Raw genomic sequence first — 125,705 nt, 5'->3', positions numbered from 1 at the left:
TGATCCCTTATTGATGTCAATGGCCAATGCACAATGTCCAAGTAGAATTGTGTTTTTACAAATTAATAAAAAATGAAAAGCTGAAATGTGTTGATTCAATAAGTATTCAACTCCTTTGTTATGGCAAGCCTAAATACATTTAAAAAAGTGCTTAACAAGTCACAATAAGTTGCATGGACTCGCTGTGTGCAAAACTAGTGTTTAACATGATTTGAACTACCTCACCTCTGTACCACACATATACAATTATCTGTAATGGACCTCAGTCGAGCAGTGAATTTCAAACACAGATTCAACCACAAAGACCAGGGAGGTTTTCCAATGCCTCGTAAAGAAGAGCACTGATTGGTAGATGGGTAAAAAATAAATATGCAGACATTCAATATTCATTTGAGCATGGTGAAGTTATTAATTACATTTTGGATGGTGCATCAATGCACCCAGTCACTACAAATATACAGGCGTCCTTCCTAACTCAGTTGACGAATTGAAGGAAACCGCTCAGGGATTTCACCATGAGGCCAATGGTGACTTAGCTTCCATCCCTCTCCTCACCCTGCCCCAACCTGGGCTTGGACCAGGGACCCTCTGCACACATCAACAACTGACACCCCACGAAGCATCGTTACCCATCGCGCCACAAGAGCCGCGGCCCTTGCAGAGCAAGGGAGACAACTACTTCAGGTCTCAGAGCGAGTGACGTCACCCGATTGAAACGCTATTAGCGCGCACCACTGCTAACTAACTAGCCATTTCACATCGGTTACATTAGGACACTAAAGAGTCCTTTCTACTGACTCTGAAAAAAACCAAAAGAAAGATGCCCAGGGTCCTTGCTCATCTGCATGAATGTGCCTTAGGCATGCTGCAAGGAGGCATGAGGACTGCAGATGTGGCCAGGGCAATAAATTGCAATGTCCGTACTGTGAGATGCCTAAGACAGTGCTACAGGGAGACAGGACGGACAGCTGATCGTCCTCGCAGTGGCAGACCACGTGTAACAACGCCTGCACAGGATCGGTACATCCGAACATCACACTTGCGGGACAGGTACAGGAAGGCAACAACTGCCCGAGTTACACCAGGAACGCACAATCCCTCCATCAGTGCTCAGACTGTCCGCAATAAGCTGAGAGAAGCTGGACTGAGGGCTTGTAGGCCTGTTGTAACATCACCGGAAACAACATCGGCTATGGGCACAAACCCACCGTCGCTGGACCAGACAGGACTGGCAAAAAGTGCTCTTCACTGACGAGTCGCGGTTTTGTCTAACCAGGGGTGATGGTCGGATTCACGTTTATCATCGAAGGAATGAGCGTTACACCGAGGCCTGTACTCTGGAGCGGGACCAATTTGGAGGTGGAGGGTCCATCATGGTCTGCATCATCGGACTGAGCTTGTTGTCATTACAGGCAATCTCAATGCTGTGTGTTACAGGGAAGACATCCTCCTCCCTCATGTGGTACCCTTCCTGCAGGCTCATCCTGACATGACCCTCCAGCATGGCAATGCCACCAGCCATACTGCTCGTTCTGTGCGTGATTTCCTGCAAGACATCTTATAACTCTTCTGCAGTAACATCTCGTACACAAAGATACTTCTCTGCAGCTGCCACCTCCACTCATTAAAAACCCACTACCCCATTCCACTACTTTGACCCTATCTGCTCCTGCACCATGCCAACGGCCTGGGAGGGCGGGACACCACCCCTCGACACACCCTGTGACTCTTCTGAAGTCAAGTCTCGTATACCCAAATACTTCTATGCAGCTGCCATCATAACATCTATTTTCTGAGATGTATGTTCCATTTCTGTGGTAGTTGATAACCATTGCTATGAAAGCTAAGAAGCCAACCTTACTGAAGCATAAATCACTCGTTGGCCTATCCCTCTGTGCTGGCACAAATCTACTACTCACTGGGATCTTCTCACGATCCCTCACGCTTGAACCATCCTCTACTTTCTTCACTGACTCGGCATACGACACCTTCTGCGCCACTCTGACCACTTCAACCTGCCTCTCTCACACCGGACACGATGCCAGGACCAGCAGAAACATCATCCCCGACATTAGGTCCAATTAGTACAAGAGCAGCCATGGAAGCGCCATCATTCCACACTGTAGTTCCACCAATCTGTTTTACAGCCTCTGTGTACGATACATCATGACTAATTCTATATCTCTGAGCCTCTCTCTGCACCCGGCATCCACTAAATGCTGCACTATGTTCCCCCCCGACAATTAAAACACTTAACCTTCACATTTCCCCCGCATTCACCGTAATCATGTTCCCCTCCACACTTGGCACATCTTTTCCTTCCTTTTCATTGAACAGCTACATGTCCCATTCTTCGGCATTTAAAACACTACAATGGGGATAGGACCAATTCTCTCACATTAAAACTAAGGAATCCTATCTGTACTTTTCCAGGCAAAACTTTCTCAAACCTCAGCAGCACTGAAAGGCTTTCACGTCTTTGACCCTCTTTCCTTCTGATCAACCTTTTGGCCTTAATCACACTTCCTCCCTTCAAATGTTCTTTAATATCTACTGTGGACATAGATGTTGGGACTCCAGTGATGACTCCCTTCAATCTAGTGTAAGCACCAGGGACATGGCTTATAATCTTCTTCCCATTAAGATTTTCCATTTTCACAATCTTCTCTTGCTGAGCCTGGCTACCACAACATATGAGCAATCTACCATTTCCAATTAACCAAGCTAATTTGACTTCACCTACCTCTTTCTCTACGGCATTAGTTAGTCGGATAGGGTGTAAATAAGGCCCTGTGGACTCAAACACAATCACTTTCTACTCCAACACATTATTACTCTTGCTTTTTACATTGGCCCTCTTTATGCTTTCTTTACTCCACTGCTTTCTGTATTATGATCTCTCTTCTTCCTGTGTCTTTCTGTATTATGATCTCTCCTCTTCCTATGTCTTTCTGTATTATGATCTCTCTTCTTCCTGTGTCTTTCTGTATTATGATCTCTCTTCTTCCTGTGTCTTTCTGTATTATGATCTCTCTTCTTCCTGTGTCTTTCTGTATTATGATCTCTCTTCTTCCTATGTCTTTCTGTATTATGATCTCTCTTCTTCCTATGTCTTTCTGTATTATGATCTCTCTTCTTCCTATGTCTTTTTGTATTATGATCTCTCTTCTTCCTGTGTCTTTCTGTATTATGATCTCTCTTCTTCCTATGTCTTTCTGTATTATGATCTCTCTTCTTCCTATGTCTTTCTGTATTATGATCTCTCTTCTTCCTGTGTCTTTCTGTATTATGATCTCTCTTCTTCCTGTGTCTTTCTGTATTATGATCTCTCCTCTTCCTATGTCTTTCTGTATTATGATCTCTCTTCTTCCTATGTCTTTCTGTATTATGATCTCTCTTCTTCCTATGTCTTTCTGTATTATGATCTCTCTTCTTCCTGTGTCTTTCTGTATTATGATCTCTCTTCTTCCTGTGTCTTTCTGTATTATGATCTCTCTTCTTCCTGTGTCTTTCTGTATTATGATCTCTCTTCTTCCTGTGTCTTTCTGTATTATGATCTCTCTTCTTCCTATGTCTTTCCACTACAGACCATTCTGGTCCTTGCCCCTCATCCTCACATATCATCAGAACTGACACACATATTATTCACATTACAGCACAGCTTTTGCTTCGCCAACTTTTTCTGAATTTCCTCCATTTCATCCATTACTACTCGCCGCCATTTCTGACTCTCCAATTTAACATCCTTCCCCCAGTCCTCTTCTTCTCCAACCGTCTCTCAAAGGCGACCCAATTGCACCCTTCTCAAGTTGGAGGCGTGTAAACTGAATATTTTTATTGAAAGAAAGAAAAAGTGGGCGGGCATGCAAGTCCCAGCCCTCAATCAAATAGGCTACATGACCATAAACGGTGCACTGCGCTGTATGACGTAGAGGGAGAGATTGTGTGAAAGGGTTAGGAGGCTGGACAGGGTTGGGGGTACTGGGGGGAGGGAAGTGGTGTCTAGGGCTCTATTTTGCCTTCTTAGAGGAACAGGACTAATGAAGAGAATTGAACGTAGGTAGGCCGTGACTGGCCTCACACTCCAGTACAGCAGGTGGCGGTGTATGCATCTTAAAAGTTGGATGCGATCCGCCAAACCACTCTCAAAGAAGAACAACGGCGCACTGCGTGATCTGCATTCGGAGTCGTTTCAGTGAGTCATTCACAAATGCGATTCGGTTCCCGACGTTCGCGAACGACCAATCGTCATTACTGCGCAGTCCCACAGGGCCGGAGAGGGTGGTGTGAGTCCGTTAGGTAACCAGGGAGTCAAGTTGGCACTTTTAGTAAAGCAAATGTTTTGAAACGTTCATTTTCTGTCACTTACACCAACAAAAGATATGGGGAACCGTGTCGCTCGTGAGGATTACGAATGGGTTTATACAGATCAGCCACATGCCGACAGGAGGAAAGAAATTTTGGGTGAGCAATCCCCACACCCCAGTAACGTTAGAAGCTAACATTAGCTTGTGTATTTTTTAAACAACTAGACCTGATATCTAACTTGCTAATGTAGAAACCACATGTTCGCTTAGCAAGCTCATGAATCAATCATTTAGCTCATGTTTATCTTGTCTTGCATCACAGCTAGCTGGCTGCTAACTACTAGTAACTAACGGCAACCCACTTCATTGTCTTCATCTTCTGTGTGGTACGGTATGCTAGCTATGTAGCTAGCAGTAGGTCATTGCAACCACAGATTCATAGTTGGCTAATTAGCTAGCATTAGTAAATTAACTGGTTAGCGAACATTGGCTAGTTACTTACCTTGTTTGCCAGACAGGGTGTTAGCTAGCAGCTGATCTAGTTTCAACAATAACTGTTGCTAACATTTTTCGTCATCTAGCTAGCCAGGCCAATTATTCGGTTTAAAGATTTTTGTGTACGGGTGTGGTTTTGCTAAATATTGCCTAGTTAGCTATTTGTCCAATTAAGCACAAACTGGAAACCGTTACAACAAAGTCCCTGCCATGACCAGGGCCCTAGACTCACTGACTGCGCCACTCCCTGAAAGTGAACAGTTAACTAGTCAACCTGTAACGTTAAACTATTTGGAGATTACACGATGGTAAAGATTCAGGAGAAAAATACCGTTGGCGTAAGCTAGTAAACGATAAAATCGTGAAACTAGATAACTAGTTACATATAATGATATGTATTATTGTTTGCCAACTCGCCCATTGAGCATTGTCATGGGAATGGAGTGACACAACTGTAACTGAGAACAAAGGAGCGCAGGCAGCACGTACAATTAGAAAAGTACTGTAGCTAGAGGTAAGCCAGAGGCACTGGCACAGCTGATCTCTGGGGCTAGTGTGGCGGCTAAAGCCTTGTGGGTGTGGTACCTGGAGTCCCTTGGCCATAATTACTGTGTCCTTCTTTTGAGGCGAAGAGGGCCCCTGTAATGAGCAGCAGGTGGTCTTCTGTATGCATGGTCTTGTCATGGATGATTGGGGTTGAGTGGGCTTTCTGAGGTTCCAATGTTGATATATTCCCAACATGTTTTGCATGTCAGCAATCAAGTTTTCAATAACTTTAGAAATACAAAAATACAGTATTTCATACTGGCTATATTTCATATGATGATAAGTGCATTATATCAGTAGTATTACTGCATTTTGAAACTTTATTGCTGACTTGCAAAACATCCCTTTGTGCTGAGTCCGGGCTCTGTCGATGTCATAAAGAACTCATTGAAGAAGGAAACATATCCTGTCTGAATAATTCATTGTATGCCCTGGGAGTACAGCAGCACCCTGAGACAGGGACACTGATAGTTTCTAGCATAGAAACAGGGCGGCTATGGGCTAGTATTTCAGTCTGGTGATGGCTTTTAACTTTATCTCAGTGTAGTTTACTGTAGGACAGCCCATGTAAGGTATTTAAACCCTTTCTGAGCTCATCACATTGTATCAAGCATGTAAAGGCTTATGCTAATCACACCTGCCTCAGGCCTCTCCCACCACACAGCCCCTTGACGCAACACAGAACAATGTAGCCTACACAGGAAGTGGCATTTCTCTGCATGGACTTGTCCCCTAGATTAACTGCAATCATCATGGCCTCTCTAAGTAGCCCATTAAACAAAAAACATAAGCACTCTTGAAATATGAATAAAAACACTGACTTAAAAAAAATCTATTTCTAGATTTTCAGATATAACAACAAAAACAGTACAACCCCCCAACCCCTCATTCTTCCACTCCCACCCTCCACCCACCCACCAAACAACTATATTAATTTGCAGACAGGTCGAAACGCATGAAACATTCATGGCCGTTTAGCTAGGTAGCTTGCTGTTGCTAGCTAATTTGTCCTTGGATATAAACATTGGGTTGTTATTTGACCTGAAATGGGCAAGGTCCCTTTTTAGAATTTTCAGTCACACACAATCGTGTGTTCTCTACTCCAGTAATTAATCCACAGATAAAAGGGGAATCTTACTTAATTTCTAGTAATCTCTCCTTCAGTCTTCTTCTGTGGACTTCATATGGCAATTGGCAACCAACTTTAAGGTGCATTACCACCACCAACTGGACTGGCGTGTGGACCTCAGTTCATCTTTCAAACACCCATGTGGGTATATGCTCCTATAAACCAATGAGGAGATGAGAGAGACGGGACTTGCAGTGCATCAAAAATAGAACCAAGTTCTATTTTAGCGCCTGGCTACGCAGACGCTCGTTGACGTGCGCAAGCAGTTTGGATGAAATTATTGAATAACATGCATGTCTTCATTTATTTTGCAACGCTCGCACACGCAACGCGGGCGATGTGGTCAGCATGTAAGGTAAATATTTTGAAAACCATTATGCAAAGGTGGCTCTGTTATGTCTTGGAGACTTCTCTGAATTCTAAGATTTCTCTCATCCCAGAGGAATTGTAAGTTCCCAGAAGTGGTAAAGCTGACCATTAGAATAATTAGTCCAGACATCACACCAAAATCCAATCAAATTATAAATTTGATCACTCCACAAAGTGATAAGAAGTGAAATTAGATAGGATCACTGGACTATTGTCAGCTAGCCAGCCCACCTCCTTCCACCTGAGTTTTTCCTGTCTCTGTCAGCCTTTATCATCCTTATCATTCAGTACTACTGAGGAAACCAACCGAAGTGTGTTACCCTGGGATTGGACACTGCCCAGAAAGCCAACAATGTAACTTTAAATTGTTGAGTAGGATTTGGTTATAACTAGGGCTGGGAATTGCCAGGGACCTCGCGATATGATATTATCACTATACTTAGGAGCCAATCTGTATTGCGATTCTCACCATTCTATATGTATTGCAGTTCCATACTGTGATTTTTATTGCGATTTGATTTTCCAAACATATTGCTCACCGTATGTCTGTCCTTTGCTGATGGACAAGCGAGAGCCACGAGAAAACAAGTTTTGATCAGTCATGGAAAAAATGTACTATTTAAAAATATGGAAAAGAAGCTATGAAGGAAAGGTTTTGGTGCGACATTGTCAAAACGATACGATATATATCGTGAAAAAATAATATCCCAATGTGTAACTGTCAAGTTTTTATTTCTCCCCATCACTAGTTATATCATTGCCTTGATAAACACCACCACCCCCCCATTGTTACGAAGTTGAAAGGTTATTCATCAAAAAGCACTGTAGTGAGTAGGCTGAACAGTCCATCCACACGAGTCCTGTCTGTCCACACATCCGTTATAAAGTAACACAGTAAACTCAAGGTCAGCGTGGCCCGTCTTTCACTTTGTAGTTCATAGCCTAGTTAAATAAATCCATGTGACAACATAGGCTAGGCGAACACATACACACAAAATAATCTTCACTTTTGTCTACTGGTGCTACCAAAACTTAAAAAAAAAAAAAAAAAAACAACATTTCAAGTAGGCTACTACAAGCTGGTGATGTTGTTTAGGTCCCAGAAATTGTGGGTGGATTAGGAGGTATCACCATATGCATCGTTAGAATGACTTTTCCCGACCTGCTGAAAGGGTTTTCCTATTCCTTTGTACATAACTCACATGTATGTGTTTTTGTCCAAAAACTTTCAAACTCGTGTTTGTGAAGAGTTCTTCAACTTCTACATTTGACCCATTCTCCATCAGCTGTGAAATCAGGGCAATAAGGATAAGTCAGTTTCTGTTTGGTGTTGCTTCCCTTGACCTATTATGTGGTGTAAACTGATAGGCCTGCATCTAAAACCCTCCACCCTCTGTAACCACCCATGTCCCAGTCTTGACCTCCTGTATAGTTTGTTCTCATGTGCGTGAAATGTTTTTCAGGTCTTTGTTTTTGGTTTTTTTGAGCGATGGGGGTGGACCCCTCACCCCACAGTTTGGGAACCACTGCTGTATTAAGCTGAACCCTAAGTGCTTTGCTTTTGTCAATCATAGTCTGGGCCCTAGTGATTGCAGGTATAGGCCTGATCTGAAGCCACCCTTTTGTGCACATTAGGTTACTTTTTAGTCAGGAGCGATGAGATTCATTCTCAGTGACACGACTTAATTGTCACAAAATGTAAGTTGTGACTCGCAAACTGCTTTATTTGCAAGTGGAGGGTGGATTTGGTGACCTTGTTTGCATTGCCCTTATTCTTTGAAAATACTTGTATCATTGTGGTCTCATATCCTGGTGTGGCTGCTAGCCAAATAAGATACTGGTATAATTAGTGTAGTTTTGAATTGCAATTGCCAGACTGTTCCTGCAGGTTCCTTTTATAAATTGTGTTTTGTAGTTGACAGTTTGCGATCTTTCGTCCTGTCCTGTCTGGACTTTAAGGGGCCATTTGACTGAAGTAGCAAAGATGCAAAACTCCAGAGCTCGAGGTCCTGCAAACGGTTACAAAGATTACACTTTGTAGGAAATGGCTGATTGGTTTGTAGCAATTAAAGTTCTGAATTGGAATGACATTACAAGAAAGGAGTTGTGTATCAGTGTTTTATGAAGTCTTGATTAGTGCTTTGCCAAATTTGAAAATTAACCAAACTTGTATTCTTTCTCTTCTCTAACAGCAAAGTACCCAGAAATAAAGACACTAATGAGGCCTGATCCCAGGCTGAAGTGGATTGTTTGCATGATGGTACTCATCCAGTTCTTAGCATTCTACCTGGTCAAAGACCTGGACTGGAAATGGGTCCTGTTCTGGACTTATGCCTTTGGCAGCTGCATCAACCACTCTATGACCCTGGCCATCCACGAGATCTCCCACAACACAGCATTTGGCAACAACAGGGCCATATGGAACCGCTGGTTCGCCATGTTCGCCAACCTGCCCATCGGGCTGCCGTATTCTGCCTCCTTTAAGCGCTACCACCTGGACCACCACCGCTACCTGGGAGGAGACGGTATAGACGTAGACATCCCAACTGATTTTGAGGGCTGGTTCTTCTGCACACGCTTCCGCAAGTTTGTCTGGATCATCCTCCAGCCTCTGTTCTATGCCATCCGCCCTCTCTGCATCAACCCCAAGCCCATCACCGGCCTGGAGCTGGCCAACGTGGCCGTGCAGCTGTCCTTCAATGTGGCCCTCTACTGGCTGTGTGGAGCCAAGCCTGTGGTCTACATGATGGCGGGCTCCTTGCTGGGAATGGGCCTGCACCCCATCTCTGGACACTTTATCGCCGAGCACTACATGTTTCTCAAGGGCCATGAGACCTACTCCTACTATGGCTCCCTCAACCTGCTCACCTTCAATGTGGGCTACCACAACGAGCACCATGACTTCCCCAGCATCCCAGGACGTAGGCTACCTATGGTATGGATGTTGAAAATAACATTGGGGGGGGGGGGGGGGGGGGTGACTGTATGGAGAGGGAAGACGGACCAATTTAGCATTATAACTGTTGTCATCCAGTAAACATATATATGTATGTAGAAAAGATAATTGACCTATATATTTTAAATAATATAATCTTTGACAATCACCAAAATAAAAGCTAGACAGTCAGGGAGAATTAAAAATTCCCAAAACAATTTAGCAGTATTGATTTTGTTATTATGTTTCAGCAAAATAACACAGCATTAGCCATGGCAAAATGCATAGTAGGAAACTAGCTTTAAAACTGCAACATTTCACTTGGCTCCACACCCACCTAAGTCCCTTTTTGATTCAGAAAAAAACTCTGCTAATGAAATGCTAATAATTATCTTTATTTACTTACTGCTTGCATTTGCTTGCTTATCGTGATGAAACAGGATAAGTAATACAACACGAGGGTAATCAATTATTTTATTTTTTTAAAGATACAACCATATTCCTCCAAATATGTTTAGGCAGTCTGTGTACAGGCTCATTCATAAGAAAAGCATTTGACTTCCACAGACACAGGAAGACTTTGACCCTAAGCTCTATTTTGCAGAACATTCTGTGTTTGGAGACGTAAATGATTTAAAGGATGATACACCATTGTGCAAAGAATGTCTACATGTTGGTTTATGGGGAAAGGTGTTGCATCATGGGTGTTCTTATATGATTCAGGACTGCTGCGATTTCCATTTATCTGTTGTAGTTCCCCTAATTGGTACTGAGAGGTGAAAGGGGAATCCCAGATATGTCACATGGGGTAAAAACCTGAGGCTTCCTGTTAGAACTTCAACTCACCACTTAATATTAGGGCCGGGACGATACTACTATTGCGACACTCGTTCGTGTAAAGGAAACTTTTTTAGGAAAGTCTTAATGTTGGAAACAAACATTATGTTATCACGTTTATAGATAAAAAATAAAATAAAAAAAACTTTAGCATACAATATTTTACATACAGCGGGTTTTTAAAGGACCAAAAAGTTTAGCCTGCTTTGTGTTTTCTTTTTAGCCATGGAAAATATATTGCGATACTGGTATTGTCACAGCCCTACCAAATATGGTGATGAGTGGAAGTCCAGTGGCACGCAGAGAGGGAAGATGAAGCTGGGCTGACGTTCTGCTTATTTGATCATCGATTAAACATCCAATCTCTTACAGTTTTCAGTTCCTTAAAAAATTATCTGTTATGAGTGCACTAAGTTTTGTAGAATTGACCCTTTGCCAAAGTATAAAAAAATGATATTGTTTAGGAGTGCAAGGGCGAATTGAGTTATTGCACACGGGCACTTCTGAGTAGGCGTTCCCTAATGGAAATATGCAAATACATGTTAAAACATGCCAGGATTTCGCTAGCTTGTGCTTGGCTCTGCCCACCTCCTTGTTTGTTTTGACCACTGTGTATAATTGGTTCCCAATGTCAACAACGTATGTCCTATCTTGGGTTAGTTATAATAATCTTTGATTGTAGCAAACTAGACTAATGTTGTTTTTTTTCTTCCGCTAAACCTAGGTGAAGAAAATAGCATCAGAGTACTATGATGACCTGCCCCACTACACATCGTGGGTGAAGGTCCTGTATGACTTCATTATGGACGACCAGCTCAGCCCCTACTCTCGTGTGAAGAGGAGGCTGAAGGGAGATATCAAGCAGGAATAAATCCTTCCCGCTCTCCTACTCTCTAACTAAATGACACCAGCCCCAACTCGACACCAATACTTTTTACAGCTTTTGCATATTAATACACATTTGCACTGAATGTGAAGATAATGTGTGGACAGGACGTGAGACATGTATGTAAGAATTTGTTCAAAGTCTGTCCTTACAAAATAATTTTTTCAACTAGTCATTACACACAATTACAGTTGTCATTTCTCCCATTTTTTGCACTTGTGGTCATTGTAATGCGGACAATTATTTCCAGTCAAATTTTGTTCCAGAATTAATTTATATGTATAATTGACATCTTTAGATTTGAGTTTTGCACTGGTTGCTGCATGTGTTGAATATATTCAATCCTGTTTTTTATAGTTTATTATATGATCACTCCGGTTTTTCATCTCTTGAAAGAGGCTGTATAGCAATATACAGTTACCCATTTCAATGCTACTGATCTGCATTCGCTGTGGATTGTGAGTTTGTTCTCTCCTCACTCAATCGTAAAATCTCCCTTTCATTCCACGTAGACGGCACTTAGCACATGACTGTGTGTGTGGACATATTGTCTTATGTTCTGAGCTTTAGTTTAGCTCATTTTGATCCAAGTGCCATTTTGTATTGTGCTTTTGCCAACACCTCCAATAACTGATTCACATAGTCTGAAGCACCAAGTTAATTTGCTCTTCGTTAAATGTCTTTCTTGATACAGTGGGGAGAAAGATAGTTCATAGCAAGGTTAGGTAAGACAAGGACCAAGATTCAATCGATCGTGGGTTGGAGACAATGCAGATTTGAATCTCAGCCACGGTCAAACGTTGTCTTTGTTTTGTTTAGTTGAGCTTTAACGGAACACCAAATGTGGCCTTAAATGTGTAAATTACTGTAATGGAGAAGCATCATTCATATTTTGTCTGATGAGCTGGTATACGCTCCAAACATCAACTTTTCCAGACGTATTTTACTGGTTCTCCTTCTATAATTAATACTCAATCTTAGAAATATACGGCATGTTAAAGCTAATTTAGATTTTAGACTAGTGAAGTCTTTTGACAATAGCTATATTGAGTCTCTTATGGAAACCCAATCGAAGGCCAAATTAATTGAAACCAAATGTAATTTTGTTCATATACTGTATGCTTTCATGTTTTTTTTATTTTACACTTTCACTTGATTCTGAAGGTCCGATTATTTCCAATTGTGTCCTTTAACATTTTTCAAAGCAGTATGCAATGCCGTAAGTAGCCTAATTAATGTGAGAGAAAACAAAATAGCTTTCTTTAGCAGTGCTTGACCTCAAGAACAGAGCAGTGCCCCCTTAATCATAGAGTCTGAAAGCCACTCAAATGTTTAACTTTAAAGTAGCTACCAAAGAGGGAGTGAAACCCAATTCATGCATCACATTATGCAAACCATGATGTGGATGAATATTGTCCAAAGTAGAATGGAAGCTTGCTGACAGTGGTGCTGAATCACAAATTCACCCTTAACCCTAGACACTCCATGTAGATCTGGAATGAACCTTAGCAGTATGGTAATAGCTCCATCTTGCCATCTGATTGGCTTGGAGGGAAATTTGCAATATTGAGTAGACTTAGGGCTGGATTCAATCTGTACCGCAGAACTAATATGGAAGATATATCTGTAAAGGCAATGTTCCCGCGTTCTTATCTAAAATAGATGTGGCTAGGGGTTGATTTGGGATTCAATGGCTTCTAAAATAGGGTAAAGGAGCTTTTTGTTACATCTACATCCGTATTAAACACAAGCTGAACTCATGCTGGATAGCACCTCATGAGGCCCTTTCACAGTTGGGCTTATTGGACTATGGGTGAAAGAATTTAATGAAGTAGTCTTTATCTTCTTAAATCAAGCATATTCTTTCATGTAGAATACTCCTCAGCACTATGGGAAGGGAGGAGTCATGATTCCACCCTCATTGTGTAACACCTGCCTTTTTGAGTTTTGTCTGATTGTCATCCTTTTTGCTGGTCAGCCATGAGGTCCTGTCATAAAATGGAGTAGCAGGTCAGATCTATTGGGTATAGGCTAGAGGTGTACTGGTAATTGCGTTAAAGTCCTACTCCAATCTCCCTTTCACCTCATTTAACACCTGATTAAGGGCCTCTTTACACTACTTTGAGACGCAAACTTGGTCCAGGCGAGATACTTGTGTCGTGTAAAGAGATGGATCTAGATTCAAATCTATCTTTAAGAGATGTCTCCCACACTTGTTACAGCGGTAGTGTGGGAGACATATACGCTGGTGATGCCAATCCCTGCGGTTATATCAGCAGGTTTAGGGTAATTAAATATTGTGTGGATGAAGAGCGGGTTGAATAAAGAGAACAATACCTTAAATGTATCATTGTTGTACAATTTATATCCACAAGATCTATAAGGTACATTGAGGTTTTTATTTCAGAATTTTATGCTGTCTGGCAGCCTAAGCTTTAGGGCCTAACTAAGCGTGCCAAATAGCTTACATGCCAAATGCTTTTGGGAATGGGCAGAAAAATTGATCCACAGAGGCAAAAAACATTGGAGTTTAATTCAATAAGAGAAAAATAAAGTACTGTTTGGAAAAGATTTGGTGAAGTGGTAAAAGAAGATGATAGCAGTGCCTTTTTATGTTATGTGTGATTGTAAGGCGCGATACAAATTCAACAGTCCCTAGACTGGGACTTTAAATAGGCCTATGGCACGTCAAAGGAACTGTAGCCAACTGTTGAGATGGGTTAAATGGAAACTGAAATCTGGACACTGACTATGTCTAAAACCTCTCACATAGCCATAATATTAACTCTTGCAGAATTAAGCTTTTCTTGCAGCAAAATAGTACACCAAATGTTGGTACAATTTTGACTAGAGAACAGGAGAGGAGAAATATAACTTCTTTCAGCATCTTGAGAGAATGCTCAGTTAGCACCTCCATAGACTATCTTTATCAGCATCATAAAAGCTGATAGTATTTCAATGACATAAAATATGCATCTGAGCCGAACTGAAATCTTATCAGAAACATGTTGGTTTGGTTTTACAGCTTTCTATTTCCTTACAACTGGTCAAACTGATGTTATTTGGAAATGTTGCACAGAAAATCTTTCCAGTTTTTTTGAGTTAGGCCCATTGCATTTTCTCCCCGGTCCCTAAACGTCTTTGCTCTACGGAAGAAGCAGAGATGACTAAGGTCTTTACGGATTCTATTGAGTTATGACATTGTTCTGGTGAACAAGGGTTTATTTAGTCTTCTAGGGCAACATCTACACTGAACAAAAATATAAACACAACATAGAACAATTTAAAAGATTTTACTGAGTTACAGTTCATATAAGGAAATCAGTCAATTGAAATAAATGAATTAGGCCCTAATCTATTGTTTTCACATGACTGGGAATACAGATATGCATCTGTTGGTCACAGATACCTTTAAAAAAGGTAGGGGCGTGGATCGGAAAACCAGTCAGGATCTGGTGTGACCATCATTTGCCTCATGCAGCGCGACACATCTCCTTCGCGTAGAGTTGATCAGGCTGTTGATTATGGCCTGTGGAATGTTGTCCCACTCCTCTTCAATGGCTGTGCAAAGTTGCTAGATATTGGTGGGAACTGGAACACTGTCGTACACGTCGATCTACAGTACCAGTCAAAAGTTTGGACACACCTACTCATTCAAGGGTTTTTCTTTATTTTTACTATTTTCTACATTGTAGAATAATAGTGAAGACATCAAAACTATGAAATAACACATGGAATCATGTAATAACCAAAAAAGTTAAAACAAATCAAAATATATTTGAGATTCTTCAAAGTAGCCACCCTTTTTCTTGATGACATCTTTGCACGCTCTTGGCATTCTCTCAACCAGCTTCATGAGGTAGTCACCTGGAATGCATTTCAACTAACATGTACATTTGAGACATCTGGGGCATTGTGTTGTGCGATAAAACTGCACATTTTAGAGTGCCCTTTTATTGTCCCCAGCACAAGGTGCACCTGAGTAATGATCATGCCGTTTAATCAGCTTCTTGATATGCCACACCTGTTAGGTGGATGGATTATCTTGGCAAAGGAAAAATGCTCACTAACATGGATGTAAATAAATTTGTGAGAAAAGCTTTTTGTGCGTATGGAACATTTCTGGGATCTTTTATTTCAGCTCATGAAACATGGGACCAACACTCTACATGTTGCATTTATATTTTTGTTCATTTAATTATCGACAAGTTGACTAACAAATAGCCTACCAAAATGTCAGAAATTATGAGCAGAAACATGGCCCATCTAAATCAGGCAAAGAAATACTGCACCCCCTGCCATAAAATCTTTCCGCCATCTCTGAATGTAGCCTACAACCATTTTTTTTTATATTGGGTTAGGTCCAGGTGCTGGCCTCAGATTTTCACTTTCAAATAAAATTGTATTGGTCACATGCGCCGAATACAACAGGTGTAGACTTTACAGTGAAATGCTTACCCACGAGTGCATTCCCAACAGTGCACAGTCAGAAAAGTAAGAAAAGTGTTTGCTAAATAAAGAGGAACAATAAAGAGGCTATATACAAGGAGTACTAGTACTGAGTCAATGTGCAGTGGTAAGAGGTAATACCGTATGTGGTTAGGGGTTAAAGTGACTAGGCAATCGGGATATACTGTATAATAAACAGTCTAGTGTGTGTGCGTGTGTGTAAGCATACAGTGCATTCGGAAACTATTCGGACCCCTTGTTACGTTACAGCCTTATTCTAAAATTGATTCGTTTTTTTTCACTCATCAATCTACACACAATACCCATAATGACAAAGCAAATGTATTACTCTGTACTTTGTTGAAGCACCTTTGGCAGCAATTACAGCCTCGAGTCTTGGGTATGACGCTACAAACTTGGCACACCTGTATTTGGGCCGTTTCTCCCATTATTTTCTGCAGATCCTCTCAAGCTATGTCATGTTGGATAGGGAGCGTCGCAGCACAGCTATTTTCAGGTCTCTCCAGAGATGTTAGATTGGGTTCAAGTCCGGGCTCTGGCTGGGCCACTCAAGGACATTCAGAGACTTGTCCTAAAGCCACACCTGCATTGTCTTGGCTGTGTACTAAGGGTCGTTGTCCTGTTGGAAGGTGAACCTTTGCCCCAGTCTGAGGTTTTCATCAAGGATCTCTCTGTACTTTGCTCCGTTCATCTTTCCCTCGATTCTGACTAGTCTCCTAGTCCCTGCCTCTGAAAAACATCCCCACAGCATGATGCTGCCACCACCATGCTTCACTGTAGGGATGGTGCCAGGTTTCCTCCAGACGTGATGCTTGGCATTCAGGCCAAATAGTTCAATTTTGGTTTCATCAGCCATAGAATCTTGTTTCTCATGGTCAGAGAGTCCTTTAGGTACCTTTTGGCAAACCCTTTAGGCAAAGGGCCTGAATACTTATGTAAATAAGGCATTTCTGGAGTTTTATTAATATACATTTGCAAACATTTTTAAAAACCTGTTTTCACTTTGTCAATATAGGGTATTGTGTGTAGATTGATGAGGAAAACAAAATGTGGAAAAGGGGAAGGGGTCTGAATACTTTCCGAGTGCCCTGTATGTTGGAGTGGAAGATACAGTGAAGTCGGAAGTTTACACACACTTAGGTTGGAGTCATTAAAACTTGTTTTTCAACCACTCCACAAATTTCTTGTTAACAAACTAGTTTTGGCAAGTCGGTTAGGATGCCTACTTTGTGCATGACACAAGTAATTTTTCCAACATTTGTTTACAGACAGATTATTTCACTTATAATTCACTGTATCACAATTCCAGTGGGTCAGAAGTTTACATACACTAAATTGACTGTGCCTTTAAACAGCTTGGAAAATACCAGAAAATTATGTCATGGCTTTAGAAGCTTCTGATAGGCTAATTGACATATGTTGAGTCAATTGGAGGTGTACCTGTGGATGTATTTCAAGGCCTACCTTCAAACTCAGTGCCTCTTTGCTTGACATCATGGGAAAATCAAAAGATATCAGACCTCTGAAAAAAAATTGTAGACTTCCTCAATTCTGGTTCATCCTTGGGAGCAATTTCCAAACGCCTGAAGGTACCACGTTCATCTGTACAAACAATAGTACGCAAGTATACACACCATGGGACCACGCAGCCATCAAACCGCTCAGGAAGGAGACGCGTTCTGTCTCCTAGAGATGAACATACTTTGGTGCGAAAAGTGCTAATCAACTCCAGAACAACAGCAAAGGACCTTGTGAAGATGCTGGAGGAAACAGGTACAAAAGTATCTATATTCACAGTAAAACGAGTCCTATATCGACATAACCTGAAAGGCCGCTCAGCAAGGAAGAAGCCACTGCTCCAAAACCGCCATAAAAAAGCTAGACTATGGTTTGCAACTGCAAATGGGGACAAAAACCGTACTTTTTGGAGAAATGTCCTCTAGTCTGATGAAATAAAAATATAACTTTTTGGCCATAATGACCATTGTATGTTTGGAGGAAAAAGGGGGAGGCTTGCAAGCTGAAGAACACCATCCCAACTGTGAAGCACGGGGGTGGCAGCATCATGTTGTGGCAATGCTTTGCTGCAGGAGGGACTGGTGCACTTCACAAAATAGATGGCATCATGAGGAGGAAAATTATGTGGATATATTGAAGCAACATCTCAAGACATCAGTCAGGAAGTTAAAGCTTGGTTGCAAATGGGTCTTCCAAATGGACAATGACCCCAGGCATACTTCCAAAGTTGTGGCAAAATGGCTTAAGGACAACAAAGTCAAGGTATTGGAGTGGCCATTACAAAGCCCTGACCTCAATCCTATAGAAAATGTATTGTGGGAAGCTTGTGGAAGGCTACCCGAAACGTTTGACCCAAGTTAAACAATTTAAAGGCAACGCTACCAAATACTAATTGAGTGTATGTAAACTTCTGACCCACTGGGAATGTGATGAAAGAAATAAATGCTGAAATAAATCATTCTCTACTATTATTCTGACATTTCACATTCATAAAATAAAGTGGTGATCCTAACTGACCTAAGACAGGGAATGTTTACTAGGATTAAATGTCAGGAATTGTGAAAAACTGAGTTTAAATGTATTTGGCTGTATGTAAGGTGTATGTAAACTTCCGACTTCAACTGTAAATAAATAATAAAGGAGGTCAATGTAAATAGTCCATGTAGCCATTTGATAAACTGTTGAGTCTCATGGTTTGTGGGTAGAAGCTGTTCAGGTGTCTTTTGGTCCCAGACTCGACACTCCGGTACCACTTGACATGCGGTAGCAGAGAGAACACTCAATGACTTGGGTGGCAGGTGTCTTTGACAATTTGTAAAGCCTTCCTCTGACACCGCCTGGTAAAGAGGTCCTGGATGGCAGGGAGTTCGGCCCCAGTGATGAAATGGGCCGTACGCACTACCCTCTGCTGAGTCTTGGTCGGTTGTTGAGAAATTGCCATATGAAGTGGTGATACAGCCAGACAAGATGCTCTCAATGATGCAGCTGTAGACTTTTTGAGGATCTAAGGGCCCATGGCAATTATTTTCAGTCTCCTGAGTTGTACTCAGTGATGTGGACACCAAGGAACTTCAAGCTCTCAACCTGCTCCACTACAGCCCCATCGATGTGAATGGGGGCGTGCTCAGGCCTCTGTTTCCGGTAGTCCACGATATACTCCTTTGTCTTGCCCACGTTGAGGGAGAGGTTGCTGTCCTGGCACCACACTACCAACCTCCTCCCTATAGGCTGTCTCATCGTTGCGGTGATCAGGCCTACCACCGTTGTGTCATCGGCAAACTTAATGATGGTGTTGGAGTCAGAGTATGTGAGCAGAGATAAGCGGTCGGAAAGACATGCTTGCACACGTCTTTTCTAACCACTCAGCTAAAAACCTCCTCTCTCAAAAAGAGAACAGAACTGCCGCTCCAAATTAGCTCCATTCATTAAAATTACAATTTAACCAACACCCATCTATTTTTGTAACTACGTTGACCTACCATTTGGTTTTGATGTATTACAACCAAACCATATGATTTGAATGAAAGGTATTTTAATAAACAGGAAAAGGAAGAAGCGCTCATAATTTCATATGGGCTATATTAAACAGCAAATAAACACTAAATGTGTCAGGAGCCAGACAGGGAACCTAAGAAGGATCAAAAATGTATTATTTAGGTTATATTATTTCAATTATTTCAAGGCTATAGCCTACAAAGAAATACCTTCTGAAGCATTTGCGAGTGCGACACAGTAGACTGGCTGGGACATAAGTGCTCAGCATTTAAACAACATTTAGTTGTATTAAATCATTATAGTTTATAAATTGCGCATATAGGCTGTGACTTACTTAGAATAAAATACAAATTAAACAAAAAAATCTGTCTAAAATGCCAGTGAATTCATTTTTAGTAACACGACTTTGGCCAGAGTACGGCTTCAGGCTCGTGATGGTGCCTGGAGAGCAGGCCAGCAGTAGAGAATACCCTCAGCGTTTGCAGAACCACTGGGGATGCTAAACACCCTTCGGGCCACTCTTGCCAGGGATGCCTAGTTTATTTTTTGTTTTTCTATAGGTTGACCTAAAGATTTTTGGGAAAAATAACCCAATGGAAAGATCCTTCAAAGAGGTAATATGCCAGGCCTATTGGGCCAAAATCAATGATGGCCTATTGTATAGATAATAGAACAAACATAAACAAAACTTTTAAGAGATTGGATTTTTAATCTATACATACTTAACTACAATGACATACTTAGCTATGTGGCTACCCACCTCCGTTCCTTTCTGTTAGTATGTGCACATAGTAAGTACACCATCACGCTGTCGGGATACGTGTCTTTTCAGATTCCACAATGATTCTTTAGTTGTGGACACTACATCACCGCACTCCCTCTCTTGCTCTTGGTCCACATCTTTGTAAGTCACCTTGATTTTTCACCTGTGTGTTTTATCAGTTTCTTTATGAAAATATTTAGCATACTAGATGACAGTAGCTAAAGCAGGGGGCTATAGCAGCACAAAAGTTACAAATGCATGCTGGGCCGGGAATGCCCTGAGCTCCCTTAGAGAGCTCTATTGGAACTGGCGAGAAGACCGATGGTCCAGGTTTTGGAAAACTCGCTCCACACTCCAGTCAAATGGGGCATGGATGAACAGGGAGTACAGGAGGGGACTGAGCATGCACCCCTGAGAGGCCCCTGTGTTTAGGGTCAGCATGGCGGATGTGTTGTTGCCATTCCCTCACCACCAGGGGGCGGCCCGTCAGGAAATCAAGGATCTAGTTGCAAAGGGAGGTGTCCAGTGCACGGGTCCTAAGCTTGGTGACAAGGTTGGAAGGGACAATGGTGTTGAACGCTGAGCTGTAGTCAATGAACAGTATTCTCACATAGGTATTCCTCTTATCTAGGTGGGTGAGGGCAGTGTGACGTGCGATTGAGATTGTGTCTATGGATCTGTTGGGGTGGTATGCAGGAGAAGGGGTAAAAATAATAATGATAATAATGCTGTTCATTGACTACAGCTCAGCATTAAACACCATAGTACCCTCCAAGCTCATCATTAAGCTTGAGGCCCTGGGTCTCAACCCTGCCCTGGACTTTAACGGGCCGCCCCCAGGTGGTGAAGGTAGGAAACAACATCTCCACCCCGCTGATCTTCAACACTGGGGCTCCACAAGGGTGCGTTCGCAGCCCTCTCCTGTACTCCCTGTTCACCCATGACTGTGTGGCCATGCACGCCTCCAACTCAATCATCAAGATTGCAGACGACACAACAGTGGTAGGCTTGATCACCAACAACAATGAGACAGCTTATAGGGAGGAGCAGGCCCTTGGAGTGTGGTGTCAGGAAAATAACCTCTCACTCAACATCAACAAAGGAGATGATCGTGGACTTCAGGAAACAGCAGAGGGAGCACCCCTCTATCCACATCGAAGGAGGCTGAAGACAGGAGGCTGAAGAAATTTTCTTACAGATGCACAATTGACAGCATCCTGTCGGGCTGTATTACCGCCTGGTACGGCAACTGCACCGCCCACAACCGCAGGGCTCTCCAGAGGGTGGTGCGGTCTGAACAAGGCATTATCGGGGGTAAACTACCTGCCCTCCAGGACACCTACAGCACTCGATGTCACAGGTAGGCCAAAAAGATCAAGGACAACAACCACCTGAGCCACTGCCTGTTCACCCCGCTACCGTCCGGAAGGCGAGGTCAGTACAGGTGCATCAAAGCTGTGACCGAGAGACTGAAAAATAGCTTCTATCTCAAGGCCATGAGACTGTTTAACAGTCATCACTAACACAGAGAGCCTGTTGCCTACATACAGACTTGAAATCATTGGCCACTTTAATAAATGGATCACTAGTCACTTTAATCATGTTTACATATCTTGCATTACTTATCTCATATGTATTTACTGTTTTTCATACAATCTATTGCATCTTGCCTATGCCACTCAGTCATTGCTCATCCATATTTTTTATATATTCTTATTACATTCCTGTACTTAGATGTGTGTATTAGGTAGTTGTGGAATTGTTCGATTACTTGTTAGATATTGCTTCACTGTCAGAACTAGAAGCACAAGCATTTCGCTACACCCACAATAACATCTGCTAACCATGTATGTGACCAATAAAATGTTTTGATTACAGATGTGAGTGCTACATGGTATTAGTCATTGTGGCATGAAGCCTTAGAGTTCTTGGGAACAGGAATGATGGTGGTCATCTTAAAACGTGAGGGAATTACAGACTGGGACAAGGATAGGTTGAAATTTACTGTGAATATGCCTGCCAGCTGTTCTGGCGCATGCTTTGAGAATGCACCCTGGAATACCATTGGGCCCCGCAGCCTTGCAGGTGTTGACCTGATTAAAGACCTTACATTGTCCCTAGTATGAGTCATTTACTGTTAGCCTGGGTGTAAAAGGAGAGAGGTAATTGTCTCATGGAAGATCAGTTTACAGATGTAAGTTTGTGGTGGATCTTGGGTATATGTATCAATGAGAACAAATTGATTAAACACACACCATACATATCTCAATAAAACAGTCATTACATACAGTAACCCATTTATTAATATATATCTTTTTTTTTTTTTACATAATTCATAAGGCTTACATTTTCTTTCATAAAATGTGTTATAAAACATGGTTTGGATAAGAAAACAGCAATTCCTCCAAAAAGTTAATATAGTCAAAATTTCGAGGAGTCCAAACAGTTGGTCCTTGGCACTGATATCCTCCATTCTGAAGGACTCTGGTCAAATCCTCATGAGAGATTCCTTTAGCTGCTCATACATATGCTGGTCCTATAGAGAGGGGACAATAAAGTGGATTTGTTTGAGTCATTAAAAATCCTTATGATTTTCTCTCTCTCTCCAGAAACCAAAACCAAAACCACGCCCCGCTATTCTGAGGGATGTTCTACTACGCTCCCATTGGCTAGCAAGCGTTGTTTCACTCACAGGCGATCAGTGCAGAGACAGTTACCTTCCAAGGTAAGGATGGAAAGTGTAATTTAACAATTAGCTGCCTACCGTAATGCAGGCCTTTTATCATCATCGTGTTTGGTAACATTTGCAGATGTATTTATTTTCAGAGTTTCAATGAGTTGTAAAACTGTCTCAAGATAATTCCCTCAACTGAAGGTCAGCTAAGTTAACCTAGAGTACTTAACGTTACTAGCTCGGTATTTGAAGTTGTTATATTATCATCAGTAGTCTATTATCAGGTAAAAGCATATGCTTATTTTTCATAATTTCTCAAATATTGATTAGCTAATCATTCAGTCAAATACACTATGCTACAGCCATTGAATCTGTCTTTGAGAGTTAAGGGACGTTAATGGCTAGCTCAGTCCACGACATTATGCTATTATATTTTTCAAACTTGAAATACAAGGGCAAATGTTATTAATCAGTGACTAAAATTTCGCACTACGTGATATTCACTTCTGTACTTGGAGAGTGCTCAAAGGGTTGTAACGCCCCTCTGAATAACGGGGAGTGGTTTTGGCTTAACCGCGTTGGGGAAAAGAAAGACGCGTCTAAAACCACAGAGTATCCATTATATTGACCAGATACTCCAGTGGCCACTCTAACAATGAAAATAAATGTATTCAAAAATGGAAGGCAGTCGGAAGGAGGCAAGATCAGGTGGGACGATTCTAGCCAATGGGGTAGGTCTGCTTTTGAACAGGCACAACGGTTTCCATTAGTTACCACAGACAGAAATTCATTATCATAAAAAAAACGTTTTGGTTTTAATATAATGTTAAGCATACGGGTATCAGTGTGGTTAGTGTTTGGTTTAAAATTACATTTTAAAAAGATACATTTTAAAAATAAGCGGTGTTTATAACTCTGGTAACCAGGCGGAACTCCGATAAAACCCTTTATTTCTCGATGTCGCTGGGATGCCATGTGTCCTACTTATATCAGTACACATTGCAACACTTATATTCGATCAAACAAGCCATTCCATTTTATTTTTTTAATAAATATTTTTTTTCTACACTCACTGACCTCCATATAAAAATAAGAAAAAACATCACCTGCTGGAGAGCACCCAGTTATCCCTCCCTTCGCCTTTTCCTCTCGGCTAAAACACAGCATGCAAGTAAAAAGCACACGACTTCATTGTATGACCACAGGCTAGACCATGTTTACTTTGGGCTTAATTTACATCTGTATGGGCCTCCCGAGTGGCACAGTGGTCTAAGGCACTGCATCGCAGTGCTAGCTGCGCCACTAGAGATTCTGGGTTCAAGTCCAGACTCTGTCACAGCCGGCCGCGACCCGGAGACCCATGGGGCGGTGCACAATTGACCCAGCGTCGTCCGGGTTAGGGGATGTCTCATCGCGCACTAGCGACTCCTGTAGCGGGCCGGGCGCAGTGCACGCTGACATGGTTGCCAGGCGTACGGTGTTTCCTCCGACACATTGGTGCTTCTGGGTTAAGTGGGCATTGTCTTGGCTTGGCTTGGTTGGGTTGTGTTTCGGAGGATGCACTGCTCTCAACCGCTGCCTCTCCCGAGTCCGTATGGGAGTTGCAGCGATGAGGCAAGACTACCAATTGGGGAGAAAAAAGGGTAAAAAAATAATGCAAATAGGGATGGAAATAGTAATTGTGGAACAGTTAGTTCCCCAGAGTCCACAAACCCCCTGAGGCTGTGTGGGAATAATGTGCCGACCCCATTGTTAATGACCACATTTAGGAATGCTGATCCTAAGGATGACCGAGGCAACTCAACAAGCCATTACCATACTCACTGGGGACATCACTAAATACTTAGACTTGTCTAATCGATTTGGATTTGAGTCACTCACTGGGTAAATGATGACAGTACAGGGGGTTTGTGCAGTCATTCATTTGTCCATGTCTGTGCAGTCATTCATTTGTCCATGTCCCAATGCATCTCACCTTTTTAGACACAGACGGCCGTACCTTCTTGAAGGCGTCCTCAAAGTTCTGCTTGCTGACCCTGATGTCGGCCACAGGGCCGTTGGAGTAGCTATGACCTGAGGAGTTAATAAGTACAGACTCAGACGGAGAGGAAGTGGACTGGTGACCTTGAGGCTAATAGCGCAAATCCCTGGTGGAGGATACCGTACAATTGCTATGACCTTGGCTACGGTACTTATCTTGCCTTAGAAAGCATTGTAAACAGAAATCCAGCTTTCTAAATGGCAGACATGGGGAAATGCATGTGAGCAGTAAACCAAGGTTGCAGTGTTCCATAGAAAAATAAAAAGAGGCAGAGAGGACCTAGATGTCTTCAGGCCAGTATTACCTGTGTAAGATGGGTTGGGTTGGGTTGGGTTGGGTCAGGAGGTAGGCTCTCAGAGCATTGACAGAGGCTTCCCTCACCAACGCAGACAGGTCTGCCCCACTGCATGGAACAAACACACATACACTCAAACACATAATATCCACTGTGTTATTATAGCTACTGTGTTGATGAAGGCGGGGTGAACATCTGTAAGGGAGTGAGTTTTATTTCTCCCGGTGGAGCAGACAGGTTTAGATGCATTTTGCTCCCTCCTTCCTTCTCTGGGACACTCACGTGAAGCAGTCACTGCGCACGTCATGGGCTATCTCTTCCAGACTCACGTCCTGCTCCAGATGAGGTTTGCTTCCCCCCTACGACAGACACAGTAATCACGAAACAACCCTTCTCCCAGCAACAAACATTATGAGAGGCTGATGGACCGTTTACATCGTGAGCTTCCATCCATGGCATTCCGCGTTACCCTGGTGATGGTGAGTAAGATGGCGTGTCGGTCTGACGGAGGTGGGAGGCCCACATACAGGGTCTTGTCCAGACGGCCTGGTCTCAGCACAGCAGGGTCAATAATATCTACAGGGACAGCGTCAATAATGGTGAATAACTTCACCGATTTTGATTGTAGCTTCATATAAATATACAAAACTGTACGTGTCAATATAATCATACCCCAAAACACTGAATAATAATCTTTGTGATAGGTGAATATCCATGTCAGTGAGGGAGTGAAATTATGCCAGACGTCCACCTGGTCCGTTTGGCAGCCGCCATAATGAAGACCTGCCGCCTGACCTCCAGTCCGTCCATCTCAGTAAGCAGCTGGTTGACCACACGGACACTGGCTCCAGACTGAGGACACACTGCCACCATCACCCACATGTCAACAATACGATTCTCATCCACCTCCATTCACGCGATGGTGACCATCAGATAGCGGATTATTGGCCCTTCTCACCTCATGCCCGGAGCGGCGGGGGCACAGTGAGTCAATCTCATCGAAAAAGATGACACAAGGGGCAGAGTTCCGTCCTCTCTGGAACACCTGTCGCACAGCCCGCTCGCTCTCTCCCACATACTGAGGAACAAGAGACACAAAGATGTCGAACTCAAGTCGAAACGCACAGCTTGAATAAAAGAGACGCAAAGATGTCTAACCTACATAACGCTAAGCTAATAATTCAGGACCCCCAGGATCCTTTGTGTTTTACTTCACATTATATAAAAGTCAGTGGGCATGAGTTAGGGCATTTAAACGCACCCAGGTGAGTTAGGAATGTTACGTCCCAGTTTGAAAGGTATCTGATGTAATGCCAATTAAGGTTATAGATGGCTGTGACTACAGGTAATGGAGCCCTCTCCAAGTAAATAATGCACAAGGCTGTACGATCAGTTAAGTGCTGTCTGTGAGGAGAGCTACGGCGATGCTATTGATTTCAGTGGGGCACTTCAGTTACAAATATACATTTCAGCAAATCTACCAACACACAGGCAATATTACTGGACAGGGCAAAGGGTCACAGGGAAAAGAGTGACGTCGAGACACTCCAGGAATCTGTATAGCTGAATGTCTCACCATGTTCAGCAACTCTGGCCCCTTGACAGAGATGAAGTTAACTCCAGACTCATTGGCAACAGCCTGAAATAAGAGAAAACGGTATACTGTTTTAAATGATTAATTACTTAAAACTACCACAAACCTTCAACATTCCACTTATTTTAGCAGCTGGCAAATGGTACCTTGGCCAGCCAGCAAGGTCTTTCCACAGCCTGGAGGCACAGCTAGCAACACCCCTGCAGGAGCACTGAGACCCAGGGCTTTGAACTGCTCAGGGGAACGAACAGGGGCCTATGGACACACACAAAGTTACACACACACTGCCCATATTCATCTAAACAGCACACTGCCAGCATTCCTTCTGATGTCAACAAAATTGAATGAATGCTGGCATGCTACCAGGACTATCTGCATTGTCCCCCAACCCCCATTTTTACGCTGCTACTCTCTGTTTACTATCCATGTATAGTCACTTTACCTCTACCTACATGTACACATTATCTCAATTACCTCGACTAACCTGTGCCCTCGCACCGGTACACCCTGTATATAGCCTCGCTACTGTTATTTTATTGTTCCTTAATTATTAGTTATTTTTCTGTTTTTCTTATTTATTTTTTACTTCAGTTTATTTTAGTAAATACTTCAACACTTATTTTTCTTAAAACTGCATTGTTGGTTAAGGGTTTGTAAGTAAGCATTTCACTGTAAGGTCTACCACACCTGTTGTAGTCTCCGCATGTGACAAATAACATTTGAAATACACCCTGCCACAATCCAGTCTGAATCTGGACTTCAGAGCTAGATAGAGTTAAAAGGCCTGTCATACAATTTTAATGTATGTATAACATTTACAATTAGGGACGAGATGATACCAGTATCACTATACTCGTTAGTATTATTGTAGCAAGGAGACAAAACACTGACAAAACACTAACGTCTTTAGGAAAACAGCCCCAATGTTAGAAACAAACACCATTATGTTGTCATCCAGAGTCACATGTATTTCCCAAGCTGTAGCACACACTACTTTACATACAGCAGGGTTTTAAAGAACCAATGAGTTTGGGCAGCTTCTTGTTTTCATTTTTGCCATGGAAAAAATATATAGATAACAGTATCGTCCTGGCCCCATTTACAATGTGCCATTAACTCTGAACACTGCTATTGACCGTGTAAATTGACTGACACATCATGTGGTTGTTAAATGAACCCAAAGAGAACATATGGTTCCTTGTGTTGCTACTTATTCAAATCATGTTGTTGGTGAGGAAGCCAATTATATATGGTTAAGTTCCCACTGTCAATCACTATTGATCTAAATGACTGGTATATTACCTTTGTTCTGATGACAATACCTTCTAGGGGGGGGGACAATTGCTGTATGGTGTTATGCTTTTAGAGTAGATAGTTTAATGTTTCTTAAAGCGCTAACCGCGATAGAGGTTGATATTTAACTTGACCAAATTAGACGCTACAAGAGCAAAGGAACTGGTCAATTATACTTTAAGGAGGAGGCAAGGAGTTTTTCCTGGCCATGTAACCTGACCAAAAAAACTCCTGGCCCAAATTAAGTCAAAACCCTAATATGTTGGTGTAAAGTGGCTAACACGGAGCCCAACATATTAGATATTGTATCAGGCCTATCGAGGCGATACCCACCAGGATGGCCATGGTGAGCTCTTCGCGGATGTCATGCAGGTCCTCCCAGGTGACGTCTGGCACCGTGGCAAAGCCTTCGCGCTTGGCGGAGGGCTGTACGCTGGCCAGTGAGCCCTGGAAGTCTGACATGAGGATGCACAGGCCAGCCATCTGTTCCTCAGAGACTCACTGCTCTTCAGCAAAGACAGGTGACACAGCTCCCCCTGGTGGTAAAGACAGAAGTTGAACATTTTCACACCACTGAATCTGGTGAACATCCCACCTTAATGGTGAGGGGGAATAGTGGATCCCAAACTATGTACAGCATTCTGCCCTGGTGAAAAACACAACTAGTCTACACTTATGAAGTCAAATATATCACCCTGAAGATTGTCTCTGTGGCCAGAGGCTGCTGCTCATCTCTCGGTGGTACGATGCTTAGGTCTGTCATCTCCTGACTTTGTGTGTCTGCTAAAGCCTGCCAGCTCTCATCACCTACTCCCTCCTGGGCCTCTGGGCCCTGTGGGAGAGGACATGCGCCCTGAGGCCGTTCTGACTCTCCTCTCCCCTCCGCCTTGGGGACCAGCCCCTGGTTCTTGTCCTGCATCTCCAGCAGGACCCTGTTGATGGTGCTCATGGCGGCCTCGCGGCATAGCGCCATGAGGTCAGCTCCCACGTACCCAGGGGTCAGACGGGCCAGCTGCCGGTAGTCAAAGTCCTCAGGGAGCTTCAGCTTCCGACAAAAGGTCTTCAGAATTCTGAGAGCAGGAATCAACACATGGCGGGTGACTTACAGTTGCAACACCAGAGCTAGCAACCACATTCTTGTCAACACCATTTATTATAGGAGACAAGCCCACTCACCTGAGACGAGCTGCTTCGTCAGGTATCCCCAGACAGATTTCTTTGTCAAAGCGTCCAGCCCGGCGCAGCGCTGGGTCCAGAGAGTCTGGCCGATTGGTGGCACCAATAACCATCACCTGTGCTGTGACAGCTAAAGAGTTCAGGTCTGGAGGAACATAACGATGAGTGACGAGAAGATGAAAGTCAACCAAAAGTACCAGAGAACGTGAATTGATCCTCTCCCAACAAAATATGTCATATTGATATTTTTATCATAAGTACTCAAAACGGAGATATTCCTATCAACAAAATGAAATTATAAAATCAACAAATGTATTCCACTAGCATCTCTCACCATCCATGCAAGTGAGCAGCTGAGCAACAATCCGTCTCTCCATGTCCTTAGATGCCACCTCTCTCTCAGGAGTGATGGCATCAACCTCATTAATGAACAGGATGCAGGGGGAGCTGGTCTGCAAGGGTAAAAGGACCAGAATTGTTAGTTTGAGCAAGCTGTCCTTAAAAAGGCACAGTTAGCAGTAAAATGAAATTAAAAAACCTAACTGTAGCAGCCTGACAGTAAGGACTCAGGAGTAGGGCTTTCCCCAACAACAACAAAATCTTGGTTCCGAGAGTTGGAACTTTGAGACTCGAAATTGAGCTCAGGTGCATTCTGTTTCCATTAATCCTACAACTGGATTGTTGAGTCCACCTGTGGTAAATTCAATTCATTGGACATGATTTCTCTCTCTCTCTCTATATATATATATATATATATATATATATAAGGTCTCACAGTTGACAGTGCACGTCAGAGCAAAAACCAAGCCATGAGGTCGAAGGAATTGTCCGTAGAGCGCCGAGACAGGATTGTGTCGAAAAAAATTCTGCAGAATTGAAGGTCCCCAAAAACACAATGGCCTCCGTCATTCTTAAAATGGAAGAAGTTTGGAACCACCAAACTCTTCCTAGAGCTGGCCGCCCAGCTAAGCTACGCAATCGGGGGAAAAGGGCCATGGTCAGGGAGGTGACCAAGAACCCGATGGTCATTCTGACAGAGCTTCAGAGTTCCTCTGTGTAGATGGGAGAACCTTCCAGAAGGACAACCATCTCTGCAGCACTCCACCAATCAGGCCTTTATGCTAGTGGCCAGACAGAAGCCACTCCTCAGTAAAAGGCATATGACAGCCTGCTTGGAGTTTGCCAAAGGCACCTAAAGACTCTCAGACCATGAGAAACAAGATTCTCTGGTCTGATGAAACCAATATTGAACTCTTTGGCCTGAATGAATCAAGGGAAAGATGAACGGAGCAAAGTACAGAGAGATCCTTGATAAAAACCTTTTCCAGAGCGCTCAGGACCTCAGACTGGGGTGACGGTTCCCCTTCCAACAGGAGAACGCAGGAGTGGCTTTGTGACAAGTCTTGATGTCCTTGAGTGGCCCAGCCAGAGCCCGGACTTGAACCCGATATAACATCTCTGGAGACTTGAAAATTGCTGTGCAGCAACGCTCTCCATCCAACCTGATAGAACTTGAGAGGATCTGCAGAGAAGAATGGGAGAAACTCCCCAGATGCAGGTGTGCCAAGCTTGTAGCGTCATACCCTAGAAGACTCAAGGCTGTAATTGCTGCCAGAGGTGCTTCAACAAAGCACTGAGTAAAGGGTCTAAATACTTATGTAAGTGTTTTTTCTTTTTTATATACATTTGCAAAAATCTCTAAACCTGTTTTTGCTTCGTCATTATGGGGTATTGTGTGTTGACTGCTAGGAAAAATAAAATGTAATCCATTTTAAAATAAGGCTGTAATTTTGAAAAAGTCAAGGGGTCTGAATACTTTCCGGATGCACTGTATATTTGTGACTGCTCGACCCAAATCTCAGTCGACCAAAAGCCTATCCACCAAACAATCGACTAAATGGGGTCAGCCCTACTTAGGAGTGACACTTACCACAGCCTGCTCAAACAGCTCTCTCAGCTTCAGCTCAGACTCCCCTGACACCCCAGATACCAGCTCTGGCGCAGACACCTTCAGCAAGGGCAACTCCATTTCCTGTTAACGCAGAGGGAAATTAATAAGTCACCTAGAAACCACTATATTTGAAGATATTTCCAGGAAATGTGTAAAAAGAGCTACCAAGAAAACATGTTTTGCACATTAGTGAGAATCTTTTTTTTTATCACACCACCAGATACATATGGACAACATGCAGGCCAAGGTCATTATAGTAAACAAAAAAAGAATTAAAACAAAATCATTAACAAACCCGTTTGAAAAACAAACTATTATACTTGACTACAAAACTAAAATCCATCATGAATTATGTTCAACTAGATTTTTTCTAAACATCGGCCAAAAACCTAAGCTTTTTGAAGGTTGTCTAGTTACTGAATCTAGCAGGTAAATGTGGCTGGGAGATGGCAATGTTTCAAATAGGCCTAGCTTGTGCATCCCTATTACTAGCAATCACTAGATAACAGAAAAAGTCACTAGGTTGCCTACTAGGTTCTGCTTTTTCTACTAAAGTTAAAAAGCATTGGATTGGTGTAAACATGGGCGAAAGCGTTAACTTGTAATGCTGCCGATGGAGCTATCGATGTAGGTCTTTTTCGATAGCTCAAACGGTTGGTACGTTGTCAAGTAAATCAAATTGTCACATGAGTCTAATACAACTGTTGTAGAGTTTACCGTGAAATGCTTGCTTACGAGCCCTTCACAATGATGTAGAGTTTAAAATAGTAACAAGAGGAATAAAATACACAAGAATGGAGCTATATACAGGGAGTACCAGTACCAGATCACTATATACAGGGAGTACCAGTACCAGATCACTATATACAGGGAGTACCAGTACCAGATCACTATATACAGGGAGTACCAGTACCAGATCACTATATACAGGGAGTACCGTACCAGATCACTATATACAGGGAGTACCAGTACCAGATCACTGTGGAGCTATATACAGGGAGTACCAGTACCAGAATGTGGAGCTATATACAGGGAGTACCAGTACCAGATCACTGTGGAGCTATATACAGGGAGTACCAGATCAATATGGAGCTATATACAGGGAGTCAACATATTGTCCGCTCTGGTTACTCAAATACTGGCAAACAAAATTGAACAGATTCAATACAGTAACAAACCATTATTACTGTTAATTTTGTAGCTAGGTGTTTACCGTGGATAGCTAGTCCAAAATTGGCTTTACCTGCTCAACTTTCTGTTTGAGTCGGTTGTCCACTCTGCCGAAGCCACCTCTATTCTTCATTGTGTCATGCCACCTGCAACATTTGAAAATTGCTTTAGTGAAGTGTTATTACACGTAAGCTAGCTAGCTAGCTATTTCACTTAACAATGATGAGCAACATCATAACGGTCGTTCCCTGTGTCTACAAAAATATGATAGCTAACTGTGTCTAGCTAGCTACAGTTATCTCGAAACGCAGATTCAATGTACCTCTAGCTAGAGTAGGGGAACAGATGAAAGTGGGAAAGTTGACTATATTTGTAGCTAACTAAGCTGGTTGTGTGAGGAATAATTATCTTTTTACATCAGCACATGTATCAATATGTTCTATTGTTTTGTTAAGCTACATGCTTGTGTGATTATTATGTCCTAAGAGACCGTCTATGTGACTAACTGCTGGGCTGTGGCTAAATAGGGGTAAAACTGTTGAGGCATGAAGAAGGCTGTTTCTCAAACTAGAGTTACATGAGAAACCACTTGATATTGAAATACAATGCCAGGCTGAGTGTACAGGAAGTGCGTCACGAGGTTGGGACCAGCCTGCACGCCGACGATAGGATGAGTAAGTTTAAACCATGCTCATCCTCCCTCTGACAGGCCAGCAGTGAGCGGGAACTATCTCGTCAAGAGTATTTAAGGAAGAACAAAGGATGTGACACTCAGTTCTCTGTGTCCCCTGCGTGGTGTTACAGTGAGCCCGTATATATGAACATCATATTTACCATTTATATTATCAATGCAATTATATGAGCAGAATTAAACGATTGATGTGAAACTAAAGTGAACGGTCTGTTTCTATCCTAATACCAGATTCGATTGACGCAACCTAACAGTTGGTAGAAGACAAGCTAGCTAACGTTACTGTCCAGGAATGTAATGCTAGCAAGCGATCGAACTAACGTTAGCTAACTAGCTAAGTGTCTATGCGTATATCTACACAGATAATATTGAATTCTGGACACGTACCTTTTGGAATAATCGTACATAGCAGTTGTTGAAGAAGCAAAGACGACTGTAGATAACAAAAAAACGAGTTCGTACTGCACTTGAAACTACAAATGTTTACGTGGAGCTGTCCATTAAATTGCCGGTTCGAAATTGAGGACAAATGCCCGAAGCAGAGGATAAGATCATATACATATATATATATATATATATATTTTCTCTTTATTTAACTAGACACAGCCTGGATTCGAACCAGGTACTATAGTGACGGATCTTGCACTGAGATGCAACGCCTTCGACAGCTGCGTCACTCGTGAGCCCAATTAAGGGTGATTAATCTAGCTATATTTGAACTCCATGCTCTCGTACTGGTAGAAATCGCGCATATTATATGATTACAAATGCGAGTGGACTGGATAATGTTACTACTTTAGAGTAATTAAGAGCAAAAAGCAAAAAAATAGATTTCTAAATCGAATTTTGACTTTGTGGCTGTGGTAACTAGTGACAACCATCACATTTCCTTGATCCCATCTGGCCTATCAAAGGTCAAAATGGAGCTACCAGCATATTGTACCTATCCAATAGCCTACTTCCAGCTCTATATGCCTAATTGCCTAGGCCCTTGGGCATGGGTATTCAACTCCTACCCTACAAGGTCTGGAGCCTGCTGATTTTCTGTTCTACCTGATAATTCTAAATCTGGATCCCTACAAATCAGCTGGGCTAGACAATCTGGACACTCTTTCTAAAATGATCTGCCGAAATTGTTGCAAACCATATTACTAGCCCGTTCAACCTCTCATATCGTCTGAGATCCCCAAAGATTGGAAAGCTGCGGTCATCCCCCTCTTCAAAGGGGGAGACACTCTAGATTCAAACTGTTATAGACCTACAGTTGAAGACGGAAGTTTACATACACTTAGGTTGGAGTTATTAAAACTCATTTTTCAACCACTCCACAAATTTCTTGTTAACAAACTAGGGTTTTGGCAAGTCGGTTAGGACATCTACTTTGTGCATAACACAAGTAATTTTTCCAACAATTGTTTACAGACATATTATTTCACTTATAATTCACTGTATCACAATTCCAGTGGGTCAGAAGTTTACATACACTAAGTTGACTGTGCCATTAAACAGCTTGGAAATTCCAGAAAATTATGTCATGGCTTTAGAAGCTTTTGTTAGGCTAATTGACATAATTTGAGTCATTTGGAGGTGTACCTGTGGATGTATTTTAAGGCCTACCTTCAAATTCAGTGCCTCTTTGCTTGACATCATGGGAAAATCAAAAGAAATAAGTCAAGACCTCACAAAAAAAATGGTAGACCTTCACAAGTCTGGTTCATCCTTGGGAGCAATTTCCAAATGCCTGAAGGTACCACGTTCATCTGTACAAACAATAGTATGCAAATATAAACACCATGGGACCACGCAACCGTCATACCGCTCAGGAAGGAGACGCGTCTCCTAGAGATGAACGTACTTTGCTGCGAAAAGTGCAAATCAATCCCAGAACAACAGCAATGGACCTTGTGAAGATGCTGGAGGAAACAGGTACAAAAGTATCAAAATTCACAGTAAAACGAGTCCTATATCGACATAACCTGAAAGGCCGCTCAGCAAGGAAGAAGCCACTGCTCCAAAATCGCCATAAAAAGCCAGACTATGGTTTTCAAATGCACATGGGGACAAAGATCGTACTTTTTGGAGAAATGTCCTCTGGTCTGATGAAACAAAAATAGAACTGTTTGGCCATAATGACCATCGTTATGTTTGGAGGAAAAAGGGGAGGCTTGCAAGCCGAAGAACACCATCCCAACCGTGAAGCACGGGGGTGGCAGCATCATGTTGTGGGGGTGCTTTGCTGCAGGAAGGACTGGTGCACTTCACAAAATAGATGGCATCATGAGGTAGGAAAATTATGTGGATATATTGAAGCAACATCTCAAGACATCAGTCAGGAAGTTAAAGCTTGGTCGCAAATGGGTCTTCCAAATGGACAATGACCCCAAGCATACTTCCAAAGTTGTGGCAAAATGGCTTAAGGACAACAAAGTCAAGGTATTGGAGTGGCCATCACAAAGCCCTGACCTCAATTCTATAGAATATTTGTGGGCAGAACTGAAAAAGCATGTGCGAGCATGGAGGCCTACAAACCCGACTCAGTTACACCAGCTCTGTCAGGAGGAATGGGCCAAAATTCACCCCACTTATTGTGGGAAGCTTGTGGAAAGCTGCCCGAAACGTTTGACCCAAGTTAAACAATTTAAAGGCAATGCTACCAAATACGAATTGAGTGTATGTAAACTTTTGACCCACTGGGAATGTGATGAAAGAAATAAAAGCTGATATAAATCACTCTCTCTACTATTATGCTGACATTTCACATTCTTTAAATAAAGTGGTGATCCTAACTGACCTAAGACAGGGAATTTTTACTAGGATTAAATGTCAGGAATTGTGAAAAACTGAGTTTAAATGTATTTGGCTAACGTGTATGTAAACTTCTGACTTCAACTGTTTTTATTTTCATGTCTATCAACATTAACGCTACTTTCACTGAGAACATACACTATATAAACAAAAGTATGTGGTTACCCCTTCAAATTTGTGAATTTGGCTATTTCAGCCACACACGTTGCTGATAAGTGTATAAAATCGATCAAACAGACATGCAATCGCCATAGACAAACATTTGCAGTAGAATGGCCTTACTGAAGAGCTCAGCGATTTTCAACGATGCACCGTCATAGGATGCTACCTTTCTAACAAGTCAGTTTGTCAAGTTTCAGCCCTGCTAAAGCAGTCAACTGTAAGTGTTGTTATTGTGAAGTGGAAATGTCTAGGAGCAACAATGACTCAGCCGCAAAGTGGTAAGCCACACAAGCTCACAGAACGGGACCACCGAGTGCTGAAGTGGGTAGCTTGTAAAAATCGTCTGTCCTCGGTTGCAACACTCACTACCGAGTTCCAAACTGCCTCTGGAAGCAACGTCAGCACAAGAACTGTTCATCGGGAGCTTGCATAAAAGCACTCTGAACAACTGCAAAGTGACTGATTTATTTGTATAATTCATCAGGCAATGGAAAGTGATCCATGAAGCCATTGGAGACCATGTAAGTTTATCTGTCAACTTTTGATTTTGATAGGACAACTCTGATAGGGCATTGTACTGAGTGCACAAAACATTAGGAACACCTTCCTAATATTGAGTTGCACACCCTTTTGCCCTCAGAACAGCTTAAATTAGCCGGGGCATGGACTACAAAGTGTCAAAAGCGTTCCACAAGGATGCTGGCCCATGTTGACTCCAATGCGTCCCAAAATTGTGTCAAGTTGGCTGGACGTCCTTTGGGTGGGGGACCATTCTGGATACACACGGGAAACTGTTGAGCGTGAAAAACCCAGCAGTGTTGCAGTTCTTGACACAATCAAACCGGTGCACCTGGCACCTACTACTATACCCTGTTCAAAGTCACTTAAATCTTTTGTCTTGCCCATTCACCCTCAATGGCACACATAAACAATCCATGTCTCCATTGTCTCAAGGCTTAAAAGTCCTTCTTTAACATTTCTCCTCCCCTTCATCTACACTGATTGAAGTGGATTTAAGAGATCATAGCTTTCACCTGGATTCATTTGGTCAGTCTACAGTGCCTTCAGAAAGTATCCACACCTTGACTTTTTCAACATTTTGTTGTGTTACATTAAATGTATTAAATAAAATAAAAATCACTGGCATATACACAATACCTCAATGTCATAGTGGATTTTTTTGGGATTTTTTACAAATTAATTAAAAATGAAAAGCTGAAATGTCTTGATTCAATAAGTATTCAACCCCTTTATTATGGCAAGCCTAAATAAGTTTAGGAGTAAAAAATTGCTTAACAAGTCACAAAAAGTTGCATGGACTCTGTGTGTAATACTAGTGTTTAACATGACTTCTGAATGACTGCCTCATCTTTGTACCCCAAATATACAATTATCTGTAAGGTCCCTCAGTTGAGCAGTGAATTTCAAACACAGATTCAACCATAAAGACCAGGGAGGTTTTCCAATGCCTTGCAAAGGTCACCTATTGGTAGATGGGTAAAAAAAAAGATATTGAATATCCCTTTGAGCAAGGTGAAGTTGTTGGATAGTGTATAAATACACCCAGTCCTTCCTAATTCAGTTGCCGAAGAGGAAGAAAACCGCTCAGGGATTTCACCATGAGGCCAATGGTGATTTTAAAACAGTTACAGAGTTTAATGGCTGTGATAGGAGACTGAGGATGGATCAACAACACTGTAGTTACTCCACAATACTAACCTAAATGACAGAGTGAAAAGAAGGAAACCTGTGCAGAATAAAAATATTATTAAACATGAATCCTGTTTGCAACAAGGCACTAAAGTAATACTGCAAAGAAATGTGGCAAAGCAAGTAACTTTTTGTCCTGAATTTAAAGTGTTATGTTTGGGGCAAATTCAACACCTTACTAAGTACCACTCTCAGTATTTACAAGCATAGGGCGGCAGGTAGCCTAGTGGTTAGAGCATTGGACTGGTAAATTAAAGGTTGCAAGATCGAATCCTGAGCCTGCCCCTGAACAAGACAATTAACTTACTGTTCCTAGGCCGTCATTGAAAATAAGAATTTGTTCTTAACTGACTTGCCTAGTTAAAAAAAATAATACAAATATATAGTGGTGCTTGTAATTGTTAAGGACTACAGAGTTTTTCAAGATAAAAAACAAACACAATGGAGCTAAGCACAGGTGAAAACCTGGTTCAGTCTGCTTTCCACCAGACACTGGGAGATGAATTCACCTGAAATAACGTAAAACACAAGGCCAAAGCACTGAAGTTGCTTACCAAGAAGACAGTGAATGTAGCTGAGTAGCATTTTTTACTTAAATATCCTTAAAAATCTATGGCAAGACCTGAAAATGTTTGTCTATCAATGATCAACAACCATGTTCAAGGAACTCCAACTGGTGGTCTATAAGTGTGGTCGCAATATTGGGGATAGCTTAGTGTGATCTGACCTGCCCCGAGCCCACTCAGACACCCATTCCAAATGGGAACTACAAATATGGCTCATGCACAGTGCAATAGCACTACAAAAACATCCTTCTTCAGACACCCACATACAGGTGGAAAAATCCCTATTAGGGGTATCTCATGCAAGACAAAGGGAGTAATCGATCTCATCACCTGTTCATGGTCCCCTGATGCGAGTAGGAAAGCATTGTCAGGTAGCATCAGAACACTATCCAGTCAGAGCTTCCAGAGAAAGGCCAAAGAGGGAGTGCAAAATTCTCCTGAGATCTGAATGAAGATCAGCAGCAACTTCTCAGAACTCTGAACCCTGCAGCAAGGTCTCTAGCCAGACCAACATAGCCACTATTGTAGAGGACACTGTCACTATGTCTTCTGTCATTGTTCTTTCAGAAGACACTAAGATCATAGAGTGATTTGTGGCAGATGTAGAACACATTGTACAGACCATTGAAGCTGGTGACAACATGGAGCAGGCTGATTTAGCCCGACCAGCGAACACATAGAATACATGAGGATCTGTCCTCCACCTCTCAGCCGCAGGAGAAACCATGCAAGCGCTACCTGTTTGTGAGAATGTTTTCAGTCTTCAACTGTTTCAAGAATGCCTCCAGCAAGACTGTAGAGGAAGTCTAATCATTAAATATCATAACATTTGTCATTGTAGCTTTGGTCTTTTCAGAATCTAATATTTCACCGTGATGACCGTAACTGTCTGAAATTTGTAGCAATATTCTACTAATTCAGATGAATTATATTTGTCATCAAGCCAAAAGAAGCATAAATTGAAATCTTACACAGTAGGCTATCAATATGATACACACACACACAGAGGAAATGTGAGATTGCGCAATAGTGGACAAAAACATAAGTGGGCTAATGTTGTACACTGAGTGTACAAAACATTAGGAGCATGTTCTTAATATTGAGTTGCTCCCCCTTTTCCCCTCAGAACAGCCTCAATTCGACGGGGCGTGGAATCTACAAGGTGTCGAAAACGTTCCAGAGGGATGCTGGCCCATGTTAACTTCAATGCTTCCCAAAGTTGTCAAGTTGGCTGGATGTCCTATGTGTGGTGGACCATTCTTGATACACAGAGGAAACTGTTGAGCGTGAAAAACGCAGCAGCGTTGCAGTTCTTGACACACTCAAATCGTTGCGCCTGGCACCTACTACTATACCCTGTCAAAGTCATTTAAATCTTTTGTCTTGCCCATTCACCCTCAATGGCACACATACACAATCCATGTCTCAAGGCTTAAACAATCTCCACTGATTGAAGTGGATTTAACAAGTTACATCAATAGGGATCATAGTTTTCACCTGGTCAGTCTGTCATGGAAAGAGCAGGTGTTCCTAATGTTCTGTGCACTGTGTATATAACCAGATGCACAACTCGACAGTGATCACCTTACAGAAACATGAAAACTAAGAATTCTCATATGCACTTAATGGACTTCCTCCGTCAATTACTGACACCTAGATTTCAAGAGAACAATACATGTCAAGAATTACAGGTGAACTTCTCCATTATAAAATAATTCCATCATAACAGTTTCACATCAGGGAAAAACACAGTACACACTTCAAATGAAAGTTGACATTAAATTGCAAAAATACATTACATAATATTTATTTATATTTGCAGCACTAAATCAAGGTTGAACCAAGTGAAATATAAACACAAACAAATGTGACCATGGCCCAATATGAGAGTTTTTTTTATATAAACATTTACAGTAAGTTAATTGTCAATGGGATCAGTGGCTGGCAGCAAAATGATTCTGGACATGATAAATGCTGTATTCACCTGGAATGTCCTGTCCTCCAACAGCATTTAATGAAAAGGTGCTGTTATCCACTACAACACAGAAAAACAAATTGTTGAAAAAAGGCAACCTCAAAAGGAGAGAACAGGTCACAGGAATAGTTTCCTTCTAACTTTCAAAGCTACAACTTCTGAAACAACCACAATGCCAAACTTACCTAAGGCCAGGTCATCCACAGAAACAATCAAATCAGGACATGCAGTACAGCAGCTAAGACTTCTCATCCTTTTCTTTCTTCTTCTTCTTTTTGTGGCCTTTAGGAGATTTACTTTTCTCGTTGTCACTGCTGGAACTGCGTTCTCCATTATCTTTATCCTTTTTGTCACATAATTCCATGGTGGGCTTTCCTTTGGTCTCAACCTCGTCTGGTTTCACCCTACCATGTCTCCCACTGGCAGGGCCAGAGGAAGCAGCACCAGAGCCCTTATCCACCATTCCCTTCTCCTCTCTCCCCCTGGCCTTTTGCAGACCTGGTGGAGTGTGCCCGCAGACCATAGTCATCTTTATCCTGGGGCTTCCAGGTTGTTCCTCTTTGACATATATCTTCTCCCTGTCGTTCCTGTAACCATTTGGGCTCTCGCCTAGTTTGCATTTAAGATCAGGGTGCCTGTGATCCCTCTGGTGCTCAGGATTCCTCTGATCTCTTGGGTCTCTCTGGTCCCTCCGCTTTGGGGCCAGGGGGTGTCTGCTGTGAAGGTTAGGGTGCCCTCTGTCATCTTCAGGTCGTCTGTCATCTTCAGGTTGTCTGTCTCCATGCTTTTGCTATAGACAAGGTGAAACAAGTAGCTAAAAATTATATTGATACAGTTTGGGATTATAATACCGAAAATATATCTGGATGTGTGCATGTTCTTCAGCTTTTGTACCAAAAATAATTCCACAACTATTTTGGGGGGATTTGACATTTCTGTGGATTCTCAAGACAAGTGGACTGGAAAGAAACCTAAAGTTTATACTGAGGGGTGATCCAGGTTATGAACAATGCAAGGGTTTAACGAGACTATTTCTTTGGTCAATTCAGTGTAACTTCTATAGTTGGGTAGTGTGTGTGGGGAGGTAGCCTAGTGGTTAGAGCGTTGCGCCAGTAACCGAAAGGTTGCTAGATCAAATCCCCAAGCTGACAAGGTAAAAATCTGTCGTTCTCCCCCTGAACAAGGCTGTTAACCCACTGTTCAACCCACTGTTCCTAGGCTGTCATTGTAAATAAGAATGTGTCCTTAACTGACTTTCCTAGTTAAATAAAGATTAAAAAAGTACTTGCCATGCTAAGCTCATTCCACCGGTGGGTTGCTGTGTGGCTCTCAGCAGTGGTCATGTCTTCAAAGAACTTCTCACATGTCTGGCAGTAGAACCCGATGACAGGAATTAAAAAGCTAGACCCTGAAAAATATAGGAATGAAAAGGCATTTAAGAGTCATTCTATTAGCAAGTAATGATAGAATCAACAAATAATGCTTAAATGAAGTAGATAGAGAAAGATGGGCCTATAATGAATAATATTGTACCATCCTGCTTTAGCAATTCCTCCAGTTCCTTCACAAGAGTCTCTTTCCTTTTCATTTGGTCCTGTCTCGATCTCCTCTTACTCGCCGGGTCATCTTTGCTCTAGAAAGTCCCATTTCATCAGAATATTAAAATGCAGTGTTTTACAGTTTACACATCACAACATACAGTACCAGTCAAAAGTTTGGACACACCTACTCATTCAAGGGTTTTTCTTTATTTGTACATCAAAACTATGAAATAACACATATGGAGTTGTGTTAAACAAATCAAAATATATTTTATATTTCAGATTCTTCAAAGTAGCCACCCTTTGCCTTGATGGGAGCTTTGCACACTCTTGGAATTCTCTCAACCAGCTTCATGAGGTAGTCACCTGGAATGCATTTCAATTAACAGGTGTGCCTTGTTAAAAGTTAATTTGTGGAATGTCTTTTCTTCTTAATGCGTTTGAGCCAATCAGTTGTGTTGTGACAAGGTAGTGGTGGTAAACAGAAGATAGCCCTATTTGGTAAAAGACCAAGTCCATATAATGGCAAGAAGAGAAATGACAGTCCATCATTACTTTAAGACATGAAGGTTAGCCAATCTGGGAAAATTTAAAGAACGTTGAAAGTTTCTTCCAATGCAGTTGCAAAAACTCTCAAGCGCTATGATGAAACTGGCTCTCATGAGGACCACCACAGGAAAGGAAGACCCAGAGTTACCTCTGTTCCTGAGGATAAGTTCATTAGAGTTAACTTCACCTCATATTGCAGCCCAAATAAATGCTTCACAGAGTTAAAGTTACAGACATCTCAACATCAACTGTTCAGAGGAGACTGTGTGAATCAGGCCTTTATGGTTGAATTGCTGCAAATAAACCACTACTAAAGGACACCAATAAGAAGAGACTTGCTTGGGCCAAGAAACACGAGCAATGGACATTAGACCGGTGGAAATCTGTCCTTTGGTCTGATGTGTCCAAATTTTAGATTTATGGTTCCAACCACTGTGTCTTTGTGAGACGCAGAGTAGGTGATCGGAAGATCTCTGCATGTGTGGTTCGCACCGTGAAGCATAGAGGAGGTGTGATGGTGCTTTCCTGGTGACACTGTCAGTGATTTATTTAGAATTCAAGGCACACTTAACCAGCTTGGCTACCACAGCATTCTGCAGCGATACGCCATCCCATCTCGTTTGCGCTTAGTGGGACTATTATTTGTTTTTCAACAAGACAAGGACCCAAAACAAGGAGAGTGATGGAGCGCTGCATCAGATGACCTGGTCTCCACAATCACCCGACCTCAACCTAATTGAGATGGTTTGGGATGAGTTGGACAGCAGAGTGAAGGAAAAGCAGCCAACAAGTGCTCAGCGTATGTGGGAACTCCTTCAACACTGTTGGAAAAGCATTCCTCATGAAACTGGTTGAGAGAATGCCAAGAGTGTGCAAAGCTGTCATCAAGCCAAAGGGTCGCTACTTTGAAGAATCTGAAATATAAGATATATTATGATTTGTTTAACACTTTTTTGGTTATTACATGATTCCATGTGTTATTTCATAGTGTTGATGTCTTCACTATTATTCTACTATGTACAAATAAATAAAAACCCTGGAACGAGTAGGTGTATCCAAACTTTTGACTGGTACTGTACATCAGGAGTAATTATCATCAGCAAGAATTTGTTTTATCTCAGAGAAAAGAGTGTGACTGGAATGCTACTGCCAGGTAAATGACCTTTTGTTTGTCTGAATTCCTCTGTGAATGGTTGCTATCATGTGGATCACTATCGGCCCTTTTCTCCCTTGTTGCTAAGAAAGTAAGTGAAATGCAATTAGTCAGATAAGTAATATAGATTCACGTTTCCTGCAAGAGTGAATGTGTTGTATATAGACTGCTCTAACCTTTAATAATGGACTGTAAAGACTCCAGTGCTTGTCGTATTGGTGCTGTTCTAAGTGCTGGCGAGGCCAGTCTGGGCTCCTGTGAATCCCCAGCTACAAGAGGTAGAGGCAGCATTGGTGCTGGTAACGCTAGTTTCTCCTCCTGCTTCTGCTCCGGCATCTTCCCATCCGTCTGCTGCTGCAGCTTGATCATCATCTTACTGATCTCTGCTGTGCCCAGATTCAGCCCAATGGTTTTCAGCATGGTCTTGATCTTCTCACACTCCTTCACAGTGGGGGCGGGGGCAGGTTTCACATCAGGAGCAGGGACAGGCTGTACCCTCGCTTCAGGCCTCACACTGAACTGGACCAGTGGAAGAGGCATCTTGAAGTCCTGGATTTCACCATGGTTCCCGAACAGAGGCATGCTTTGATAGTAAGGAGGGCCAGCCGGTGAGACCTCTGCAGAGCTTTTCTGGGTAATGGTTGTGGACTGTGCAAAAGGCAGGGTGGCAGGGCGTTGTTTTGCCTGGTTTTCCTCATTCCCATAAAGGAAGTCCTCCTCATCCTCAACCTCCTCCGGTTTCTGAACAGGCGAGACCTCCCTAGTACCCTGCAGCCAGAAGAAGTCACAGCCCACTCTCTCGTGGGGGAGGAGATTGCTGTCAGTTTCCTGCTGTCTCATCTGGGGAACTTCCTGTCCACTGACTGGATTAGGCCCATCCGGAACTTGAAGAAATTCCTGTCTTCTGGCCGAGACTGGCCAACCTGGAATACTGCTGCTCTGGATTTCTCTGCTGAAGTTATTGGCCTATGGAACAAATAGAAAAGACAATGGGTTTTAATGTGAGAATTTATTTCACATTTGTTAGATTGCCTTGCCTTCTTCACTGCAGATATAATTGATAGTTTTACAGCAAAATGGATCTCGCAAGGTTTGTAGAACATTCATTAACTTAACATACCCCATGATGACCCGTCTTTTTCATACTATACCTGGATTGTGAGAATGGCATTCTTGATGGAAGGCATACTGTCCTCCAGTTTGAGGCACTGGAGCGGGTCATTGTAAGCGGAGGCGTGACTACTGATGCTGCTGCCGCTACAGCTCCGACTGGGGCTCCTTTTGTCCCTGTGGTCTGGGTGATGTTCCACTCGGCCCTGACACTTTCCACGGCTGCGACTCCTACTCCTTGCTCTGCTTTTGCTCCTTGTCTGACTTCTCCCTCGGCTCCGGCTGCTACTATGAGCCTTGCTTTTGCTTCTGACCTGGCTCTTTCCACGACTGTGACTCCTGCTCCGTGGTCTGCTTTTGCTTTTTGCCTGGCTTTTTCTTCGGGTACGACTTCTGCTGCGCGGACGGCTCTTGCTTCTCACCTGGCTCTTTGCTCGGCTCTTGCTCCTGCTTTCCTTTGCTGGACTACGAGATTTTCTCCAGAATCTTTGCCTCTCATAGCCCCGGTCTTCTGGTACACCTGGTGCCTTGGCTGCCTTCCCTAAGTCTGACAGTCCTTTGAGGAAGTCAGGGACTGGCTTATTGGCTGCAAGGCATCTGAGGAATTCTTCACCAGCCGTCAGGTTCTCACTGATATACAAGTAAAAGCTGTTTAGATTCCTGTCCATTGCAAGCAGCTATAATTGAATGAGGTTGTGAACTAGGGGGCGATTCCACATCAGCATAGGTGGAAAACATTTTTGGTATCTCAGATTGTTCTGACAATTCTCACATAGAAAGGATGTTTGACATGCTTTTTACATTTGTATCACAAAACATTATTATTATTTAGGCCCTTTTTAGAACTATACATGCCACCTGTGATCCGCGAACCGTTCAAGATACAGATAACATCTTGACGTCATTATGCCCCTTATAGTGTGCTCTCAAATATGGAGTGTATAGATTCTGAAATACACATTTTTACATTCATTTATTCAACATTAAAATATGAATATTAAAATCCTAAGTAACATAATCCCTATCCAAATTCGTCAGTTTAAGGTACAGATTTTTTTTGCATGGGCTGCGTCTCAATTAACCACATCTGCCGATGTCGGCCTTCCATATCTGCGGTGAAAGGTGGCCGAGCTAAATTCTCACAAAAACGTCTGTAGCATCTGTGGAAAGGGGAGATGGTGTTTTCGTTTTGTTCTACGTCCCCCACAAGTGTCATAGGACTCATCTGAAGGTAACCCACACAAATGAATGGAAGTATAAAGGTAGTTTTGTGCCAACATATATAAGACGTTAAATATGTGTCCAAAAAAAACGAAAACATTTCCTGAGCTTTCTTATATCTCCTAGATATAGAACAGACACTTCAAAACCTTATTCCTTAAGATGTATTTTTTTATTGTCTTTTTTGCCATTTATGAATATGTTATTCAATGTGTTTCTATGGGCTATAGTAGTAAAGGCCATTTTTACATAGAATTTGACATTATAGGTCCCATTTTGGATTGCACATTCAGCAAATTACCAGCAGAGGGAGTTCCCTTTAAATCCGTTTAATATTAGTCCAGTGGATAGGTGCAACAATAGTGCATTTTATGATAAATGATCAAACTTTGTACACTAATACTACATACCTTAAGAAACATTTTAAAGTCTGGGAAGCCTGTCAGTCAACCAGGGTGGCCATTTGAATAAAATGGTTGCCATTCGGATTTCCTGTTAGAAGAAAACAGGGTAAAATCATTACAAACAATATCAAAATTACTTTGTAATGTTATCTATCCACTAAATAAACCCCACAGATAATATAGACAATAATTCTGAGTATAAAGTACTCAAGACCTTAATGGGGGTCATATTGAGGTCATTTTGACCATAATCCAGCAGCTACACAAAAACACGGTGGGCTTTGTGATAGAGCCACCAAATGTCACACACAGCTAGGGTATGTCTAAAGACGTATTTTGGGCTACATTGCCATCACATATTTTGCCCCCCCTTGCGGCCATTTCCAATATGGCCGCTAAACAGCTGTATGGGGCCATATTGGAAACATGACCATATTTCCATGAATGATTGGTACAGCCCAGTGATGACTTAAAATGTTTGAGGGGATCTGAAAAACACAATATTTTGACCTCTCCAAATTATAATTAGTAGAGGAAGTGTAAACTATAACATAGCCGATTCGCTAAGAGCAGCTGTTTAAACAAAAATCAATGTCCATGTCAAGAAAAGCTTACCAGCAGCCATCTGCAGTACTTTTTTAAAGCCTATGTAAAATAATCCAGCAAAGCTCCGTTTCCACTGGCACTTAAAATTAGGGCGAAATTTGAGCTGGCTCAAATTTCACAACTGGTGCCAGATTGATTAGAATTTGGGCTGATGCCAGAGTTACTATGCAACCACCAGCTGATCACTGCTAACACCACAGATAGGGTTAGTTATAAAAAATCTTTGCAGACACCCTGTTTAGCTAGCTCGTCTGGGCTTGTTGCTGTTAGCTATCACATAGACAAGCAGTACTGCAGTAGTTAGACATGACACAAATTACCACCATAGCTGGATCCTTCATTTATTTTTGCACTACACAAACGTATGAGAACAGTCAGCCCTCGAATGCTAGCGACCTAACATTAGCTTGCAAATCAGCATTGAATCAAGCTAGCTAGCTAATGTGAGCTAGCAGGAATTTTTGCTGGACAGGTCATATTGAAAGCTAGCTAGCTACATCATAACCAAGCAGGTTTGACATCTAGCCAGCTAATAGCCAATGCCATGGCAAGCAAGGCAGGAATTAAGCTCGCTAGCTAACCTGTTACGCTAGCGATGTTGCTAACTGTTTTGCTAGCTAGCTAACATTAGCAAGCTAAATACGCTGAGCAAAAAAATTAACGCAACATGTAAAGTGTTGGTCCCATGTTTCATGAGCTGAAATAAGAAATCCTAGAACTGTTCCATATGCACAAAACGCTTATTTCTCTCAAAACAAATTTGTTTACATCCCTGTTGGTGAGCATTTCTCCTTTGCCAAAATAATCCAACCACTTGACAGGTGTAGCATATCAAAAAGCTAAGGAGTATTTCTGTCTGTAATAAAGCCCTTTTGTGGGGAAAAAAACTAATTCTGATTGGCTAGGCCTGGCTCCCCAGTGGGTGGAAATCCATAGATTTGGGCCTAATTCATTTATTTCAATTGACTGATTTCCTTATTTTTTATTTACCTTTCTTTAACTAGGCAAGTCAGTTAAGAACAAATTCTTATTTTCAATGACGGCATAGGAACAGTGGGTTAACTGCCATGTTCAGGGGCAGAACAACAGATTTTTACCTTGTCAGCTCGGGGATTCGATCTTGCAACCTTTCAGTTACTAGTCCAATGCTCTAACCACTAGGCTACCTGCTGCCCAATATGTGAACTGTAACTCAGTAAAACCTTTGAAATTGTTGGTTGTTGTTTTATATTTTTGTTCAGTATTTGAAAATACTGTCGGCTGTAACTGTGTTATAACCAGTTAAGTGTACAGTAAGTGTATATTTTGCATAGTGAAATTATTTTGATGTGAAAGTAGAGGGCTTTATGTTTCCAAAACCGCATCTCAAGCGAGATTTATTAACGCTTCTAAACGTTAAAACAAAAGTCTGGGATTGTAGTTCACATGGAGCCAGCGGTGAGCGGTACTGATGGCTAAGAACAAGGCAGGGGTTCAGTTAAAATGGCGCCGAAGAGGATGGCTGACGTTTTACATGCTCCTAACCAATTGTGCTATTTAAAAAAAGAAAAGAAAATTGTTGCGTTGTTTACCTTATTTTTTAACTTATTTTGTACATAATGTTGCTGCTACCGTCTCTTGTGACTGAAAATAACTTCTGGACATCAGAACAGCGATTACCACGAATTGGAAGAAGCTTTTTCCTTTAACGAGTCCAACGAGAAGGATATACTGCTCTCCCGGGAACAGGCCCAAATCCCTGTCATTTGCGTGAAGAAAATATGGAGGAAAAGAGAATGCAGATCGGGCTGCCTTCTGAAAATCTGTAGGCGAGCGAGTAAACTCCCACTGCCATCCGTCCTACTTGCTAACATGCAATCATTGGAAAATAAACTTGATGACCTACGATTACCCTACAAATGGGACATTAAGAACTGTAATATCTTATGTTTCACCGAGTCGTGGCTGAACGACGACACGGATAATATAGAGCTGGCGGGATTTTCCATGTACCGGCAGAACAGAGAAGCTACGTCTGCTGAGATGAGGGGTGGGGGTGTGTGTCTTTTTGTCAATAACAGCTGGTGCGCGATGTCTAATATTAAATAAGTCTTGAGGTATTGCTCGCCTGAGGTAGAGTACCTTATGATAAGCTGTGGACCACACTATCTATATTATTCGTAGTTGTCTATTTACCACCACAGACCGATGCTGGCACTAAGACTGCACTCAACCAACTCTATAAGGACATAAGCAAACAAGAAAATGCTCATCCAGAAGCGGTGCTCCTAGTGGCCAGGAACTTCAATGCAGGAAAACTTAAATCAGTTTTACCAAATGTTTACCAGCATGTCACATGTGCAACCAGAGATTTAAAAAAAACCTCTAGACCACCTTTACTCCACACACATAGATGCATACAAAGCTCTCCATCGCCCTCCATTTGGAAAATCTGACCATAATTCTATTCTCCGGATTTCTGCTTACAAGCAAAAACTAAAGCAGGAAGTACCAGTGAGTCGCTCAATACAGTGGTCAGATGACGCGGATGCTACGCTACAGGACTGTTTTGCTAGCACAGACTGGAATTTGTTCCGGGATTCATCCAATGGCATTGAGGAGTATACCACCTCAGCCATCGGCTTCATCAATAAGTGCATCGACGACGTCGTCCCCACAGTGACCGTATGTACATATCCCAACAAGAAGCCATAGATTACAGGCAACATCGAGCTAAAGGCTAGAGCTGCCAAATTCAAGGAGCAGGACACTTATAAGAAATCCCGCTATGCCCTCGGACTAACCATCAAACAAGCAAAGTGTCAATACAGGATTACGATTGAATCCTACCACACCAGCTCTGACGCTCGTCGGATGTGGCAGAGCTCAAAAACTATTACGGACTTTAAAGGGAAACCCAGACACGAGCTGCCCAGTGACGCGAGCCTACCAGACGAGCTAAATGCCTTTTATGCTCGCTTCGAGACAAGCAACACTGAAGCATGCTGTTCTGGATGACTGTGTGATAGCGCTCTCGGTGGCCGATGTGAGCAAGACCTTTAAACAGGTCAGCTTTCACAAAGCCGAAGGGCCAGATGGATTACCAGGACGTGTACTCAAAGCATGCGCGGACCAACTGGCAAGTGTCTTCACTGACATTTTCAACCTCTCCCTGACTGAGTCTGTAATACCTACATGTTTCAAGCAGACCACCATAGTCCCTGTGCCCAAGAAAGCGAAGGTAACCTGTCTAAATGATTACCACCCCGTAGCACTCACTTCTGTAGCCATGAAGTGCTTTGAAAGCTGGTCATGGCTCACATCAACAGCATCCTCCCGGATACCCTAGACCCACTCCAATTCGCATACCGCCCCAACAGATGCACAGATGATGCAATCACAATCGCACTCCACACTGCCCTTTCCTACCTGGACAAAAGGAACACCTATGTGAGAATGCTGTTCATTGACTACAGCTCAGCGTTCAACACCATAGTGCCCTCAAAGCTCATAACTAAGCTAAGGACCCTGGGACTAAACACCTCCCTCTGCAACTGGATCCTGGACTTCCTGACGGGCCGCCCCCAGGTGGTAAGGGTAGGTAACAACACAACTGCCACGCTGATCCTCAACACTGGGGCCCCTCAGGGGTGTGTACTTACTCCCCTCCTGTACTCCCTGTTCACCCACGACTGCATGGCCAAACACGACTCCATCACCATCATTAAGTTTGCTGATGACACAACAGTGGTAGGCCTGATCACCGACAACAATGAGACAGCCTATAGGGAGGTCAGAGAACTGGCAGTCGTAAAGAGGGCACGACAATGCCTTTTCCCCCTCAGGAGACTGAAATTATTTGACATGGGTCCCCAAATCCTCAAAAAGTTCTACAGCTGCACCTATGAGAGCATCCTGACCGGCTGTATCACCGTCTGGAATGGCAACTGCTCGGCATCTGACTGTAAGGCGCTACAGAGGGTAGTGCGTACAGCCCAGTTCATCACTGGGGCCAAGCTTACTGCCATCCAGGACCTATATAATAGGCGGTGTCAGAGGAAAGCCCATAAAATTGTCAGAGACTCCAGTCACCCAAGTCATAGACTGTTTTCTCTGCTACCGAACGGCAAGCGGTACCGGAGTGCCAAGTCAAGGACCAAAAGGCTCCTTAACAGCTTCTACCCCCAAGCCATAAGACTGCTGAACAATTAATCAAATGGCCACCGGACTATTACATTGACCCCCCCCCACCCCCCATTTGTTTTGTACACTGCTGCTACTCACTGTTTATTATCTATGCATAGTCACTTCACCCCTACCTACATGTACAAATTACCTCAACTAACCGGTGCCCCCTGTATATAGCCTCATTAATTTTGTTATTGTGTTATTTTTTACTTTTGTTAATTTGGTAAATATTTTCTTAACTCTTCTTGAACTGCACAGTTGGTTAAGAGCTTGTAAGTAAGTGTAGACCTTACTGTGAAATGCTTTTTGTGTTTGGCGCATGTGACAAATAAAGTTTGATTTGAATGCCACCTCGGGTTCTCCAGAGCATGTACAGATCTAAAAAGGGACTAAAATAGCCACTTACATCATGGTTTTGTAAATTGTTTGTGATACAAATGTAAAAAACCTGTCAAACATGCTTCCTCCCAGTCAAGTTTCTATGTGAGAATAGCCTGAACAATCTGAGATACCAAACATATTTTCTGCCTATGCTGACATGGACTCGTCCCTAAACTATGTATGCATCATAAAATCCATGAACCTTGACATTTCCCAACCTCTCGTTTCTTTGACGTGGTTCCAAATGATTGGTGGGCCACTGTGGCATCTGAAGATGCTGTGTGTGTGGTGGGAGAATCTGTTGACTGCCCAGACTTATCACTGTACTGCTGTCAATGGAGTAACTGTTGCAGTGTGGGGTCTGGTTGAGGTACAAACAACATGTAAACATCAACATAGTTAGCTGACCATTGTAATCATCAACATTCTGGTGCTTTGGCTGTGTGCACCATGTCTACCAGCATCCTAGTTTAAGTATAAACCAAGTAGTTAGCGAGCTACAGTAGCGATTCCAACAGCAAAGTATTTGATGAAGAAACAAACTCGGTACGGTATGACTTGTTGAGAAGCACATTCGCCGACACGTACATTCATATAATGCTCTCTCATGGGCCTGTGGAGGTATTCACTTCCCGATCCAGGAGGTAAGTGTCCAGGCGGTGGAACATGGAGTGGCGGGCCTAAGGGCCCTCCATAGCAGGGACCGGGTGGAGGTAACGGTACATAACGGGGTGGGTGGACAAACGGAGCAGGTCCCCTGGGAAGTTCTTCCGGATTGTGAAAACCACGAAACATTGTCGCGGCACTTCAATTAATGATAGCTATCAATCTATCAGGGATACGACCAAATGTCTAACAAATAATGTACTCGTCGTTAGCTAGCGATTGTTGTGAGCTAACGACCGTGTCGAGTTTCTAAACAGAGGCGCAACATCGCGAGACTTCCGGGAACGCTTGCCAAACAGACCTGGGTTTGAGAAGTCAATGAGTGAAACATTATTCCTTGTTCATTTTATAGAAATCTAAAGGCACAAACTAGATTCGAGCCAATGTCTTAGGTAGTTGAACATGTTATTACTCCAACCTCGTGAAGTTGACAAACTGACACGTTTTTATTTTCGTCAAAAAACTTTATATCGAAGGAGAGTGCCTTAGCGTTGACGGCATGCACATGCGCAGTTTGGCGATGACCGTTAGACCCATGACGTGTCTACAATAAATTTAGCCTACAAATCAGATTGGGGATTTATATTGGAGAAGCCTATCTTCATACTGTACTGTTTTTGACCGTGTGACTGGATGCAGAAGAACTTCAAGCGGTAACGGTTCAACAGCCGGCATCCCGCACTTCAAAATAAAAGCCCACCCTGGACCTAGGATTCGCAATAGCGTTACAAGTTTTTAAATTATACTCTGATTACATTATCAATAATTCATCGAAATAATGTGCTAAATTGGGTCCAATTGTTTTCAAATTAAGTGTACAAAACTGGTGGTCACAATTAAAGCCGAAATAACCCATGTATGACCAAATAAACACATAAGATGCCAGGCATCATTCAATTAATTTGATTTAATTGCTCACCACTCATTCATTCACACATTCAAGCAGTCTTTCTTACATCCAAATATGTACACACTTTTGTCTATAAGCAGCATTAGGTGGCGTCTTTCATTAAAATAACTGAGGAGATACCAGTCAAAACTATTGCAACAGTAAAAATCTTCAGGAACTGCAGCCTCTTTTTACCCCATTCCTAGTTATAACAAGCTAACGTAAACAAAAACTTCTTCTTCTTCTTTTCAAGTATTAATCAAATTCAATAAAACTAAGGATGGACTATAATACTTCCACAATTGTCAGCTTACAATATGTAGTTATGATATATACAATACTTTGAAAAAGTATTTGCTCCCTTTCTGATTTCCTCTATTTTTTGCATACTTTTGCTACTGAATGTTATCAGATCTTCAACCAAAACCTAATATTAGATAAAGGGAACCTGAGTTTACAAAAAACATGTATTTATTTAATTAACAAAGTTATGTAATACTAAATTCCCCTGTGTGAAAATGTAATTGCCCCCTTACACTCAATAACTGGCTGTGCCACCTTCAGCTGCAATGACTGCAAACAAATGGTTCCTGTAGTTTTTGATCAGTCTCTCACATCGCTGTGGAGGAATTTTGGCCCAGTCTTAAACTGCTTTAACTCTGCTACATTTGTGGGTTTTCAAGCATGAACTGCTTGTTTCAAGTCCTGATACACCATCTCAAATTGGGATTAGGTCTGACTAGACCATTACAAAACTTCAAGTTTTTTGCTTTTTAACCATTTTCATGTAGACATGATTGTGTGTTTTGGATCATTGTCTTGCTGCATGACCCAGCTGCTCTTCAGCTTCAGCTCAGATGGATGGCCTGACATTCTCCTGTAGAATTCTCTGATACAGAGCAGAATTCATGGTTCCTTCTATTAAGGCAAGTCGTCCAGGTCCTGAGGCAGCAAAGCATCCCCAAACCATCACATTACCACCACCATGCTTGACCGTTGATATGAGGTTCTTACTGTGGAATGTAGTGTTTGGTTTTTGCCAGGCATAACGGGTCCCATATTGTCCAAAAAGTTATACTTTCCACAGAACATTCTTCCATCAGTCTTGATGATCATCTAGGTTCTTCCAGGTGATTTTTGGCATACTTGAGTGAACTTTTTGGATGAGATGAGTCTCATTATGTCTGAGGAAAACCAACACTACATTCCACAGTAAGAAACTCATACCAACGATCAAGCATGGTGGTGGTAGTGTGATGGTTTGGGGATGATTTGCTGCCTCAGGACCTGGACGACTTGCCTTAATAGAGCAGAATTCATTGTTCCTTCTATCAGAGAATTCTACCTGAGAATATCAGGCTGTGAGCTGAAGCGCAGCTGGGTCATGCAGCAAGACAATGATCCAAAACACACAATCAAGTCTACATGAAAATAATAAGCAACACATTTTAAGTTTTGTAATTTCCTAGTCAAAGTCCAGACCTAATCCCAATTAAGATGTTGTGGCAGGACTTGAAACAAGAAGTTCATGCTTGAAAGCCCACAAATGTCGCTGTGATAAAGCAGTTCTGCATGACTGAGAGACCCAAAATTCCTCCACAGCGACGCGAGAGACTGGTCAACAACTACAGGAAGTATTTGGTTGCAGTCATTGCAGCTAAAGGTGGCACAACCAGTTATTGAGTGTAAGGGGGAAATTACTTTTTCACACAGGGGAATTGGGTTGCAAAAAATGTAATTAAATAAATAAACTAACTATCTATTATTGTAAACTCAGCTTCTTCTTTTCTAATATATGTTTTTGATTGAAGATCTGATAACATTCAGTATCAAAAATAGAAAAAATCAGAAAGGGGGCAAATACTTTTTTACGGCACTGTAATTCCCGTTTCAAATAATCTCCAAGATAAGGCTTGATAATTTGTGTAACAATGGCAACCATTGGCTTTAGATAGTGAAACACAGCATAAACACAAAAGCAGTAACATATGCAAAAGAACAAATGGGAACAGTCATTTGTAACATGGCCATGGGATTCAGAAAAAGTCTGTTTTGTATGAGCTCTCATGTCATGCATGACTGGCACCTTCTCTTCAGTTCGACTGGTCACTCTCCGCATTCTTATTTTGTTCAGGGAAGAAATTCTAATAATGGTGCTGTATATTCATTCACATTTAGAAAATAAGGCGTTTTCACTTCATTCACATTGGAAAATACTCTTGCATGACCTCTGCTTCAGTGGCCTGCACTGTTTTCAATTAGTGTAGTTTCTGCTCCCCTGGCTAAAGCCTGCTTGATTGTACTGCTGGCCACCCTGCTGGAAGAACTGTTCAAACTGTCCTCCTTGGTTAAAACGTCTGACCCCCTCGCCTTCCCCAGCCTCCCCCTGTCCTCTTCCCCTACGACCCCCATCAGCCACCCCTGTCCTGATGGCGACCACCATCTTGATTGTGGTTGTCGTGTTGGTAACCACCTCCTTGGCCTTGATGCCCTCCTGCAGGGTAACCAGGGCCCTGGAAGCCCCCTTGATAGTTTTCAGCTCCGTAACCTCCTTTCCCCCCACCTCCTTGGTGGCCACCTCCTTCCTGGTAAAAGCCCTGGTAACCACCACCTCTTCCTCCGTCCGACCAGCCTCCCTGCACCTTTTCCCCTCTGACACCCCCTCCTCCACCCCTCCAGCCCCTTTCATAACCCCCTCCTCCACGCTCGTAACCCCCTCGGCCCCCCTGAGAGTGCTGGTCATAGCCCACCCTGACGCCTCCTCGTCCACCCCTGCCATAGTGTCCACCTCCCTGAGGGCCGTCCAGCCTCTTCTGCCAGGTGGGCATCTCTGGTGGGGGCGTCTCGATCTCGGTGGGTCGCCCACCTCTGTCTGGCACTCGTCCCATCAGAACCTGCTCAACAAGACACAAAACAAAGAAGATCAATAGTTCATCAAGAGAATGTGTACAAGCCAAGGGGTGTTTTCTGACATAAGGTCTACAAGAAACTCATGGACAATATGGTCACAGATATAAATAGGAATACATTTTTAAAAAAGTTATTCAAGTATAAATTACCAAAGGTACGACAGATTAACAGAAAATCTATGGCAATTTCCCCAAATTACTGAAGATTTGCAACCCTATTTCTGACAGCACAGCCTAAATAAATGTTAATATTTATTTGACATGAAGTATGAAAAAACAATATGACAGCAGCACGCAAGGTAACAATGAGATAAAGGTTAACAGTTAGCAAGTGCTGAAGTACAAATGCGCTACCTACCTTGTTAATGGCACAAGCAGTTCTCTCCCTCGTCCTGCCACTACTTGTGTGCATAATCTTGGAGAGGTCCTCTCGTGCAGCAAAAAGGTGAGCCACAGAGACTTTGCGCTTTGTGGCTAGGGTTGAACGCAGAGGCGGGTATACATTGGCCAGCTTTTCAGCATGTTTCTATGTAAGAGTAGAAGTACATTCTTTACTCAATTGTTAACAATAAAAATGTATTGTTAATGTTGTAAATTAATCAACTATAATCGCAACCAGTTACACTTTGAATAATTGCAACAATCTTCCCAGTATAGAGGTCTCACCTTAGCTTTGTCCGACCAACCAAAGGACTGAACAGTCACGTCAAGACGTTTCAACAACATCTTCCTTCGAACTTCATACTCATTCACAAGTGCGTGATTGAGGTCTTCAATTTGTTCCTGTAAAAGAGATCATATGTACAAAATAGTATGCCGCTTAAGAATGTTTGTTGTTGTAACTAAACACAAAAATATGTTTGTTTGAAGTGGGAAAGATATTCCGCTATGCACATCTTTATTGTTTTTAAGAGTCATACAAAGTGAACTGGTCCAAGTGCCTTCTTCATCAGAGGACCCCCAACAGGAGTTAATGGCACTTTGGCTAGAGCTTCCTTCAGCTGAGGAAAAAAGGAGAGGACATTCATGTTGGGAAAACCAGACCTTAGCTAAAGTCTAGCTGCATCCAACAAAAAGACACAGACCTATCATGACATCAAAAAAGCATTCTGCCATAGCCTGGTGTGACATGGACTGACCTTCTTCTCGATCCCACTGAAGAACTGGAACATGGTGATGTTGGCTGGGGGTTTGGACATGCCCAGGGACACACAGATCCCCTTCAGCTCCATAAATTCAACACTGCCCCTGGCCACCTGGGCTGCCCTCTGAGGCTTGTTGACCAGGCTCATCCTGGATGCCTCCAACTCCGAGATCAGAAAGGCTGAGAGAGAGAGAGCATATCATTCAAGAGGCAATCATCATACAGTCTTAATATGAATTTGTTAAATTATAGGGAAACTGACAACACAGGGAGAAGGTTGACTTATGCTGTTAAAATACTGATGAGCAGTAGGCAGTTTGTCTTGTTGAGCAGCCTCTGGGTCACATCTCCTGTGGTGAGGACATTGTAAGGACAGGCCAGCTCAGACAGAAGACCACTCATCTCCAGCTGGAACCCCTCTGCCTCACTGGAACCTGGGTAGGTTAGATGGAGGGATTGTGCAAGAACAACTCAGGGAACTACAATTAAATGTTTTTATTAAGTTTACCAACACTGAGATGGGTTAAGATGAAAACCGACTCACAGTTGGTGGCATGGACATTCTCCTCCAGGTGACAGTAGAGCTTGAGCTCTGAGATGATCGAAGCACACAGCTTGGTGAACTCTGGTGCTGGTGCTCCCCCGCTCACCAGTGCTCCATCCTCCAACAGAGGGCCTTGGTACCTGAGAAAACATTGACAGTAACCTCATAAGACTTTCATTAAAAACCAATACTTAACAGCTTATCTAGCTAGTCATTAACAGAAGAAGCTGCGTGTGTGCTTCAATTGACAAGGTCCCATTACTGGACTGATTTGACTCTGAATAGCAACCAGACATGAGATAAGTGGGACCTTCTGGCATATCTACAGAGTCCTGCTTCAGTGTATATTCATAAAACTCAGGCAGTACCAGCCCTCTGATTGTGCCTGCTGAATCGCAACGTCAAACGGTTGTCATGATAGGGTATGGATTCAGCCAAAATAGATATGTCGTGACGCTGTCAACACTTATACAGTGCATGCGGTAATTATCCAGACCCCTTGACTTTTCCACATTTTATTAGCCTTATTCTAAAATGGATTAAATAATATTTTCCCCCTCAATCTATACACAATACCCCATAATGACAAAGCGAAAACAGGTTTAGACATTTTTGCAAATGTATTAAAAATTAACAGAAATACCTTATTTATATAAGTATTCAGACCCTTTGCTATGAGACTCGAAATTGAGCTCAGGTGCATCCTGTTTCCATTAATCATCCTTGAGATGTTTCTACAACTTGATTGAAGTCCACCAGTGGTAAATTCAATTGATTGGACATGAGTTGACAGGTCCCACAGTTGACGGTGCATGTCAGAGCAAAAACCAAGCCATGAGATCAAAGGAATTGTACGTAGAGCTCCGAGACAGGATTGTGTCAAGGCACAGATCTGGGAAAGGGTACCAAACAATTTCTGCAGTATTGAAGGTCCCCAAGAACACAGTGACCTCCATCATTATTATATGGAAGAAGTTTGTAACCAACAAGACTTTTCCCAGAGCTGGCCTCCCGGCCAAACTGAGCAATCGAGGGAGAAGGGCCTTGGTCAGGGAGGTGACCAAGAACCCGATGGTCAATATGACAGAGCTCCAGAGTTCCTCTGTGGCGATAGGAGAACCTTCTAGAAGGACAACCATCTCTGCAGCACTCCACTAATCAGGCCTTTATGGTAGAGTGGCCAGACGAAAGCCACTCCTCAGTAAAAGGCACATACACACAGCCCCCTTGGAGTTTGCCAAAAGGCACCTAAAGACTCTCAGACCAAGAGAAACAAGATTCTCTGGTCTGATGAAACCAAGATTGAACTTTTTGGCCTGAATGCCAAGCGTCATGTCTGGAGGAAACCTGGCACCATCTCTACGGTGAAGCATGGTGGTGGCAGCATCATGCTGTGGGGATGTTTTTCAGCGGCAGGGACTGGGAGACTAGTCAGGATCGAGGGAAAGATGAACAGAGAAAGTAGAAAGATCCTTGATGAAAACCTGCTCCAGAGTGCTCAGGACTTCAGACTGGGGCGAAGGTTCACCTTCCAACAGGACAACGACCCTAAGCACACAGCCAAGAGAATGCAGGAGTGGCTTCGGGACAAGTCTCTGAATGTCCTTGAGTGGCCCAGTCAGAGCCCCGACTTGAACCTGATGGAACATCTCTGGAGAGACCTTTAAATAGCTGTGCAGCGACTCTCCCCATCAAACCTGACAGGGCTTGAGAGGATCTTCAGAGAAGAATGGGAAAAACTCACCAAATACAGGTGTACCAAGCTTGTAGCGTTATACCCAAGAAGACTCGAGGCTGTGATCGCTGACAAAGGTGCTTCAACAAAGTACTGAGTAAAGGGTCTAAATACTTATGTAAATGTGATCCGTTTTTTATTTAATTTCTAAAAACCTGTTTTTGCTTTGTCATTATGGGGTATTGCTGTAACGTAACAAAGTGTAGAAAAAAATCAAGGGGTCTGAAAACTTTCCGAATGCACTATGCCAGCTGAAATGTGGTGGGTACTCTCTTCGTTCGCTGGAATTTATCCTGCTAACTGTTCCAAATGTCCGAACTGAATTTGGTAAAAGGGCTTTTATGTACTCTGCGCCATTGTCTTGGAACGCCTTACAAAATACTTTTAAACTGGAAGAACTTGTCCCGATTGCTATTTTTAAATCACTGATGAATGATCTTGACACTGATTCCCTGACCTGACAATGTTTTTAATTTGCTGTTTGATTTTGCAAGCTTTGATTTTGTTATATTCTTGTGAATTCTATGGTTCTTACTAGATTACTTGTAGTTTTTCATGTTGTTTGTCTGTAATTTTTGTAATGGCTTGGTGCTGCCTATCTTTGCCAGGACGCTCTGAAAAAGAGATTTTAAATCTCAATGAGCCCTTCCTGGTTAAATAAAGGTTTAATAATAATAATAAAAAATTCATGATTTCGACTGGCTGAGAAACGTTGCCTGCCTTTCTGTCTCGTCCCGACATGTTCATTACTATGGGACAGCTGGAGATCGAATCTGAATATTGAAACAATGTTGCAAATGTTGGAGAGACAGACAGCAAGGTTTATACAAATCTCCGTGGTTGAAAACTAAATGTTAGTCTAAAAAAACATGAGATAATGTCTAGATGCTTTTTATAGTGGAGATCAAGTTCATAAATTGGCTGGCTGGGCTGATGAGACAGTGGATTGCGAAGTCAGATGGAACAGAGTAAATAGGCATTTTAACCGTTGGTAAATAGTGGAATAGACACCTGCTGGAATGCAGTTTCAACCAATCAGCATTCAGGATTAGAACCACCAGTTGTATAATTGTATTCACACTGCCCTTGCCTTTGAATGAGGACTAAACAATTTTTCCAACATTCACCCAATGCACTCTGGGTTTTTGACAAAGTGCAGGACAAGCAATTCCATCAGATCGTGTTGGGGAGTAGTAAACTACATGTAGTGTAACTAGTAATTTAACTACATTTTACAGTAGCTTGGTGGTAGTTTAACTAAATTTAAATCTTGGTCATGTATTCAGCAGTTAATTGCCTTATTTTCATTTTTTTGGGGGTTGCTGACCATCTTACTCATTAAGTGTTTGATTAGATTTTCGAATACATTTGCATAGTTGTAAGAGTGATTAGAGGGCCCACAAGCCACCATGCAGACCTTTGGAACATCTACATTGTAAAAAGTCTAATAAATCCATTTAATATAGCCTACACCTTCACAATAAATCCATTATTTATTTTAGACAGGTCTAAAGAAGCACGATATGAAGAAAATGTAGTCTATGTCAGAACTATAGCATACTCAGTTGTCCTGATGTGGCTATGCCAAATGACTGTGGGCTACACTAGTTCATTTAGCAGACAAGATTTGAATGGCATTATTTTATTGTATGAAGAGCACAATTGAATATGCTTAATTTAGAGTTATTCATGTAACTTTAGTAGTTCTACAAATGTTGGGCTATATGTTTTGATTTTTAATACATTGTAAGGCTGCATGATGAAACTCTAATGAGGATTTGAAAAAAGTCGCTTGAGCTCTGCCTTGTTTTTGTGCAGGCAGTACACACTCCAATAGTCTCTCATTCACAATTTGACAAGCACTTGATAATGCCTCGAATTTCCCAGCGGCATCACCTTTGTGGCAGTAATGCACCCTAAAAAAAAAATCTGCTGCGTTGTGCCCTTCTCCCTGAATGTGCTGCGCAATCCGAAGCGTCTCTCACTCACCGCTCTCAGTCACGTGTTCGGGTCGTTCTTACAGACAGACACGTCCCGGGTGCATATCGAAGATTTTGGATGAACTGTCCACATTTACTTTGCGTCAGTCAACGAGATGAGTAGGCCTAACGAACAGCAAAAGCACTATCCTATGTCAATCTACTATCCCCCATAGTACAAAAGTCGAGCTATTCAATTCTGTGCGAGAAATAAATATTCCAAACAGTCTGGTATGCGATAGATCCCAAATTAATACAACCACTAGCATAAATGCATAAAAAAACTGTTTTTATGCAATCTGTCTGACGCAACAGATCAGAACTTTAAGCTTAAAATGTTGATCAACTATTAGGCTGTTTCTTCACATTATAAGCGCAGCAATGCGCACAAGACAGTAGGCTATAAGCGCACATGTTCCATTAGCGGAAAATACCAATTATCAAAAGTGACCGCAAATGCAATTATGCATGTAATGCTTTTATTATAAAGGTGCTTTTTTATGGTGAAAATGATCTTCCCCAAAATTGAAACTCAGGCGCTGCTTATAAATGACAGTTAGGCTCTACATCCCTTGTAAAGCGGATTAATGTGCTTCATTTTAAGAAGTTATTTGGCCACTTTAGTTGTGATACAAACCTTATTAAAACATATTGGCCTACGGGCTAGGCTACATGAGGTGTGCGACTATGATTTGAACAAGTCGCAAAAAAGACATTGTTTCTTATGCTGGGCATCATTCACAAGTGATAATATAGAATTCACAAGTGATAAACTAATATTGTCACCCATCAGACTATTTTTTATTTAATCTTGTCTTTACTTATACTAAATTATATATGTGTGAAATTAGTTTTGATTTGGAATGGACCATTATCATGCACCTGTCTCGGAACAGTGGCAGCGGGGAAAAAATACATGACATCTATGCACTTAAATAGTGAATGGAGGACGCTTTTCCCCGTGGTTCATTTTCATGGAATCCTCTTTTTATTAGCAGCAATCACTCTGTTTTCTCCCACAATTGCTTAGCCCATAGAAAATGTTGCGCAACATGAGCCCTCATGAAGTGTTTGATTGGGTTTTCGAAGACATTTGCATTGACGTCAGAGTGATTAGAGAGACAATAGAGTGCTGAGTACCAGGTAGTTAGCTAGTTTGGTAGGCTACTAATGACCATCAGGAGCAGCAGAGCTTGGAGAAGCCTAATTACCGTGACTAAACGGTCATGTGGAATTTGACTGCATTCATGACGCTGGTGTGGCGGTAATACGGTCACCGCAACAACCCTAGACCAGCCTAAATCTCAAATGAAAAAGTTTGTGCTTAATAGGCTAAATTACTCATTCTGTTAACATCTGACTCCAGAGTGATTTAGTCTGACAGTTCAGATTTAGATATTAGATGTAGTGAAATACGTTTTAAAGTAATGTTAGTTAAGTAAACTATATTTTTCTTAAGGGTAGCTTTAGTGTTGTTCTTCCAGTGTGAAGTAATTGGTAGCTTGGTAAACTATATTTTCAGAGTAGCTTCCCCAACACTGGTTATCGGACAGCTAGATACACTTAACTACATTTTGGAAGCTAATAGATTGCATTTAGTTAAAATATGAGGCATAATAATTATAATCAGAAGATATTAACATGTAAATATTATTGGTAATATAATAAATAGCAGAAGAATACTGCAGATTACCCTAATCTTAACCCTTAACCAATTTAAATGGCTACTTCAATGGGGTAATATCAGAGTTGGGATGTCCCAAGGATCCCTGATAGCAAGGGCCTTGATTTTGTACCCTATGTTGTGATTCCCACTAAATAAACTGTCTTCTTACACTATTCAAACCCCACAATCAAATACACCGCTTTTGAAGCTATTTTAGCCTATATATCACATATTGCAAACAAATAATCTAAACATCGTGTCAGTACAAAACGTCACATATTTTGGGCATTGCTGTGCATCTTTGAGAATCGCTAATCCATATCCAAAAACAGCACACATTTTGGCCATGAACCTGCACATCAGAATCATCATCATCATCATCATCTCTTTTGTGGCACCATTGGAAGGGGTTGTGACTAATTAAATAATGGTAAAAAAATTATGATGGCAGGGGAAACAGTGTTGCAGTTGTCTAGTGCAGGGTGTCCCAAACTCGGTCTTGGGCAGCTCTTGGGTGCATGTTTTGTATTCTTGCCCTAACACTAATAACCAAATAACCAACTCATCAAGTTCTGATTATTTTAATTAGTTGTGTAGTGGTAGGCAGTGTTTGACTTGGACTGAAACAGGTGCCGGTACTCATTATGGGTGCCGGTAACTTTATATTTAGGTGCAGGAGCTCCAGAATACCTTTCGAGATAATATTCTTTAAGAGGTGGAGGAGCTCAAGCAGTAGAACATTTGAGGTGCCGGTACTCAGTTCCAGTGACCTCCTGTAATCAGCTCCAGTGAGCTCCTGCCCAAGTCAAGCACTGGTGCTAGGGCAAAAATTCAAAAGGTGCAGGGGGAAGGACTGAGTTTTGGAAACCCTGGTCTACTATGCGGTGAGGGAATTATGACAAGTGAACCTGGGTAACTTTGTGTTCACATTGCCCTAAAAAAGGGAACTGGACCATGGAATTCTAGGGCTCTTTTGAGGGGTCTGAGTTCCTCTGGAGTATTCACACTGCACAAAAAGTAAAGTGAACTGCACTGAGTTCACAAATTGTCTGAAAGGGACCAAGTGTGAAAACACCCTTATGTAACCATGATTGAGTTCCGACCCCAGTGCAGCTCAGTGTAAACAAGCGTAACAGTAGGGTCGTTATCTTACGGCAATTTACTGCTCAGCCAGATCTTTCTGGTTGTGACAGCCATCCGATGTAAGTCGCTCTGGATAAGAGCGTCTGCTAAATGACATAAATGTAGATGTAAATGACAGGCAGTCAATTTAACAGCGAAGTTAGCAGGCTAACTAACCACCTGAGCTAGCGAAAACATAATCAGATAGGCTAAATAAAGACTATTCTCATCTTTTTTTTTAAAACCAACCCCAGATCTTCCATTGAGACACGAATATCCATTTCTGTTTGCATTTTCTTCAATTGATTAAACCACAACAATAAGCTGAAATATCACTGAAGTATAACACTTGTGCTGGGTTGGCATGCTGGGGTCCTAACCTGACCGCTTGCTTACCAGTGATAGGGCTGCCGATACAATGCCTATGCAGATTGCCCCATCGAGTAGGGTTTACATTTTAAAGTATTAGTGCCATGTGCTATAATCATTTGTCATGCACCAAAGAAAAAAATACAGCCTAATTTCCCATATGGGTAAAAAATATAAATTGTGTCCTGGAGACAGGGTGCCAGGCTGCCAGCATAGATATACAAACATAGATCATGCAACCTACAGATACAGTCATTGAAAGCGATAGAGAAAGTTGTCCTCTGCCATTTGTGTTATAACTCTAGCTATAAATGGTTGTATCGGCCCAGACAAGGTCTCTCCAGCCAGCCCTGAAGTGACCAGCTCTCCAATGTTTTCACATACATAGGCCTATTCAAGAAGTCACTATACTAGAATAATGCACTGTTCCTGCCTGTTAAAAATGTTTCATCATTGTTCCAGTCCTGAAAAAACTAAATGTGTCCTTCCTGAACGATTACCTACACTACACTACATCAAACACCTCGATAACCCAAAGACATATGCAAGGATATTGTTTGTGGACTTCAGCGCTGCGTTCAATACCATCATTCCAGAACTCTCCCCAGCTCCGAACTGAATGTCAGTGGAGGCTCTTCAGAGGAGGAAAGGGATGGCCATCCTTCTCCGTGAATTTCATACAAATTAAAATAGTGAAACATTAAAAAAGTTAGACTACACTAAATATATTCACGTCACCAAATAACTGATTAAAACACAGCCTCAACAGCACTCTCTTGGGTAGCACCAAGGTGTAGCCGGAAGATAAAACCTAGGACTTCAGAGCTCTTGCAGCATGAACTGACATGTTGTCCACCCAATCAAAGGACCAGGGATTGAATCTAGTACTGAAAGCATATGCTACAGGTAGCTAGCACTGCAGTGCATAAAATGTGGTGTGTAGTTTACTCAAAGAGAGAGAAAGACAACAGTTTTAAACAAATCCATTTCTTAAAAAATGAAGGAGCAGAGAGAGAGCTATATTTCATTGTATTTTTTCCACTTTCACTTACTTAGCTAATGCAGCTAGCTAATTTAGACTACTCAAACAGCCGGATCAAACAGAGAGGAATGCTATTATGTTAGATGTTGGCTAAGGCTATCTAACACTGGAACTCTTCCAAGGTAAGCTTTCAGATTTATTAACTTATTGCCACTGGAGCTTGCTGTACACTGTACTGCATGATTGTAGCGGGTTTACTAAAGCGTTAGTTCTGGTAGCTATGTTGACTATGACGTTAGCTAATATGGTGACAATGATGTAGGCTGTGTGTAGCGGTTATGGGATGAAGGTTTGGCTTGGAAAGGTTTTTTTCGACCTGGTAACACACAGCTATTGTGTTGGGCACGGAAGTTCACAAGCAAAGGGAAAAGGTAAGAAGAGGAGACCGAGTAGATGCGAGTAGGAATTATACAACGAGCAAAGTGATGAGGCTGTTTGGATGTTGCTGCTATGAAAGTGAACTGTGTGTGCGGGTGATCAGGGGTGTATTCATTCCGCCAATTCTCTTGAAAAAGTGTTCTTAAACGGAGGCAAACTGAACCAAACGAGGATAAACCTACCTGAATTTGTCCAATAGAAACTCTTGTTTGCAACTGTATGGGCTAATGATTATTGCACCCTAGATCAGCTAGATGCAGGCAAGAGTGTGCAACTATCATAGGCGTCGTAAAGATAGGACCAAGGCGCAGCGGGTAAAGTGCTCATACTTAATTTATTTAAAGATAACACTTAAACAAAATAAACGTATGACGAAAAACAGTTCCATAAGGCACACAGGCTATACAGAAAATAACCACCCACCAAACACAAGTGAAACAAACCTCAACTAAATATGTCCTCCAATTAGAGACAACGACAACCAGCTGTCTCTAATTGGAGGTCCTACCAAAAACCCAACATAGAAATAGAAAACAAGATTTAAACATAGAAATAGAAAACATAGAACTAAACCAAAAACACCAAAACACACAAAACAAACACCCCCTGCCACGCCCTGACCAAACTTTGATGTGTGTTTTGATGTGTGTTCTATATTTTCTATTTCTATGTTCATTCTATGTTCCCTATCTATGTTTTGTATTTCTGTGTTTTGGCCTGGTATGGCTCTCAATCAGGGACAGCTGTACATCGTTGTCGCTGATTGGGAGCCATACTTAGGTAGCCCTTTTTCCCACCTGTCTGGTGTGGGAAGTTGATTTTGCATTGCTGTTTGTAGCCTGCGAAACTGTTCGTTCGTTCTGTTGCGTATTGTTTTGCTGGTTCACCGTTTATATTAAAATATGATGAACCCAACCCACGCTGTGCCTTGGTCTCACTCTAATGATGGACGTTACAGTATGTAAACTTTGTTTAAACTTTATATTCTGTCTCTAAATGCTGTTTATCACTAGCAGCCATATCACCAACTATAATTCTGAGTATGTGTAAATGATTCTGTGGGAAGTCACTGAAGTAATATGGGCAGCTATCCTATTCTCATATTATGGAAGCTCGCCCCCCCCCCCCAAAAAAAAAAAATCTGACTACGCGTTATGAGATAGTAAGCCAGGCATAATCGGACCAATGTCATCTGTCCAAAGAACATTCTTCCAAGAGTCTTGATGATCACCAAGGTGCTTCTTGGCAAACTTGAGTCAACTTTTTGGATGAGATGGGTCCCATTATGTCTGTCGAAAACCAAACACTGCATTCCACAGTAAGAACCTCATACCAACAGTGAAGCATGGTGGTGGTAGTTTGATGGTTTGGGGATGCGTTGCTGCCTCAGGACCTGGATGGCTTAATAGGAGGAACCATAAATTCTGCTCTGTATCAAAGAATTCTACAGGAGAATGTCAGGCCATTTGTTTGTAAGCTGAAGCCAGGGGTGCAACTTTCACTGGGGACGGGGGGGAAATTCTGAAATTGCAGTTTTGTCATTGGAATGTGATACAATACAAGGCAACGGTGTGCTTTACGACCATGCGGACGCCTCAGAGGTAGGCTTTGATGTGCCCCCCCACTTCTAAAACCAAAGTTACACCCCTGGCTGAAGCTGAAGAGCAGCTGGGTAATGCAGCAAGACAATGATTCAAAACACACAATCAAGTCTACATGAAAATGGTTAAAAAGCAACATTTTTTGTTGTTGTAATGGCCTAGTCAATGTTGTGGCAGGATTTAAAACGAGCAGTTCATGCTTAAAAATCCACAAATGTCACTGAGTTAAAGCAGTTCTGCATGCAAGATTGAGCCAACATTTCTCCACAATGATGTGAGAGAGTGATCAACAACTACAGGAAGCATTTGGTTGCAGTCATTGCAGCTAAAGGTGCCACAGCCACTTGTTCAGTGTAAGGGGGAAATTACTTTATCACACAGGGGAATTGGGTATATCTTTTTTTTTGTTATTTGTAAACTCAGGTTCCCTTTATCTAATAGTAGGTTTTGGTTGAAGATCTAATAACATTCAGTTAAAAACATATGCAAAAATAGAGAATCAGAAAGTGGGCAAATACTTTTTACAGCACTGTATCTCATAGTGAGTCATTTATGAGATAGTAAGTAATTATCTCATATTAATGACTTACTATCTCATAACGACTTACTATCTCATAATTTACTTAGTATCTCATTATGACTTGTGAATTTAATTATGACTTACATATCTCATAACAAAGACTCATAATTCTGACTTACTATCTCATAACTGCTGGTCAGGTTCATTTTTTTCGTGGCAGGAACGAGCTTCCATATCACTTGGCATGTTGGATTTATAATGATAAATTGTAGACGGTCTGTGCCATTTGGCCACCACTAGAGGGTGGTGGCTGATAACACACATTTTACATGTTTTACATTTCCCAGTTCACTTTAGATGACAGTGATTTCAGACATCTAAATAAAACATGAAAGGCATTTTTCCAGATGTTCCTTCCTCTTTCTAAATGAGATCTAAATTGACCTGTACCTGGTCTCTGTGGGAGACATCCTGTTGTGGACACCCCATCTTCCCTCTCTACGTCCCACTGGTTCAACATGTAAAAAATACTGGTACTCCAGTCTGATAAACAGGAGTCGATTTTTTATTTGGTCGTTTACAGTGTAAAGGTCGATAGATTACATGCCACATATAGAGAAACATCATTCTTAGCCCTCCAGGTGTTATCTTTAAGACATGGTGCCCCCCCCCAGTGAAGATACAACACACATAGGTCTACTAAGCAGAGATAGAGAGAGAAGACAGAATTGGCAAATCAACCCATAGCACATGGTCGACAAGATGGAGCAGGACAACATTGAAACACAGTATAGAGCAGATTTATACATAATAGTGAAATATGAAAAGATATTGGGAATGAGTAGGCTACTAACAGCAGATGGTTCATAGGAATAATGTAAAACTTCTATAAATACATTATATTATCATCACTTATTTTTCTTTATTTTTCCTTTGTTCAATAATACACTGTTTTTAAAGACCATAACCCCAACATAATCCATCAAGGTAATGCGTTTAACACATAAATAAAAATGGTCATTTTGAGCAAGGTAATGTATATATTTGGATGTAGCCTATGAAGTTGCATTTTTTTGTTGTTGCTTTTTAACCATTTTCATGTAGACTTGATTGTGTGTTTTGAATCATTGTCCTGCTGCATGACCCAGCTGCGCTTCAGCTTCAGCCAGGGGTGCATTCATATTATAAACATAAATCCAGTATTCAAGTTTTGATTAGTTGGTGAATTCTGCCTCTCTAATAATGCATCTGATATTGGACTGCAGTGACAGTTTTTTTGGCCTCAGAATATGTGTTGGCTTTACTTTTCCCTCAAACATAGACTGTCAGCAGGTAACAGGGCTAGAGACGGTACATTGCACTGTTTCAAAAATACACAAGGAGTAAAAACACTGCCATATGATTGGTTTCAGGAAAGCATTGAATGAGAGTTTTCTGTGGTAACTTTCAATAACAATCTGACAATTCTAAACTGAATACTAGGTGCTGAAACTGTAGTTTTATACAGTACATTATAAAAATGTGTATAAATTTGCCACATCAACAAATAAAATAAAATTGGCACAGAATGGCTAATTAATTAAACAAAGCTAGAAAATGCTCTCCATAAACAATACATTAGACAGTATGAAAATAGATGACAAACGTACAATCAAGTGAGAACACACTTTTCTCAAGTAGACCAGTTAATGTTGATAATAGTGTCATCAATATTGTTGACAATAATTTAACAGAAATAATATAAAGTCTTGTTGGAATGTGTCCCGAATACGAAAAAAGAATGGCGCTGTGGAAGTGAAGTTGTCATTGTTGTAATATCCCTTATAGGCATGATAACTCAGAACCTTTTTCAAAACAAGCAATAAAGTCATTTTGTGTTAATTACACAACATGACCAAAAGTATGTGAACACCTGCTCGCCAAACATCTCATTCCAAACTCACAGGCAATAATATGGAGTTGGTCCCCCTTTTCCTGCTATAACAGCCTCCACTCTTCTGGGAAGGTTTTCCACTAGATGTTGGAACATTGCTGCAGGGACTTGCTTCCCGCTCAGCCACAAGAGCATTAGTTAGGTCGAGCACTGATATTGGGCGATTAGGCCTGGCTCGCAGTCGGCGTTCCAATTCATCCCAAAGGTGTTTGATGGAGTTGAGGTCAGGGCCCTGTGCAGGCCAGTCAAGTTCTTCCACGCCGATCTCGACAAACCATTTCTGTATCGACCTCGCTTTGTGCACGGGGGCATTGTCTTGCTGAAACAGGAAAGGGCCTTCCCCAAACTGTTGCCACAATGTTGGAAGTACAGAATCATCTAGAATATCATTGCATGCTGTAGCGTTAATATATCCCTTCACTGGAAATAAGGGGCCTAGACCAATCCATGAAAAACAGCCCCAGACCATTATTCCTCCTCCACCAAAATGTACAGTTGGCACTAAGCATTCGGGCACGTCGCGTTTTCCTGGCATCCACCAAACCCAGATTCTAGCTCATCTGGTAAGCTCGCGTCACTGGAAAGCTCGCGTCTGGGTTTCTCTTTGTAGTCCATAATAGTTTTTGAGCCCTACCACATCCAACGAGCGTCAGAGCCGGTGTAGTAGGATTCAATCTTAAACTTGTATTGACGCTTTGCTTGTTTGATGGTTAGTCTGAGGGCATAGCACAATTTCTCATAAGCGTCCGGATTAGTGTCCCGCTCCTTGAAAACGGCAGCTCTAGCCATTAGCTCGATGCAGATGTTGCCTGTAATCCATGGCTTCTGTTTGGGATATGTACGTATGGTCACCGGACGTCGTCTATGCACTTATTGATGAAGCCGGTGACTGAGGTGGTATATTCCTCAATGCCATTGGATGAATCCCGGAACATATTCCAGTCTGTGCTAGCAAAACAGTCCTGTAGCGTAGCATCTGCGTCATCTGACCACTTCCGTATTGAGCGAGTCACTGGTACTTCCTGCAATAGTTTTTGCTTGTAAGCAGGAATCAGGAGGATAGACTTATGGTCAGATTTGCCAAATGGAGGGTGGGGGAGAGCTTTGTGTGCATCTCTGTGTGTGGAGTAAAGGTGGTCTAGAGTTTTTTTTCCTTTGGTTGCACATGTGACATGCTGGTAAAAATTTGGTAAAACAGATTTAAGTTTTCCTGCATTGAAGTCCCCGGCCACTAGGAGCGTCACTTCTGGATGAGCATTTTCTTGTTTGCTTATGGCCTTATAGAGTTGGTCGAGTGCAGTCTTAGTGCCAGCGTTGGTCTGTTGTGGTAAATAGACGACTATGAATAATATAGATGAGAACTCTCTTGGTAGATAGTGTCTACAGCTTATCATAAGGTACTCTACCTCAGGCGAGCAATACCTCAAGACTTCTTTAATATTAGACATCGCACACCAGCTGTTATTGACAAAAAGACACACACCCCCACCCCTCGTCTTACCAGACATAGCTTCTTCTCTGTTTTGCCGATGCATGGAAAATCCTGCCAGCTCTATATTATCCGTGTTGTCATTCAGCCACGACTCGGTGAAACAAGATATTACAGTTTTTAATGACCCGTTGGTAGGTCATCATTTTTATTTTCTAATGATTGCATGTTGGCAAGTCGAACGGATTGCAGGGGTAGTTTACGTGCTCGCCTACGGATTCTCAGAAGGCAGCCCAACCTTTTCCCTCTTTTCCTCTGTCTTTTCTTCATGCAAATGACGGGGATTTGGGCCTGTTCCCAGGAAAGCAGTATATCCTTCTCGTCGGATTCGTTAAAGGAAAAAGCTTCTGCCAGTTCGTGGTGAGTAATCGCTGTTCTGATGTCCAGAAGTTATTTTCAGTCATACGAGACGGTAGCTGCAACATTACGTACAAAATAAGTTAAAAAATAAGTTTGAAAAAAAATGTTGGTTAGGAGCATGTAAAACGTCAGCCATCCTCTTCGACGCCATCTTATCAAACATGGTTTCCATGTGTTTTATGCCATTCCATTTGCTCCGTTCCAGCCATTATTATGAACTGTCCTCCCCTCAGCAGCCTCCACTGATGGAAACTCATTTCATGAAGCTCCCAACAAACAGTTCTTGTGCTGACGTTGCTTCCAGAGGCAGTTTGGAACTCGGTAGTGAGTGTTGCAACAGACAATTTTTAGGCACTGCGTGCTTCAGCACTCGGCGGTCCTGTTCTGTGAGCTTTTGTGGCCTATCACTTCGCGGCTGAGCTGTTGTTGCTCCTAAACGTTTTCATTTCACAAGAACAGCACTTACAGCTCTAGCAGGGCAGAAATTTGAAGAACTGACTTGTTGGAAAGGTGGCATCCTATGACGGTGCCACGTTGAAAGTCACTGAGCTCTTCAGTAAGGCCAATCTACTGCTAATGTTGTGTGCTTGATGTTATACACCTGTCAGCAACGGGTGTGGCTGAAATAGCCAATTCCACTAATTTGAAGGGGTGTCCACATACTTTTGTATATATAAGTGTATGTGAGTGTGAGACAAGCAGAGAATTCAAAGGTCAGATTAGTGGCATTCATTAGTGTAACATTATACATGCATGTGTATGTTCTCAATACCCAACACGTAACAACCCCAGTAGAGCTATATAAGATCTGGCAACAAGATCAATGAGAACTTATGCAGACCAATGTACTCGAAAGCAGCTCAGCCAAGCATATGGAAATAACCTCTGTGGCATCACAACACTTTGCTGTCCTTGATTTCAGCCAGGTATGATGATACTGTGGGTTTAGGAGACCTTGCAGGAACAACACATTTTCCATGAGTAGTCCAGCAGCAAATTGCTCTGACTCGTGTCACCCACTAAGCACTGAATCATTGTCATCCCTTAAAGGCCCAGTGCAGTCAAAAACGCAATTTCCTGTGTTTTATATGCAGTATAATTTCCATAATGCCCTTTGCGTAAGAGCTTTTTGAAAAGACTGCCTGAAATTTCAGCCTGTTTTGGTGGGACAGAGCTTTGGTCTGCCTGGTGACATCACCAGGGGGTAAATGAGTTAATAAACCAATAAGAAAGAGAGTTCCAAACCTCTCTGCCAATAACAGCTAGTTTTCCCCTCCCCTCTCGGACCACTCCCAGACAGTTCTAGCAAAATTATTGCTTGAGAAATTGCTCTTTGCTAAGAATCTATGTTTCTTTTTGACCATTTTATTTGAAAACAATCACAGTAAGGTACTTAATTGTTACACAAAAATGATTTGCTGTTGAGATTTAAAAAAAACGGCTGCATTGGACCTTTTTAACTCTTGTATATGAAGCCTTGGATATCTCTTGCTACTATACACAATATTTCCCCATGCTCCTCCCCCAACATGGAGTCCTCTGATCCTGCAGTCCTGTTCTTGGCTCTGTCCTACTGTGTCGAACAGAAGGTCAGACTCTACTGTCATTACAGAAACCTCCTTGTCAAACTCACCTGCCCGTACCTACTTGTCCCTACCTTGAGGCCCTACAAGAAGTCTCTCTACAGATGAAAATAAACTCCCTCCCCTTACGTAACCTGCTGTATCCTTGGTGATGGAGGAACTGACCTGCTCACTCAACTGATGCCTGGCAACCACAGCACAAGCACCTGGACTCACACCTGGTGCCACTGTAAGCAAGTGCGTAATCAGTGCTCCACTGACTGAAGGCTTAGTGGAGATTCCATTACCTCTGCCTGAATGCAAAAGGCTTGATTCTTCAGCTGATGAAAATAGGTCAAAGGTCACTCAAATGGTGTCTCCATTTATGTGGACAATGAGAAACATTGTTGACCCATATTCACATATTCAGCCTGCAATGCTTTGAAATAACCGGAATACTTTAAACATTGAATCGCCTGACTGTATGAAATATCACATACCTAAACCATAAATAAATGTAAAGTATCTGTAGTTTACCTCATTGTCCTGAGTGGATACAGAGTTCAAATCCCTTTGAAATAATAAGGCTGAAAACAATAACGCTTTCTTGACTAAACAAAAGACAACTATTCCTTAAATTTATAAAATAAGTATCAGTGGTTGTATTGTACTTTACCTTATGCTAACACAGCAAGTACCATTTCTTGTATTCCAGACTAAGATATAGAACTGGCACATAAACGATCATCAGTTGTCATGCTACATGAAGCTGGTGCCACTTTTAATCCATTACCCTTATAAACAATGTACCTGCCACTTTTAATCCATTACCCTTATAAACAATGTACCTGCCACTTTTAATCCATTACCCTTATAAACAATGTACCTGCCACTTTTTCCCTCATATTCATCTTCACCTATAACTTTCTATTGCTTTACATCTTGATCTCTTAACACATTCTCACATCTCCAAATGCATTCTGTGGTCCAGTGTGGCTCAGTTGGTAGAGCATGGTGTTTGCAACGCCAGGGTTTTGGGTTCGATTCCCATGGGGGGCCAGTACAAACATTTTTTTTAATGAAATGTATGCATTCACTACTGTATGTCGCTCTGGATAAGAACGTCTGCTAAATGACTAAAAATTATAGATTTTTTAATTCTCACTTTGCATCCCCCACCCAGTCCATCATAGAACGTTCACAGTGTCCTCAAAATGTCAATCATACATTATACATTATTGCAACTAATCCACGTGACCCAAATAACTGAATTTTTTCAGCAAATCAACAGTAGACAACACACATATGTGCTCCACAGACACCACACAAATTAAATAGGAAGCATGTACATGCTCCGACATTCATACAGGTGTAACAGTGTAGGTTCCGTCCCTCTCTTCGCCCCAACCCGGGCTCGAACCAGGGACCCTTGCACACATCAACAACTGACACCCCACGAAGCAACGTTACCCATCGCGCCACAAAAGCCACGGCCCTTGCAACGCAAGGGGAAACCCTACTTCAAGTCTTCAGAGCGAGTGACGTCACTGATTGAAACGCTATTAGCGCGCACCACCGCTAACTAACTAGCCATTTCACATCGGTTACACTCACCCCCCCTTTGACCTCCTCCTTTTCCGCAGCAACCAATGATCCGGGTCAACAGCATCAATGTAACAGTGTAGGTTCCGTCCCTCTCTTCGCCCCAACCCGGGCTCGAACCAGGGACCCTTGCACACATCAACAACTGACACCCCACGAAGCATCGTTACCCATCGCGCCACAAAAGCCGCGGCCCTTGCAACGCAAGGGGAAACCCTACTTCAAGTCTCAGAGCGAGTGACGTCACTGATTGAAATGCTATTAGCGCGCACCACCGCTAACTAACTAGCCATTTCACATCGGTTACACTGGGCATTTCGATGGCCGCGGCTTTTGTGGCGCGATGGGTAACGATGCTTCGTGGGGTGTCAGTTGTTGATGTGTGCAAGGGTCCCTGGTTCGAGCCCGGGTTGGGGCGAAGAGAGGGACGGAACCTACACTGTTACACAGGCACAGGTGGACACCCGCTCATTTACGTTCAGTCAGTCAAACACTGGTGAGCCCCAACAAACCTAAATCACATGTACTGTAAGTAGTCCAGGATCCTTTCCCAATGACACTGATTGGGTTGTGAAGGCAGGGTGTGTAGAGCTGGGGAGCATTGAGGACAAGGGCTTTTTCAGTCCCATCACTCACATCCCTGGCTCGGGATTAAACATCAGTATTCATATGTGGTTCACTGAAGACCTGTCTGGATAGGTCAGAGGAAGTCCATCCTACTCCAGGTCACCAAACGGGGGCCTCAAGCAGCCAAGTACTTCGCCCAGTGAGGAGAGCTTCCTGATGCGGGCTTCCAAGGGCCTCCATGAGCCCTGGGTTCGGCCCTTGGTGTCTCCAAGTCAGCTGTCCTGAGTGCAAGAGGAGAGACACGCACTGTAGTCACATACTCAGACCTCACGATAGAGGAGAGAAGACAGGAACACACTAGCCAGGTATTCCCAAGAAGTCACTACTGTAAATAGACATTCAGTTATTGTATTCTTGTTTTTATTTACAATTAGATTGCAATGCTAACAAATTGGCCAATGATATGGTTTTACGTTCTGAAGGCTGGGCCTAAAATAGTGTATAAGAGATCATACAAGAGGTTCTGTAGTGATTCCTATGTTGAAGATATAAGAATATTGTGTTGTATTGTTTATTGAGGAGCAACCAGACGCCGCACTTGACATATTTATGAAAACAATTTCAACAATTTTACTGAGTTACAGTTCATATAAGGAAATCAGTAAATTTCAATAAATGAATTAGACCTGGGAGGGCATAGGCCGACCCACTGGGGAATCAGGCCCAGCCACTGGCGAATCAGGCCCAGCAAATCAGAGTTTTTCCCCACAAAAGGGCTTTATTACAGATAGAAATACTCCTCAGTTTCATCAGCCGTCCGGGTGACTAGTCTCAGACGATCCCGCAGGTAAAGAAACCGGATGTGGAGGTCCTGGGCTTGCGTGGTTTCACGTGGTCTGCGGTTGGACATACTGCCAAATTCTCTAAAACAACATTGGAGGCGGCTTATGGTAGAGAAATTAACAGAAAAGTATCTGGCAACAGCTCTGGTGGACAATCCTGCAGTCAGCATGCCATTAGCCCGCTCCCTCAAAACTTGAGACATCTGTGGCATTGTGTTGTGTGACAAAACTGCACATTTTAGAGTGGCCTTTTATTGTCCCTAGCACAAGGTGCACCTGTGTAATGATAATTCTATTTAAATCAGTTTCTTGATATACCACACCTGTCAGGTAGACGGATTACCTTGGAAACTGAGAAATGCTCACTAACAGAGATGCAAAATAAATGTGTGGCCAACATTTTTGAGAAATAATATTTTTGTGCATATGGAACATTTCTGGGATCTTTTATCCAGCTCATGAAACATGGGACCAACACTTTACATGTTGCGTTTATATTTTTGTTCAGTATAATAATCATGCACCCAGTAAGAAACTGACTGTAAAAATGTCTAAATCCCTGTGGATTGATGAGAAATGGAAGCATTATTGTTGAGAGGGACGAGGCAAAAGGAATAAGTATGTCTACACAGCCGATTGGCAAACGTACTGTAAATTGAGAAATCATGTGACTAAACAAATAGAAGAAGAAACTGTACTATGAAACAAAAAGAAATGTAAAAGATTATAGTCAAATCTTTGGAGCATCATAAATTATATTTTGGGGAAAAAGGCAAACTCAGCTCCAGCCCTCTGATATTACCAACTACTTTAATGACTTTTTCATTGACAAGATTATCAAACTTAGGCATGACATGCCAACAACAAACTCTAAACCTTCATGTCCGTGCATACCTGACCTAATTATGAAAGACAAGAATTGTGATTTTGAATTCTGTAAAGTGAGTGTGGAACATTTTAAATTATTGTTGTCTATCAATAATGACAAACCACCTGGTACTGACAACTTGGACGGATTTTACTGAGGTTGGTAGCGGACTATATTGCCATTCCTATTGGCCATCTCCTCAATCTAAGCCGACAGGAAAGTGTGTTTCCTTAGGCCTGGAGGGAAGCAAAAATAATTCTGTTACCCAAGAATACCAAAGCACTGGTTCAAACAGCTGACAAAACAGCCTGCTATATATCAAAAACTAAAAGCATTGAATTTGGGACAAATCATTCACTAAACCCTAAACCTTGGTGTAACCCAAGATTGTAAACTGACATGGTCAAAACATATTGACGCAACGGTAGCTAAAATGGGGAGAGGTCTGTCTGTGATAAAGCGCTGCTCTGCTTTCTTGACATCGCTATCAACAAAACAAGTCTTACTGGCCCTAGTTTTATCACACCTGGACTACTGCCCAGTTATATGGTCAGATGCCAAAAGGAAGAACATAGGCAAATTACAGTTGGCCCAGAACAGAGCAGCACGGCTGGCACTTAAATGTACATGGAGGACTAATATCAATAATATACATGTCAATCTCTCCTGGCTCAAAGTACAGATCAGATTGACTGCATCACTACTTCTTTATGAGAGGTATTGACGTGTTGAAAGCACCTCACAGCACATTGTGGACTGTGAAGAGACACACACACACACACACACACACACACACACACACACACACACACACACACACACACACACACACACACACACACACACAGGGCTGTGGTGGTCATGACATTTTGTCAGCCAGTGATTGTCGTGCAAATAACTGGCAGTCCCACAGTAACCGTTAATTAACATAAACACATTTAGCATCTCCTGGCTTCCACGCAAGTCTAATAAATCTATGTAATTTAGCCTACACCACACAATAAATCCATTATTTGTTTTAGACAGGTCTAAAGAAACATGATATGAAGAAAATGTAGTAAATTTTCAGAATAGCATACTCTGAGTTGTCCTTATGTTAGGCCCTGATGTGGCTAGGCCATATGGCTGTGGGCTACACTAGTTCATATAGCAGACAAGATTTGTTTAGAATTCCGTGGAATTATTTTATAGTATTTAGAGTACAATTGAACATAGCTGAATAAAATAGAAAGGATATTTTCTCCAACCGATTTGAGCGGTTAACAAAGAAACAGGTCCTACCATGTGCTTAATTTAGAGTTATTTATGCAACTTCAATTTGTTTTCAAATGTTGGGGTATATGTTTTGATTTTTAATACCTTCTAACACTACATGATGGGACTCTAAAGATGATTTGAAAAAAGTTGTTTGAAAGGCATAACCTCCTCTTTGTTTTTAGCGCAGGCTACACTGCATTTCATCAATCTCTCATTCACAAATTGAGAAACACTTGATTATGACTCAAATTTCCCGGCGGCATCCCCTTTGTGTGGCCGTAATGCCCCCTAAAAAAATCCATGCCTTTTGCGGCCAGTGGCGGTTGTGCCCTTGGGCTGAGTATGTGGCCATTGTGGCTGTAATACGGTCATCTTAACAGTCCTAACTCTACACATACACACACACAGTAATGTTATGGTATTGTGGATTTATATTGTATGTTTGTAATAATTCAGTAATAATGTAATGTCTTTTGATGTTTTCTTTTATTTACGATGTAGGCGGTTGTGTTTTGATGTAGTTGTTTTAACCATATTTGGACCCCAGGAAGAGTAGCTGCTGCCTTGTCAGCAGATAATGGGGATCATAATAAATACTAAATACAGTATCTCATAATGGGATAAAGCAATATTTGGTAGTGAGTTTTACTGAGGCTCTTAGGATGGAAACCACTTGCAAATATGTTTGATTGAATGTCTAAAAATAGAGGAGCCAGCATGTTCGCAAGTCACCTTCCATCCTTTCATGTATATCCAAATATTCTTGACCTAATAATACTATTAGTGCCTCAGGTTATAACAGCATGATTTGTCTCGATAAAATATTTAACGCCCTGCTTTTGAGCCAAAATATCAGGTCTTTATTTAACCTCTGTAAACTGATGAAAATCTACTTTTTGACACAAGCCACCATCTTTAAAAGAAATGTTCATTGTTGGACATAAAAGACTTTAAAACAACAGGAAATCAGCTTCAAGTGATTTTAATTTTGGACATTTGTGCCCGAATATTCCAGTCATAATAGAGAGACATATGTGATCTTATACAAATAATAATAAATAATAATTGATTGGATTTAGGCCTGTGTAGCGCTTTTCTACCAACTGAGGTACTCAAAGTGCTATACATAGTAGGGGGAAACTCACATCATCCACCATCAATGTGTAGCACCCATCTCAGTGATGCACGGCAACCATTTTTGTGCCAGAACGCTAATTCCACCTCAGCTATCAGGTGGAGAGGTGATATATGCCAATTCGGAAGGAAGGGGATGATTAGGTGGCCATGATGGAATTTAAGCTAGGTTGGGAATTTAGCCATGAAACCAGGGTGAACACCCCAGTGGTCTAGTGGAGGGTATACGCAGGTATGCCCACTTCTTTTTCAGTGGGCATTGCATATAGTACTCACTTCTTAATCCCCACAATGTGTATCACAGTAGTGTAGTGGAGGTATGGGCCGTATCAATAAATAGGGCTGATAGAACAGATCGGAATGTTTAGCTTAAAATGTTGATCAAACTATTATTTCTTCACATTTTAGGTGCAGCAATGTACACACGGTAGTAGGCCTATACGTGAATGTTCCAAAATGCAATTTGCGGAAAACACAGTTCTAAAATACGCACCCCACATGCATGCTGTTTCATGGACAGAGATCGAATTATCCGTTAGAAATGTGGAGGCAATCTTTCTATGGTGGGACTTTGGCTATAGGCTACTTCGAAGCAAGGTAAGACATGCCTCATAACATGAAGTAAAACGATAGGCCAAACCGTCTTCTGGTAGATGGAAAGGCTTTCCCAAAAACCTCTAAATGTTAACTAGCTACAAAGTAGCCCATGCCTTGTTGTCAGAATGATATCATGATGATTATTTGCATTAATCCAGTGGCCATTTATTTTGCGAACTCCATCTCGTGTGCTACACTGCTAATCAAACAATAGTGCTAGGTGCCTGCACACTTGAATTAAAGGGTAATTACTCTCAAAAATCTAAATGTCATAGTTTATCCAGGAACTCACAAGTGGTCTCCTAATGTGGATTAACCATTGTTATGGGCTTAGAACATATCATTTTGATGTTTTTCTGTTTAAAATAGTGTGACTTTGAGAACGAAAACCTGGAAAATGTGGGAAAATCTGAAACCTGTGAACTTTGGACTCAGTTTCAATAGTAGGCCTACTGCACAGTACAGCTTGGGTTGGCCTGACTGTGAAAGACCAATATGGGATTTATCATTTATAGGTCATTCAGAGTGGATGTCACTGTTTCACCACTACAACACTGGAACACCCCTACTCATACAATAAGTGCCATGGGATTTTGAATGACCACAGAGTCAGGACACCCGTTTTAACGTCTCATCCGAAAGACAGCACCCTACGCAGGGCAATGTCCCCAAATGTAATCAAGGATTGAAATGATTATGTTTTAGTCAAATATTATATCTGTTTAGGCTTCTTGCGGTCAATTTGCAGTCTACAAATTATTTGTTTTATTATGATCCGGCCCCCCAACCATCCGTTTAATAAAAAATCAGCCCATGGCTGAATTTAGTTGATGATCACTGATCTAGATACTCCCAATGAATGAAAGAGAAAATGCCCCTCTGTGCCCTGTAACTGAATCCCTTGTTTCCAAGGGGAGGGAAATAAATGAGGCTTTAATAACAAAATATTATAAGGTTGTGAGGCCATAGGTAAAATAGATTCATCATTCACTGTATTAGTCTCCATCCCTGGATCTGACCCGGCCAGGTTATCCATTTGGGGCTTGATAAGAAAACATGTATAACACAATAATAACTGTAAGGCTGTAATTGGGCTTTTATTAGAAAGAAAAAGACAGTCTTCAAACATCCATGAGAGAGGATCAACATGAACAAACAGAATGTGGATAATAACCACTTGGGGGAGAATGGGAGACTCAATGTGACATGTGTTGTGTCACAGATAATTAAAATAACCTTAACCTTCCCTAAAGACACAAAACAATACACACACACACACACACACACACACACACACACACACACACACACACACACACACACACACACACACACACACACACACACACACACACACACACACTCACACAGGTACTCACACTTTCCAACACACAGACCAATATACAGAGATCCCCTGATCCATCTACACACTCAACACACACACATACACACACACCTCAGCAGCAATTACCTTCTCTCTGTGTGGTATTATCCCGTTCTGCACCACCTCTGCAGGTCTGTCCGTCTGCTTTTGGGATTCCCGCCGACCCCTGGGCTCCTCCTGGGCCTCGTTCTCCCAGCGTGCAAAGCCTTTGCTCTTGGAGGCCTGCCGGTGTGGTCGATACTTCATCTTGGGGAAGGTGTGGGAGCCCCCGTCCCCCCAGGTGTGCTCTGGCCACAGGTGCTCCGTCTGCGTGGCCTGGCTGGTGGTGGCCCGCTGTAAACCCACAGAGATCCGCTGGGCCGAGCCCGTCATCAGGGTGATGGACTTATGCTCCAGGTCAGAACCTCCAGGTGTCACCGAGGGGAACTCAAACATCTCGTCCTCATCTGCATGGAGGACAGTATGACAGGAATGAAATACACTGACCAAGACCGTGTTAGTTGAAACGCTGTTGGTGTGTCACTGAAGTGCTGCTGTACCCTTGAAGGTGGGCATGGTGGGGCTGCTGGGTAGAGAGCTGTGGGTCAGGCCTCCAGGGGAGACTCTTCGCAAAGAGGTGGAACGCGGCAGCTTCCTACAGGCCAGTACCAACAGCTCCCTGCACTGCTTATGGCAGTTCACGCCGCAATCTGAAACAGAACACATAACAGTACCGTCAGGCCACAGCCCTCACAGTGCATGTATTGAGAAATCCCAAATGTCTTAAATATGTAGTTCTATACACATGTGAACATTACAGTCCATAGAGCCTACCTTTGCACTTGTATCCCTGTTTGATTATTCCCCAGAGCTAAGAGCAACATGTCCAGAGGGGCAGGAATTGGAGGGAGGTGGAAAAATACAAAGGAATGTTAGGATTTGTAATGTGGAAGCATATTCATGCTGCAAATATGGTCAGAGGGGTCAGTGTAAACCATTGTGTAATACCGTTTTCTTTTTACAATCGCTTTGGTGCAATTTGCACAAACATGTAGTATACTTTCACAACTCTTAGCATAAAATTCAGTAACACTTTATTTGGATAGTCCAGCTGTAGATTCTCTACAGACTGTCAATAACATTTCAACTATCTAGTAACCCTAACTCTAAACTTAACCATTATTCTAAACCTAACTGAAACCATAGCCTGCAGTTACTTATCAACAGATAGTATGGTCATTTGTAGAGCATCTACAGTGCCTTGCAAAGTATTCATCCCCCTTGGCGTTTTTCCTATTTTGTTGCATTACAACCTGCAATTGAAATTGATTTTTATTTGGATTTCTTGTAATGGACATACACAAAATAGTCCAAATTGGTGAAGTGAAATGGAAAAGATGAAAAAGTGATGCGTGCATATGTATTCACCCCCTTTGCTATGAAGCCCCTAAATAAGATCTGGTGCAACCAATTACCTTCAGAAGTCACATAATTAGTTAAATAGAATCCACCTGTGTGCAATCTAAGTGGCACATGATCTGAGTATATATACACACATGTTATGTTCTTAAAGGCCCCAGAGTCTGCAACACCACTAAGCAAGGGGCACCACCAAGCAAGCGGCACCATGAAGACCAAGGAGCTCTCCAAACAGGTCAGGGACAAAGTTGTGGAGAAGTACAGATCAGGGTTGGGGTTTAAAAAAATACCAGAAACTTTTAACATCCCACAGAGCACCATTAAATCCATGATTAAAAAATGGAAATAATATGGCACCTCAGTAAACCTGCCAAGAGAGGGCCGCCCACCAAAACTCACCGACCAGGCAAGGAGGGCATTAATCAGAGAGGCAACAAAGAGACCAAAGAGAACCCTGAAGGAGCTGCAAAGCTCCACAGTGGAGATTGGAGTATCTGTCCATAGGACCACTTTAAGCCGTACACTCCACAGAGCTGGGCTTTACGGAAGAGTGGCCAGAAAAAAGCCATTGCTTAAAGAAAAAAATAAGCAAACACGTTTGGTGTTCGCCAAAAGGCATGTGGGAGACTCACCAAACATATGGAAGGAGGTCCTCTGGTCAGATGAGATTAAAATTGAGCTTTTTGGCCATCAAGGAAAACGCTATGTCTGGCGCAAACCCAACACCTCTCATCACCCTGAGAACATCATCCTCACAGCGAAGCATGGTGGTGGCAGCATCATGCTGTGGGGATGTTTTTCATCGTCAGGGACTGGGAAACTGGTCAGAATTGAAGGAATGATGAATGGCATTAAATACAGGGAAATTCTTGATGGAAACCTGTTCCAGTCTTCCAGAGATTTGAGACTGGGATGGAGCTTCACCTTCCAGCAGGACAATGACCCTAAACATATTGCTAAAGAAACACTCGAGTGGTTTAAGGGGGACATTTAAATGTCTTGGAATGGCCTAGTCAAAGCCCAGACCTCAATCCAATTGAGGATCTGTGGTATGACTTAAATATTGCTGTACACCAGCAGAACCCTTGAACTTGAAGAATGGGCAAAAATCCAGTGGCTAGATGTGCCAAGCTTATAGAGACATACCCCAAAAGACTTGCAGCTGTAATTGCTGCAAATGGTGGCTCTACAAAGTATTGACTTTGAGGGGGTGAATAGTTATGCACACTCAAGTTCAGTTTTTTGTCTTATTTCTTGTTTGTTTCACAAGAAAAATATTTTGCATCTTCAGAGTGGTAGGATGTGGTGTAAATCAAATGATACAAACCCCCCAAAAATCCATTTTAATTCCAGGTTGTAAGGCAACAAAATAGGAAAAATGCCAAGGGGGTGAATACTATCGCAAGCCATTATACAGATGGGAAATCCGGACATTCCAAGTAAAATGTGACCAAAATTCAAAACAGACCATTAAAAAAGCAGTTGTTTCAAAACTCTAAGCACATTTTCAATTGACTAAGTATAACAGACAAAATCAGTCACTTTTTCACCAAACTTAATCAGTGATTCATCTAAAGTAATTGCCTTTCACAAGGCAATGCTCACATTACCTTTGATATGATTTTCTTCTAATTTGTTAAACCCATTTTACTATTACTTAATCCGAATGCTTTTAATTGATAATCACTTTTTTAAAAAATTTTACCCCCTTTTTCTCCCCAATTTCATGGTATCCAATTGGTAGTAGTTCCTGTCTTGTCTCATCGCTGCAACTCCCGTACAGACTCAGGAGAGGCAAAGGTCAAGAGCAGTGCATCCTCCGAAACACAACCCAACCAAGCCGCACTGCTTCTTGACACAACGCACATCCAACCCGGAAGCCAGCCGCACCAATGTGTCGGAGGAAACACCGTACACCTAGCGACCTGGTCAGCTTGCACTGCGCCCGGCCCGCCACAGGAGTCGCTAGTGCGCGCTGAGACAAGGATATCCCTGCCGGCCAAACTCTCCCTAACCCAGCCGCCCCATGGGCCTCCCGGTCATGGCCAGCTGTGACAGAGCCTGGGCTCAAACCCAGAATCTCTAGTGGCACAGCTATGCAGTGCCTTAGACCACTGTGCCACCCGGGAGGAAATTGATAATCACTTAACCATTTGTTAAACCTACTGGTTTATCTACTATAATGTACTATTATGACTTCACAGTATGTTTTACAAAATATATACGGCTTTTGCCTATCAGATTTACTGTTATCAACCTATTGCCTGATCTCCTGGATGATGTTACTAGCCTTTTCCCTGCCTGTACTGTTGCCTTTTTGGAGCCCCTGTGTATGACCCTCTGCCTGCCCCTGGACCCAGCTTCCTGCCTCCTCCTGTGGTCCTGTACAATAAACACCTGCTGCGCCCTGCACTTGATACCAGCTCTCTGTCTCCCATCATCTTCATTACAGGTATTTTTGATGGTGGGGTTTCACACTGCTTTCCTAAAACTGCATTGGCCAATACATGTACTGTACTACTGTGATGTATGCCATTTACATAGCAGGTGTTTTATCAAAAGTGACAAGTGAGTCCACACAATTAAAACCTTTCTTTTTTTTAAGTGACCCCAGTGTAAATCGAAACCACTACTCTGGTGTTGCTAGTGCCGTGCTTTTACTAACTGAGCCACACATTATTGTAAATGAGAACCATGGGGTATCAACTTCAAGGAATAAAGATGGACATCTTCTCTCAGCACTGTATCATTTGGTAGCTGGCTGAGGGCTTGCACTAAGTTGACGGCAATATATAGCACAGAGTTTCTGACAGAAACTACCAGAAAGCCTATACTTTTCTTCCAACCAAAACTGCACTGTGTCTCTGAGCATAAACAGTTCATGTTTCTCACAAGGTGCACAGTCTACATACAAATCCAGCACAGTGCTCGCAGAAGGTAGGCTTCAGATACGTCATCTCCGTAAAGTTGTGGATAAAACCAGGGCCCATTTTACACTGGAGCAAGGGGTTGGCCCTCAGGAAGTAAGCCATCATCTCATCCTTACTAATCAGGCCATCTCTGGAGTGGGGGGGAGAAAGACAAAGAATACAGATAAGAGAATAATACGATGGAGAGAATGACAGCTCTTTTTCTGCAAACATTACAGTAAATCCCAACCCTTATTTCTGTTTTATCCAGACATGGAGAGACCTACAAAAATGCTCTAGATCAGAGACCCAGGTGGTTTGTGGCAGCTCCAGCTGCAGACGTAACTCTGTTGTGACTTCAGAGTGTTTTCCTGCAGATTTACGATAGGAGGTTTGACAATACCAATGACCTCATTCATACTGTAGGTTTGTGTGGTGAGAAATGGGTGATGGCCAGTTATCTTGCTGTGAAATCACAGGGTTTTTAGAACAGCCACAGTTGCAGTCTTATTGCATCTTGCATGCTCGTAACTGCTTTAAAGGCAAATATTAGGCACAATAATCACATTACTGTGTTTGTGTATAAGAGAGAGGGAGAGAGATATGTGGTGCATATGTGAAAGGCAAACAAGGTGAGATGTATGAGGAGATGGGTTAAGTGTGGAAATGTCAAAATGTGGTCGCATGTGTGGAACTTGAGTGTGTGGGTGGGTGCGTGCGTGCTTTTTTGGGTTGGGTGTGTGTGCGTGCGTGCGTGCTCGGTGCCTGTGTGTGTATGAGTGAGAAAGAGGCGATGTGAGAGAGTGTTTGTTAGTGACAGAAAGAGGGAGATAGAAGAGGAGGATGAGGTGACTTAGCTGCGACACTTCTGAAGCTGTCATATTTCAATGGTAGACAGGGTCACTCACTGGTCCTTGTCCAACACACAGAAAGAGTCCAAGAAAGGAAAGTTGGCAGCAATACTCTCAAAGTCCTCCTGAGAGATGTAGCCATCATGGTCATGGTCGTAGTTCCTGAATACAGACTTCCCAGAATAAGACAAAAACAAAGGAGTTCAAATGATTTACAAGCACCAGCAATTATGTGATTCATATTTTAGTAGTTGATGTGAACCATCGTGAAAATGGTTCATATACCTACTCAAATATTTGGTATTGTGACAGAAATAGCCACCGACTGATTCTTGAAGTAATGTATGAGATATTTCTGAATGGGTATCTCATTTTATAGATAATAACATGTTTAAGTGTTGTTGTTTTTTTAACTTAGTTTTCTACTACAATGTAATTTCATCAGTCAATTCGAGTTTCAGTTCAGACCACAGCTAAACTATGTCCTCCTGGACTTTATTCAGGTGCCTTTATTTATGCAGATCAGTGTTACTGTAGTGGAAGCAACTTACATCCACCACCTTCCTGATGTGCTTGTTCACCACATTGGGGTCAGGTTTGGTTGTCACACCTGATGCCCAGTCCAGAGGGGCCATTGGCTTGTTGGGGGTTGTCGGAGAAGTAGGCTGTGGAGTGGGAAAAGATGGAGTGAAGATAGGACCACTCAAGTATCCAATATTATTTATATTCTTTATACATTTTAGTTGATATTTCTAATAACCATTGATCCAACAATGCAGCCTATAGACCCCAACATGGAGACTTACCAAAGACTTTGGGTTCCGTGGTTCCCTTAGCAAGGATAGCTCATATATCTCATCTTCAGTGTAGTAAAGGTCTAGAGAGAGCTGGGGAAATCACTTAAGATTTAACATGTAAATAGACTTAGTGTTTCTGCAATAACGAAGCCGTTTATGATCATGTTACTCTTCTGTATGATCCTACAAAATGTGGTTTGAGACCCACTGAAATGAAAAAGGTGACAGAACAATTAACAAGTCCATTTCCTGTAGACGGGGGACCTTTTAGGCCGGGACACTCACGGTGAGCAGGTAGATGAGGTCCATGTTGGGTTCCACCTGGGCTGCAGCACTCTGAAGGGACACCAGCTCGTTGAAGGTGAGATAGAGCTGCTGCATCTTTACGATGTTCACCTTGTTGTCGTTCACCCAGTCGGGGAAGACCACGTGCACGGCGATCAGGTCCTTCAGGTGGACTCCCAAGATGGGGACCTTGAAGCCTTCGGAGTCTGTGAAGGCCTTGCGGTAAGCACAGTAGTTCCCATTGGAGGAGACCAGCTCCGTCATCTCATTCCAGATCTGATGGGAGGATGGCCGGAAGTAGTGGACAGGATCGATATTAGATACAGCACCGGAAAGCTACAGAGAGAGTGGGCAGTGCCGGGGAAGCTACTCTGAAGATATAGCTTATCAAGCTACCAATTATTTCACACTGGAAGAAGTTAAGCTACATTAAAGCTACCCTTTAAAAAAATGGGGTGGAGTTCCAATAATTCTCTACAACACATGGCAAAAAAGTAATGAACTACTGAAAACACTACCAAGATTTTAATTTAGTTCAACTACCACCAAGCTTCTGCTAAATGTAATTAAATGACATGTGGTTCACACCTCCCCGACACTGAATGTAATATCAAATGGCAGGAAATGAAGACGATACCAATTCTGTGTGGTGTGCTTTCTGAAACCATCACTACATGGCAGTTGATGAATTGACCTAAACTGATCCTTAGCAGATGCTAAATGACTATGGCCATGATCTAAAGTCAATTCAAATGTAGAACCCGATCAGATGATATTAGTGAGGCTGTGACAGAGCACAGGCAGGCGTACGTGCTGACCTTGTTGACCTCGGGTGTCAGATGAGAGTGGGTCTCCTTCAAACGAGAGATTGAGCTGTGGCTCAGACCTCCAACCACGGCCATCAGCGTATTAAAGTTCTGCAGTTGGAGGAGTTTCTGAAGGACGGAGTGGCATGGAACAAAGTGGAAGAGATTGAAGGTAGAGTGAGAGAGATAAATGGAGAGATAGAGAGAAAGAGATAACGAGGAAGAGAAAATAGTGCAAGAAAAAATTACAATAAACAACAAACAAACCTAAAATATATATTTTATTTACCCTCTTTTTCTCCCCTAATTTCGTGGTATCCAATTGCGATCCAATTACGATCTTGTCTCATCGCTGGAACTTCCCAACGGGCTCGGGAGAGGTGAAGGTCGAGTCATGTGTCCTCCGAAACATGACCCGCCAAACCGCGCTTCTTAACACCCACCCACTTAACCCAGCCACACCAATGTGTCGGAGGAAACACCGTCCTACTGACGACCGAAGTCAGCCTGCAGGCACCCGGCCCACCACAAGGAGTCGCTTGAGCACGATGAGCAAAGTAAAGTCCCCCCAGCCAAACCCTTCCCTAACCCGGACGATGCTGGGCCAATTGTGCGCCGCCCTATGGGACTCCCGGTCACGGCCGGTTGTGACACAGCCTGGGAACACACCCGGGTCTGTAGTGACGCCTTAGACCGCTGAACCACTTGTGAGGCCACCTAAAATAACCTTAATTAAAAAAAGTAGCTAAAATATAAACCAACATAAATTGATCTCTTTACACTGTGCTTATGGAATCAATTGCATGAGGGGAAAGTGCTTGAACATCTTATTTAAAAAATGCGAGAAGCTTTACAAAACAACTAAAGAGCCCTCTTGAGTTCAATGGCCACGCTTCTGCATTTAAAGGGTAGGTCATTTCACTGTAGCTGACAGATGACCTGCATAAACAATGGAGGCAGACATGAGCGCTTGTCATTAGTCTTCTGAAGAATTCCTTTATCTAAATCCTGATAGATGATAATGGTAGGGAGAAGCCCCTAGTCTCTGATGAGATTGAGAGGCCTAATAGCATGCATGATGCTTAATGTCTGTTAAAAAATACAGACAATAATTCCCCTTAGACCACTGCACCACTCAGGAGGCTAGTGCTGTACAGTTAATGAGAATTTATGCCTCAATAAATTGCCCTCACCTCCTTTACAATTGCTTGTGTCAGAGTGGGCGGGTTTTACACTCTAAATAGTGAGGAGTTATGGGATATTGGATGTAAGTGGAGAGAATGAAGAAGTGTGAAACAGCACCTCCCCAGCGGTCAGAGCGAGAGAGACAGAGAGAGAACTATTTGCAAATCGTTACAACATGGTATATAGACACATGACATTAGAAATGTCTTTATTCTTTTGGAACTTTTGCGAGTGTAATGTTTACTGTTCATTGTTATTCTTTATTTCACTTTTGTTTATTATCTACTTCACTTGCTTTGGCAATGTTAACATTTGTTTCCCATGCCAATAAATCCTTTGAATAGAGAGAGAGAGAGAGAGAGAGAGAGAGAGAGAGAGAGACACCATCTCTCTCTTCCTACCTGGGCCACATTGATGTATTTGGTGATGACCTCAGCACGGTGTTGGGGTGTCAGCTTACTGAGCACCATGAGCTGAACCCACTGGGACACTCCGTTGAACAAGGCGATGGAGCGCTCCAGCGTTGGGTTGTCCACCAGACAGCCGTGCATCACATAGCTTTGGTAGTCTGTGAACTGGGTTTGGGAGTTGGAGGAAGAGAGAGTTAGTGTACGTGGCATGTACAGTGACGCTGAGTTAATAACACAGACGTCATTGGCATATACAGTGTGCCCTCAATCGCTGGTGAATTTGCACGTGAACTACCCAGCAAATAAAACAAACTGAAATGTAGAGCAAACGTATCTAAGAACATATTCTGTGGTGGTGCGCAATTATCCTGGGGATGAAGTTAGTTGACAGCCAAAGCTTTGTTCTGTAGTTAGTAACAGAACTAAAGGGGGGGTGAAGAGTTCTGTGGAAAAAGCAGGAATGTCACATGGAGGAATGTCACACACAGAGGTTAGATAGGGATGAAAGGGCACGAGTCTTTTTCCATCAGGGACACTCACTGATATCCTCCTGATGGACTTGTACTCCAGGAACGTGAGGTGTTCAGCCAGCTCCATGGGCTCTAGGTGGTCAAAGAGGAGTGAGGCTTTGCCCTTCTTGGCCTGCTTCTTCCTCTGGGTCAGCTTTCTCATCCAGTCATATGACGGGCTAGAACGAAACACACACAATCTGTTGAAACTGGAAACTCTCTACTGACTGCGTGTGTGTGCACGTCCTTGGGTAGTTCCTCACATGGTGGAGATGTCAATGAGTTTGTAGTGTTCCTCACAGCCCAGGTGAGCCGCCACGTCTCTGAACTCCTCAGTGAGACGGATAAGGCCCATGTCCAGGTTAAACTCTGCAGGAAACACCGTAATCCAGTACCTGACACACACACACACACACACACACACACACACACACACACACACACACACACACACACACGGATGGCTGATTTAGCACTAATATGTTGCAGTTATGCAATATGATTACTGTTTGCATGTGGACATTATGGCTGGGCAGTCTGGCTGAACATCATAGTGTGTAACTCCAAGCAACAGTGCCAATAGAATATCAATGATTCACAATGATATCATAGTCTCAGAAGGAAAAGGTAGAGTTGAGGGTACTGACCCTCAACAAGGACTGCCGGGGGCTCCTTGCTCAGTGATTTGTAGTGTGATGTGGCTAAGGGGAGTGGTGAGATGGGCAAGTCCAGCAACCATAGACATAAACGTGGCCTAGATTTTATCAACCCAACAAATCATGTTTCCCTAATGTGGAAATAACAACCATTAACAAGGGAATGGCCATTGTGGTATTCCCCCTTCAGATACAAATTACATGCAAAATATAACATGGACTTTAGTATGGCCCCTCGTTACAGTAGTTAACATTAAATTCAGATGATTTATTTAGTATTTCATTTCATATAAAGGTTGCACACAAAATAATAGGTCACATTTTTTTATGGATTGGAGACGGTGGTAGAGAATTGCTTTAAAGGGGTTACTAGTGAAAATGAGTGTCTGTGTACTCTGTTAAAGATTGCCTGAGGACGTTTTTGGGGTAAATAATAGATCACAAGACTCCTAATTCACTGAATGCTTTCGCCCAAAACAGTATCTCCACTTCAGATGGCAGGCGGCGATCCACATCTCATGAGGACAGCCACTGGCTGTCAATTTTAATGACATCCTCTCATCCCTCATTGCACCAGCCACTCAGTCACAGAGCCCCGAGAGAGGAGCCCACAACACTCCCGGCATTTTCAGCCTAGCAATACAAAACATCTTCAATACTAAAGAGCGCAGAAACTCACTGGTATGTAGTAGTGTTTTCTTTACCTCATTAAATAGCAGATCTTCAGTCTCGTTCTTTGGCACTCATCTCCCTGGCAGTCACGGTATGTGGGGTTGTGTCAAGGACAGTTTAGCACTTTTTGGAGACGGTGTCCCAAGCCCTATTACAAATGGACACACATTCCACATTTCCAACAACCCCAAAAAAATACAACAATAAAACAGCATCTTTCATGACAAGCAGCTGTACATTTATCAGTTGGACAAAATGTCTCTAATGAAGAATAACTAAAGTGTTCAAAGAGGAATGCCCAGTATGTGGAAATATAAAAACAATGAAAGGTCTGGCCATGTTATGAACCTCTCCACCATTGCATGTGAGCATTCTCTAAATAATTGTCACTTGCCATTGTTTTTCCTCCTCGAACAGTTGAAATATACAGGTAACTGCCAAAATAAAGGAAACACTTGAGAAATGAGGGATACAAAGTATATTGAAAGCAGGTCCTTCCACACAGGTGTGGTTCCTGAGTTAATTAAGCAGTTAACATCCCATCATGCTTAGGGTCATGTATAAAAAAATTCCCACCATCAACAAAACACCAAATTAAGGATTCTTATAGTGGAAGAATTATGTTGCATGCCTCGAGTTCCAGACACTTGTAGAATCTATGCCAAGGCGCATTAAAGCTGTTCTGGCGGCTTGTGGTGGCCCAACGCCCTATTAAGACACATCATGTTGGTGTTTCCATTATTTTGGCAGTTACCTGTAGCTCTTAGAAGTAGCTTTGGAGAGGCCTTGGGCAGGGAGCCAGGTCTGGAGCGCAGCCTGCCTACTATCACTTTCAAAAGGAACCCAGCTATTTCTCTGCCCAGGATATAGTCACAACCATGCAGCAGAGAAGACTAACCTCTGCCTTCTTTGTGGTACTATGCAACACTCCCAGAATGGAGGGTCAGGATGGATGCTTATTGGATGTATACATGACTGTGGAAACCTTCTCTCCAGGACACTGAAAAATATATTCTCATGGGCTGACTTACAAAATGAGGAGGCCATTCAATGAGGTATACATTAGGTCTAGGAGCTAAAAATACATCTCAGCAACAGTTGAAGGACAACGATAAGTACTGTATATTTTGTTGGGTTAATGCAAAAGCAAAAAGTGAGAGAAAGGGCAGAATAGTGCCTTTGTATTCTGTCACATGAAGAGGCTCTCTGCTCTGGCTCTACTCTGAGGCAGCTTCATACCGCATGGAGAAGGTAAGATTTTCTGCAAACTGGTCCCAGGTTAGATATTTGTAGCACTTTCCTTACGGTTAGGTTAGGATTGGAGGTAAGGTAATGGCTAATCTGATTATAGATCTGCAAATAGGGGAATCTTTCATCAGGAGCACCACAGCCATTACTCCAACCAGCAGCAGGGAAAACATTTACATTTAAGTCATTTAGCAGACGCTCTTATCCAGAGCGACTTACAAATTGGTGCATTCACCTTATGATACCCAGTGGAACAACCACTTTACAATAGTACATCTATATATTTTTTGAGGGGGAGGGTAGGGGGGGAGGGTTAGAAGGATTACTTAATCATATCCCAGGTATTCCTTAAAGAGGTGGGGTTTCAGGTGTCTCCGGAAGGTGGTGATTGACTCCGCTGTCCTGGCATCGTGAGGGAGCTTGTTCCACCATTGGGGTGCCAGAGCAGCGAACAGTTTTGACTGGGCTGAGCGGGAACTGTGCTTCCGCAGAGGTAGGGAGGCGAGCAGGCCAGAGGTGGATGAACGCAGTGCCCTTCTTTGGGTGTAGGGACTGATCAGAGCCTGAAGGTACGGAGGTGCCTTTCCCCTCACAGCTCCGTAGGCAAGCACCATGGTCTTGTAGCAGATGCGAGCTTCAACTGGAAGCCAGTGGAGTGTGCGGAGGAGCGGGGTGTGGTGAGAGAACTTGGGAAGGTTGAACACCAGACGGGCTGCGGCGTTCTGGATGAGTTGTAAGGGTTTAATGGCACAGGCAGGGAGCCCCGCCAACAGCGAGTTGCAGTAATCCAGACGGGAGATGACAAGTGCCTGGATTAGGACCTGCGCCGCTTCCTGTGTGAGGCAGGGTCGTACTCTGCAAATGTTGTGGAGCATGAACCTACAGGATCGGGTCACCGCCTTGATGTTATCGGAGAACGACAGGGTGTTGTCCAGGGTCACGCCAAGGCTCTTAGCACTCTGGGAGGAGGACACAATGGAGTTGTCAACCGTGATGGCGATATCATGGAACGGGCAGTCCTTCCCCGGGAGGAAGAGCAGCTCCGTCTTGCCGAGGTTCAGCTTGAGGTGGTGATCCGTCATCCACACTGATATGTCTGCCGACATGCAGAGATGCGATTCGCCACCTGGTTATCAGAAGGGGAAAGGAGAAGATTAATTGTGTGTCGTCTGCGTAGCAAGGATAGGAGAGACCATGTGAGGATATGACAGAGCCAAGTGACTTGGTGTATAGCGATAATAGGAGAGGGCCTAGAACTGAGCCCTGGGGGACACCAGTGGTGAGAGCACGTGGTGCGGAGACGGATTCTCGCCACGCCACCTGGTAGGAGCGACCTGTCAGGTAGGACGCAATCCAAGAATGAGCTGCGCAGGTGATGCCCAACTCGGAGAGGGTGGATAGGAGGATCAGATGGTTCACAGTATCAAAGGCAGCAGATAGGTCTAGAAGGATGAGAGCAGAGGAGAGAGAGTTAGCTTTAGCAGTGTGGAGAGCCTCCGTGACACAGAGAAGAGCAGTCTCAGTTGAATGACCAGTCTTGAAACCTGACTGATTTGGATCAAGAAGGTCATTCTGCGAGAGATAGCAAGAGAGCTGGCCAAGGACAGCACGCTCAAGAGTTTTGGAGAGAAAAGAAAGAAGGGATACTGGTCTGTAGTTGTTGACATCGGAGGGATCGAGTGTAGGTTTTTTGAGAAGGGGTGCAACTCTCGCTCTCTTGAAGACGGAAGGGACGTAGTCAGCGGTCAAGGATGAGTTAATGAGCGAGGTGAGGTAAGGGAGTAGGTCTCCCCGGAAATGGTCTGGAGAAGGAGGAGGGGATAGGGTCAAGCGGGCAGGTTGTTGGGTGGCCGGCCGGCCATCACAAGTCGCAAGATTTCATCTGGAGAGAGAGGGGAGAAAGAGGTCTAAGCATAGGGTAGGGCAATGTGAGCAGGACCAGCGGTGTCGTTTGACTTAACAAACGAGGATCGGATGTCGTCAACCTTCTTTTCAAAATGGTCATCCGCAGAGAGGGAGGAGGGGGGGGGAGGATTCAGGAGGGAGGAGAAGGTGGCAAAGAGCTTCCTAGGGTTAGAGGCAGATGCTTGGAGGAGGGAGTGAAAAGATGCCAGGTCCGCAGGGAGGCTAGTTTTCCTCCATTTCCGCTCGGCTGCCCGGAGCCCTATTCTGTGAGCTCGCAATGAGTCATCAAGCCACGGAGCAGGAGGGGAGGACCGAGCCGGCCGGGAGGATAGGGGACATAGAGAGTCAAAGGATGCAGAAAGGGAGGAGAGGAGGGTTGAGGAGGCAGAATCAGGAGATTGGTTGGAGAAGGGTTGAGCAGAGGGAAGAGATGATAGGATGGAAGAGGAGAGAGTAGCAGGAGAGAGAGAGCGAAGGTTGCGACGGCGCAATACCATATGAGTAGGGGTAGAGTGAGTAGTGTTGGAGGAGAGCGAGAGGGAAAAGGATACACGATACAAGTAGTGGTCGGAGACTTGGAGGGGAGTTGCAGTGAGATTAGTAGAAGAACAGCATCTAGTAAAGAGGTCAAGCGTATTGCCTGCCTTGTGAGTAGGGGGGGACGGTGAGAGGGTGAGTTCAAAAGAGGAGAGGAGTGGAAAGAAGGAGGCAGAGAGAAATGAGCCAAAGGTAGACGTAGGGAGGTTAAAGTCACCCAGAATTGTGAGGGGTGAGCCATCCTCAGGAAAGGAACTTATCAAGGCGTCAAGCTCATTGATGAACTCTCCAAGGGAACCTGGAGGGCGATAAATGATAAGGATGTTAAGCTTGAATGGGCTAGTGACTGTGACAGCATGGAATTCAAAGGAGGAGATAGACAGATGGGTCAGGGGAGAAATAGAGAATGTCCACTTGGGAGAGATGAGGATTCCAGTGCCACCACCCCGCTGACCAGATGCTCTCGGGGTATGCGAGAACACGTGGTCAGACGAGGAGAGAGCAGTAGGAGTAGCAGTGTTTTCTGTGGTAATCCATGTTTCCGTCAGCGCCAAGAAGTCGAGGGACTGGAGGGTAGCATAGGCTGAGATGAACTCTGCCTTGTTGGCCGCAGACCGGCAGTTCCAGAGGCTGCCGGAGACTTGGAATTCCACGTGGGTTGTGCGCGCTGGGACCACCAGGTTAGAGTGGCAGCGGCCATGCGGTGTGAAGCGTTTGTGTGGCCTGTGCAGAGAGGAGAGAACAGGGATAGACAGACACATAGTTGACAGGCTACGGGAGAGGCTACGCTAATGTAAAGGAGATTGGAATGAAAATTAACTAAACAACTGGGGAAGCGAGAGAGCAGGGCCTCCCTCACTAACCATTCACTGAAACACTCAAATATAACTTTTCCAACTTCCACTTTAGAAATTATAATTGATGTAAACTACAGTGGTTCAATGTTTCCAGGAATAGGCTCAAACTTAGTTTATTCAGCTAGATAACTTGGTACAGTATTCTTCCGTGAAACCCACCCAGTGCACCGTGTCCTATGACGCCGTAGCTAACTAGCATGCTAGCATCCAATAACACACAGTTAGCACCAATACTTGGTTACAACAAACTATCAATGGATCATTCGTGTCCGTGTCGATCGGGTTCATCAGTGGAGAGGCCTGACGCCAGGCGTTGTAATATCTCAGGGTGTCTTTCCAGAAGCAAAGACATCGAACCACTTAGTGGTATGGAGTCTCCAGGAAAACACTGTCCAGGACCATGCTAACTGAATCAGATTCAAATGCACAGTCAAGGCACACTAAGTAAAAATCATAAAGAGGAATGGAACGCTAATAGCTATTGAATCGATCCAGGTTGCTATTCCTTTGAAGCGGTTCTCTATCTCGAACTTTGCTCTGAAATGCATTTGCACTTAACACGTCTTATTCTTCCAGTAGTTTTGATAGGACAATCTGCCTTAACCCAGAGCTGTGCGATCAACCAATCATAATTGGTTGCTAGAAATGACAAACAGTTGACTGATATACTATCCCTCAAAATAAACAAGATATTTTGTATACTCAGGAAAAGTCACTCAGGGTTAGTCAGTGTCCACCCAGAAAATACATTTGGCACAGTCAGGGAACACAGCATTCCATAGCTCCCATATTACAATATATACTCTGCCATATCTGAAATTTGCATCCTGTAGTACAAACTCAAAAAAGTTCTGGGACACTGTAAAGTCCACGGAGAATAAGAGCACCTCCTCCCAGCTGCCCACTGCACTGAGGCTAGGAAACACTGTCTCTACCAATAAATCCACAATAATTGAGAAATTCTATAAGCATTTTTCTATGGCTGGCCATGCTTTCCACCTGGCTACCCCAACCCCGGTCAACATCCCTGCGCTCCCCACAGCAACTTGCCCAAACCTCCCCCACTTCTCCTTCACCCAAATCCAGATAGCTGATGTTCTGATAGAGCTGCAAAATCCGGACCCATACAAATCAGCCGGGCTACACAATCTGGAACCTCTCTTTCTAAAATGATCTGCCGAAATTATTGCAACCCCTATTACTAGCCTGTTCAACCTCTCGTATCGTCTGAGATTCCCATAGATTGGTAAGCTGCCGCGGTCATCCCCCCCTTCAAAGGGGGAGACACTCTAGACCCAAACTGTTACAGACCTATATCTATTCTACCCTGCCTTTCTAAGGTCTTTGAAAGCCAAGTTAACAAACAGATTACCGACCATTTCGAATCTCTCCGTACCTTCTCCGCTATGCAATCTGGTTTCAGAGCTGGTCATAGGTTCACCTCATCCACGCTCAAGGTCCTAAATGATATCATAACCGCCATCGCTAAGAGACATTACTGTGCAGCCGTATTCATCGACCTGGCTAAGGCTTTCGACTCCGTCAATCACAACATTCTTATTGGCAGACTCAACAGCCTTGGTTTCTCAAATGATTGCCTCGCTTGGTTCACAAACTACTTCTCCGATAGAGTTCAGTATGTCAAATCGGAGGGCCTGTTGTCCGGACCTCTGGCAGTCTCTATGGGGGTGCCACAAGGTTCAATTCTCTGGCCGACTCTCTTCTCTGTATACATCAATGATGTCGCTCTCACTGCTGGTGATTCTTTGATCTACGCAGACGACACCATTCTGTATACCTCTGGCCCTTCGTTGGACACTGTGTTAACTAACCCCAGATGAGCTTCAACGCCATACAACTCTCCTTCTGTGGCCTCTAACTGCTCTTAAACGCAAGTAAAACTAAATGCATGCTCTTCAACCGATCGCTGCCCACACCTGCCCGCCCGTCCAGCATCACTACTCTGGACGGTTCTGACTTAGAATATGTGGACAACTACAAATACCTAGGTGTCTGGTTAGACTGTAAACTCTCCTTCCAGACTCACATTAAATATCTCCATTCCAAAATTAAATCTAGTATCGGCTTCCTATTTCGCAACAAAGCATCCTTCACTCATGCTGCCAAACATACCCTCGTAAAACTGACCATCCTACTGATCCTCGACTTCGGCGATGTCATTTACAAAATAGCCTCCAACACTCCACTCAACAAATTGGATCACAGTGCCATCCGTTTTGTCACCAAAGCCCCATATACTACCCACCACTGCGACCTGTGTGATCTCGTTGGCTGGCCTTCGCTTCATACTTGTCGCCAAACCCACTGGCTCCAGGTCATCTACAAGTCTCTGCTAGGTAAAGCCCCGCCTTATCTCAACTCACTGGTCACCATAGCAGCACCCACCCGTAGCACACGCTCCAGCAGGTATATCTCACTGCTCACCCCCAAAGCCAATTATTCCTTTGGCCGCCTCTCCTTCCAGTTCTCTGCTGCCAAAGACTGGAACGAACTACAAAAATCTCTGAAGCTGGAGACTCTTACCTCCCTCACTAGCTTTAAGCACCAGCTGTCAGAGCAGCTCACAGATCACTGCACCTGTACATAGCTCATCTGTAAATAGCCCATTCAATCTACCTCATCCCCATACTGTTATTTATTTATTTATCTTGCTCCTTTGCACCCCAGTATCTCAACTTGCACATTCATCTTCTGCACATCCTACCATTCCAGTGTTTAATTGCTATATTGTAATTACTTTGCCACCATGGCCTATTTATTGCCTTACCTCTCTTATCCTACCTCATTTGTACATGCTGTATATAGATTTTTCTACTGTATTATTGATTGTATGTTTGTTTATTCCATGTGTAACTCTGTGTTATTTTATGTGTCAAACTGCTTTGCTTTATCTTGGCCAGGTCGCAGTTGCAAATGAGAACTTGTTCTCAACTGGCCTACCTGGTTAAATAAAGGTGAAAAGAATATATATATATCTAAACACTACCAGAAAGGCTTTAAATGGCGTATGATGACTGTTCTTTGTTGGTCTGGTGAGAATCCACATGGAAGGATATATCATGAGCAGCTTCCCGGCCAGCTCTGTGGACGTGACATACCAGCGATGCATCAGCAGCAGGGTGCGAGGGAGCTGGTTGGACTGCAACTCCCCATTGTCATCTGTGGAGAGGGATCACACCATAGAAAAGGAACAATGAGAACACATCTACACTGAGTGTACAAAACATTAGAAACACCGTCTCTATCCATGACATAGACTGACCAGGTGAATGTAGGTGAACGCTATGATCCCTTATTGATGTCACCTGTGTAGATGAAGTGGAGGAGACAGATTAACTTCTTGGTGACAGGGGGCAGTATTCAGAAATTCAGATGAATAACGTGCCCAAATTTAACTGCCTGCTACTCGGGCCCAGAAGGTAGGATATGCATATTATTAGTAGATGTGGATAGAAAACACTCTGAAGTTTCTAAAACTGTTTGAATGATGTCTGTAAGTATAACAGAACTCATATGGCAGGCAAAAACCTGAGAGAAAATCCAACCAGGAAGTGGCTTGTAGTTTTTCTATCTAATCCCTATTCAAACTACAGTGTCTGTGGGGTCATTTTGCACTTCCTAAGGCTTCCACTAGATGTCAACAGTCTTTAGAACATTGTTTTATGCTTCTACTGTTACTGGGCAGAGAATAGGAGCTGACTCAAGCCTGGGACAAACGAGATGTTTACTGCGCCGGCACACAGCTGCGCCGGCACGCCCTTCCTTCTTTTTCCTCTGTTATGAATACGCTATTGTCCGGTGGGAATATTATCGAAGATTTATGTTAAAAAGACCCTAAGGATTGACAAAGATCAGCAAAGGTAAGTGAAGATTTATAATACTAATTCTGAGTTCAGTTGACTCCAGAACTTGGCGGGTAACTGTAAAGCTTGCTTTGATGGCTGAGCTCTGTACTCAGAATATTGAAAAATGTGCTTTCGCCGTAAAGCTATTTTAAAATCTGACACAGCAGTTGCATTAAGGAGAAGTGTATCTATAATTATTTCAATAACTGTTGTAAATTTTATCAACGTTTATGATGAGTATTTTTGTAAATTGATGTGCTCATTCACCGGAAGTTTTGGAGGGAATACATTTTCTGAACATCACGCGCCAATGTAAAATGGGGTTTATGGATATAAATATGACCTTTATCGAACAAAACATACATGTATTGCGTAACATTGAGTCCTGGGAGTGTCATCTGATGAAGATCATCGAAGGTTAGTGATTAATTTTAGCTGTATTTCTGGTTTTTGTGACGCCTCTCCTTGCTTGGAAAATGGCTGTGTGGTTTTCCTTGTTTAGGCGCTGTCCTAACATAATCTAATGTTATGCTTTCGCCGTAAAGCCTTTTTGAAATCGGACACTGTGGTTGGATTAAGGAGAAGCTTATCTTTAAAATGGTGTATAATACTTGTATGTTTGAGAAATTTGAATTATGAATTTGCCGCCCTGCTATTTCACTGGCTGTTGATAGTGTGTACCACGGGTGGGACGCTAGCTGTCCCAGATATCCCAGAGAGGTTAAAGATGGATTTTTAAGCCTTGAGACATTTGAGACATGGATTGTGTATGCGTGAGATTCAGAGGGTGAATGGGCAAGGCAAAAGATTGAAGTGCCTTTGAATGGGGTATGGTAGTAGATGGCAGGCACACCGGTTTGAGTGTATCAAGAGCTGCAACGCTGCTGGGTTTTACACGCTCAACAGTTTCCCGTGTGTATCAAGAATGGTCCACCACCCAAAGGACATCCAGCCAACTTGTCACAACTGTTGGAAACCTTGGAGTCAACATGGGCCAGCAACCCTGTGGAACGCTTTCGACACCTTGTAGAGTCTATGCCCAGTCAATTGTGCCTGTTCTGATGGCAAAAGAGGGTGCAACTCAATATTAGAAAGACATTCCTAATGTTTTGTACACTCAGTGTACTAGGTGGCTTCCACCCGGTTACATAACCCTGCACTTTAGAGGCTACCATATATATATATATATATATATATATATATAATGACGTGAAGTCACTGTCCACTTTAATAATGGAACACTAGTCACTTTAATAATGTTTACATATTTTTGCTTTACTCATCTCATATGTAAATACAGTATTCTATTCTACTGTATTTTAGTCTATGCCACTCCGACATTACTCATCCTAATATTTATATATTCCTTAATTCCATTATTTAACTTTTAGGTTGTGTGTATTGTTGTGAATTGTTAGATATTACTGCACTGTTGGAGATAGAAACACAAGCATTCTGCTACACCCACAATAACATATGCTAAACATGTGTATGTGACAAATAAAATGTAATATGGTTTGATTGGTCACTCACCAAAAGCCTGGATGCAGGCATCCAGTAGCATGTTGAGGGGGGCTGCCTTCCCCAGCGTCGATGTTCCCATGGTCCCAAAGGACGACTCCTCACAGCAGAGATGGGTTCACGCCCCCCGAGCGGGAGAACACATGGTACACCTCCACACTTGGAGGTCAGGGGTCAAAGCCTGCTCAGGAGCTCTCTGTGAGAAGAGGAGACACAGCCAGACTAAACAAACATTGCTTATATCCCTTTCTAAGATTATTGTAAACACATACAGACATGGGTGTGGATGTCGTTTATTCATCAGCACACAATCATAATTGCTGTTCTAATTCTGGACATATACACAGTCAATTCACCAGGTGTATTTCCATGTACATTACATATGGCCACTACATGGATGCTATACTAGGTTTTTCAATAGACTACAGTGGCTAGTGAAAAAAGCCAGTTCAGTGCATTCCATCAGCATCATGCTCCTCTCCTCCACATCTGCAGGAGTTGGGCCGTCTTCTGAGAACTCCCATGGCAGCCATCAATGTTTTATGACTTTCTGATGTGCTCAGTGCGTGATACCACCAAAACAGCTCATGATTCCATACAAATTGCATAATACTCTTCGGGCCCAGTGAGCCGGACAAGACTACATCTGTCTACCATGGCCTGGTTGGGGACTGGGTTTATGTAATCAGGATATATAATCTGGATCACTGAATATCAGTGATTGTCAGTTCATATAGTATCGCCACTGATGTCAACACAAAGTTAAGAAAAGTACAGACAAGGTCATTTTAGAATGTTATTCTAGGGTTTTAGATTCCCAGATTAGATTTTAAAACAACAATGAAGGTTGATATAGCAGAGCGAGTTGTCTGTAGTGACGACATTAGAGGTGGCATCATCGAAAGGTTTGGTTGGTGGTTTTGGAAACCGTGGCTGATTTGGATTGGTTGCAGTAACGGTGCGTGGGTAAGATCACCGAGGAAGCCAAGCCAGTAAAAAAGCCATATTACAACCTATGTTGTGATAATTGCGTTGTTTGTTCTATAACCCATTGCTTCATAGACCACCATGATATACAATAAGGCCGTGACAACAAAAAGACAACAGTCACACAATGGTGGAATAAATTCAACTACACGTATGTTTGATTCATTACTAAACCAGAGAGCAACATCTGTCCTGTGAAGTCCCCAAAGCAAACATTGCATGTACCAAACAGTTATATGACCTGCAAAATGGTCAAGCAAGTTGTTTTCGACAGTTTACTAAACAACTACTGATTCAGAACCACAGAGTTACCGCAAGTCAGCACATAGACAACAGGAGTGCTGCCTCCGCTACTCCAGAACCATTTCAATTGAAACATTTAAACATCATCAAATCAACAAGGCTATATATATATATATATATATATATGCATAGTTTAATACTCTGAAAACCAACTTAAAGATACCAAAAACTATTTATGTTGCTAAATATCATGTGGCTGTCCATGGTACTGATTTCTGTCTGTGTGTGCGTGCATGCTTGCAAGTATTATTATTTTTTGACTCACCCTACATGCAAACTAGTTGAACGACAATGCCATCCTCCTCTCTTTCATGTTGAAACGGTCTATGGCTCTGTCATACAAAATGCTTGCTTGCTAAAATGCTTGCTAAAATGCTTGCTTGCCTGACTTCTTCACATGGGCAGCAATCAACCAGCTAAGTAGTTAACGTGAGCCTAAAAGGGCTAGGCTACATATTGAACTTCAATCGTTTCAGGCCAGTGGCACAACATATTCATTTATGGTTAGATCAGAATTGCCGTCATAATTATTTGTACAAGCCAATGATTTAGTCCAAATCCCATCTACATCCATGGCTTAGGAAAGGGCCAATTTAGCAAGCTAGATACAGCATGACATCAACACAATCAGACCAGAAATGAAGATGACGTTTCGCTTAGGATGTGATTTGATTGGTGAGAAGGTTAATCCAAAATGGCCTCCAAACAGACTAGAAATGAAAATGATGTTTTGCTTAGGATGTGATTTGATTGGTGTGAAGTCAAATCCAAACTGGCCTCCAAACAGACCAGAAATGCCCTTGGGGGGCATTTTGCTGCACCAGGACAACCCACAGTTGAGCTCAGCTCAACGCTGATTGGCTAATTATTGGTGGGGGTTAGGGTCAGGAGTGGTGTGTGTGCGTGTGTGTGTATGCATGAATGCGTGCGCACATGCTTTTTCTGGAAATGAAATCATGCCCTTGTCCCTTGACTGTAAGGTGATTAGTGAGCTCTCTCTAGCTGCAGACGGAGTTGATAAGATCTTAAAAGATGGACATAGAATGGATGTGTTACCGTACTGACTAGTATGTGTCCTTCAACTCCGATTCATCTTCGTTAATGTTAAGATGGATGACGTCCATGGCCTTGACTGAAGGCGACCTTTCTTAATTAAGGCTCGGCGACAAACGTACGTAAATCAAGGCCTGTTCTCGGATTGCCTTGGTGCAAACATTAATCAACTCTGCCATGGAGATTCATGTCAAGCTACCTACTTCAATCCCATCTCAAGCCTCCTGCCTATCACAGTTTCAGGTGCATTTGAAATATAACAAACTGATTTGCACTAGTTCCGTGATTACGATGAATGACTCAAATGTCAAATGTAAATGTTCTACAACATACAGTATATATTGCATTTGAATAGTAACATACTGCATGCATATTGATATATTAATAAATACATATTATGTCAGTAGTCTATGCAAAGGGAAGAGGAAATGCGTGAGGAAGTTTTGATCAACATTCAACTCAGTGGAAATATGTGAATCTGTTCCGTTGTTACCTAGCCAATAGCCTATCACTGCACTGAAACAGAACAGCAGATGCTTAGAGCCGAACTGGACATCATGACAGATAGGCCCAAGCTTGTTCATCTCAAGCAATTACAGTTGATTAATAAGTATAAAGGCACTAACAGCAGCCCTAAATAGATGAGGTTGATCATGCACCATGGTTTTCCATCATGATCTGCGACATGATCTCCACTTCATGGACTTTGAAGCAGTTACAAGAGCCATAACAATTGGTCTAAAATCCTACTAATTTCTACCCCTTATTCTGGGTATTTCACCTCCAACTCCCTGTGCAGTCAGTCACACAGTCTGCCTTTGTGTAGCTCCGCACAGAGCCAGAGTGCAGACAAATGCCAAAAGCCAAGCAACCTTGGAGGGTCACACTTCAATCAGCTGAGAGGAGCACTGATAAACAACAGCCAAAGGTCTCCAACTCAGCTACTGCTTTGACTCCAGGTTCACCATACATTTTGTGCTCAAAGCATACAATGAGCTATTTGGTCAATACAGTTGTAAACACAGAGTTGTACAGTAGCGTCCTGAATGACATAATTAGTCTATGCTGAAAATGTTGTTCTGACCCCACAGTGCAGAGGGACAGACAGAACCAACATAATCATCAGCTGTCAACTGGAAACTGCATGTTTCTCCACAAGCATGTCCAGTCAAAATGGTTCTACCTGGAACCAACAAGGCTTCTTCAAAGGGTTCTCCTATAGGGACTGCCAAGACAAGCCAAGGCTTGTTCAAGGCTACTTACTTACTTTATGGCAACACGAATGTTTGCAACACCTCGATTTGGTACATCCAATAGGACCTCACATTTATACCTCCACAAATACAGCAGGTAGCGTATAGGTAATATTATTGCACCGACTACTGTATCTTACGTGCTGTAGTTACATGACACCAAATGACTGTTGAGTTTGTTGTCCAGGGGTAAACATCCCTTATGTATCTTCTACATATACCCATGACACTGTTGGTCTTTGAACAGTTAAGACCACCCTGTGGGTGCTTAGATAACATTCTGCATGTCGAAGAGCCTTTAGCTCTGAACTCTGATTAACAGAATGAAATGTGAGCAGAATGTTGTGGCAGAGCAGCATGCTGTCTCAGGGATGTGCTAAAAGACATCTACTAAAAATGACCACAAAAATACCTTCTACAATTTCTCCTCAACCAAAAAAACCATTCCACAACCTCTCTAAATCAAACATCTTCTCCAACCAGAGAGAGATATCACGGTTAGCCACACAGGGCAGTGATGTACAGAAGCATGAAGAGTCTGCTGCCTTGAGCCTGAGGAGGACCTGGATCAGTAAATTGATTAATTGTCCATTACGTGGTAATCAGGCAGGCAACTCCAGCACCTACTCTCCACAGGGACACTCCAAAGCTTGACCCCTTCTATCCCCCTTTAGTCACTCCCCTTGTCCAGAGCTGATAGGAGCGGATGGATGGAAGCAATATGGCGGAAACTACTTAGGTATGGGCACCTTAGTACCATAGTAGTACTTAGTACTATAAGGCACTACTGCATATGAAAATGGAAGTGAAAGAGGGCAGACGGGAGGTACAGTAAGTGAAAACAGTTCTCTGTTGAAAAGCAACCTTGCTTGACTTAGTATCACTATTTTATAACGCCATCCACAACACAAGTGAGCCATAGAGAAATTAGAGGGAAGGAAGCTTGTTCTGAAAATGTCAATTCGAAGTGAACAGAATTCCTTCCTGTATTAAAGAAGCGCAGAAGCCGCAACGGAGCATCTGTCTTGAAGGAAAGGGTCATACGTTATTTATAATCTTGCATTTTCATGTTTGACTCATTTCCTATACGCCTCATAAATACTTGATTGATTGTTTGGATGTAGATGTACACGTAGGTGCATGCTCCTGCTCCAAGGATGGAAGCAGAAAGCCTGTAGAGCTACAGTTAGATGTTGCTTGTTTAAAGGACCCCAAAGTCACTACTTGTATCACAACCCAATGCAGGGTGCTTGTTTGTAAATAAAACATTCCTTGGTGGATTCAAGGCCTTGGCAGTTCAGTAAACAGAACAGTTCTGTTTTTCACAGAGCTGCGAGGGTTTTCCTAATCCTACTGACATGGATCCCTGTTTACTGTTCATTTTGATTGTTTATTTCACTTTTGTATATTATCTACCTCACTTGCTTTGGCAATGTTAACATATGTTTCTCATGCCAATAAAGCCCCTTGAATTGAATTGAATTGATCCCATACTATTGGCCTTGGGTGCAAAGGCTATACATTTCTTGCCACTCATGTTCATATTCCAAGAAAGTGTTTAATGTCTCCTTCTGTTTGTTAAAAATTGATAGCAGGTAATCTGTCTGTTTTCCAGGAAGTTTTACCATTGATACCACTCTCTATACAGCTTTAAAACACTTAAATGGTCACTATAGGCAATCCCACAGCTAGACACACTGCTATATGAGTGTGGGCGCATTTGGGGTAAACACTGGAGTACTAAGGAAAATGTATATTTCAACACAAAGGGTGTCCTCATTTGAGAGCACTATAGAAATATGGAACAGTTTTATATTTGTTATTATCAGGAGGATAGGATGAATCTGGTAAAGTAACCTCAATACACACACACACACACACACACACACACACACACACACACACACACACACACCTCTACAATCCCACCTGTTTTGACAACTACCCCATCACCATTGCCTGACCCCCACTCTATTGATACCAACACCTCTACACAACCCAATCATGTATCTGAGGTGGCTGAGGTTACTGGCTGAGGTAATAACAGCAACTGATGACAACACAGTAACAAGCCCATGTGTACACATTAAAACACACTAGAGACGGGATTCCATGCTAGACAGTTACACCCTCTAGATCATCATTATAATTGCCAACTAAAATAATTGACAGGGGGCACCATTGACTTATGTCATCAAAATGTTTCTTAAAATAAATACATATTATTTTGAAATTATTTTCAAATAATTTGTATACACGGAGGGACCTGGAAACGCAGACACAGTGGATGGATAAATCAAAGTTTAGCAGGTGTTATAGTGGTGCAGCAAAATGCTTATGTTACTAGATCCTAACAATGCAGTCAAATGTCAAAGAGCAAAAATGTAAAGAAAAACAGCGAAAAAGAAAGGCAAGAAATCAAGAACGGCGGGATGAATCCAATTAACAACCCAAATAGCGCTGTAGCAATATCAAAATGCAATCTATACATATGTACACCAGGGGAATATTTATTTTAAAAAAAATTTCACCTTTATTTAACCAGGTAGGCAAGTTGAGAACAAGTTCTCATTTACAATTGGGACCTGGCCAAGATAAAGCAAAGCAGTTCGACACATACAACACAGAGTTACACATGGAGTAAAACAAACTTACAGTCGTAGAAAAGTCTATATACAATGTGAGCAAATGAGGTGAGATAAGGGAGGTAAAGGCAAAAAAGGCCTTGGTGGCAAAGTAAATACAATATAGCTGTAACGGTTGTCGTCGGATAAAGCGGACCAAGACACAGCGGGGAAATGTGCACTCATCTTCTTTTTTATTTAGTTGGCAAAGGTGAACCAAAAATAAACACGTACACAAAAAGAAAACAACGAATAACAGTCCTGTAAGGCTTGAAGCAATACACAGAAACAATCTCCCACAAAACACAAACAAAACACATACCTATATATAGGACTCTCAATCAGAGGCAACTAAAAACACCTGCCTCCAATTGAGAGTCCAACACCCAATTACCTAGACATAGAAATACTAAACTAGAGAGAAGAGAACATAACCCAAAAGCAGGAAATAATAAATCAAACACCCTTCTAAACAAACCACCACCCCGAACCACAAAACAAGTACCCTCTGCCACGTCCTGACCAAACTACAATACAAATAACCCCTATTACTGGTCAGGACGTGACAGTACCCCCCCCCCCCCCCCAAAGGTGCAGACCCCGGATGCACCTCACATAAATAAATACCCCCCAACACAAAAAATCCCCCTAAACTAAAGGGAGGGAAGGGAGGGAAGGGAGGGTGGCTGCCGTCACCGACGGCACTTGTGCAACCCCCCCCCCCCCAACCCACCTATACTGGAGGTTGCTCAGGTTCCGGTCTACTACCCCCACCCAACCTGTCCACCCCTGCAGAATACTCAGGGCTGCAGAGCGTCTCTGGGGGCTCCGGACTGTAGGCCGACTCTAGCTCCAGACTGTCGGCAGACTCACTCGGTTCCGGGCTGCAGGCAGACTCACTCGGTTCCGGACTGCAGGCAGACTCACTCGGTTCCGGACTGCAGGCAGACTCACTCGGTTCTGGACTGCAGGCAGACTCACTCGGTTCCGGACTGGACACTATTGCCGGATACTCTGGACTGGACACTGTTGCCGGATACTCTGGACTGGACACTGTTGCCGGAAGCTCGAGACTGAGCTGACGCACTGGAAGCCTAATGCGTGAGGCTGGTAGTGGAGCTACCAGACTGGAGACACGCACTTTAAGGCTAGTGCGAGGAGCGGGAACAGGCTGAGTTGGACAGGGCTGACGTATTGGAGGCCTGGTGCTGGTACTGGATATATCGGGCCGTGGAGAAGCACTGGCGGTCTCTATCGCACCTCCTGCACAACCCGTCCTGGCTGGATGGAACTAGTAGCCCTGTACGAGCGGAGTGCTAGTACAGGGCAAACTGGGCTGTGCAGGGGCCTGATGGTTGCCGTGCGTAGAGCGGGCGTACGGTAGCCTGGACCTAGGAGGCGCACCGGTGGCCAGATGCGCTGCGCAGGCATCCTCCTACCAGGCTGGATGCCCACTCTAGCACGGCATTTGCGAGGGGCTGGGATCACTCGCACCGGACTGTGCGTGCGTATGGGCGAGATCGTGCGTACTTCCGCATACCTAGGCGCTCTCCACTCCATACGTCCTTCCCAAAAAGCACGGGGAGCTGGCTTAGGGCTCACCCTTGGCCCAGCCAAACTACCCGTGTGCCCCCCCAAAAAATGTATTGGGGGTGCCTCTCGTGCTTCTCCCTCAGCGCGTACAAAGCCTCGTACCGATGCCTCTCCGCCTTGGCTGCCTCTATTTCCTCCCGTGGGCGACGGTATTCCCCAGCCTTGTGCCAAGGTCCAGCCCCGTCCAAAATGTCCTCCCATGTCCAATTCCCCTGATAGTCCATATAATTGTTTCCTTACTCCGCTGCTTGGTCCTTGGTTGGTGGGAGATTCTGTAATGGTTGTCGTCGGATAAAGCGGACCAAGACACAGCGGGGAAATGTGCACTCATCTTATTTTTTATTTAGTTGGCAAAGAAGGTGAACCAAAAATAAACACGTACACAAAAAGAAAACAACGACGAATAACAGTCCTGTAAGGCTTGAAGCAATACACAGAAACAATCTCCCACAAAACACAAACAAAACACATACCTATATATAGGACTCTCAATCAGAGGCACCTAAAAACACCTGCCTCCAATTGAGAGTCCAACACCCAATTACCTAGACATAGAAATACTAAACTAGAGAGAACATAGAACATAACCCAAAACCCGGAAATAATAAATCAAACACCCTTCTAAAGAAACCACCACCCCGAACCACATAAAACAAGTACCCTCTGCCACGTCCTGACCAAACTACAATACAAATAACCCCTATTACTGGTCAGGACGTGACAATAGCAAGTAAAATACTGGAATGGTAGATTTGTAGTGGAAGAAAGTGCAAAGTAGAAATAAGTAGAAATAATGGGGTGCAAAGGAGCAAAATAAATAAATAAATGAATGAATACAGTAGAGGAGGAGGTAGTTGTTTGGGCTAAATTATAGATGGGCTATGTACAGGTGCAGTGATCTGTGAGCTGTTCTGACAGCTGATGCTTAAAGCTAGTGAGGGAGAAAAGTGTTTCGAGTTTCAGAGATTTTTGTAGTTCGTTCCAGTCATTGGCAGCAGAGAACTGGAAGTAGAGACGGCCAAAGGGGGAATTGGCCTGCTGGAGAGATATACCTGCTGGAGCGCGTGCTACAGGTGGGTGCTGCTATGGTGACCAGTGAGCTGAGATAAGGGGGGACTTTACCTAGCAGGGTCTTGTAGATGACCTGGAGCCAGTGGGTTTGGCGACGAGTATGAAGTGAGGGCCAGCCAACGAGAGCGTACAGGTCGCAGTGGTGGGTAGTATATGGGGCTTTGGTGACAAAATGGATGGCACTGTGATAGACTGGATCCAGTTTATTGAGTAGTGTATAGGGAATTGGAGGCTATTTTGTAAATGACATCGCCGAAGTCGAGGATTGGTAGGATGGTCAGTTTTACGAGGGTATGTTTGGCAGCATGAGTGAAGGATGCTTTGTTGCGAAATAGGAAGCCAATTCTAGATTTAACTTTGGATTGGAGATGTTTGATGTGAGTCTGGAAGAAGAGAGCTTACAGTCTAACAGACACCTAGGTATTTGTAGTTGTCCACATATTCTAAGTCAGAACCGTCCAGAGTAGTGATGCTGGACGGGCGGGCAGGTGCGGGCAGCGATCGGTTGAAGAGCATGCATTTAGTTTTACTTGTATTTAAGAGCAGTTGGAGGCCATGGAAGGAGAGTTGTATGGCATTGAAGCTCGTCTGGAGGGTTGTTAACACAGTGTCCAAAGAAGGGCCAGAAGTATACAGAATGGTGTACACAAGATAAATATGATGAATATACACAAGATAAACTAAGAATATGTACATCAGTAGATATATTAGAGTGAACTATGTCAAGAATAAATAAAGTGCGGTGTGTATAGGGCAGTGGTGGTCACAAAATTTCGTCAGCTGGTGAATGTCAAGCAAACTGTAACTGACCGTTAATTAACATAAGCACATTTAGCAGCTCTTGTCTTCCAAGCATAGCCTACAAGCCACTGATGCAGACCTTTAGAACATCTACATTTAAAAAGTACAATAAATGCATGTAATATAGCCTATACCTTGACAATAAAACCATTATTTATTTTAGACAGGTCTAAAGAAACATGATATAAAGAAAATGTAGTCTATTTCAAGCTATATGTTTTGATTTTTAGTAGATTCTAAGGCTGCATGACGTGACTTTAATGATGATTTGAAAAAAGTTGCATGAAAGGCATGAGCACTGCTTTGTTTTTTGTGCAGGCTCTACACACTTCATCAGTCTCTCATTCACAATTTGACAAGCACTTGATAATGCCTGGAATTTCCCAGCGGCATCCCCTTTGTGTGGCCATAAATCCCCCCCCCCCCAAAAAAAAAATCCATGCCTTTTGCCGGCCAGTGACTGTTGTGCCCTTGGGCTGAATATTAGTAATAATAGTAATAGTAATAATTCCCTTGTCCTTGCGTGCTGCTTGCTCCGAAGCACCTCTCACTCACATGGCTCTCCGTCACATGATAGGGTTTTTCTCACAGGCTGCCAAGTGAAAACAGACACATCGGGGACGCAACTGCACACGTCCTTATCCAATTTCTAGGCGCATATTGAAGATATTGGAAGAACTGTCCATATTTACTTTTCGTCAGCCAACAAGATGAGTAGGCCTAATGAACAGCAAAAGCACTAGCCCATGTCACTGTACTATCCCAAACAGTACAAAAGTTAACCTATTCTATTCTGTGTGAGTAATAAATATTCCAAACATAGTCTGGGATAGTTGTGGGATGTGATAGATCTCAAATTAATACAACCACTAGCATCAAAAAAACTGTTTTACGCAATGAGGCTGATGCAACAGATCAGAACGTTTAGCTTAAAATGTTGATAAACTATTAGGCCTCAATCACACCGACAGCTTCATTGCATTTTGGTACACCAGAAGTACATTCATTTCCAATGAAACGCCGCATTTGCCTTGCAGCATTGAGTTGGCAGAGGCAGTTGCAGTGCGTTCGGTCTGGTGCATACGTTGGATTTATCGAACGTATGCATCAAACTGTATGCGTAGACGGCTTGACAGAAATGGTAGCAGAAGGTGAATGTTGAACTTTTGTTGCACACATATCCAGATGATGCTGCGTACTATTTTGCGCAATGATGCTGTCGGTGTGATCAAGGGAGTTAGGCTCTTTCTTCACATTATAAGAGCAACAACGTGCACATGGCAGTAGGCTATAAGCACCAATGTTCCGTTAGCGGGAAAACACCATTATCAAAAGTGACCGCAAAAGCGATTGTGCATTTAATGCTTTTATTATGAAGGTGCATTTTTATGGTGAAAGTCATCTTCCCCAAACCTCAAACTCACGTGTTGCGTACGTGCGCCAGTTAGTCTCTAGACCCGTTGTACAATCAAATCACATCAAATGTTTTTGGTTACATACACGTGTTTAGCAGATGTTATTGCGGTGTGTAGCGAAATGATTGTGCTTCTAGTTCCGACAGTGCAGCAATATCTAACAAGTAACATCTAACAATTTCACAACAACTCCCTAATACACACAAATCTAAGTAAAGGAATGGAATTAAGAATATATAAGTATGTGGATGGGCAATGTCAGAGCGGCATAGACTCAGATACAGTAGATAGTATAGAAAACAGTATATACATATGAGATGAGTAATGCAAGATATGTAAACATGATTAAAGTGACATTAAAGTGACTAGTGTTTCATTTATTAACCTCTACGGGCTAGGGGGCAGTATTGAGAATTTTGGAAAAAATATGTGCCCATTTTTAACTGCCTCCTACACCAACTCAGAAGCTAGAATATGCACATTATTACCAGATTTGGATAGAAAACACTCTGAATTTTCTAAAACTATTTGAATGGTGTCTGTAAGTATAACACAACTCATATGGCAGGCAAAAACCTGAGAAAACCTGAGAGAAAAAAAGAATTTTGTGGCTGTACTATTTTTTTTGTCATTGTTTATTAGATACCACAGTGAGAAAGGATTCATTTCGCAACTCCTACGGCTTCCACTAGATGTCAGCGATCTTTATAAAGTTGTTTGAAGCTTCTATGATGAACAGAGAGCAAATAAGAATGCAGTGAAGTTGACGTCCCTGGGATGTCGTCACTTCCATTATTGCCTGCACCTGCGCGATCATGAGACACGAGACATTTTTCAAAAACACAGGTGAGGTCGGGTTGAAACATTACTGATGTTTCACGTTAAAAATGGCTCTAAAGATTGATGCTAAACAACGTTTGACATGTTTGAACGAACGTAAATAGATTATTTTTGTAACTTTTTTAACTTTTCGCGTGACTTCACACCCCCACCCCGCGCTACTTTTTAGTAGCCACCGAAGCGCTAACAACATGGAACAACTTGGAGTTATTTGGACATCAATTATGAACTTTGTCAAAAGAAACCACATTTGTTGTGGACCTGGGATTCCTGGAAGTGCCAATGGATGAAGATAATCAAAGGTAATGGATTATTGACAATAGTATTATTGATATTACATGGTTACAAGATGATGCTAACATGTTTAGCCTACCCTATTGTTCTTAGCACAGCACCCGGTTTATTGCAACTTGTGATTTCCCAGTAAAGTTATTTTGAAATCTGGCAAGACAGTAGCATTTACGAAATGTTAAATTATAATTATTTGAATGACAATATTATAATTTACCAATGTTTTCGAATAGTAATTTTGAAAATTGTAACGTTGTTCACCGGAAGCATTTCAGAGAAGAAAAAAATCTGAATTTCACCGCTACTGTAAAATGCGGTTTTTGGATATAAATATGAACTTGATGGAACAAAAAATGCATGTATTGTATAACATAATGTCCTAGGAGTGTCATCTGATGGAGATTGTCAAAGGTTGGTGCATAATTTTAGCTGGTTTCTGCTTTTGGTGACGCCTGACCTTGAATTGAAAATGGATGTTTGGACTTTTGTGGCTATGTACTGTCCTAACATAATCTAACTTTATGCTTTTGCCGTAAAGCCTCTTTGAAAATCGAACAATGTGGTTAGATTAAGGAGATGTTTATCTTTTAAATGGTGTAAAATAGTTGATTGTTTGAGAAATTGAAATTATTAGATTTTTGATGTTTTGAATTTCCAGCCTTGCTAGCAATCCCGTCTCAGGGTTCATTGCTAACCCGTGGCCTCAATAGGTATTAAGGGGGTGTAGACTTTCTACAGGCAGTGTAAATGTGTACTAAGGTAGTCAAAAGTTTAGCGCAATATAATCTGAAATACAACGAAAACAAACTGCAAATGCATCCAACAAGTTTGTAGAGTCATTTCTAAACGATAAAACAGATAAGTAGGAAAATACCCTCAAATACTGTCGCCTCATATGAAACATTTTATTTCAAATCCAAAATGCTGGAGTATAGAGCCAAATCAAAAGTTTTAGCTTCACTGTCCAAATAAATACATACAGGAGTGTATTTACCAAATCAGTGGCTGGGTGGCGGCTTGTTTATTGTTTGATCAGCAAATTTAAGTGATATGCTAACTTCTTATTATGTAACAACCCCATGAGTAGATTGGTGTGTGTGTGTGTGTGTGTGTGTGTGTGTGTGTGTGTGTGTGTGTGTGTGTGTGTGTGTGTGTGTGTGTGTGTGTGTGCGCACATCCCTGTCTGCCTACGTATGTATGTGTGTGCATGAGCTAGCATTGTGGGTTATTTGCTGAGAATCCTCTCCCATTGAATTAATAAGGGTTGATGTGGGATTGCAGGTATGCAGTGTGGGACTGCGGAAGCGGCAGATCAATGGAATCTCAAAGAAGTACACCCCTCCTTATCTCAGGCAACATCCTTCCCCTGGTATCGGGGTCGGCATCTTCCCCTGGTATCGGGGTCGGCATTCGGAGCATAGCGCTCGCTCAGCTTGTGCTGATTCAAGGCTCAAACATTTAGCTCATTAAAACAAAAAAATCTCAAAACATTCATGCTCAAATGGAGTCGCATTATACTAGCCAATTCAGGTAACCAGTACAAACCTATCATCCATAAATAAAACGCCACCATTTTGAAAGCATAATCCTTAGCAGTCCTCAAATACTGTACATAGCTCAACAGCTCAGCGTCTACAGTCTAATACAGGATAGGCAACGTTGATGGGGGTGGGGACCACAAAGAATCATGAGGGGCCGCAGTTGCTCGAGGGTCTGAGCATCCCCCCCATCGGGTGTAGAGAAAAATGTTGCCGTTTTTAAAGAAAGCTTGCTGTAATTCTACACATTTTGCCATTGGGTGGAGAAGAGATTTAGCAAATGTATAACTATTTCCCTTAATTGTACACATTTTGCCATAGAAATGTTTTTAATATGACATCTAATTGAAACTGACTAACAAAATTAATGTGGGCCCTCCAGCCAGTAATTTGAACATGATGGCAAGTTTAGATAGCTGGGTGCTAAACTAATTTAGCAATCTGACCGTGCAAGAAACGATGAACGCGGTTGGGCTACAACAAGACCCCAAAAACAAAGCGCAGAGCCAAAGACCTGCACTTCTGTTGGAGCTGAGGTTGTATTTTTCCTCTAGCATTGCTCCACCTAAGGAGCCTGGCCCGCTCCTACGCAGACCCATTCACTGGAAACACCAGCATACTGCTCCAGTACTGTGTATCTTCTCTGGTCCTTTCTGTGTCTGACCCACTTCAATTGTATCCCTCGCTCTCCTTGTACAGCGTAGCGGCTAACTCCTGCTAGACCGCGGATTGTTTGTCTACATGGCAAGTAGACTTCCTCCTATTCTTTCTGAACAACCTGTTTCCCTGAGCTGGACTAAAAATAGGGCCCACACAAGGTAAAGTGGAATAGAGCAGGGCAGGAAATGTGTCACAATAAGAGTCTCTCTCTCTGAGAACTAACCCTTTATAACCGACGTCTGCTTTCACTCGAAGCAGGGGGGGTTATGAAACTATTTGGCCCTCAGGAATTAAAGTCCAATCAATTCCCCATCTCTGGAGCAGCAAAGTTAGAGGCAGCATGGACCAGACACTTAGAGAGCCCATCCGTATTCAGTCAACGTAAGTGTGTGTGTCTGAGTGCGTGTGTGAGAATGCTGCCAACCCAGGCCTCTCTGATGCTGCACACATTGTTTTGTCTCCTCATGAGAAAACAAAATCCCCTAAACAAAAGCAGTTTGTGCATATCCTGCCGCTTGGACATGCAAGTAACAAGCAACAATGGACCATGGGACGCTACAGAACATCCCTGGCCATTACCACTGCATTACCACATTACCATTACCATGTAGCCTTCTGAAATCAAGAGACAATATTGAGGCAACATGTGACTTTTCCACACAAGCATTCATTCACATATGGAGAAAGAAAGGTGTTGTTTTAACTACTGTATCATTAGTCATGTTCCTAGAATACTTCTGGTCAACTATTCTATCAAGTAGGAACATTTCTTCTCCAAGAAGAGTCTATTGATGGCTATAGTTTTCTTGGGAATGGAAGTCTTGCTAAAATTATTACTAATGATTGATGTCTTTGCCCTTTAGTGCACTTAATCGGGCCCAACAGAATATCATTTCTTAGTTCAAAAACCACAACATTTGTCTCTGTTACTATGACAAATAGATTTACCAGTTTTGGACTTACGCAATAATTATTGTAAGTGGTATGTTTCAAATAACAATGGGCTCTATTCAATCTGTAACCGCTGAAGTGTTACAGATTGTGCATCAGAAATTTAAAGGTAATATCCAATTGAGCCAACATATGCAGTGATTACTGTGAAGGCAGTCTCTGCTAACGCGGGAACATTGCCTTTAAATTTCAATCAAGCTGTAACGCTGAACTTCCGCGATACGGATTGAATAGAGCCCAATGTTGTCACCTGTCCTTTCTCTCCTAAATCACTCTGTAGTCTTCTGTATCCTTATAACTTATTATTGTTTTGAAAAGCATTGTTGTATGGTAGGTCCCACTGTTTTGTCATGCAGTTCACTTAATCTATTATGTAGCATGTTAGACGTACAAGGGTATGATTCATGTATGCAAGTCTTCATTCTGTACTAGGTTCTCTTGTCAACATATGTCAACATTTCAATCTCGCTCAATTTCAGAGCGTTTGGCAACAAACAGAAAATGTCAACAAAAAAATCATGTCTTTCCAGCGATGGGGAATTTTCTTAAGAATCCAGTGGGATTGTCTCAGGGAGATGAGGTGGACAACATACAGTAGAATGTGTTGCATTGTGGGAAAGCTGGTTATTTGACATGAGCTGTGGTGAGCAGCTACCTGTAAACAAATGTACTTAGACATGGTCCATTGGTGTCTGTGGTGGGGGACTAAGTGTTTTTTAACACCAATGTAATACGTGGTGGTGAGGTTATTTCTCTCTGTCTCCTCCGATCAAATGGTGGCAGAACTGGCGCGTGCACAAGAACACTCCTCAGACCCCCTAGAAAAGGGATTCTCAACAAGGGGGGCCCGGAACCTAGAGGGCCTCAATTAATTGTCCGAGGGGTATTCATGGACAAGCAGGGAAGAACAATGAGATCACTTTTTGGGTGGAAGAGTACTGTCTGACTGGACAATTACACAGAAAACTATAAATATATAGGTCAGAGGCCAGTCAAACTAGACATGAGCAAGTATTAATAGACAGAGTACAAAGCCACAACTTCAACCTACCAGTCTACTAAGTATAAACATTCTTATTGCTTAGCATGTTCTTAATACCGTCCAGGAAGTATAGCTCCACTCACACTATCCTTAAAACCCATTAATCCCAGCCTTCCAGAGTAACAGACCAGTCCCCTAACTGCCACCCCTTGTGCTACCTACACCGCTACCAACTGGCCTCTTCTCTCCCTCTGTCAAGCTCTCTGTCGGCACAGTCAATGAAACACAGACACCCCCAGAAGTGTGGAGCGAGTGAGCGCTGCCAACCCATGCACGCACACACATACACGCGCACACACATACACGCGCACACACGCACACACACACACACACACACACACACACACACACACACACACACACACACACACACACACACACACACACACACACACACACACACACACACACACACACACACACACACTATAAATAGCCCCAGGGTTTACTGGAAACAAAAGCCCCGGCCCACGGCTGCTCTGCAAATAACAATCTGTGTAGCCTTGCTTGAGACAGCAGGAGGGAGAGGCAAAGAGAGAGGAGTGTGTGAGTGAGTGAGATAATAATGAGAGAGAAAAGAGGTGTGTGAACATTTCCCCTCAGATTTGTCCTGTTTTTATTTTATTTGTATGTCAAATTAAGTACCAAACTTCATTTTCTGTCTGTGGCATTTTGCAGAGAGGGCACACTGACTGGACCATGCAAAGACTACCCCCCCCCATTCTCCTTAGTAAGTGGTTCCTTCTGATGTGCACCACGGAGCACAGATATGCTACATCAGTGGAGGAGGTGAGACAGTGTCGATGGGTGCATGACGCCGCTGTGTGTGTGTGTGAGAGACAGAGAGAGAGAGAGAGAGAGGAAGAGAGGGACATAAAGAGAAAGGTAAAAGACACAGAGGAAGAGAGCTATCTCCCATGGTAGTGATTTATCTCTCCGTCTCAGTGGTCTGCTGGTCATAATTAATCAGCTGGCAGGTGCAGGTGGAGCAGATAGGGGTGCCGATCGAAGAGAGAGCGAGGGAGAGGAAAGAGAGAACGGAGAGAGGGATCGAGAGACAGAGAGGAGAGAGGAGAGAGAAGGAGGGAAGGAAGAGAGGAGAGAGAAGGAGGGAGGGAAGAGAGGAGAGAGAAGGAGGGAAGGAAGAGAGGAGAGAGAAGGAGGGAAGGAAGAGAGGAGAGAGGAGAGAGAAAGAGGGAAGGAAGAGAGGAGGGCCTGTTAGTAAAGGTTGTTAAAAAGAGGTATTAACAGGCTGGCTATCTCAGGCTGGTATCTGACTGGGACCTGACAGGCAGTATAGGTGTGGGGAGGACTGTCAAGTGCCTGAGGCACTCTCTGTCTAGTCACTAGCTCCAGATGTACTTTGACATTACATTTTTAAAAGGGGGGTTATCTTTTATGTTGCCTATCTAACAGCTTAGAGAGAGAGACAGAAAAGTTAGGTAAAGAAAGGAATAATAAAACAAGCATGTGACTAGAATATAGTGTCCTCCATTCTCTCAGGATCTATAGCTACTGCTGCTACTGACAACACACGCATAGAAAGTCTGCAGTGGGAACACTATTACCATGCATTATGATCATAGCATTACTATATTTTTTACCCAATATAGCTTTTATATTATCAACTATTACACTAACTGAATTAAACTACTATACTGTTTTAGCATCCTCTATGTTGATTACACAAGGACAGCTTGTGTGCATCTTTACTGTAGGTAAGTTGCCACATCCCCCCACAAGATAACTGCCTTTTATTAAATTCATGTTCTTTTATAAATCTCAATGAGGCTGTCAGGGAGCCACCCCTCTGTGATGTCATCCGTCACGCTTCAAACACACCATGGGTGACACAGGGCAAAGCTAGATTTCATGTCTTGGACACACACACATACAGTACCCCCCTACTGATAAAACAAATATAAACGCAACATGCAAAAATGTCAAAGATTTTACTGAGTTACAGTTCATAGAAGAAAATCTGTAAATTTAAATAAATAAATTAGGCCCTAATCTATGGATTTCACGACTGGGCAGGGGCGCAGCCATGGGTAGGCCCACCCACTGGGGAGCCAGGCCCAGCCAATCAGAATGAGTTTTTCCCCTATAAAGGGCTTCATTACAGACAGAAATACTTCTTGACATGCCACACCTGTCAGGTGGATGGATTATCTTGACAAAGGAGAAATGCTCACTAACAAGGATATAACTGTCACGGTTGTCGTAAGAACGGGACCAAGGCGCAGTGGATGTTGAGTTCCACATATTTATTCTAGGTTGCAGCAGACTGCTAACCGTATCCTCTGGTCGGATGTTGAGCAGAACACACTTGCACAACATCTCTCTCATCTCTCTCTCTCCCAACTTCCCCATTGCCTCCCTGACGGTCTCTGGCTCTTCAGGGTGAGTGCAGGGAGCAAGCACATGACGTACCGGGCTGGGGAGGTGCATTGGAGATCTGGTGCGTGGAGCCGGCACAGATGGCACCGGACTGATGACCTGATCTTCAGCCCGCCTGCGCTGCAGCCTACTTTTCGCCAACATTATTCTCCGATATCCTTCTTCACATTGCTCCATCGACTCCCAGGCGGGCTCTGGCTCTCTCCTTGGGTCGACCGACCACTTCTCTATTGCCTGCTCCATGTGCTCTGGCTCTTCCCGCGGCTCAGCCGGCCACCCCTTGTGCCCCCCCAAAAAAATCTTGGGGTTGTCCTTGGGCTTTCTGTGGCCGCGAACCCCGGCGTCATCGCTGTCCTCCATTATTACCTTCCATCTGCCGCCAACGAAGGGTTTCGCATCCACCCATCACTTCTTCCCATGTCCAAAACTCCTTTACCTCGTGGATACGCTGCTTGGTCCTCTTTTGGTGGGATATTCTGTCATGGTTGTCGTATGTTGAGTTCCACATATTTATTACAAAGTGAAACTTTAAGCAAAAGCAAATAAATCAATAAACGAACAACGAAACGTGACTACGTGGTGCACATGCACAAACACAAAACAATATCCCACAAACACAGGGGGGAAAAATAGCTACTTAAATATGATCCCCAATTAGAGGCAACGATTACCAGCTGCCTCTAAATGGGAACCAAACCAAAACACCAACATAGACATTTTAAACTAGAACACCCCCTCGTCACGCCCTAACCTACTACACCATAGAGAAACAAGGGCTCTCTATGGTCAGGGCGTGACATTAGCAAGGATATCAACAAATTTGTGTCCACAATTTGAGATAAATTTGCTTTTTTGTGCATATGGAACATTTCTGGGATCTTTTTTTTCGGCTCATGAAAAATGGGACAAACAGTTGACACGTTGCGTTTATATTTTTGTTCGGTGTACATCAATGCACACACACGTTTTGTTACAGAAGTTTTTACGCAGACACACGCTCACAGCAAATACCACCTCACTTGCAACACTGCTTATCAGACTGGCCTTGAGGCTAAATTAAAGTAGTGCATCTCTCTACGTGCCTCAGACGCTGACACTCGGTCATATTTTGGCAGAGTTATGTTACTGCAGTGGTAGCAACTCATTTCCAGAGCTCATTAATAAACAAACGGGGTGGGACTTCTCCCCTATTTTCTATAGGAAACACATTGTCCAAAAACACCTGTTCCACAAACTTCTCTCAATCAAATAATTATCCTCCAACAACAGCACACCGCGCTCTTTTCGCACCCATCCACCTGAAATCTCCACTCAACTTCAACATTCAGGTGAAAAGAGCCTTTGTTGATGTGCGTTTTAGCTCAGTTGCTGAGTATGACAGACACAGTGAGAGTCTCCAGTCTCAGCTGGAGCTGAATTTTCTGTGTAGCATTTTGTTCTTACCTCTGTCTCTTCTTCGGTATGGCTTACTCTCAGTGGGACAGGAGTAGTTGAGTCCTGACTCTGCTGTGGAAACTTTCCACTCAAGCTTAGGCAGCACTGTGTGCTGTGTGGTGCTCTCTGACAGTGTGAGCGACTCTAGCTCTCAGCTGCACCGGAGAGGCTAAACAAAAACAGCGTGCTGTGCAGAGAAAGAAGCATGTGATCACAGCCCTCTGTGTCTGTGTGCCTGCTCTCTCTCTCTCTCTCTCTCTCTCTCTCTCTCAATCTCTCTCTCTCTCTCTCTCTCTCTCTCTCTAGTGAACACTCTCTTGAACGCATTCTCTTGAAAACACTCCTTTTCTCTGTGCTCTACACTCTGAGCGCTCTCTCTTCTCATATCTCTCAAACTATTTCTGCTCTCTCTCTCTCACACATAAAAAGGATCCAAACATTTCAAAGGTCCCTGTATGCATGGCACTCAAGGGCTGAAACACACACGCACGCACGCACGCATACACACACACACCATCTCTCCTCTCTATCTCACTATCAATGCTGTTACACTTTCTCTCAGATCACTCCTCTCGCTCTTTGGGGCTGAGTCTGGTGCGAGGCTCTCTCCCCCACTCATGACATTTGAAGCTATGTGAAGCAGTTCTGGCTGCAAGAGTAGAGTTGTATCAGCCAATCAAATACTTCCTCCATACATGAACTTAGGCATGCTCACACATTTGAAGCATGTTGTTCAAACACGTACGCAAGCAGGCATGCACACACAAACATGCACACACACATGCCTGCCAATCATGTAGTCCCTTCACAGCCAATCTGTGTAATAATTCCATGTGGATTGGATTTGAGAAAGAGGGTCTGTTCTGTTCAAATAGGAGCTGTATAAATCAGATGAGATACTGCTGTCTTCCTTGCCATGGTGGAGAACAGGTTTACAGTCCAGACAAGACCTGTCTACTGCAAGTGGCTCTCAAAGCAAACTAACCTAACCCAGATACAGTGAAGGAAAAAAGTATTTGATCCCCTGCTGATTTTGTACGTTTGCCCACTGACAAAGAAATTATCAGTCTATAAATTTAATGGTAGGTTTATTTAATCAGTGAGAGTGTCACGAATCCCACCGAAGGTGGCTCCCCTGCCTGCTCGGGCGGCGCTCGGCGGTCGTCGTCACCGACCTACCAGCCGCCGCTGATCCCTTTTTCCTTTTCGTTTGGTATGTCTTATTGTTTGCACCTGTTCCTCATTTGGTCTTTTGATTTTGGTTATTTAAGCCTGGTTAGCCCGCCCAGTGTTGTGCGGGATTATTTTAGCGTCAGGTTGTGTTTTTGTAGTTGGATGTGCTGGCGATTTACTACTGTAATATTGTATGCATGCTGTGCACCTGTTTTGGGCACTTGGCATTTTTTCCACGCCGTTTGTGTTGGCGTCGATCGTGTTGTGTTTTTGTTTAAATAAACACAAAGTTCCGTACCTCCGCTCTCTGCGCCTGACTCCTACCACCACTCCTAGCAACCGTCTGACAGAATCTCGCACCAGCTATGGAGTCAGCAGGAGCAGCCTCCCCTCCTCTCCCATCGATGGAGGAACGGGTCCTTCCCCATACCACCATCCTCCACCGAATCGGCTCAGCGATGGAGCAGATGATGGAAAGGATGGACCGATGGGAGAGGAGTGGCCTCCCTACCGCATCCCCAGCACCAAATCCCCCTCCACCATCTACCCCTCCACCGACGTCCGGACCCGGAGCCCTACGCCTGGCTCTCCCCAGGGAGTACGATGGAGCGGCGGCTGGGTGCCAGGGGTTCCTGCTACAGTTGGATATGTACCTGGCTACCGTTCATCCAGCTCCCTCGGGAGAGGAGAGCGTAAGCGTCCTCGTTACCACCTCATCGACCCGATTACCACCTCATCGACGAGGGGATTGCGTGATAAATCTCCAGGTAAACGCTGCACTTCCCAGGAGTCATGTGTACCCATTGTCACAGGAGGAGACGTTGGCTATGGAGACATATGTCACGGAATCTCTGAGACAGGGGTATATACGGCCCTCCATGTCACCCGTCTCCTCGAGTTTCTTTTTCGTGAAGAAAAAGGATGGAGGGTTGCATCCGTGCATTGATTATCGAGGTCTAAATTCCATCACGGTAGGGTTCAGTTACCCACTACCTCTCATCGCTACGGCGGTGGAATCATTTCACGGCGCGCGTTTTTTCATGAAACTGGACCTCAGGAGCGCTTACAATCTGGTGCGTATCCGGGGAGGAGACGAGTGGAAAACCGCATTCAGTACCACATCGGGCCACTATGAGTACCTCGTCATGCCGTACGGGTTAAAGAATGCTCCAGCCGTCTTTCAATCCTTTGTTGACGAGATTCTCAGGGACCTGCACGGGCAGGGGGTGGTGGTGTATATTGACGACATCCTGATTTATTCCGCCACCCGCGCCGCGCATGTCTCCCTGGTGCGCAAGGTGCTTGGGCGACTGCTGGAGAATGACCTGTACGTCAAGGCTGAGAAATGTGAGTTTTTCAAACGAGCCGTTTCCTTCCTGGGGTATCGCATTTCCACCTCGGGGGTGGTGATGGAGGATGACCGCGTTAAAGCCGTGCGTAATTGGCCGACCACGGTAAAGGAGGTGCAGCGGTTTTTAGGGTTTGCCAATTACTACCGGAGGTTTATCCGGGGCTTTGGTCAAGTTGCTGCTCCCATTACCTCACTGCTGAAGGGGGGTCCGGCGCGCTTGCGCTGGTCAGCAGAGGCGAACAGAGCGTTCAGTCGCCTGAAGGAGCTGTTTACCGTCGCTCCAGTGCTGGCTCATCCGGATCCCTCTTTGGCATTCATAGTGGAGGTGGACGCGTCCGAGACTGGGGTGGGGGCCGTGCTATCACAGCGGTCGGGCACGCCACCCAAACTCCGCCCGTGCGCTTTCTTTTCTAGGAAGCTAGGGCCGGCGGAGCAGAACTATGATGTGGGGGACAGGGAGTTGTTAGCTGTGGTCAAGGCTCTGAAGGTGTGGAGACATTGGCTTGAGGGGGCTAAGCACCCTTTCCTCATCTGGACTGACCACCGTAATCTCGAGTACATCCGGGCAGCTAGGAGACTGAATCCGCGTCAGGCCAGGTGGGCCATGTTCTTTACCCGTTTCCGGTTCACGATCTCTTATCGGCCAGGTTCACAGAACACGAAGGCCGACGCACTGTCCCGCCTATATGACACCGAGGAGAGGGCCATCGATCCGGCTCCCATTCTACCGGCGTCGTGTTTGGTAGCTCCGGTGGTATGGGAGTTGGACGCGGAGATCGAGCGGGCGTTACGGTCGGAACCTGCACCATCGCAGTGTCCGGCAGGTGTTCAGTACGTACCGCTTGGTCTCCGTGATCGATTGATTCGAT

General features: G+C 43.0%; 4 protein-coding genes, 1 long non-coding RNA gene and 1 pseudogene across 9 annotated transcripts; 1 reads left to right on the top strand and 5 right to left on the bottom strand.

The window, feature by feature from the left end:
- Positions 1–4,225: 4,225 nt before the first annotated feature.
- LOC115153179 (sphingolipid delta(4)-desaturase DES1) lies at positions 4,226–13,851 on the top strand. Its single transcript, XM_029698319.1, has 3 exons — positions 4,226–4,464; positions 9,039–9,781; positions 11,343–13,851. Exons 1-3 carry the CDS (start codon positions 4,383–4,385, stop codon positions 11,487–11,489), a joined length of 972 nt encoding a protein of 323 aa, XP_029554179.1. The 5' UTR covers positions 4,226–4,382; the 3' UTR covers positions 11,490–13,851.
- An 8,686-nt stretch (positions 13,852–22,537) lies between these two features.
- Positions 22,538–33,891, bottom strand: LOC115152662 (nuclear valosin-containing protein-like). Its single transcript, XM_029697409.1, has 16 exons — positions 33,523–33,891; positions 32,518–32,590; positions 31,254–31,355; positions 29,658–29,775; positions 29,324–29,468; positions 28,842–29,217; positions 28,481–28,642; positions 27,001–27,109; positions 26,837–26,922; positions 26,219–26,338; positions 26,001–26,112; positions 25,730–25,836; positions 25,543–25,619; positions 25,270–25,368; positions 24,900–24,960; positions 22,538–22,786 (listed from the first exon to the last, which is right to left on the bottom strand). The coding sequence occupies exons 1-16, from the start codon at positions 33,540–33,542 to the stop codon at positions 22,739–22,741; spliced, it is 1,815 nt and encodes a 604-aa protein (XP_029553269.1). The 5' UTR covers positions 33,543–33,891; the 3' UTR covers positions 22,538–22,738.
- A 6,278-nt stretch (positions 33,892–40,169) lies between these two features.
- LOC115153178 (serine/arginine repetitive matrix protein 2) lies at positions 40,170–52,453 on the bottom strand. 2 transcript variants are annotated; one of them, XR_003867653.1, is made up of 9 exons: positions 52,074–52,453; positions 51,704–51,846; positions 44,748–45,336; positions 43,773–44,562; positions 43,606–43,679; positions 41,887–41,986; positions 41,643–41,761; positions 40,539–41,143; positions 40,170–40,413 (listed from the first exon to the last, which is right to left on the bottom strand). XR_003867653.1 is itself a non-coding variant. In XM_029698318.1 (8 exons), the coding sequence occupies exons 1-8, from the start codon at positions 52,278–52,280 to the stop codon at positions 40,592–40,594; spliced, it is 2,574 nt and encodes an 857-aa protein (XP_029554178.1). In that variant the 5' UTR covers positions 52,281–52,453; the 3' UTR covers positions 40,170–40,591. The 2 variants fall into 2 exon arrangements, 1 of the variants encoding a protein (XP_029554178.1); XM_029698318.1 differs by having other exon boundaries at positions 40,170–41,143.
- Positions 52,454–55,164: 2,711 nt separating this feature from the next.
- Positions 55,165–57,753, bottom strand: LOC115153177 (protein FAM98A-like; annotated as a pseudogene).
- Positions 57,754–74,029: 16,276 nt separating this feature from the next.
- Positions 74,030–74,822, bottom strand: LOC115153176 (uncharacterized). The gene is made up of 2 exons (XR_003867652.1): positions 74,280–74,822; positions 74,030–74,241 (listed from the first exon to the last, which is right to left on the bottom strand). It is a non-coding gene; the product is annotated as an uncharacterized LOC115153176 (long non-coding RNA).
- A 602-nt stretch (positions 74,823–75,424) lies between these two features.
- Positions 75,425–122,546, bottom strand: LOC115153175 (ras guanyl-releasing protein 3). Of its 4 annotated transcripts, none has more exons than XM_029698313.1 (17): positions 122,322–122,546; positions 102,069–102,252; positions 99,747–99,849; positions 92,155–92,217; positions 91,058–91,189; positions 90,826–90,973; positions 90,277–90,450; positions 88,703–88,819; positions 87,885–88,160; positions 87,609–87,689; positions 87,354–87,467; positions 86,860–86,975; positions 85,955–86,102; positions 82,458–82,494; positions 82,184–82,333; positions 81,732–82,090; positions 75,425–75,838 (listed from the first exon to the last, which is right to left on the bottom strand). In XM_029698313.1, the coding sequence occupies exons 2-17, from the start codon at positions 102,136–102,138 to the stop codon at positions 75,722–75,724; spliced, it is 2,205 nt and encodes a 734-aa protein (XP_029554173.1). In that variant the 5' UTR covers positions 102,139–102,252; positions 122,322–122,546; the 3' UTR covers positions 75,425–75,721. The 4 variants fall into 4 exon arrangements, with proteins under 4 accessions (XP_029554173.1, XP_029554177.1, XP_029554176.1 ...); XM_029698316.1 differs by having other exon boundaries at positions 75,718–75,843; positions 122,322–122,544; XM_029698315.1 differs by lacking the exon at positions 75,425–75,838 and having other exon boundaries at positions 81,609–82,090.
- Between the last annotated feature and the right edge of the window lie 3,159 nt (positions 122,547–125,705).

The sequence above is a fragment of the Salmo trutta genome, chromosome 18, assembly GCF_901001165.1.
Source record: "Salmo trutta chromosome 18, fSalTru1.1, whole genome shotgun sequence".
Taxonomy (NCBI): Eukaryota; Metazoa; Chordata; class Actinopteri; order Salmoniformes; family Salmonidae; genus Salmo; species Salmo trutta.
Note: the sequence above shows the minus strand (reverse complement) of the source record. Positions and strands in the feature narration are given on the sequence as shown.

Coding starts and splice junctions, on each gene's coding strand:
- LOC115153179 (XM_029698319.1), top strand. CDS start 4,383: ATGGGGAACCGTGTCGCTCGTGAGGATTACGAATGGGTTTATACAGAT. Junction 4,465..9,038: donor CAGGAGGAAAGAAATTTTGG/GTGAGCAATCCC, acceptor CTTCTCTAACAG/CAAAGTACCCAGAAATAAAG. Junction 9,782..11,342: donor CAGGACGTAGGCTACCTATG/GTATGGATGTTG, acceptor CGCTAAACCTAG/GTGAAGAAAATAGCATCAGA.
- LOC115152662 (XM_029697409.1), bottom strand. CDS start 33,542: ATGTACGATTATTCCAAAAG. Junction 29,776..31,253: donor AGCTGTTTGAGCAGGCTGTG/GTAAGTGTCACT, acceptor TTACCCTTGCAG/ACCAGCTCCCCCTGCATCCT. Junction 26,923..27,000: donor GACCTTGCTGGCTGGCCAAG/GTACCATTTGCC, acceptor CATTTAAAACAG/TATACCGTTTTCTCTTATTT.
- LOC115153178 (XM_029698318.1), bottom strand. CDS start 52,280: ATGTTTCGTGGTTTTCACAATCCGGAAGAACTTCCCAGGGGACCTGCT. Junction 44,563..44,747: donor ATGCCATTCTCACAATCCAG/GTATAGTATGAA, acceptor TTTGTTCCATAG/GCCAATAACTTCAGCAGAGA. Junction 43,680..43,772: donor TTTACAGTCCATTATTAAAG/GTTAGAGCAGTC, acceptor TTACTTTCTTAG/CAACAAGGGAGAAAAGGGCC.
- LOC115153175 (XM_029698313.1), bottom strand. CDS start 102,138: ATGGGAACATCGACGCTGGGGAAGGCAGCCCCCCTCAACATGCTACTG. Junction 90,451..90,825: donor AGTCCATCAGGAGGATATCA/GTGAGTGTCCCT, acceptor TCCCAAACCCAG/TTCACAGACTACCAAAGCTA. Junction 87,690..87,884: donor ACCTCATCTACCTGCTCACC/GTGAGTGTCCCG, acceptor TGATTTCCCCAG/CTCTCTCTAGACCTTTACTA.